This window comes from Saccostrea cucullata, unplaced genomic scaffold (genome assembly GCF_032062105.1).
Source record: "Saccostrea cucullata isolate Sc308-1 unplaced genomic scaffold, CSIRO_AGI_Scuc_v1 ctg1291, whole genome shotgun sequence".
Taxonomy (NCBI): Eukaryota; Metazoa; Mollusca; class Bivalvia; order Ostreida; family Ostreidae; genus Saccostrea; species Saccostrea cuccullata.
The window spans coordinates 1-101986 of record NW_026921741.1 but is presented as its reverse complement, the minus strand read 5'-3'; the positions used below and the strand labels follow the sequence as shown (position 1 = coordinate 101986).

The window sequence follows — 101986 nt, the reverse complement described above, 5'->3', positions numbered from 1 at the left end:
TGGCAATAAGCGATTATATGAAAATTTTAAATACGAGTTGCAGAACTACAGATACTAATCCTTAAAACAAGAAAAGTTTCATGACGAACGTTTAAGGGACCAGGAGAACACTCTCGGACAAAATTTGTCGCTTTTTACAGGTTTCCATGGCAACGGTAGACATATTGGAACTGAACGACCTCACTGCACAACTACAACCAGTGATCGTCCTTTGAGGAAAGTTTCAGGAAGATTGTCCCAGCCATCTCCGAGAAACAGCCTGGATAAAAAAAACATGCGTACAATATAAATATGTCGTCCCCGACTTCGTTCGGGGCGACATAATAACTCCTGAATTTTTCTCATCAATAACTCCTGAATTTTCCCCTTCAATTCGAGCATTTCTGCATTGCAGAGAGCTGATGTGTGTTATGAGATGATAAATCATGTGTGAACTTTCTCAGTTTAGCGGAATCATGAACATTTTCGGCGAGATGAATGTTTTGTATACAGTGGTGATCAAGGCTTTGCGAACCATCAGGAGCGGATCAAAGAATTTATGAATAATAAAAACTATGGAAATGACGTACCATTTTTTTAATTTATACTTGCACTATCTAATGAAATGAATAATATACAAGTGATAGATATACAAGAAAACGCGAAATGATAATAAATGCAGCTGACAATCGTTATTTTTTTTTTATATAGATAAAATAAAATATTTATAAATTCAAGAGACAAAACAGAAGGAGAATGAATGATGGCAAAATATCACATGACGGGAACTGAATTTTATGAATGAAGATTTTAAAAAGTTACTTGTAAGTTGTATATGTTATATCTGTGTATTCTACTTGGCTGTGTGCTTCAAAAAAAGGGGGGGGGGTCGTCTTGAACATAGTAAATAGCCATAACGTTTGAACGGTAAGTACTAGGGCTTTCGTATTTCAAATATGTAATCCTTGTGAAAAGAACTTTTATTGGATACGACGAACTTTGACCCTTTGACCTAGACCTTGGAGAACACATGTGTACATCTGAATCTTTTTTTCTGTTTCGTTTCTATGGCAACCGTGAGCGACTCATTACAATTATTTTGAAAGTAGAAATCACTTTGACACATTGCAAGGAATAAACATTGAAAGTTTCAAAACGATTGCCTGAGTAGTTATTGAGAAAATCGAAATTAAAGAATTTTTACTTTCACCTGGTTTCCATGGCAATAAGCGATTATATGAAAATTTTAAATACGAGTTGCAGAACTACAGATACTAATCCTTAAAACAAGAAAAGTTTCATGACGAACGTTTAAGGGACCAGAGAGAACACTCTCGGACAAAATTTGTCGCTTTTTACAGGTTTCCATGGCAACGGTAGACATATTGGAACTGAACGACCTCACTGCACAACTACAACCAGTGATCGTCCTTTGAGGAAAGTTTCAGGAAGATTGTCCCAGCCATCTCCGAGAAACAGCCTGGATAAAAAAAACATGCGTACAATATCAATATGTCGTCCCCGACTTCGTTCGGGGCGACATAATAACTCCTGAATTTTTCTCATCAATAACTCCTGAATTTTCCCCTTCAATTCGAGCATTTCTGCATTGCAGAGAGCTGATGTGTGTTATGAGATGATAAATCATGTGTGAACTTTCTCAGTTTAGCGGAATCATGAACATTTTCGGCGAGATGAATGTTTTGTATACAGTGGTGATCAAGGCTTTGCGAACCATCAGGAGCGGATCAAAGAATTTATGAATGAATAAAAACTATGGAAATGACGTACCATTTTTTTAATTTATACTTGCACTATCTAATGAAATGAATAATATACAAGTGATAGATATACAAGAAAACGCGAAATGATAATAAATGCAGCTGACAATCGTTATTTTTTTTTTATATAGATAAAATAAAATATTTATAAATTCAAGAGACAAAACAGAAGGAGAATGAATGATGGCAAAATATCACATGACGGGAACTGAATTTTATGAATGAAGATTTTAAAAAGTTACTTGTAAGTTGTATATGTTATATCTGTGTATTCTACTTGGCTGTGTGCTTCAAAAAAAGGGGGGGGGGGTCGTCTTGAACATAGTAAATAGCCATAACGTTTGAACGGTAAGTACTAGGGCTTTCGTATTTCAAATATGTAATCCTTGTGAAAAGAACTTTTATTGGATACGACGAACTTTGACCCTTTGACCTAGACCTTGGAGAACACATGTGTACATCTGAATCTTTTTTTCTGTTTCGTTTCTATGGCAACCGTGAGCGACTCATTACAATTATTTTGAAAGTAGAAATCACTTTGACACATTGCAAGGAATAAACATTGAAAGTTTCAAAACGATTGCCTGAGTAGTTATTGAGAAAATCGAAATTAAAGAATTTTTACTTTCACCTGGTTTCCATGGCAATAAGCGATTATATGAAAATTTTAAATACGAGTTGCAGAACTACAGATACTAATCCTTAAAACAAGAAAAGTTTCATGACGAACGTTTAAGGGACCAGAGAGAACACTCTCGGACAAAATTTGTCGCTTTTTACAGGTTTCCATGGCAACGGTAGACATATTGGAACTGAACGACCTCACTGCACAACTACAACCAGTGATCGTCCTTTGAGGAAAGTTTCAGGAAGATTGTCCCAGCCATCTCCGAGAAACAGCCTGGATAAAAAAAACATGCGTACAATATCAATATGTCGTCCCCGACTTCGTTCGGGGCGACATAATAACTCCTGAATTTTTCTCATCAATAACTCCTGAATTTTCCCCTTCAATTCGAGCATTTCTGCATTGCAGAGAGCTGATGTGTGTTATGAGATGATAAATCATGTGTGAACTTTCTCAGTTTAGCGGAATCATGAACATTTTCGGCGAGATGAATGTTTTGTATACAGTGGTGATCAAGGCTTTGCGAACCATCAGGAGCGGATCAAAGAATTTATGAATGAATAAAAACTATGGAAATGACGTACCATTTTTTTAATTTATACTTGCACTATCTAATGAAATGAATAATATACAAGTGATAGATATACAAGAAAACGCGAAATGAAAATAAATGCAGCTGACAATCGTTATTTTTTTTTATATAGATAAAATAAAATATTTATAAATTCAAGAGACAAAACAGAAGGAGAATGAATGATGGCAAAATATCACATGACGGGAACTGAATTTTATGAATGAAGATTTTAAAAAGTTACTTGTAAGTTGTATATGTTATATCTGTGTATTCTACTTGGCTGTGTGCTTCAAAAAAAGGGGGGGGGGTCGTCTTGAACATAGTAAATAGCCATAACGTTTGAACGGTAAGTACTAGGGCTTTCGTATTTCAAATATGTAATCCTTGTGAAAAGAACTTTTATTGGATACGACGAACTTTGACCCTTTGACCTAGACCTTGGAGAACACATGTGTACATCTGAATCTTTTTTTCTGTTTCGTTTCTATGGCAACCGTGAGCGACTCATTACAATTATTTTGAAAGTAGAAATCACTTTGACACATTGCAAGGAATAAACATTGAAAGTTTCAAAACGATTGCCTGAGTAGTTATTGAGAAAATCGAAATTAAAGAATTTTTACTTTCACCTGGTTTCCATGGCAATAAGCGATTATATGAAAATTTTAAATACGAGTTGCAGAACTACAGATACTAATCCTTAAAATAAGAAAAGTTTCATGACGAACGTTTAAGGGACCAGAGAGAACACTCTCGGACAAAATTTGTCGCTTTTTACAGGTTTCCATGGCAACGGTAGACATATTGGAACTGAACGACCTCACTGCACAACTACAACCAGTGATCGTCCTTTGAGGAAAGTTTCAGGAAGATTGTCCCAGCCATCTCCGAGAAACAGCCTGGATAAAAAAAACATGCGTACAATATCAATATGTCGTCCCCGACTTCGTTCGGGGCGACATAATGATAAGAAACAGAGTAAAACCAATATGTTCCCCAACTTCGTTTGGGGAACATAATAACGTCATGAAACGTTATGTGCTTTTCACTGTAGCGGAACTATTGAAAGCAGAGTTACGCGGTAAATAATTTAAAAGCATTGACAATGAAACGTAAGCTATACGAACAATTGGTAGCAAACTTGATGACAAGTTACATAGACGTTTTAATGAATGAGAAAGTCACTAAAACCGTGTATGGAATAAAAGACAGAGTAATTTTGAGAAACTTTCTTGGTGTTCTTTCTAACAATGTACAATGTTAATCTTGCTCTGTGATGACAAAACCTATTGCTTTTAAAATAGGCTAACATGAATTCCCTATGATCAAATGGAATAAAACTTCACACATCGACAGATTACATGTTTTTACAAATAAATATGCGTTGATCTATAAATCTTGTAAATACAATTTTCTGAGGAGAAACATTGTCTACGTATTTGAATGACCCTCGTACATTTAATTAATATAATAATAATTTGAAATATTACAAATAATTTACTTTTTATTACGTATAACTGGATTTTTTACGGGGTGCTATTTTTTGCGAAATTCTGCGATCAAGTCTTAATCACAAAAAATTCAATCGCAAAAAAATACGTAAATAAAATCCGGAATTTTCAGTTGCGATCATCGAAGTTCTACTTTTGCAGATACCGGAAGTATATGTAAATAATGCCATTGCACCTTTTCAATCGTATTTTACATGTAATTTACTTGATATCAACAACAATGATTGTTTTTCGAATAAATAAAACGAATTCCCAGAGATTCAATATTTATTTGTTCCTACATTGTATTTCATGATTTATTTATATGAAACCCGAATAGCAATTGTCGATTTGGATATTCCGCGGCTTGATCAGGTCCTTCACTAGTGTTTACCAGATTTTTCTCAATCGGTATTATGTCCTTGAGAAAAGAATTCCTTGTGGAATATTTCCCATACTGGGATTATATAAACTCTTTATAATCATAAATGAAAGTTCATAGTCATATGGGAACTTACTGAAACGAACATCTATAAATTAATTTCAAATAATTATCGCCTCGGTTTCAATTCAAAATAATTGTGACTTTGTTTCTAATTTACCCTGTGAATAATAACCCATTAATTATAACAACACCAGGGACCTACATACTACATACTTAGTATATAGATCCATGACAACACACCGACGACCCACAGGTGTAGTGTCATTTATATAAACACCCAATTAGCAGCCCAAGGCCTTCACTGTTTCCAGGTAAGTCCAGACAGCATTTATTTTACGCTTGATTGGCGCAGGGACCTATATACTATGTTAGTATATAGGTCCCTGATTGGCGTGTATACAAGCGCAATCAAAACTTCGAGAGATAGAGCGTAAAATGTTCATCAAGTGCATCTCGCTTACGAGATTTCATTGCACCATTTTGTGCATCTTGATCATGATGCATATCTGATTGTTCTGAAGACATTACTTGCGTAACAAAATCCCCCAAAATGGCGTCGGAGCCTGAGGGACTCTCCTCGTATATTATTGAACTTCGTCAATATTCACTACTGTATAGTTCAAATTCCGTTTGAATTTACCGCAAATGTTCCGCACTAATTCGCAGTCCAACACAAACGTAAATTATACAATAAAGGTCACAAATAAAGGTTAAATCCAAATAAAATATAGAGCGTAAAATTCCACGACTGATCGAATCTGGGTCAAACTTCGCATTGAATTCTGGGAGTTGCTTTGCAATCTCACATGATCTCGATACTGACGTATGCTGATGGAGAATTCAATGAAATATGTGTAACGGGACCCAGGTTTTTATTCGAGAGATAGAAGTTGGAGAGATCAGGATTTTGCCTAGTTATATAGAGGAAAAAAGGGGACCGGAGGTTCACTTCGAGAGATCGGAGTTCAAGCCATCGAGAGTCACCTGTATTTGGTTTGTTCAATAAAAAATAAAAATAAACTTTATTGTTTAAATGTCTAGTAATAAAATTCAATAAAAATAGACTTTATTGTCAAAGTGAAATGGCAAAAATTAAAATCGCAAATAACAAATATTATAAATACCTATTTCAGGATCAAATCGCAAAAATTTGCACCCGCATTAAAAACCAGTTACACGGTATGTAATATGAAAATGGGACCAGAATAACTCTTTCAAACATATTTGAACATTGATTTAGGATTATGTTTTTATTTAAGAGAGGACAGGGAATATCCGTATGTGGCAGCGATTGATATTGGAACCACGTTCTCGGGATATGCTTTCTCTAGTCGCACAGATTTCCTCGATGATCCACTTAAAGTATCCTCACCCCTCTGGCTAGCAGCTAATTATATATTACAAAAGACGTCAACATTTATCCTATATGATCCAGATGATAATTTCAATTCCTTTGGATCTCGGGCTGAGAACAAATATATCGAGCTATTGGAACAAGAACCAGAAGAAGCAGTGAACTGGAAGGCCTTTTACAATTTCAAGATGAAGTTGTATGAGAAAAATGTAAAATGTTTTTTAAATTTGCAATTGTACCAAGGTTTAAATGCTACTGAATAAGATTGAAATACACATTTAGTGAAGTAGAAAAAAAATCTAATGACTGTCTTTTTTCGCTTTTCTTCAGGTTACTTTGGAAAACACAGAACTTCTTTTAGAAGATGATCAAGATCGAAAGAAACCGGCTTTGATAGTGTTTGCGGATTGTATTCGCTCTCTGAAAGAGAACCTATTCAATAAACTTCAGGAACAAGGAGTAAACATTTCGACAGATCAAGTCCGATTTATCTTGACAGTTCCTGCAATATGGGATGACGAATCGCGTGGTTTTATGATAAATGCAGCCAATGAGGTATATATATATATATATATATATATATATATATATATATATATATATATATATATATATATATATATATATATATATATATAAAAAAGAAAAAAACGACAACACAAGTTGTAAAACGTTAGCGCTTTCATTCAAATTCTTCAGACGTTTTACTTTAAATATTTGACGTTAAAATGTTATGGTAATGACGTTGTCAACGATACAATGACGTCACAATGAATGTTCGGGAAACAAGCAAAAGCGTACATGTTGAACATATGAGAAATAAACATACATGTATATAAAATACAATAAACTATGCTAAACTGTTCAAAGTTGGTTTTAAAGACTTAATAAAATGTTTCTCTTTTTCTCTTCTTTCTACCGTACTGTCGGTTAACAGTTTGTAAAAGGGGAACACGGTGAAATGTCCGTTACCGCATTGGTCCAGGTGTTCACTAACTTTGATCTGTCTGTACTCTGGATGTTGAATATGTTGTTTGTGGATTCGGATACGGGTACGGAGAGTAGTTCCAGTCTCGCCGATGTAAAATTGGCCACATCCTTCACACGTTATACAATATATGACGTTTTTAGAATCACAAGACATATTAGCATTAACTTTAAAATCTTTGGGCCCAATTTTAAAGGTATTTCCTTCTCTTATGTACGGACATGTTCCACAGCGACGGTCAGGGCATTTGCTGACTGAGTGCACATTATTTTGTTGAAAATGCGACTTGCACAATAAGCGGCGGAGGTTCTTCGGTTGCCTCTTACTATTTATGAATTGGAAATTTTGAAGAACTTTTGACATTTTTTCGTCGGTTTTAAGAACTCCATTGAGATGTTGAACAAATGGGGTAATGTTTCTATTTCTTGGATTGTGGGTCGTAACGAAAGGAAGTATTTTCTCCTCTGTAGTGTCTGTAGACGGCGGATTAATTAATTGGTTACGGTCCAGTTCTTCGGCTTTTTTAATTCCATCTTCTATAATTTCTAATGGATATTTCTGATCCAAAAGATACCCTTTCAATTCTTTAAGACGTTCCTTCCTTCGTTCCTCATCACTGACTATGGTACAGATTCTTCTCGATAAATTATACGGTATTGAACGCTTAGTATGTCTGGGGTGGCATGAACCGAAATGGAGGTATTGGTGTGTGTCTGTCGTCTTGTAGTATACATCAGTTGTCAGTTTCTCTCCATTTCGAGTAATTAAGACGTCCAGAAATGATATACTTTCCAGGTTCTCCAGGTACTTATACGTAAAATTGTACTTGTGTATATAAAAATGTTACCCCGTATTCTAGTATTTTATTATGTATGATAAAAATTTTATAACACAAGTACAATTTTTGCTCTCACAATATTTTCAGATGTTTTTGGCGCATTTTTATTGCGTGACGTTGCCTCTCAATTTTTATGTTCATTGTGACGTCATAATACTGTTGAGTTGCTATGCATTAAAATAAACACGACTGATGAAGGCCGGTAACACGGTTGAAATATTTCGAAAAGTGTTTTAAATTTTTATATATAAAGAAATATAGATTTGTTTTAGGGGCAGAGCAAACCCGGACCTCAAAACAATCAGAGGTTGGATCCAGTGATATGGAGGTGTGATTATCCCTTGCAGATAACTGCAGAACTGTAGGCTAGCTCTCCGAAAAAATCTATTGATAGATCAGGGAGCTAGAGTGCCACCCATTGAAAAAAAAAATGTATAGTTATTGCGTACAAAAATTGCTCTGTTTCTCGATTTATTTCTCAATAATTTTAAACTGTCATCTCAAAATATTACTAACTGTTTATTCCTCACATATTTTTTCACTGTTTCCACATAAAAACATTATACAATTATAGCCTTTTGATGAGGTCAATCCCTCTATATATAGACCTTAGAGAAAGCATACGAAGTGCGAGGTCGATATGCTTTCTCTAAGGTCTATATATCGAGGGATTGTACAGAATCAAAAGGCTACAATTGTTTTATTATTTTTATCAGTTATTAAGATTAAAATCCTTTTTCTAATACTCAGTTTCCTCTCATACAAGGCACTGTTATGTCATTTGCATTATGACGTCACAGTAATGAAAACCAGCTGCAGTATCTGTTTTTAGAAACATCCAGTCTATAAAGACTATTGTGACGTCAGCACTATTGTTGCTTCACAGAAGAACGTTTCCAATCTTAGAAACAGCAGGTTTATAAATTTTTAAAATAGAAACATCCAGTCTGTAACACCTTTTATACTTCGTCATGTGATCCAGTATGAGCCAATCAGATAGTCGGAACAATAAAGAAAAATAATACTAGTAATACATATTATTATTGTTAATAGCACTCCTGGTCCTGAAATTGAGATTATCAAAAATATCATCTATTTATACAGCCATTTTGGTTTACAAGATATTTCCGTCCAATGCACTTCGTGCATTTGTCAACTACGAGAGTACTTCATAGAGGAGTAAGGGATGTTCTAAAAATCTACGTTTTCGTGATCGAGGTAAGCATTTGGAAGAAATAATCCAAAACTAAGCGCAACTTTTTGTGCGCAATTAATATACAGTTTTTAATATGGGTGGCACTATCTCTCTCCGGTCTGTCAAAATATTTTTCGGAGAGGTACATTTTTGCAGCTACCTGTGCAGACCAATCACAACCGCCTTGTGCTTCTAAAATCAATTCCTTACTTATGATTCATGAAGTAAAAAAAAGTGTGAATAAATGCTGAATTACATATACTTTTATGCACAGTTACATGTGTATCCTAATTATGAAAATTTCTTAGGCTGGAATTCAGAAAAAACATCTCCTGCTCTCTTTGGAACCAGAAGCAGCAGCTGTTCTCTGTAAAGAACACCATGTGGATGAATATCATAAATCCGGATGCCAAGACCTCATCAATTTTGACTTTTGTTCCGAGTTTGTTGTAGCTGACTTAGGAGGTGAGTCAATAATAGTCATATTATTTTAAAAAAAAGATGAAAAATTTTCTCTCTTCCTCTGTATCCATGTTGTTGAATACTGTTTGTATTATTCATTTTAAAATATGAAAAATAAAGGCATTATAAGAATTGAAAAATTTTTCTTACTTTTATATTTATATTCACAAATATTTCCTTGGACTATAATGCAAACATGAATTTTTGACACATATGATTCAAATTCTTTTGTTGAACTTACAAAGTCTTTTTAAATAACATTTGCTTAATTCAATAACGTTATTTCTATCGTAACGACCAGGTTATATTTTTTATTCAAACCGGTTCTTTGGACCATGGAAGTAAAAGGATCACAACCTTTATTTTTTTCAATATGAAAAAACAAATTTACCTCGGTTCTTTAAAGGTTAGTCACTTTCCATTTTTTCATGAATATGTTACAACATTTAATCACATCTATTTTCAGGTGGAACCATTGACATCACTACAAACAAGATTTTGCCTTGTGGAAGTCTGAAAGAGATAAAGAGCGCCAGAGGAGGTGACTATGGTGGCTCCATGGTCGATAGAGGATTCTTTGATTTTTTAAAAGATTGCATTGGTAGCAATTATGATGACTTTATTAGGGAACATCTGCCTGAATTCCATGGCCTGAGACATGATTTAGAAATAAAAAAGAGGCAAACGGGAGAGGTTACTCAGAAATGTGTAAGCCTTACAATAGCACCCGCCTTTGAACAAAAGATTGACAGATCCAAAATGAAAGAACACAACGACCGTATACAAATTAGATTTGGAAAATTGATGATTCCGGTCGAGTATTTTCAATCCTTTTTCAGGAAACCAATAGAGGGTATTTTGAGATGTCTCGAGGAGGCTGTCACAGATGAAATAAAATCCATTCTCCTTGTTGGTGGATTTGCAAATTCTAAACTAATTTACCAAGCTGTGAAAGAAAAGTTTCCAAGTAAACATGTCTATTGTCCACCTGATGCCGACCTTTCTGTCCTGAAAGGGGCTGTTATCTACGGACACAACCCTGATCTTGTAGCTAGTAGAATATGCAGAGTCTGGCTAGGCGTAATCCCAAATGAAGATTTTTCACCTGTGAAAAAGAAAGATTTCAAAAACAATTTTTACGCGCTCACACAAAAAGGTCAGCCAATAACGATAGACGCCAGAAATTATCATCGTTTTATCGTGGACGAGAACTGCGACAAGGAAACTTTCCGTTTAACAGTTTTCTCTTCAGAGAGCGATTGCTTGCCAACTTCAACCTCGGAAGATTTACATCACGTTATTCATTTTGATCTACACTTACCAGAACTCAAAGGAGCAGGGAAAAGGATGATAGAGTTAGCAATAAAATTAAAGGGAACCCAATTCGATTTCAAGGCAAGAGTTAAAACCAGAAGCTCTTGGGTGTAACTATGTATTCCCTCTGTAACCCCTAATCTGAATGAGTCAATAATCAATACTATCACCTACATGTATATAACAGAAATTATTAAGAAAACTATAATATTATTCATATAAAATATTCAGTGTAAAATTTGGTGATTTAAGTTGGGCATCGTGACCTTAATCATCTACAAAAGGGATTTTCCATTTTTAAGTGTGGAAGAACAATTGTATGTCATGTAAAATCATAAACCTATGACTTGAAAAAACTGAAGTGCAATACGTTGTACAAATCGGATCGGATCCCGCCAGATGAGGTGACTATTGGTACCATGATTGATAAGGAATTTCTATAATTTTATAAAAGAAGATTGTATTGGTAGCGATATCGATTATTACGACTTTAAGAGGGGAAATCTCTCCGAATTCAATGAACTAAGACAAGCTTTAAAAATAAAAAAAAATAGGCAAACAGAACGTACGCCTTACTTTATCACCCAATTTGGCACACAAAAAAAATGATGAATCGAAAATGAGGAAGCACAACTACCATATAAAATTCAGTCACGGAAAATTGCAGATGCCGATCGAGTATTTCTATTACTTTTTCAAAAATCCAGTACAAGGTATATTGAAATGCCTCGAAGAAGTTGTCACAGTTGAAATTCGATCCATTCTACTTGTTGGTGGATTTGCAAATTCTAAACTAATTTACCGAGCTGTGAAAGAAAAGTTTCCAAGCAAACATGTCTATTGCCCACCCGACACCAATCTTTCTGTTTTGAAAGGAGCTGTGTTACAACGCGAAATGTAATAACAACGCGAAATGTAATAAACCTGGATTATTACATTTTGTGTTATTACATTTTGCGTCGAAATCAACGCAAAATGTAATAACGCAAAATGTAACGAAACACATTTGATGATTATTACATTTCGCGTTATTACATTTTGCGTCGAGATCAACGCGATATGTAATAACGCAAAATGTAATAACACGATTTGTGGATTATAACATTTTGCGTTGTTACATTTTGCGTCGATATTAAGCAAAAGGCAGGAACGCAAAATGTAATAACACAATTTTTTTTCGTCAGCAACATTGAGTACAATTTTCAATAGTGTAGTGGCCGATGAAAGGAAATTAAACAAAAGGAAAAATCTATATATATATTTATGCAATTTCTTACAATTAATAAATTTTATAATATATTGATTTAATTAACTACATTTTTTAAAATTAGTTTAAGAAATGTATTCAAATTATAGGTGTTGCAAATTAGAAACGTGCATCTGGGGGCAGGGTTGTTGGGGGGGGGGGGATTGGCCAGTATGCTTTTGCTTATTTATAGACAAATGCAATGAATCTTAAAGAAAACTATTCATCGGTACTGGCAGGTGTAACTGGCTAGCAGGAGAGATTTATTGACAATAATGATACCATATTATTACCTAACCTACTATATAAATTATAATTAGGCATTTTGAATTATTACCTAACCAACTATATAAATTATAATTAGGCATTTTGAATTATTACCTAACCTACTATATAAATTATAATTAGGCATTTTGAACTGTTTCACGGTTTACTTTATGTTTTTGCGTGATCATGAAACAGTGAACTGTTGACCGGTCCACAGAATGAACTGTTGACTGTTTAAAGCGTCATCGTGATATTCAAGCATTTTGATGATCACGACATCACTATTTACCTGCTCTATAATTAATCAAATTTAAATAAAACACACAAACAATCCATATATTAAGTATTATTTTAAATTAAAAATATTAATTTAATCATTATATTATGTGTTCAGCTAATTAATAGACAAGTATGTGAATAAACAGTTGTGAAAACGTTTTATTGATTGTTTGTGTGTTTTTTATTCCAATTTAATTGATTATATAGTAGGTCAGGTAATAAAACACTTATTCAATGACTACTCGGTGAAACAGTCAAACTGTTGTCCCTCAGTAGTGGGGGAGACCTGGGAAACTGTTGCCCGAGGCCTTCGGCCTCGGGCAACAGTTTCCCAGGTCTCCCCCACTACCTCGGGACAACACTTTGACTGTTTACCTCGTAGTCATTAAATAAGTGTATACTGTTTCACGGTTTACTTTATGTTTTGTGTGATCATGAAACAGTGAACTGTTGACCGGGCCACTGAATGAACTGTTGACTGTCCGTAAAAGCCCTAACGTTGGTTTCATTGTTTTAGTTCTAAATATTTTACGGCGTGTTTCCCATGTTGGTTTGATGTATACTTTGAATCAATTTTATGATCTTTTTTTGTTAAACGCAATAAAAAATTTATTATATTTTGTTTAATTACATATTGATTTATTACATTTTGCGTTGTCTTCAGTGCAAAAATAAAATAACGCAATATGTAACAACGAAAAAGCACGTTATTACTTATTGCGTTGATCTCGACGCTAAATGTAATAACGCAAAATGTAATAATATAAGAATTGTGTTATTACATTTTGCGTTATTACATTTTGCGTCGAGATCAACGCAAAATGTAATAACGCAAAATGTAATAATCCAGGTTTATTACATTTCGCGTTGTTATTACATTTCGCGTTGTAACAGAGCTGTTATCTACGGACACAACCCTGATCTTGTTGCCAGTAGAATCAGCAGAGTCTGGCAAGGCGTAATTCGTGATGAGAATTTTTCTCCTGTGAATGTTTAAGATTCCAAAAACGAAAGTCCAGAAAAAAAAAAATGAATGAGTAGAATAACACAATAAACAAATTCCTATGCTTTATTTTTTTAAGTGGTAAAAATTTGTTGATAATAAAACATATAAGAAGTTGTGTATTCTTATGTCTCTGAAGTATTTAGCATTTTTTTCAATAATTTCTAAATAAGTTTCTAAATAACAGATCTCGAGTACCAATTAATTGATTTGATAAATTGATGAATTTATAAATTTTTATATTTTGGGCAGAAAAAACTAAAACATAGACCAAGGAATCCTATATCATACTTGAGTATTCCAATGAAAAGGATATTGAAATGTATTATTGTTAATCAACCCTTCGCAATCAAGCAAAATATTAAACCTAAGTTCGGAGGACGCGTTCCTCACAAATATAGATCTTGTTAATGAAATTTTGCTGTTTAAACAAGTATCTTTGCAAAAACTTCAAACATTTAATTGGCATTTGTGCAAAATACTAGTGGATGGTGTTACATAATTTATACATGTTTATCGACATCCTGATCGACTTATATTATCTCCTTTATACTAAGAAAACCATTGCTTTTATAAGTCAGTAAACAACACTAAACAAATCACCGGTACAGATTACTTGAACATTAGGTCAGTCGTTATTCCTTCAATAAAATGCACAAGGACATACATCTCATTAATACATTCACAGTATTTCATCTATCAAATGAAATATATAGAGATAAAGACGCTTTAGAAGTCCACTTAAACAATGCAAATCAGGAGCAGAGTAGAAGAGTTATATACCCTGCTGATCAGCGAAAACCTGCGGTGTGCTCCTCATCGTGATCGAGAAATACCGAAAAAATCCATAGAAATTCAAGTTTGTACAGAATGGCCTACCGATCAGTAGGGGGTGGTCACTCATCCATGGCACCTGATCCTATCTCTGATGTTTTATAGGCCCGTGTTTGCTCTGCTCCTATTTTGTATGTTTTAAGGACATTTGATCTTGAATACCACATTTGTTGTTTATATATGTTTCACTGATGACATGAAATGAGACAATTGATATTCTTGTTTTATATACTTTCGACATTAACTAACGTAAGGCATGTCCATGCTTATGGAATAAACTGAGAGAAATATACCCCAAATATGAAGGAATATGTAAGTAAAGTAAAGTCCCAGAAAATCACATGGCAGTATGCACTAAAAGCAGCCCAGAATCGAGTTCCTTGAGGACTTACATCGATAATCAGAATGGAGTGATCATAATCAATTGTAATCATAACTTTTTTTCAAGTAATTGAAAATCGATCGGAGAGAATTTTGATTACTTGTTATCTGTGATAATTTAATCGATTACAGCTAACAATTTTCAAAGTAATTGTAACTACTTTTTCGATGTCTATCGATTATTTTATACATTTAAAAAACAAATTTTACGCAAATGACGGAGGGGCCACCACTGTCTAAAATCAGGTAATATTTAATAAATTAATTAAGGAATGTTTTTAAGTTTTGTGTGAGTCATTGGTATACCACATATACCTGTCACTTAGGCATAGCGATTTAGCGCTTCATGAAAAATACATGTATGTCTACATGCAGGTATGTGTGATTTAAACACAAATTAATTCACATTAAACTGAAAAACTTTCCTTATATATACATTTTTTTCATTTCTAAAAGCATCAACTATACACGCAATGTTTGAATTTATCCTTGCCCCATATCATTATTTTTATTAACGTCACTGTAGGCTCATTGTTACGTCACGTTAGCGCATGTTTCACCTTGTATAATTTAAAACGTGGGTATGCGTTAGACAGATTCGATTGTTAAACAGGAATAAATATTTAAAATTCTGAAAATGTTACTGTCTAACGAGCAGGGGAATTGGTGACATTTCCAGAGATTATTCAAATGTGACATGTTTATTGATTAAAAACATATTATTTATTTCTATGGTATGAACAGAAGGCCCACAAAATGTCAAATAATGAAGTATTTCTTTCAGGAGTTGCAATATTCCAATATACTAGGTTCCTATCGAAGGAAAAAGTTTCAAGAGGTTAAATAATCTATTAAACAAGCTTTTGAAAAAATGCTGATTTTTACAAAAGTATTTTAAAATAATGCAAAAGCAATGTCCTTGGTACTACAAAAAGAATTCATTATTGTCGGGTTATTTCAGATTAGTGATGCTATGCTTTCTATACACAATTTACAACTTATTAGTATTGTATATTTTTAAACTATGTACTTTAGATCCATTAACCATGGACCTCGTGCCAGAGTCCAGGACGTGATGCGAAATGACCTGTGTAAGACCGCTGTGGTACAAATGCACTGTGATACATGCCTTGTCAACCTGTGTACACCTTCTTTTCTGCTGATCTTTCAAAATCTTATAAAATTGGTGATTTCAAGGACAGATAATCAACCCCCCTCTATCCTCGATGTACATCTCATGATAAACAACAATGTACAATGCACTGAAATCAATTATTGAAAATCTAGTATACGGGTATTATACAAAGAATATTATATCTATGTTTATTTAAAATGCATGTTAATCAAGAATTTATCAGTATTTACATTTTTATATAATTAAATTTGAGCTGTAATGCACAATCTGATTGGACAAAAAATAATAAAATGACATCAACTGTTTAAAAGTTATGGTCAGAATTTTTTTTTAAATTAGGTCGAATTCCAGGGTTAAGATGTCAAAAAAAGTTGGAACCCATGGAAAGTTCTTGTCATAAGTAATATGCAAGTAAAATATCAGTACTTTAGCACTATCTTTTTAAAAGTTGTCATCTGGTCAAGCTGAAAGTTTGGTATTCAATAACGAAGAGTATTCGAGCTCGAAGTTCATTAAACAGTACGAAATAGGAAAACATCAGGTGGGATCAAGTGCCATGGGAAGTGAGCATCCTCTATTCGATCAGTAACACTCACCGTGTTTTCCTTGTCGTGATCGGGAAATAACGGAGAAATTAGTGGACTATACTCAGTGTGTAAATAATGGCCTACAAATTCCATTTGTCTAAGTTAAATTAATGCGTGGTGATTATCTAAGGAATAATATATTATTGCAATTACACATACTAAGATTTAAATGAAGAAGAAAGAGGCCAAAAATCTTTGAAGCGCTCTTCTTAAAATCTTTACAACCAATCACTTCTAATTGAAGGGTAAAAAAAAAAATCCTGTTTATTTCGATAAAGTCTTGGCATTTTAGATGAAATACTGTGGGAACCTAAGATAAATCAAATGATAAGTGTGATACTTCAAAGCCCCTTATTTTGTTAAACATTCAGATATAGCTTCACCTGACAAAATTTGGTGAATTTAAGATTCTTATATAATTTATAGTATTTAGATATTGCCTAAATATTTTTTTTAAAAATCTGGTCATTGTAACCTAATTCTAATTTGACACATTTTGGGACGCCAAAAATGTTAAAGGACTCTTAGCCAACTGGTAAAAGAAATAGAAATTTTAAATTTCAAATGAAGGACACGTTGGCCTACTTTTCAGCTGACGTTCTCTACAGACCAAAGATGCATTAATTGACAAAGTAATTATTCTTATGCACACATAAGTACTCTGATGTTGACATTAAGAAGATGCCTGAGTTTCTGATTGACAATATCTATGTGGTTTTTGGAGACCAGGTATTCCAATAATCTATTGGAATTCCCATGGGTACAAATTGCGCTCCGTTATTAGCAGACTTATTATTTTTATATACATATGAAGCAGAATTTATGCAAAATCTTATGCGTGAAAAGAAGAAAACACTTGCTGTGGCCTTCAACTCAACATTTAGATATATCGACGACGTATTGTCAATTAAAAATGATTATTTCAATTCCTACGTCGATACGAAATATCCTGGTAAACTTGAGATAAAAGATACCACTGAGTCCAACACTTCTGCTTCGTACTTGGATATTTTACTTGAAAAAAACATTAATGGTTATCTAACAACCAAGCTATATGATAAACGTGATGACTTTAACTTTTGTATCGTCAACTTCCCTTACTTATGCAGCAATATACCTTCATCACCTGCATACTGAGTATATATATCTTAGTTGATTCGATACGCAAGAGCATGCTCTACGTATGAACAATTTCTTAAACGAGGTAAATTATTGACAAGCAAGTTGATGAAACAATAATGTTAACAGTCTCGTTTAAAGTCATCATTTCGTAAGTTCTATGGTCGATACAATGACCTTGTCAGCAAATACAATTTATCATTGAGTCAAATGCTGACTGACGTTTGTCATACTCATTGTTAGTCCGTTATTTATTTATACACTTAATTGACGAAGGATTTTTTCGTTATTTCCTGATCATGACAACGAGCACACGGCGGGTGTGACCGGTCGGCAGGGGATGCTCACTCCTCCATGGCACATGATCCCACCTCTGATGTTTCGGGGGTCCGTGTTTGCTCTGCTCTTATTTTGATTATTGTTTAATGGACTTTGAGATTGAATACTGTTCGTTATCTCCATATCCTTCTTTCTTATCTAATTAATACCTCAGATATTTAAATATAGCCTTAAAATATTACAATTTGACCACAGTGACCTCCTTTTTAGTCGAAGTTCTCCAAACACTATCTCCGAAGTTGTATTCATTAACAAAGTTTGATGATTCTAAGCAATTAAGTACCTGAAGTATTTATAAATAGGTATAAAATTTCAAAAAAGGTAATCGGGACTTACTTTTTATTTGACATTTTCCGAGGACCCAAGATTCACCAAATGTCAAAAATTAATGTTTATAATCAATAAGTACCTAAGCTATTCAAATATAGACATGGAATGTCAAAAGAATTCATGATGACGTACTATAGTCATTGTATCGACCATAGCAATTATAAAATGTTAACTTTAAACGTGACTTTGGGTATTCTTATTTCATCAACTTGTTTGTCAATAATTTACCTTGTCTAAGAAATAGTTCGTATGTAGAGCATATGCATGCTCTGGCTTATCGAATCAACTTAGATACATATACTCCATATGCAGGTGAGGAATGTATATTACTGAAAGCCACGGACACCTGTAAACGTGTATCATTAGATAGGGGTAATATTTGTTATTTAAAGAAAAAGAAGTAACGTCAGTGCACATGTTGAAATGCTTTGTGACGTGTCTCGACCGCTGTGATACAGAAGCACTGTGATACTTGTCTTGTCAACCTGTGTAAGGCCTGTGTGGGAGAACACTTTTCTGCTGATCTCTCAAAACCTCATAAAATTGTTGACTCATTTTGCAACACCTCATTAAATTGTCGACTTAAAGGACAGGAAATCCACTCCCCTCTTCCCTGAGTGTAAATTTCATACCAAACAACAATGTACAATGTAATGTAATTAATGGGACATTCATGTATGTACAAAGTGTATGACTATCTCATCTTTTGAACATCTAATTCATAAAGTATCAGAAAATTGTGAATGAGAAAAAGAACAGACTGAATTGAATGACGCAATTAATCCAGCATACCAGAGCATTTTCCTCTTATGTACAAAACAGAATGAGTCAGTTGGAAAAGGAATATGAAGATCACCCAGTAACAAAAACAAAATATGAAGAGGACTGGCACAGAGACACTCTACAGAAACATCTGGATGAAATAAACAAGAATATTTCTGACATCAAAGGATGAAGTCAATTTGATTCAATTTATCTTTCTGAGGATTCTAATAATATTTAGAAACTGTTTGATATTGCAATCAATATAGATAGATATAGCAATCTCCCAAAAAATCTCTCTTTCCAGAAATTCCATCCCGGCAAAATTAATAGAGAACTGGAGAAGTTTTCTTATTCATACATAAAACATACCTACAACATGAAAACAACACAGAAATCCCCAGAAGCTAGATCCTAGATCTTCTCCTCCAGTCAAACAGCTGCTCGATGAATCAGAGACTGTCACCACCATAGAAACTGGGTATGAATACTTTTTACGATGTGGCGTGTCTAAGTGATGAAGAAATCTGGACAAGTCGAAATGAAGGCACCATGAAACTCTTCAGCATCAATCAGGGGTTACTACTCAAGTCACTCACAACCAAGTCAGGGAACATATCATTTGACAAAACAGTGACAAAAATGGAGATCTAGTGTATAGTGATTACCGGGATAGAAAGAATGGGTGGACTTAACGCCTTATTTTGCGACTCCTCTACCAAACTGTAAATGAAGTGAATCCAAAATATATTACAAGCAATGGAAAGAGCTATATATATACTTGGTTATATTAGGTGGAACATTTGTATTAAAAAAAAAAGAACAATGCAATGTTGTCATGTATCAAAATTGAGGCAACAATACATGAGTATCGTCTTCCGGAATTGGACATGTACCCAGAGTGGTTTTTATGTCACACAATCAATATTTATAGGAGGTGGGGCTATCGATCGGCGTCATTGTTGACATCTCTCTCTCTATCCCCCTCTCTCTCTCTTAAGAAATTCTAATACATGTTAGGCATATTACAGCGATGTCATTATTTTGAAAATGTTATGACACGCAAAATTAAAACAATATTTATTTTGCTAAATTCTGAAAACGGCAACAAAACACGCTCAAAGACATAATTTAGATCGAGGTTAGGTCGAAGAATACAATGTAACTGTTTTCACGAGTACACTCGCAGGTGGACATTACGTGATGAATTGCAATATTGAAGAGGTCAATCAAAGACATAACAATGGAAGCGAGAAGTTTCTTTCGAACCTGTTTTTTGTTAAATTCGTTTGTCGGCTCTTCTCCTTTTAATATAACATTATTTTGTTCAATATACAACTACAGTTTTCTTAAGAACAATCGACAATCATATGCTGACTATGTATTCAGACGATGCAAAACGCGTGACCCTGATTATGTAATGGTTATAAGCCGAAAACTGTTCATTATGTCAGATATTAGACGACCCGAGGCGCGTTAGCGCCGAGGAGAATCTTATATCTGACATAATGGTCAGTTTGAGGCTTATAACTTACTTAAAACATTTCACCACTATCGAACACTTCCATTGTTAACTTACTGGACAGCAACAGGTAAGGTCTCGTTCTGCTTGGATGACTACCTGGCACTGTTCATCAAGTTAGGCCAAAGAAAACCAGTTTTGTTTTTTCTTCTGTCTTTATTAATAGTAGGAATCATCGAGAGGTGTTTTATATCGATAAATATGAACATTAACTTTGTTTAGTGTTATTTATCCGCATTGCGACATTTTTTATACATACTACGCATGCGTAAAAGTCAGTTCTACTAAATTTTTTACAATTTATTCATTCTACATTGCAACGACCACGGATGACGACGTAAATTTTAATTTTGAAAAAAGACCTTCAAAATCGGGTGTTTTGACGACGTCATTTATCGATTATACCAAGAAGCCTCCAGGGTTCTCCATCATTTGAGATTTTACTGTGTTGCAAAGTTTACGCAAAGCACTAATATTTCGCGGTATTTTCGCGAACAAATTCGCAACTGAATCAAATTTATTATAATTACAAAAGATTACAACCACACACTTATTTAAAAATCGCTAATTCGTTACACAAATGGTATGGTCGTACATACTGATTAAAGGGGAAAAAACGATCTGAAAAGCAGAGGAAATTCTTACCAATAGTAGAACTACGTAACATTTTAGAAAGTACATTTGCCGTGTTTATTTATCATGTTTCTTGATCGAGTTACCGCAATACAAAAAAGGAACTTCAGAACTGTAAAATATTTTTAAAAGTTCCTTGAACATGCTGAAATTTCAAAATTTTTGGCAATTTATTTACATCAATTAAATGACTTCGGTACGATGTTATGTTTGACTTACAGTGTTTACATAATTCTAGAGCCGTGGCTCTATAGGAAAGACATATTTAAATATTTTTCAGAAATAATACAATGTATTTTATTGCAACTACCAATTAACCGCTACATCGAATTGTGAAAACAATTTAGGCCTATTTGTCTTTGTTCCGTCATGCGTTAAATCCGGCGAGGGTCTAGGAGATAATTGATTGATTACTCAAGGTGAAGCCCTAGTAATTAAGTGTTATATTTTTTGGAACTGAAAGAGTAGAATTGTTTGATTAAAGTTTCAGTTAGACAGAATTTGTGTGTTTAGACTTTCTAATTATCACAACTCTTACTGTGTCGGCAATATTTTTACTGTGTTGCACGCATGAAATTTGAAACGTTTCTGTGTCGGAGAAAATTTTACTGTGTCTGGAGCAACACAGTAAAACAGCTCATGGAGAACCCTGAGCCTCCTCAGTTCAAGTTTTCTACTGTGATATCCGGATATACATTCTTATGTTTCGAAATTTGCAAGAAACAGAGTCCCGTGAACAGGTAATTTTTGTAAAGTAATAGGATTTGAAGGATATTACTCCAACAACTGTTTCAGCATTTTCTATGAAATTGGGAGATTATTTCTGATGTATTTTTTTCTAAAATGCAACGCTTTCTCTTTTGTGTGCAGGTTTTGAACTCGGAAGGATTTTACTCCAGCCATCCCTTAAAAGAACGATAGACTATGGCACGCCGATTGGTTCAAAATTATTTTCTGCACAACGAACACGATTTTATACACGAGCTAGATGAAAAATATACACGAGTAAATTAAAAATGCACGTATCGGTAAAATTGCACATAGTTTAAAAGATTTTTACACAAACATAACGAAAAATACACGAATCCGAAATTTTTTACACGATTAAAGGGTTTAATATGCACAAACAAAAATCGAAAATTGCACGAGCAGAAGAAACTAAAAATTACACAAACAATTTTACTGCGCATACAGCTGCGCATATCATTACTATGCACATAGAATATTCATCGTGTTCTTGGTTTTCTGTACTCTTTATCTCTTCATGTATGCTAAGCTAAATGTTATCGAGAATGGAAGTTGTTTTTTTTACAATCCGATTTCGAATGAAGTGTTTCCATCTGATCTATGCGAGGGTATTTCAAAGCTTTTTGAAAATACTATGTTTTTCTTATATTGACCGAGATCAAGGATATTATTATATGATGCCGGACAAAAATTGTAACAAGAATGAATCGGTACGTTTGTGCTACAATGCGGGGTAAAAAAAAGTACCCTTGCGTATGATGCACTCGACTCCGAACTAAAAGTACCTAACGATGAACGTACAGTACGGCTGACAAGGATCTTGATTTAAAAAAAAATCCTTTGTGTAGATTTTTTCCCCATTTCGGAATAGGAAATTAAATATTCAGTTGGCTGGATATATATAAATGTGTACAATTTTAAATTTAAAAAGTGAGGATTACCTAGCTTATATGTACACAGCGTATTTATTTTATTTCTATTTACATATGTATCCAAACTTATAAAATATCCGATATCAATTTTGGTTAAATATCTGTAGCCTACTTTTTGTTATGATTTTTTCCATGATATTTCATATTTTCAGTTATAAACTTCGAAATAAAAACAAGATATTTCTTGTAAGCGTTGCCCTCATTTGTAATGGCGATTACTTGATAAATGTTTTCATTTTTAATTAAAAAAAAACACCAGATGAACAGAGAATTTACTTATATACTCTATGTACATGCGCCTTTGTGTTCTTTAATTAAATTTGTTCAAATGAAATAACAAAACTCTACTCAAATAATCCTGGCTATGAAAAACACATGATCAGTGGCGGACCTTGCTCGTGGATCGATTGGAGTCCCAATATAAATTTATATAAGTTTCAAATCGTTGGACCATAATGACACACCAAGACTTTTAAAACATTGTGAATTACTAAATACATCTACATACAATGTCATAAATAAAATGGGAATGGATACTGCAGTTTGATAATAAATGTAAAGAATATAGAGCTTGTTTTACCATTCTTGAAAAATGCAAATAAATCATGTTCCAAATAGAACACAATTTTTGCAAATATTTTCAAAGACAACAAATTCTCTTTACATTTAGAATTCGTAATCATAAAATTATAATAATTTATTATTTCCCAAACACTGAATTTAAGTTTTTTGTAATAACAATTTTCAATCCAGATCTATGGCCATTATAACAAGAACATGACTGTATAATCATAAAATGAAATTAATCGGCAAACGGGCCTGTAGAAGTCCCCCCCTCCCTACTTTTTTCTGAGTATTATATACTTTGCAACAGTGAATTTTCCTTATATGCTGGTTGACTCCCTAACCTTCAATTTTCAAATGTTGTTAGGTCGAGCGCAAATTCCAGGATATGGACGGTTAATTACAATATTTATCGTTATAGTTTTAGGTTGAATTGCAATCCTGATTTCGATCGACTACTTCATGTACGCTTAAATTCATAGAAAAATATTTCAGCCAGTAGCATCAGGAGGGGCATGTCCCTCCCCCTTTTCGTTTTCTTTTCTTTGGCAAACATAACCTTTTTCTATCGTAAATATCCACTGAAAAGCTTCATACCCTTTTTTGTTTGGTAGTTTAAATCTAAGTAATATATGCTTATGTGTTTCGAAAAGAAGGTGGAATATTGAAGGTGCCTCGCTACCTCAACGAAATAGGATTTTCGAGTTTGGACACCCCCCCCCCCCCACCCCACCCCACCCGCCATTTTTTTCGCTTGTTATGCAATTAAGCTTTTCAGGTAATTTGTCAAAAAAAAATTCTAACCCCCTCTCCACTATCAAAAGCGATGCTTTACCGATATTGTATGTGTCTGTATATTATAATTTTAAATTGTTTTAGCTCCTTTATATGCATTTTACCTATTTAAAGCAAACTCGATAAAAAACATAATCCATTAAGCTTAAATTCACATAACTAAAACGACTACAATTTATATACAAATTTCTACATTTACATGGATATTTATGAAATCACTACACATTGTTCAAAATTAAAGATTGCATGTTCTACTTTGTCAAATACATAGTTATATAAAAAAATCAATGATCATATTCGATCGTTTCAATATCACCTTATACAACGGGTAACGCGGGGGAGTCGCTAAAAAGTATGGGGGAGTCGTTTTCAACGTATGGGGGAGTAGATTTTCACCGCTTCGGAGTCAGAGGATATGTGGGTCACGTCTTTTTTCGGTATATATAAGATGTATTTACAAAAAACAAATATCCCACGGAAGATGGCAATAGTTAAGCTTTATCGTGGTCATTTGTCCGGCTATCATATACGTCTAGTTTTCTCAAACACTTCGAAACTATTTGACAGTTTTCATATTTACGTTGATCAGGTGGTAAAAACATGCATGATTTGCACAATCTACGACTTGCGAAGGGATTCTCACATTTAAAATAGCGAGAGAAAACGTTTATCTTTTAAATGCAACAACTTAAACTTAACTAGACTTTACAAGTTTGGCTTTCCAGAAAGCCTGAAATGTCATCTCTTTGGCTTCATTAATGTCACAAAATAAACAGTAAAGTGTAATTTTTCTCAACTATTACAGATTTTTCTATAATTCTTCTGGGGAAGGGGAGTGGCAGCTTACCTGAACAATTTTGGACAGTGATCAAAATCTTATGCTGTGGATGAGAAAGGAATATTTTGATTTTTTTGTTTTCGAAAAACAAATTCATTTTGTTAAGTACATGACTATACTCGAACAAAAAGTGTGGATAAGGGAGGGGCTGGCATTGAACAATTACAGCAGTAAAAAGTTAAAAGAGCTGGTACACAGATTTGTAGATCTGATTTTCTAAAATTGTTTAAATAATATCACGATTTATATGTTGCTATAGCATTTTACACTGCATGAAATATACTAAAATAATGTTTCAAAGTATCTTTTTATCTGTAAATTATCAAAACTACAAACTTTGAGACAAGTTTCATTGACATATATCCTAGCACTTTCACAAAGTAAGCTTAATCCATGATAGAGATAACTCTTTATGACAAAAGTGCCCATTATCCCTTTATAAATTTGTCAAATGGAAGAGTTTTTTGTGCAATTTTGCCCAGTAAGCCATGCTATAATTGAATTTTACATCGCATTTCCATTTCCTTTTAATAATCATAAGATTATTTTTAATGTAAACAAAATGTTTATGTCCCACTACGCAGTATTTGTAAAATTTGCATTAAAAAAAATCACAAAAATTACTCGGGTAAAATCTTAGCCTTCCTTTTGACATTACATATTGCATGTATTTCGCAGCTTCTTACTCTATGTACTCTGACAGCGGACAGAAGCGCTAACTTAATCAACTCCAAACCTTTCCAAAGATTTCACGTTAACTAAATTCCCATTCCTTAAAATGATATGGTCGTCAAACCCCTTTGGTTTTAAAGGGGGAGATGAACTAAACTTACATCAAAAAGTTAACTATTCAAAATCGACTTTTAACAGCACTGGTGGATTTAGAGGGTGCCAAGACTCACAGTTTTTTTGTCCAAAATATACATAATATTTAATTAAATCATTTTTATGTGGCTTTGGGCCCCTACCCAACGTTCACATGCTTTTAAGCATAAGTAAAAACATTTAAATGCTATCAGCTAAAATCAAGCATTTACAAATTATCAGAGAAAGTTCTCATTTGCCAACCCTGAACTTACGGCTGTTTTCGGAATATACAGTATTGTGCCATTAGTGGCCGTGCGGTGCGTATATTTTTTTGTGTTTTAGTAAACTTTACCTGCATACTAAACATATAACCTATTATAATGTATTATAGTTTGGTCTTCATTTCAATAATATAGGAGGAGTGAATTAAAGATGTTTTTGACATTTATGCAATTAAAACTGCATAAAGAAAATGATTGCAAGTTCTTTAATCATGATAAATCCTTAGAAAGAATAGATAATACATGCAAGAAAATACTCATAATCATTCTTTGTGATCTTAATTTCATTCAATGTCTGTAGTTTTTTTTATAGACATTAATGTATCCGCTTATAAGTTGTGCTTTTAATTTCTCAATGCATTTGATTTTATAATCAGACTTGTTTTATTTTTTTTAAAAAAATGACACCGCGTTATAGAATGACTAATGTATCAAAAAATTGAAGTTTTCACCATCAATTCCTATTATCAATAATGCGATTACTTATGTGAATGTTTTTATTTGATGTTGTTTTTCTATGAATTCTTGGATCCACGCCTCGGCTGCAGAGGATCTTTACACACGCGCTGACCTAGTTAGAAGATTCTATCGAGTTCTGGCCATCATTTTGGTAATAGCAAAGAAGGCTTTACACATAAGAACATACAGTGTATATTTGGAAAAAAAACCATTATTCAGGCGATTGTGTGTGTTGGTCTCTGTATGATTTCTTTGCAGCTTGTTTTCTTTATCAATTACACATACTATCTATTTACATTAACTTCCAGTGCCCGTGATCAATAATAAGGCAGATCGCTTGTTGTTTACATCTCTATATTTAGAAAATCGCATCATCGCGTCAAACTGAGCAGTCGGTGATTTTCGGGTGGCCTCGCACCTTTTGAATGTAGCGTAGTGGAGTCAGCCGAGGATTGCAGACTGAAAAATAGCTGTATACACTGGGACTTCACATCAGGAAATCAAACTTAATGTGTCATCTCTCGTGAGAGATGACAATCAGCATCGTACTGCTTTTCTAAATTTTCCTTGGCTTTCAAATAGGTCTAAACCGAAAGTAGATATCACACTTCTAAGCTAGTTCTTCTAAAAGAAAACCAGTTTACAGGCTACTTGGAACTCCTTGTGTAGATTCTCACTTGATATATTGTAAAACATCGAGGATTCCCGAAGACTTAATGGAGGCTTACACTAGGACTTCACTTCCGGCATACAATCTTAATGTGTCATCTCCCGAGGGAGATGACAATAAAAATGGATAATAAAGACATTTTCTCTTCAGACAGTAACGGTTACGTAGGGGGGAGTCGTTAATGGGAAAGGACATCGCAGGGGGAGTCGCAAAATAAAGTCAAATGCATACACTTAAATTGGTGTTGTTTCATCTCTTTTATACTGCCAATACCTTTTTATTTATTCGTACATATCTATAAATCTATGTTTAGTTATTTACTTTATAATCTGAAGTAAAGAAAAGAGATTTTTTTCTGTGGCTTTATCAGTTCCAGAAAACAATCAGCAATTTAGATTACATGAACAATTGGATTATATATATAAGCGCATGTGCTTGGGGACAGGATCCTCCCCCTCAGTATGTAATGTTCGTACATGTATATCACAAAAATTCAATTCACGAATTCAGAACCCTCACTTCCAATATGAAAGCCTCTCCATAAAAAAAATCAACCAGATTTATAATATGAAAAATTTCTTGATAATATCAACCATTTTTTTTAAATTAGAAAATCTCAGATCTCTGACGCGTCTTCACGCCCCTTGACGTTTTCTTTGGAAAGGGGGTTAAATTTAACTGGTATATTGTCACGATTAGACTCGCAATTTATTATTTATTTATCATATATAGTAACACATCTTCAGACACAAACGAATTAGTATGTTAATTGAGAATATTTTGGATAATCTGAGGTTAATACACATAGGTAAATGTACATAATGAATGCTGAAGAAGGGACTGGATTGCATATTGCCTAAAGCGCTGGAAATGTATGTCTATGATAAATAAAATGAGAAGTGTCAATGTAAAATAAATTAACAAAAAACTTTGAAAAGAAGAAATACGAAAATATTTCTTCAATGTATACATTTCATTATCATGATACCCTCCCTTACCTTGCCCCAGCTATATACAGTTCCTCAAAACATATTACCCCCCTTTACCCCTCCCCTTTCGCAGTTTCGTGAACACATAGCATGGCGGGTTGTTGTACCAGAATCAGTCTGAGGCAACCAGCATTATACTCGTACATTCATAGACAGGGTTCGATGGCAACATGCGTTTTGTCGGACCTAAGAACCAAACGAGACGATTAGGCCGAAGGTAAATAGTTTTGTTCAAGGGGTCGACAAAACACGTTCTGCCAGATCTAGAGAACACATTCGATAAATGTTTTGTTACCACATTTTACTATGTATTATGATATTATCATGATGAAATTTTTTAACCTTCACTGCATTGAAAAACTGTCAATTTCGTAAAGTTCTGACAGCTGACCCCGCCCACACTTTGACGTAAACGGTGCAATATCTCATCAAAAGGTCCAACATCTCGCTCCACGGTCAAACAGCTATTTATTTGACTTATTTGACTATTTGACTTATGAAAACAGTAGAAAGGTTATTCTTTTTAGTGTAAATTTATGTAACAATTTTTAAAAGTATAACAAACAAAATTTACAGACAACTCATCTGAAAAATTTTGACAAGCAAAATAAAAAATGGGTTGGTGAAAGGAGGTTACAACAGTTTGACAACCAAATTGTATAAACACATAAGCAAATAATATTTACTATAATTTAAGTATTCTGCAATAATAATAATAAATGTTTGATATTATTAAGAATTTTCCAAATTATTAATCGGGTTGTTCTTTTTTTATGGAGAGGCTTTCATATTGGAAGTGAGGGTTCGTGAATTCGTGAATTGAATTTTTGTGATATACATGTACGAACATTATATACTGAAGGGGGGGGGGGTCCTGTCCCCAAGCACATGTGCTCCGATGATATATAATCTAATTGTTCATGTAATCTAAATTGCTGATTGTTTTCTGGAACTGATAAAGCCACAATAAATCTCTTCAGATTATAAAGTAAATAACCAAACATAGATTTAAAGATATCTACGAATAAATAACAAGAGGCCCATGGACCTTATAGGTCACCTGAGCATTATGCAACAACTTTCCAGTGATTTAATTTATTTCATATTGTAAGCCAGATACTATGGCGTTTTGAAAGAGGTACCATTGATCATCATAACGATACACTTAGCAGTTGCTTACTTTGTTTACTTAATACCCATAGGCAGGGTGGGGGAACAAAAAATGCATTTCAAGTAATTAGTAATATTCAGCAATAATCAGTAATGCCCCTATCACACATGAACCCCTGACCCTTAGGTCTAGATCCACACATTGCACAATTTTTGAAAAGGCACCCTTCCTTTCAAAAATATTTGATTAATACCAAGGAGCAGATCTCAAACAATTCATCCAGTTTCAGTATATAAGTACATCCCCCCTATGGTACCCCTGACTCTGGGGCCTTGAATTTCACAATTCTGGAAGATTAGGGTCCTTGCTTATCATAACTACATAGGTAGTTCATCTGCTTAATACCCAAGAGCAGAGAAGAAATTTTTCAAAGATTTAAATGTATTTTCACTTTATAATCAATAGAGTCCCACCCTATCACTAGGACCCCTGACCCTAGGGCCATAAAATCAAAATTTTGGAAGAGGTATTCTTGCTCATCATAACTATATACTTAGTTTATTTAATTCCCAGGAGCAGAAAAGAAATTATTTCAAAGAATTCATGTATTTTCATTATATAATCAATAGAACCCCACCCTAACACCAGAACCCATGACCCTGGGGCCATAAAATTCACAATTTTTGTAGAGGCACTCTTACACATCATAACTATGCTTTTAGTAAGTTTATTTAATACTAAGGAGCAGAGAAGAAGATTTTCAAAGAATTCATGTATTTTCACTATATAATCAATAGATCCCCGCCCTAACACCCGAACTCTGACCTTGGGGTCATAAAATTCACAATTTTGGTAGAGGTACTCTTGCTCATCATAACTATACACTTAGTTAGTTTATTTAATACCCAGAAGCAGAGAAGAAGATTTTTAAAGAATTCATGAATGTTCACTATATCTAATCTATAGAGCCCCGCCCTAACACCAGAACCCCTGACCCTGGGGCCATAAAATTCACAATTTTGGTAGAGGCACTCTTGCTCATCATAACTATTCAATTAGTTAGTTTATTTTAAACCCAGGAGCAAAGAAGAAGATTTTCATAAAATTCATGTATTTTCGATATATAATCAATAGAGCCCCACTCTAACACCAGAACCCCTGACCCTGGGGCCAAAAAAATTACAAATTCACAAAAAAAGAAACATTTAAAATTTGCCCAATCTCGAAAATCCTATTTAATGGGGGGGGGGGGGGGGGGGGGGGCTTGTGGCCAACTTTTCCAAAGCAAGTTACTTTTACCTCCAATTTTTATTCACTACGTTTCCTTCATATAACTATACTATGGTAATAAGTGGGGGGCCAACAATCCTTTCAATGAACATTTACTATAGTAAAGATAATGTTGGAGAAAAAAAAACAGTTTGACTGCTTGATGTCCTGGAGTAAAGAAGAAGATTTCTAACGATTGCATTAATTTTAGTGGTTTTTGCCAAATTTGGTTGAAATTGGTTCAGTGGTTCCAGAGAAGAAGCTGAAAATGTTCAAATGTTAACGGACAACGCACGACGACGGACGAAAACAGATAGCAATAGGTCACCTGAGTTTACTCAGGTGACCTAAAAAGGTATTGGCAGTATAAAAGAGATGAAAACAACACCAATTTAAGTATATGCATTTGACTTTATTTTGCGACTCCCCCTGCGATGTCCTTTCCCATTAACGACTCCCCCCTACGTAACCGTTACTGTCTGAAGAGAAAATGTCTTAATTATCCATTTTTATAAAGTCTAGTTAAGTTTAAGTTGTTGCATTTAAAAGATAAACGTTTTCTCTCGCTGTTTTAAATGTGAGAATCCCTACGCAAGCCGTAGATTGTGCAAATCATGCATGTTTTTACCACCCGATCAACGTAAATATGAAAACTGTCAAATAGTTTCGAAGTGTATGAGAAAACTAGACGTATATGATAGCCGGACAAATGACCACGATAAAGCTTAACTATTGCCATCTTCCGTGGGATATTTGTTTTTTGTAAATACATCTTATATATACCGAAAAAAGACGTGACCCACATCTCCTCTGACTTCGAAGCGGTGAAAATCTACTCCCCCATACGTTGAAAACGACTTCCCATACTTTTAAGCGACTCCCCCGCGTTACCCGTTGTATACGGTGAATATAAAACTAAAAGTTGCGCAATTATTTGCCTTATTTTTTTTTACTGTTTATTTCCAAACAGTTTTCTGTCAAATTCCATAACCCAGATGATCGCAACAATGCTTCAAAATATCTGTATGAATTGCTAGTAATCCTTAATCAAAAGGTATTATTGATGTGTCAAATAACTAATAAATCGATTAGCGTACAGGTGTCTTGCATTCCTTCACCAGCAGGGAGGGTTCTCTCTATATGAAAAGGTCACGCATCCACATCCTTAATTATTACAGACGTACTCACAGTGGGTGGTGGAGGAGAGGAGTTTGATTTGTTGTTAACTGTCTTGTATCACATCACTTGCTGTTTTTATTAATTTTTATGATGACTTTTACTATATCAATATTTTACACTTTCAAAAGAAATTGCTATATAGACAATGATAGAGGAATGACACAATTTAAAAATCTAACAATTAAACACACAACTGGTAATATGCATCCCTTTTACGTTATTTATTCATGTGTAGAATGTTTTTAATCGGGGGTGTTCATATTCCATACTTAAGATTGTATGTAAATTTACACATGTATAAAACACGTTGTACATATTCTTGAAAGTCTAGCAAAAAACTGAATTAATCCTTTTTAAAAGATTAAAAAAATATATTACTAATATGTTACTAATCCTTTAGGATAAATTTAAAGGTATATGTTTCAAGCATCCAATCCACCCTGAGCTGTTCTCTAATGAATATTAATGAAATGTGCGCAATGAGGATGCGTCGTATATTATGTCGATGTTGTATTCTCACTCGTGCAGTTTTCGTTTTTACGTTTGTGTAATTTTCTCACTATATCGTGTAAATATTTTGTTGATTGTGTAGTTTTTCTGTAGTTTGTGTAAATTTCAATAACTTTGTGTATACTTTACTCACTTTGTGTAAGTTTTTACTTACTCGTGTAATTTTTGTTTAAGGTCGTGCAGAAAATAATTTTGAACCAATCGGCGTGCCATAATAGACACTCGCTCAAACGACGCAGGACTAGGTGGACAAGTGGTCATAAACCACCGAATGAAATTACGGATTCCGTTGGAATTTCATAAGCGAAATTTTGTGCTAAATGCGGAAAAAATGGATTTTTTCAATTAACAAAAAGCCCAAGGTTGTGTGTAAGAAGTGAAAACGCATGCTTCTCGTTCATCTTTTGTGTCCATTGGATTATATGTATGTTCCATGTATCAATCATTGTGAAATGAATTTATTTTATAGCAATGAACGGTGAATTTAAGAAATTTATGATCGGAGCCACGGATGCGTCTACAATAATGAATATGAGACATTCAACTCACTGGATTATTTGTACCATTTTCAATTGGATTTTTTGTGAAATACTAACATTTAACGCTACCAATTTCCTACATTGTTCATATTAAAAATTTTTGAGTTGTCATTGTATTTTAAGTGCTGTTTACTTATTTGCCTCGCCCTTTGTTCTCATTTTAACGTTACCTGTACCTGTCCAATAAGTTGAATCTTATTGGACACCTACAGGTAACTTATTGGACGGGATGCAGGACAATAGCAAATTTATTGAACCAAGTTTAACAAAAGATGACGTCACAAAAATGTTTTAACTACTGATATTCAAGAAGTCTTCAGGCACCATGCCTTCGATATTTATTTAGTTTACCTCTAAAAAAGCGTTAAAAATTCACATCCGTGCCATGAATACAGGGTTAAGACATCGGGGTTTATATGATGGAAGAAAATAAACATTTTGCGAAACTTAAATTTACGGCACTTTTACTGGCCAGTTAAGTCCACACATTCTTTTAACATTGTGAAGAATGAGATGATAGAGGAGTTGTCGGACACCTTGGCTCTACAGAGAAACAAACCATGCAGTTTGATGATAAACAGGTGGTCGGAGAGAATACTCGAAATCGGGTATTATCCGTGAAATCGCGTATAATACCCGATTATAGGGTATCGTTGAATCCTCGAAATCGGGTGTAGGAGGTGTAATCACCTAATAAAACTTATGCAATGGGATGGCGCATGTTGCCGAGTTAACTTTCATCTAGATACAAATGTTTTCTAAAGGTATCACTAGCCAAGTAAGAATTTGGGCGTCAAGATTAATGCGCTCAGGACAACAAATACCCATGGAGCTCAGTACATTTCATGATCTGCACACTAAAAGGCGTTTGATTTGCTTTACATTTTTCATAATGTTGAAAGCATATACATCTTCCTCATATTCCCCAAAGCAACAGAATTGTAAAGTATAAGAATTCGGGAATTTATAATAATTCCACATCAACACGACAAACATGAACAATTTGTAAATAAATCAAATTATACGGAAACGCATTTCACACATAAGATATACATTATAAATGCCATGTATAAATAAGGGATTGTCTATCGTATCTAATTATGTTTCATTAATTACTTTCACATTCATCTTGTGCATAAAATCAAACTTATTTATGAATGTATAAATAATGTAATGTTAAAAGTGTCTAAAATTTCGGCTAAAAAACCTCTTTCTCTTTTTTTTAAAACACTTTTTTAGTTTTTTATCATACATACATATTTGCTGAATATGTCTTCAACATTTTAGCAGATACAATGATAGTTTCGGGAATACAGTTTATGGGGGAACATAACTGTTGATCGTTTGATTTAGCTAAGCCATCAATATTTTACCATTTCTAGGCGACTTCAAAGGGGGGGGGGGCAAAGGCTACTTGACCACCTCTCGACTGTGTTCTGCATGTATCCAAGAGACCTCTCCTTTCGCAATCATTGTATTTAATGTTAATGCAAAGTTTTTTTGCTATATGTATTTGAATGTCACGGTCGGTTAAACTCGGTTATATATTTTTCATTGTAGGGAAGATTAATTTATCAAATAAAAATCATATAGGTAAACAAAAAGCAATCTGTTATTTTCTAACATAATATGATACTACAAGTAACTAACATCTTTATTTTCTAACACATTTTTCATTATTGATGAGTATTAGGAAAAGTTATTGCCATGAGTAGTAAGTATTACAGATAGAATAACTCAAAGAAAACTGTGACATATTGTCTAGAACCAATCAGATAGTGCGTTGCTTAGCATATTATAATGAAGCGATATAAAAAAAAAAAATGCGTAAAAATATAGACAACAGAAGAAAAAAAATCTACCCTGTCTATCAAATAGTATAATAAAAAATTGAAGTGGCTACAATTTTTATGAAATTTTATTGTCCGATGAGGAATTATATTCCCAAAAAGTTAAACAAGAGTGCCCAAGGCGCAATTGAACACTCCATTATTTCAGTTTGTAAAAGCTATAAGAAATATGAAAACTTGACTATGTAAATTAAATTTTTATTTTAATATGACTGTACCTCGATCTATATTGAGAAATTCAATGTATTATAAGCTTATGAGAAGGTGTACACATTTGACTTTTTTTATAATCCTTCCCTCCCCCCCCCCCCCCAAAAAAAAAAATCCTGTTCACATGACTTCTCGCTCTCAATTTTCACATAAATGCATAAAATAAAGGTAAAATAGTATATCTTGTATCGATTAGAATGCAATCAAAAATTTACGGTGTCATTGAATAAAAAATCCCATGCTAAATTGACAAAAAAGATAATCACCTTCAATTAGCTATTTTCAACCTGTTTTCCCGTGAGTATTTATTTAGTCTTATTTAAGGAGGAATGCCACACCAACTTTTTATTTTATAGATCTCTTAGTCAACCTTTTTAAACAATGGTTTCAGCATTGAAAGGCCGACATTAGCTCTTAATTATTTTATACGAATTTTTTTGTATTTTATCAAAGAAAATGAAAACAATTAATTACATCCAAATTAGATGCTTTCTTGTAAAATTTTTGCTGTAAATTAATGCATCACATGAATACCTACTAAAATATGAAAAAAAATCTGGTTAGACATTTTAAATTTTTTTATAAAAAATTATTTATGAAAATTAAACACATAATTTGTGAATATTTTTTAAACTTGTGGTTAAAATCTTCTTAAAACCAGTCACAACTGGGGAGAACATGTTCATTTATCATATTTATAAAAGAAATTGAAACGAAATATCCAAATTTTAGAGAAATTAATTTTTTTTAATTTTGGCCAATCCCGATCAAAATTAAACCGATCCCGACCATAATTGTACAATTATTGGAAATAAATAACATTTTCCTAAAAACTCTGGTCTGATTAGGTGTTATAAGGGTTAAAACATTATAGAACCTGACAATAAAATAGATTTCTTCATTGCAAATATATGAAGAGGCAATAAATTAGCATTTTATTCATTTTGTGTAAATTTTGATCGGGATCGGTTGAATTTTGATCGGGTTAGGTCCAAATATTAAAAAAATTAATTTCTCCAAAATTTCTTAATTTCGGTTCAATTTCTTTTAAAAATATGATTGACAAACATGTTTTCCTTAGTTGTGACTTGTTTTATGGTGTTTTTAACCATAAGTTTAAAAAATATTCACCAATAATATGTTTTATTTTCATAAATAATTTTTTATTAAAAAAATTAAAAAGTCTAACCAGACTTTCTCTACATATTTTATTAGGTATTCAAGTGATGCATTCATTTACAGCCAAATTTTTACAAGAAAGCATTTAATTTGGATGTAAATAATTTTTTTCATTTTCTTTGAAAAAATACAAAAAAATTCATATAAAATAATTAAGAGCTTATATCGGCCTTTCAATGCTGAAACCACTGTTTAAAAAGGATGACTCAAAGATCTATAAAATAAAAAATTGGTGTGGCATTCCACCTTAATTTTCTTCTTTATAATAACGTTGGTATTCTATTATGGCAGAGATATACAATAATTATTATTATGACTTGCTTATACTATACTATTTAGTTCTAATTTGTGCACTATTCACGAAATGTGAAACTTTAAAGATATTAAACGATTAACGCCTTGTTATGTACTTTTACAGTTAGATAACTGTTAGGAATAGTTTACATTTCACGTGAAAGGGACGCCATACATTTTTCAGTAAAATACATAACACGGCGTTAGTAGTTTAATTTCTTTAAAGTTTCACATTTTGTGAATAGTGCACAAATTAGAAAAATTAAGTATATGGAATACTTTAATGGGAAATAAAGACAAACGAAGTGTAGTTGTTTGTCGTGTGATTTTAAACTTATTTGACAATCATAAAAATTAGGTTAAATAAAAATAAATCCACAAGATACTGATGTACAAGTAACAGTAACTGGCATAATGCCCCCGTTGCTTTATTTTTTTAGTTTTTAGAGAAAGTTGCACGGAATACCCGATTTCGCGGATTCAACGATACCCTAGTATCGGGTATTATACGCGATTTCACGGATAATACCCGATTTCAAGTATTCTATCCGACCTGGATAAAGGGAAACTCTCTATTCATCTAGTGGTTAATTACAGCTACATAATGTCTGACTATGGAGCTAGAGCAGTAGTGGTGGTCAATCAGGCCGGGAAACTGAGATTCAGGTAAACTGGTCATACTCCTGCTCCAAAGAACAAACCATTCAATCCACAAGGAATCACCATAGACAGTCAGAGTCACATATCCTTACAGCTGATTATAAAAATGACTGTGTCCACATCATAGACCAGGATGGACAGTTCCTCCGTTATATAAACTGTGGACGGAGTAAACTCTGGGGACTGTATATAGATATAAATAACAATCTGTTGCTGAAATTCAAAACAGACAAGTGAAGGAAATCGAACATCTAAAATGATATTCCTGTTCTACTAGATACACGTGAAATGTTTCAAATGTACACCATTGTTCATACTCTATAATAGTTAACTTACACAATAAGCATTTAAATGTTTTATGAAGGGGGATGAAAACAGAAAAATTGTAAAATTTATATATTGTTTATATTATTTACTACATTTGATTGCTGTATTAATTGATTTGTTTTATAATCATGAAAAACTGGGCAACAAAGGATTTTAGTGTTTATAACTTCATGGACGTTTCATCTTCATTTTACAAAATAATGTTGATATAATCAATAACACACTACCTTGACTTCCTGAAGCTTGTTAAGTTGTTCCTCAGAGAGAGATTCTTTATTTAGACCAGCACAGGGCAGAATAGGTCTTTGTTTTCTCTATTTCACCTTCCTTCAGTTTATCTACTTCTTTTCTTTGGATGAGAAATAAAAATAAGTACAGAAATTTTTTTTTTGACAGTTTATTCATCTTATTAATACTTATTAGCCAACCTTTTGCAGATTTTCGCTACAATTTACTCAGTCGTTTATATTTTTTTTTTTAATTTATTGTCAGTAACATACAAATATTTCATAATGATGTATATAAACAATTAATCAGCTATTTTTCATATTTATCTATAACATTTGAAAAGTTGGTGACATCATGTGTATTTAAGGAATGAAGCTTATTTCAACTTATGTTATCCGATATAACATAACTTGGGGCAGTTTAAGCTTTATAAACCGCGAAGTATATTATTGGACATATTGTACCTGTGTATTAATCTTGGAAAGGTACATAATCAAAGAGTGGCTCGTGAAATTTAAAATCCAGAGACAGGTGAACCAGGAAGTATAAACACCTGACAACAGGTAAATAACACAGGTGTATAGATCATGTGATCTCTCTCGCTCTCTGACAACAGGTACAATATGTCCAATAATATATCATACCATTTGAAATTAAATTGTGAGAAACACATGTCTTGACCAATTTTTTTTATTTGTCTCATTTAATATTTGAATAAAGACAATTTAAAGCAACAATTTTTTTCAGCTAAAAATTCTCATAAAGCTTGAATAATGTATCCATAAAAATGGCTAAATCTCTAACTTACCTAAAAAGGCTGTATTTCTGATGTCAATGAAAATGTGTTTTTTGTTGTTTTTATCTATAAACATGTCCCCCCGCGAAACAAAAAAGCTGTGGTATGAATTTGTGACAAAACAGTTCATATTACCTGTAAAAAAAGAATTTTTGTGTCACGGGGAAGGATGTTTTAAAAATATACAGTAAAACTCGGTTATAGCGAAGTCCTTGGGACCTGTGAGTTTAATTCGCTATATCCGTAATTCGTTATACCCGTATAACGAATTCATATAACCATTATAGCGAATTCGCAATATGCATGTATTCCTTCAAGTATTACTACCAAATATGTTATTGAAGCAAATATTACAAAACATAATTTTTTATTTTCGATAACTAAGGTATTATTATGAATTGAATTTTATATACAAATGCTAAAAGGAAATAAAGTCAGCTCAATTTATCAATTTTTTTAAGTAATCTTTGAAAGTTCGTTATAAACGATGTGAATTTTATTATATTTAACCTCAATGGGATTCAAAATCAGTTCGCTATATCCGTAAATTCGTTATATCAGAGTTCGTTATAACCGTAAAATTTTACAAAGATTTGTTAAGAATTCTGCCGGGGACCCAGATAAACTTCGCTATATCCATGAATTCGCTATATCCGTGTTCGTACTAAACGAGTTTTACTGTATTCTGTTTTTCGTTGAATTCTAAAGTGTAAAACACAATACCAAAAATTTAAGTTATCCCTCTTTGTTTTCCCAAATAATTAATGTTTGATAAAAACCCATATAATTATCTATAAACAATATTAAAAATTCGTCGAATATGTTATCTTTTGAAAATTGACTTGGAGGTAGGCGGGAGAACATTACTATTGTTCAAAGTTCTTAGGAGCAGAGCAAACACGGAACTCCAAAACATCAGAGGTAGGATCAGGTGCCATGAATAAGTGAGCATCATCTGCCGACCGGTCAAACCCGCCGTTTGCTCTTTGGTAAAACCAAGAAATTGACTAACACTTAGTTATGAAAAACGCCAGCCAGTCTTTGACAATGATAAATTGTATTTCCCAACAAGGTCATTATATTAACCATAGAACCTATGATGCCTTTAAATGAGACTTCTGATATTCTTGTTTCATTTACTTGTTTGCCAATAATTAACCTCGTTTTAGAATTTGCTCATACTTATAACATGCTTTTGCATATCGAATCAACTGAGATACATAAGGTATGCGTATGCCAAATTTGTTATAACGAGTTTAATTCATTATGACAATTTCTTTGAATTTGTTATAACGATTTTAATCTGTTTTGTTAAATTCGTTTTTACGAATTCTTCGATTTGCTACCATGAATCAAATTCATGAACACGAATTGAAAAATTTGTATTTTAAGTTTAAACAAATTTAATTCGTTATAACAAATTATCGAATTCGTTTAAACGAATTCAATTCGTTATAACAAGTTTTAGAATCTGTAAAAAGAGGTTTAATTCGTATTTTTAATTCGGTATAATGAAATCAACAATTTTTTTAAACCAGATTAAATTCATATAATGAATTCAAAGAAATTGTTATATTGAATTAAATTCGTTTTAACAAATTCGACAATTCTTTATATCGGATTCAAAAATATTTTCGATGGGTCCTAAATAGGCTTCCGTAGTTTAATCAGTCAATTGCTACACAAACAAATTCCGTGGCGCATTTCGGAGTGTAATGTGTGTGTCATACAGGTGACGATGAGGGGTTAATTACGAGTAGACTTAATTGAATATTATTTCCAACATTGCTATGAAAACATAAATGAAAGTTAATGTTTTTAACCATATTTGTACATTAAGAGAATTTATGTAGATCTTTTTTTTAATTCTTGCAGTAACATCTGACGCTAAATATAAAAATTACATGTAGAAAAGAATTCTTTCTACGTAAATGAAATATAGTACAAATATTACTTATTTATTTGTACTTAGTATTTACATTACCTACCCTTTCCCGATTTGATTTTAGTTTCAGTTTAGAAAGAGAAATAATTAATGGTAAGAAAAACTACTTATTTATTTTAAAATGATCTCAATTCAGAAACTGAAGTAATTTTTTCAATTACAAAATTTTACCTAGGCCGAGGTGTCTTTTTTAATTCAATGCTCATTACATAAAATTTATATAGTCATAAAATGGTATCAAATATTTTGGGACACACTGTATATTGATCATGTAATCGATATCACTCTGACTACATAGCAGCGGAAGCTCTACACGAACTAGTTGATTTTTGAAAGAGCCGCCATTACTGTCTAAAATAAGGTAATATTTATGAATTTAATAACAGATAAACTTATGCATACAGAATATTACTCAATGACATTTTCATCTTAAATATGCATTGATTGAGAAGAAAGGTTTTTCAAAAAAAAAAACTTTGTGAATATTTTTTGCACTTTCATTTTAAAATTCACATATCAAGAAATATGAATTAAAACAAGAGTCGATTTAATTAGACAAACTAAACTTATTTCCTAATTATGTTGAATAATGATATTGAATATGATGCATGTAATCATCTATTTAGACTGGAATCAGCTCAAAATTAATGATATCTGACTTTTAATTTAAACATCATTTTTATAATAACCTTCAATTGTCACTTTTAATATGTAAACATACTGAACCGTTTTTGGCACATAGTCACTATTTATACACGTAGTATTTTCACATACTCTTTTAATGGAGTATTTCAAGGACCTAGCTATTTTTTTTTTATTCTTTTCAATAAAGTTATTCTTTTTAAATTATACAAAAAATTATCAAGCACATTTTCTTTTCATGCTATACTGAACAGAGTCTCAAGTGTAATGATGAACCCCCGTACCAGTGCCCAGGACGTGATGCTGTGTGACCTGTGTAAGACCGCTGTGGTACAGGTGCACTGTGATACATGTCTTGTCAACCTGTGTAAGGCCTGTGTGGGAGAACACTTCTCTGCTGATCTCTCAAAACCTCATAAAATTATTGACTTCAAGGACAGAAAATCCACCCTTCTATACCCTGCATGTTCATTTCACATCAAATACCAATGTACAATGTACTGTAATCAATGTGACATTCCTGTTTGTACAAAATGTCTAGCATCTCATCAACATCTGGGTCATAAATTATCAGAAATATTACAAGTTGTGGATGAGAAAAAAAAAAGATTATCAAAGAACGAACTGAATTAAATGATACAATTTATCCAACCTACCAGGACATTGGCTCTGATGTACAAACCAGAATGAGCCAGTTAAGAAAGGGATATGGAGATCTCTCAACAGCCATAACAAAACATGGAGAGGACTAGCATAAAGAAATTGACAAACTTGTCCAGAAACTTAAAGCTGAAGTTGATGAGATGAAAAACACACAGTTACAAACTCTACAGAAACATCTGGATGAAATAAATAAGACAATGTCTGACATCAAGGGTGAAATAAATGCAATTGATGTTACTGAAGATTCTAATAACATTTCAAAACTGTTTAGTATTACAAGCAATATAGATAGATATAGATATCTTCCACAGAGAATTCTGCCATCTTTGCCTAAATTCATTCCCGGCAGAATTATTGGAGGAGAAATTGGTAAATTATTTGGAGCGCTATCATCAAGTTCTTTGACTTCAGATAAACAAAGCTACAGCATGAAAACAACACAGAAATTACAAGAAACTGGACCCCCTCCTCCAGTCAAACTGCTGCTAAATGAACAAGAGACTGTCACCACCATAGACACTGATAACATTTATAATGTGGTCTGTCTGAATCATGAAGAAATTTGGACAAGTGGACGCGACAACACAATGAAACTCTACAGCATCAATCAGGGATCACTACTCAGGTCAATCAAAACCAAGTCAGGAAATATACCAACTAACACAGCAGTGACAAAAAATGGAGATCTAGTTTATACTGATTTCTATGATAGAACTGTGAACGTTGTGAAGAATAAGAAGATAGAGAAGGCGATCCGACTACGGAACTGGAGACCTTTGAGTGTCTGTAGTACCTCCTATGGTGACCTCCTGGTTATCATAGAAAGTGATGACAATAAATCAACAAAAATTATCTGTTACTCTGGTTCCACAGAGAAACAAATCATTCAGTTTGATGATGAAGGTAAACTTATCTATTTAACTGGTCCTTATTTCATTGCTGAGAACAGGAACCTGGATATCTGTGTGTCTGACTATGGTGCTAAAGCAGTAGTGGTGGTCAATCGGGCCGGGAAACTGAGATTCAGGTACACTGGACATACCCGATGTCCAAAAAACAATCCATTTGATCCACGAGGAGTCACCACAGACAGTCAGAGTCACATCCTTACAGCTGATTGTGACAATAATTGTGTCCACATCATAGACCAGGATGGACAGTTCCTCCGTTACATAGACTGTGGACTGAGTAAACCCTGGGGACTGTGTTTAGATACAGATGACAATCTGTTTGTTGCTCAAAGTACATACAGAAAAGTGAAGGAAATCAAATATCTTTGGTGAAATCCTAATCTTACTAAAATACAAGTCAAATAGTAGTAGGTGCATCTAAAATTTTCCATAATTGCATTATACTGTATTATTATTGTGATAAAACAATACTTGTATTATAATACCATCAATGTTATATCCAGGTTTTATTAAATATACATTTATGTCTCAAAAATTTTACTGTTGTTAAGGAAGCTGACTTGAATTTTATTGTGTTAAAGCTCCAAAGAGAAACTTTTTTTAAAATTTCATAAAATATGCAACTCATATGGACTTGTGTGTACATACCAAGTTATGGAAAAACTACCATCTGGGTATTTTTAGGGGAATAGTGTTAGTATTGCCAGATGGGAATTTCAGCATGCCAGAAACAATTTTTATGGTTTTAACATTAAAAAAAAAACTAGAAATATGTCTTTAGGACATGAATACCCCTCCGAGAGTATATTACTACTGCAAAATGAAATTTTATATGAAATTTGGTCAGAATATTTTGAAATGTGATGCAGTTGAATTGCTTACATCAATATTTATCAGCATATGAAGTTTGAAACTAATTTCAGAAAAATGAGGTCAAGATCAAAAGAAAGACCAATGTCAAAAATATTAAAGGAGCTGAAAAGATTGCATTAGTATGTATCAGCATTTAAAGTTGAATAAATATCATGAAGGGTTTCTTTAAAACTGACTTAGATACAAAAACAAGGTCAAATGAAAGGTCAAGGTAAAAAAAAAGTTGATGCAGTTGAATTGCTGACATCAGTATGTATCACCATATGAAGTGTGACACTAATTTATGGAAAAGGAGGTCATGGTCTAAGGAAAGACCAAGGTCAAAAATGTTGAAGCAGTTGAAAAGCTTTCATCAGTGTGTATCAGCATATGAAGTTGAAAAATATTATGAATGGTTTCCTTAAAAATGACATTTCATTTCGATAGAAGTGAGGCCAAGGTGAAAGGAGAGGTAAAAAATGTTGTTGTTGTTGAATTGAAAATAAGAAAAAGTGAGGTTAAGGTTAAAGTCAAGGTCAAAAAAATGTTGATGCAGATGCTTAGCTCTCATCAATATCTATCATCATATGAAGTTTTATGAAAATATCTTGGATAGTTTCTTTGAAACTCAGCTTTGAACTGAGCTAAAGGCATACTGTGACGGAGGGACAGACGGAAGGATGGAAGGACAGAAAAACGGAAGACGAACATGGCAAACACTATATGCCCGGCCATATTCATGGCGGGGTATAAAAATTCTAAAGATAATTCTAGTAAATTATAGACTGGATTGATAACTTCATGGTAAGAATATGGGCATACACTTACATTACACATATATTTCGCAGTGTGTTGGAATCTATGGTATTCCAAAACATTTAACATGGAAACGGGTTAGTAAGGTTAAATCATGCGTTTTATTTTGATATCACAAACGTTGAATGTCGAGGAAGTGCAACATCATAAGGAATAATCAAAACATTGTCACATTGACTTAAAGCTATTACATTAACTCTTCCATTAACATTACTTTACATGAAAATAGATTATGAAATATAAATCACATTCGCAAGAAAAGACAGATTTTTTTTTTTAAAATGTAAATATGAGCAATGACCTATTATTTCTTGAAAGATACAGTCCAACGCGCATTACTCAATTTCTCGGTCAGGAACACGTTAAGTTCTAAGACGGTACCGCTGTCAAAACCTATGAAGAGGCGTTCTGGTATTTACTGGCAAAAAGTGATATCACCTATTTGAATAGGTGATATCACTTATTCGAAAAGGTGATAGCTATTCGAATTGGTGATATCACTTATTCATTCCCAATAGGTAATATCACCTGTTCGAATAGGTGATAGCACTTATTTGAATAGGTGATATCACCTATTTGAATTCCTTACAACAATAAATAACAAGAAAACATTGATGTAACCATCAATTGTCGCCCGGGAAATAGATAAAGTAAACAATGGAAATGAGTCTTGATTATCAAACCGTTTCGATATGTGTGATAAGGCATGCGTCTAATTGATTGAGACGATAGTCGCGAATATTTTGAAAATTATAGTCGGATAAAAATCTAACAAAACGATACCATTTTAAATTTTATCAATTCCTCAGCTAAATGTTTGCTTTATAAAATAAGAATGGAAATTAAACACATACATCACCTATATACAAAAATGTATTAATTTTCAATTTAAGAATATAAAAAACTATGCGAGAAGTAAAATAAAAAACAACTTTATATATTAATTAAATATGAAAAGCATATATGTTTTTACAGATTCACTTTATGGAAGTAAATATATTATATATCTCGTAATTTATAAAGGGAAAGAATATTCTGATTAAGAATTTTTCAATATTTAGAAAATCTTTAATTCTGAATAACTTCTCCCACCTCAATCCCCATACACCCACTTAAACGTATAGAGAAGCCCGGTCCTCCGGGCTGCGATGAATGCTCCAAATGATGTAAAGATTACCATTGCAACCAAGAAAATTTGGACTACCCAGTTTTCATGTGTTTTTCCGATTTTTCATGAGTATACATGATAGATAAGTGAAATAAATTGGTTTATTCTATTTAATTTATTAAAATGGTCCTTTTATTTTCAAATAGGAAATTTTTTTTACATGTGTTAGGCAATTCATGGCCTTTTGTTGGCAATATGTTGTAAGAAATGGTAATTTATAAGTAAAAAGTCCGTTGTCAGTATATGTTAAGTTTTTTAGTCCAGTGTTTTTTTCTTAACATATCATATCGATACAATGACCTTGTCAGCAAATACAATTTATCATTGAATGAAATGCTGACTGACGTTTTTCATACCAATTGTTAGTCCATTATTTATACACTGAATTGACCACGGATTTTTTCCGTTATTTCCTGATTATGACAACGAGCACACGGCGGGTGTGACCGGTCGGCAGGGGATGCTCACTCCTCCATGGCACCTGATCCCACCTCTGATGTTTCGGAGGTCCGTGTTTGCTCTGCTCTTATTTTGTATATTTCTTTAATGGACGTTGAGAATGGGTACTGTTCGTTATTTCCATATCCTTCCTTCATCAATAAAACGCAACTGAAATGGTTAAATATATATGTAATCTAAAAGAAAACAAAGCATATGGCAGAGACTTTTGATTTAAATTATTGAAGAAAAAGTTGCTGAAACAAGAATATCAGTATTTTCCTTTAAAGTCTAGTTTATTTCGTAGATTCTATGGTCGATACAATGACTTTGTCAGCAAATACAATGTATCATTTAAAGTTAAATGCTGAATGACGTTTTTCATCCTACTAGTTATAAACACACTATATTGTCGACAGATTTCCCGATCATGACAAGGAGTACACGGCAGGTGTGACAGGTTGGCAGGGGATGCTCACTTCTCCATGGTACCTGATCCCACCTCTGATGTTTTGGAGATCCATGTTTGCTTTGCTTCAATTCTTTCGTTATCTCCATATTTTTTTTTGCATAACAATGATTTTTTTATATATATCTCTATACCGGTACTAGCATTTTAAAACTAATTATTCATAAATGTAGAATGTAAGACCATCTTTTGCATAATGTTTTCAATCGAACGAACGTCTGCTTTAGAGTCGCGAAGTAATTAGGAGTTGATCCTTACGTTGCGGGTTGAAGTCTACTGTGGGACGGACGTGGAAACCGTATAAACCGAGGTCCTGTGTATCAGTAGGTGCTGGTACAAAAAAGACCCCAAGTTGCTCAATGGCATTGAGTTCCGAATATAGGACAAAATTTGCAGATTTCCACCGCCCAATGGTAACGTCTCCATATGATTGAAAAATTCTCGAGAGGGACGTTAAACAAATGTTTGCTTACCTTCTACCGACTCAGGATAAATTAATTGGGTCGGTATAGATAGGTGGGGAAATCGGGGGGGGGGGGATGGGGTGTAACGTGGTTGAGCCAGACTATCGCCAAAGAACACTTAAGAATAAAAAGAAAAGAAAAATATATTTACATAATCACACTAAACTCACACGCACTTGCACACCTCTCTTTCACATATACTTATATGAGAAAATCAATAATTCTTATAACTTGACAGCCAGACAGACAGACAGACTAAATGTTTTCTTCATAGAATTATATCTGATAATGATTTATATTGTTGCCCTGTAAATGTTCACAGTTCTGTTATCTAGCTTTGTCACAATCACGAGCTCTAAGTTCTAACTCCTTTCAGATCGACTTATCTCAATCTAAACACCAAAAGTTTCAGCTTAGGTACATCGATCGTCCTATCGCTTCTGGGGCTGTGGTCCCGGAACTTATGGAAAGGCGATGATAACCCTCAAAAAGCTTGTATTTGTTCCATCTGGACCCTATGCTCACTCAGCTACGTACTCGTACTTCACCAACGTCATAAGGCTACAATTTACAGGACTCATAAGTATTCCAGTAAGGCAACATAATATAATGACAACCCTTAATGATATAATATTTATTAATATAATTTATTAATTAACAATAAAGAATTGATGCAAAGCAAACATGGACCTCCAAAACATCAGAGGTGGGATCAGGTACCATGGAGGAGTGAGCATCCCCTGCTGACCTGTCGCACCTGCCGTGTACTCCTTGTCATGATCGGGAAATCTGTCGACAATATAGTGTGTTTATAACTAGTAGGATGAAAAACGTCATTCAGCATTTAACTTTGATACATTGTATTTGCTGACAAAGTCATTGTATCGACCATAGAACTTACAGAGACACAAACCATTTAGTTTGATGATAAAAGCAAACCACTTTATTTGTCACCAGGATTTCTTTTGACTTTAGTTTTTGTTTCTTAATACATGTACACATACATCAGTGAGAACAGGAACCTGGATATCTGTGAGTCTGACTGTGAAGCTAAAGCAGTAGTGGTGGTCAATCAGGCCGGGAAACTGAGATTCAGGTACACTGGACATACTCCTGCTCCAAAGAACCAACATTCAGTCCACGAGGAATCACCACAGACAGTCAGAGTCACATCCTTACAGCTGATAATGGCAATTACTATGTCCACATCATAGACCAGGATGGACAGTTTATCCGTTACATAGACTGTGGACTGAGTGTACCCCGGGGACTGTGTACAGATACAAATGACAATCTGTTTGTTGCTCAAAGGGGAAACGGACAAATAAAGAAAATCAAATATCTCAAGTGAAATCCTACTCCTACTAAATACAAGAAAAATTCGAATATGTGTGCCTCTAAATATTCTCCCTAACCATTATATTATTATTGTAATACAACAATACTTAAACATGTATTATAATATCATCAATGTTATACAGTCATGTATCCAAGTTTTATTAGATAAACACTTTATGTCTCAAGAATTTATTAATCTTTACATTTTACTAATGTTAAGTGAGCTGACTGGGGTTTTATTGTGTGAAAACTACAAAAAAATCTCTTAAGTTTTATACAATATGCAATTTACAGTGTACATGCCAAGTTTAAGAAAAATCTATCATCTGAGTTAGAGAATATCTTGGTAGTGTTGCCAGATGGAAAATTTCTGCATGTCAGAAACAACTTTTATTCTTTTCACATTTACATAAAAAAAAATTGAGAGGAAATGTAAATCTCTGACTGGATTAATAACCTTACAAGCTGTTTATCTAGATAACTTTATGGTGTGGATATTGAAATATATACCCAGAATTGTACCTGTTAACCCAAATTTCTGCTTCAGTATTTCACAGATTTCTTCTTCCACGGATAACTGACTTTTCCTGCCTCCGTCCAGAATCCATAGAGTCTGACTCAAAGTGCGGCTTTACTTATTATATCTGCCTGTGGAGAAATTAAAAATAAAGATATGAATTCCTACATTTAAGTTTTATTTCTATTAGCTATAGATATTTAGAAAAGCATGCTGTTTAGGTTTTTGAGAATTACTTCAATAAAGATTTAGGTTTACTTAATGCACAAAACGACCCTGTAGATACATGTACACCAAGTTATTGACTACCACTTTTTGATCCATATCATACATTAATATAAAGTAGAAACATGGTGCTTTCATTTTCTATTAAATACCCCGGTATATATCCTCTAAAGGTCAATGTATTGAAAAACAGGCTTTATGAAATTGCAATGATCTTGAATTTTTAAACATTTCATAATGCATTGACTAGTCAGAAATTTACATCACTTTTACCAGATGCATAGACACCAAGGTTCTAAATGATACTAGTATTTTATCTATTGTCAGCAAAAACTAAGCATAGTTTTTCTTTTTTGGAAATTCACAGGGCCATTGCAAATTAGTTAACCTTGTCCTTTTTGCCTGTGATCTTCAACTTCTCAAATAATTATCTTTAAACAAGTTCAATCCACTTTATAGACGTTTACAGACATTTTTCCCTTTAATGAGAGTCTAATATGTGTATGTATCTGTATATGGGATCCGAAAATAGACTTTCTTCTACAAAGAATTTGAATTTACAAGATAAAAAGTTTAACAAGCATAATCAATATATGTTTAGTCACCATAGATCTCATTCATGTGGTTACCTGGCAATGGTTCGGCACTAAACAATTAACCTGTTCATCCACGTGGAATGTGTTGATCAGATTCATCATCTAAAGCAACTTGTAAGTCTGATCACTTACTTGGAACCTGCTACAATAAATGAACGTCATACAGATCCAGCATCTAAACCAAGTCTGGAAGTACAAAATGTAGATGCAGCATCCACTTAATTTTTGGTCCGGAGAGGGCTCATAGTCATTTTTTAATGAATCTATTCGGGGAAAAATCCAATCTGTTCACTCATGAAGAAAAATGTAGTTTAAATCCAGCATCCGAAGAAGTATGGAAGTGTGTTTAAGTTTTTTGTCTTGTTATTGCAACTTAAGTCTTTGCATCAGCCACAGGATTTGTAAAATATTTTAATGATTTCAAAGTCAATCTGCTTGTTGGTACCCATATAACATCAACTAATTTTCATAAATCCGCCACGATAAAGATATTAACTGTTTAATTTACTATCTAAAGCTTATTGAATCTACTAGGAATCAATCTTCATATACAGATTTACTCCCAGTGGATTCATTTCGTATATATATATACAGATAAATATTGTATTTTGTTTCATATTTATGCAACGTTGATGATACAATGATGAAAGCCATAAGGTTCATCAGAAAGTAAGGTTGTAAATTTTTTTGTCATTCTTTACTTTAAACATCAAATTATAAAACGATCAAGCAATTTAAGAATTTAATAGGGGGGGAGGTCTAAGTTTTTAGTTCAATGGGATATAACATACTTTTCAAAATTTGAATTTTTGTAGTTAATGCATGTTTGCAAATCAATGGGATATAACTTTTCAACCATGATTGATGAATGAACATACATGTATGTTTGCAAGCATCATACACACAAACATTTTTTGGGAAATAAACCACAAAGATTGAACTGAGATACAAAATATTTTTAGTCTAGGATACAGAAATGTGTTAGTTTTCTTCTAAGCCTGGAGACCAGTTCAGCTCAACGCTCTATAAATTAAAGAAATAAGAACAATATATTGACAGTTTACCTTTATCTTTAAAAGAAATTTGTCAATCATAACTCTAATTCTTGTTTCCCCTTGTGGTTTGAAAGGAAAATATATTATCCCGACCATCTGTCAGTGATATCACTTTCTGAGTCAATATTTCTTCAGTTCCACAACATGCAGTTTATATTGTGACCGGAAATCCTGCACTATTCAAACTTACTAGTCGCTTTTGTTGATTTTTCCTTTTTCTGAATATTGCTAGACAGTGGTAGAACCTACAGTCAAAATAAATCAAAATATTGTGGGAGTCAAGAAGTTATATCTAGGAATAAAAAATATATCACTTGAATGTTTAAATGTAAATGTGTTCTTTAATACATACAAGAAGGTGTTTTCCTTGTCCGATTAGTCGTAATTAAAATTGAGAAGAATGTCTTGCTCTCTAAACTTGCTCTACAAAAAAACACTGGTCATCAAACATTACAAAGCTGTTATCAATAAGCAAGACAAAATTGCATGACAAACAAATGTCCTGGTAGTGTGACTAATAGATTGTTTCAGTTTAGATTTAAATAGAGATACTTGAAAATGTACCTCCTTAAAAACTTAACCTGTTCAATCAAGCTGTAAGTACAGCTAGGTCAAATCTAAAAATTATAAGTAAATCTGGTAGTGTGTGAACGTTGTAACACATTATAAATACATGTTAAGTCACCATAGGTCTCATTTATATGGTTACTTATGATTGGATCAGCTTTAAAAAAAAATTCCTATTTACTGTCATGGGAAGTGTTGATCAGATTCATCATCAGAACCAAGTTTGTAGTTACATCATCCTTGTAAGTTTGATCACTTACTTCTGAAATGAACTAGTTACGAAAAATGAAGGTCAGGTTCAGCATCTAAGCCAAGTCTGATAGTACACATCCCTACATTCGGCTCGGCATTAGTTTGGTATACGTAGGGCTTACATTCATTTCTGAATGAAACTGTTTGAAAAAATCTAGCCTGATCACTCATTCAGAAAATTTTGGATAGACTCTGAGCATCTAAAGAAATAAGGTAGTGTATATTAGTTCTATGTCATATTGGGTTGTGGAGTCATCCATAGATATTTCAATGTTAAAAATAATCAAACATTTCTTATTTAAGGGGGCCGACTATAGTTTTATTGTGTGAAAACTACAATAGCGAAACTCTTCAGTTTTATACGATATATTACTTACATTAACTTCAGTGTACATGCAAAAGTTGGTTGAAATCTACCGCCCAGGTTTTTTTTTAGAGAACGTTTCAAAATACAGGTACATTTACTATACTATTTTTATAGGAAAATGCCAATTTTTAGCACTTTAAAGCAAATTATACAAATACTACAATAGACATTTGTTCAAACTATAATATTTGGTGAGTAATACTATATTATACAATATATGTAAGAAACACAAAATTCTACCGTCTTGCTACCAGAGGGGACCTCTCAAAATGCAAAAAAATAGCAAATTTTACTATTTTTATAGAGTATTACAAAATATGACGTACACAATGGATTCACATGAAAACATAATAAAAATATTAGATATATTCTCAAATTTCTCTGTTTTAAATTTCAAGAGCGTATGTTTATTACTTGTTATTTAATAATATTTTTATTACCCCTTTCTTTAAGAGCTACAGATTATCATAACGTTGAAAACACACTGCAACGACGTCACCCTACCTATCAATTGCAAAACCGGTTAAAAAATTAGTCATATCAAATTGTAATTACATTTTTATACCTAAAATTTCTTAATTTTGTTTAATTTTAATAATTAGGAGAAAAAAGTATTTAATCAGTAAATACGCTTTATTTTACTATGATGCGCGAAATATTGCGCAATGGAAACTATAGGCGGCCCTCTTAAAGTGCCATTCATTATTGGCATAACAACAGGTTGTACAATATGTACTTGCAGATGAAGTCATTCTATCAACCAAGGTACTTGCAAAATGTTGACTTCAGACTTTAAAGACCGTTGATCATGTTACATCGACTAAGGATTATATATGGTAAGAGCCAATTTTGACCCCCTAAAATCAACATTTTAGATTGATATTCAGAATTGTTTAAATGGTATTTATTTTGTAGAAGAGATAATATTAGAAATATTTCCAATATATTTTTCACATTTATATGCACTCACTGGCTGTAAATGACACGAGATGTAATGCTATTTTTGCTATCTAACAAAATAAGTCAAAAATATGCCTTTTTCTTGATGTTTTTCTTATGGGAAACATAGAGCGCAGAGTAGAACATTAGTATTGAATAGATACATCTTTAGGAAAAATATAGTTTGTTCTAGGTTGCCCTCTATATTTTCTGGAAGAAAAATTGCTTCGTGTGACAACGTGAATTTTATGATGTCATATTTCTAAATTAACGGCATTTTGAAAAATTTTCAAATTGAAAATGACCAATAAAGGTCGCATGTATAGCTGTACAAATTAAAGCTATATATAAAGTAAAATTAAGATATTCATTTTAAGGGGCCATTTGAGACACTTATCATATATTGCTCTTTTTCAGATTAGCAGGATATTGCCTGTATGCTGCACTAGCTACAGCATATCGAATCAACTGGGACATATTTTTTCACCATATGCACATGATTAATGGTGGCTTATTCTTACAAAATTAAGGGAAATTGGAGATTTACTTCGAGCTCAATGGGATCTTTTATAAAATTTAAATGAACATATGTTTGCAAGCTTCATGCACACCAATTTCTTTAAGAAAAAACACAAAGATTGAACTGAGATACACAATTTATTCAGTTTAGGATACAGAAATCTGTCAGCTTTCTTCTAAGCTTGGAGGCCAATCCAGCTCAACACTCTATAAAATAAAAAAAAAAACTAAATTTTATTGACAGTTTACCTTAATCATTAAAATAAATCTCTGAATCTTTACTCTTTCCAAAGTCACACTGCAATCAACCTTCAATTATTGGAATGTAATGAGACAAAGTTATTCAAAATAAGATGAGGATCATATACTGAATGTGGCTTCATATTTTAGCGGCTTTTGCGCGAAAAAGAATGTGTTACCTTATTCATGAATACCACTAAGAAATCATTTACTTACACAAAACAAAGCATAAACATGTGTAGCACTAATTCATGATAACGCTAACAACTCTATACCCCTTGATTCCGCTAAATTTTGAATACGCCAATTCATGTAGTAATACATGTGCAATATGTAAATACATGTATTAAAGACTGAATAAATGCATTAATTTTACATATAAAAATCTAATTGCTTTTTTAAAAAATAACAATACCCCACTATCCTTTGGAGTCATCACTTGAAAAATTAAAAATTATAAATTTCCTTATTCGATTGAAAGCATATTAGACCTTTTCCTATCCCAAGAACACCATTTCACAAAAAAATTAAAATAACAATACTTTGTGATTATTACAAGATATTTTGACTACTTATAGCCTTGACGTTTTGGAGGGAAGAAAGTTGTTTAAGGCTTTTGTTTTTTATTTATGTTTTTTATTCAAACCTTAGTTTTATATTGCTCCAATGGACATATTTGGAATAATTTTTTAATTTGCATTGCATAGAATACATGTACTAGTATTATGGATATCCCAACAATATTTTTCTGTTTTTTCTCTACAATGGTTAGACCTTAACCAAGGTTTTTATGAATATCTCAGAGCTTATCTTTACTTCTCTAGGCTAAGATTAATCTCACCTGTACATCAAGTTCCAGAATATCACACTCCACCCCAGTCAGGGTTCCAAGGTTTGGAGTAGTTCTACCGAAATCTCCATGAACATACTCTTAATGTAGCTAATGTCTTATTGAGGTACATATATTATATTCAACACACCTGCATTAAGCATTAATAAACGCATACTGCACACTTAATACACATGTGTATATACATTAGATTTTGATTCTATATAGAAATATCCTATGTTCCTGATCCCCTTTGATATTTGCATTCCTTTTTGATTTTAGGACTCTAGAAATATCCAAATTCCTCATTTCAGTCTTTTAATATAAGATTAAACAAGGATACGTGCCGGCCTGTGTTGAGAGACTCAAGCTGAAATGAAGGTCATGTCATCTATTTTCTCCGTTGACATACTGTACACAATTTTCTCCCTTGTCCTCAGAGGGCGCCGGTGTAGGACTCGAATGGTAGTCTTTTGATAAATGACAAGATCCTGGAAATAGACATCTTTCCAAGTCAAGATTGGAAATAGAATGGAAATTAAAGTAAATCATGTTATTTATATGACATTTATTTACTGATTATTCAAACTTATATAACATAATGTACATCTTTTATTTCCAATCATTTCATTTTATTAGCAAAAAAAAGTTAAAAAAAACTAAACGCCAGTAAACAGGTATAACGATGTGCAGATATATCATAGATCAATGTTTGATAGATGAATTAATTTGGGTAGGCACAATTAAATAATTCAGGACAAGTCAGGAGATCTAATTATTCTCTACTTTGTTTACATAACATGAAATACTAGGGAATTTCAAATAATCTGTCAATAAATTGTTTATTTTGATATTTCTTACTAAATTTGTTCTATATCAGTCAGAACCATTTAATAATCTATTCATGAAAACCTGGCAACAAATAATTCTAAAGTTTATAACTTTATGGACATTTCATCTTCATTTTACAAATGTTGAATAATCTTAAATAAATCACTGACCAAACAGCACAGTACCTTGACTTCCAGTAGCTTGTTCAGTTGTTCCTCAGAAAGAGTTTCCTTAGACGAACACAGGGCAGAATAAGTCTTCGTTTTCACTATTTCACCTTCCTTCAATTTATCTACATCTTTTCTTTTGATGAAAAGTAAAAATAAGAATTTACAGATGAAGGAAAAATAATCTTGAACATTTCATCATTAAGGTTCATCAAAACTGTTTTTCATATTCAAATACTCTCATTTCTTTTCTCAATCAAGAAATATAAATATTTCGATGCAAATATTTTTCATCATACATTGCAATGAAAATTTTTAAAGAAATTGCATTTGATTTTTTTAAACAATTTTACAAGAAAATAATCATTACTTATCTTCCTCTTAATCACCGGTCGATTAACCTTTAGAACTAGCTACCGGCTGTATTAGACCTATAAAACCTAAATAAGCAATTCATATCGCTCGGTAGGGTCATCGGAATGGTGCGATATTGAACATTTACAGGACAGACGTCAATTTGAATACTGATACTAAAAAGTCATTATTTTGAGTTTTTTTAGTTGAAATAATTCAATATAAATTATGTGGAAATGTTTTAGCAATATAATAAAGGAGTTATTGAACTTATATTGGTAAACATTGGCACTCGTTGGCTGTTCAAATGCACTCGCAAGCTCGTTCATTTGAACAGCTAACTTGTGCCAGTATTCACCAATATAAGTTCATTAACCCTATAATATTGCCTTTTGTATTTCCAGAATATCTTTACCCAAGAATTCAACTCAATGGGGATCATCCATTTCTACCACAAAAGGCCTTCCTGCAAAAAAGAAAAAGGTTTTTAAAAAAACATTTCTATTATAATAAGCTTACTTGTAGAAAGCAAGTTCATTAATGCCTACATGACTGTATGCTTCATGTAGTTTTATTTGTCTGAACTCTAAAATGCATACTCTCAATTTAGAATTCAGGATTTTCAATGAAAAAATCACATTCTTTAAATTAAAAAAAAATAGGTTTAAACAAAATGTTGATTCAGAAATAATTTTAGGCTTAAAATATTTTTACAGTTATAACTACAGAAAAAGCTGATAATTGCTGCACTGCCTTACTGTAATAAGTGCATTACAAATTTTCATAACTGGCAAGAAAAAGACCAGTTGTTACTTGCAGAACTGTAGCTCTCTGCTTGAGAAAATTTGGACATATATGTCTGAATTTTCTGAAACAGAGAGCTACAGTACTGAAGCTAGATGTGTCCGTGTACATGTATGTTTCCTTTGAATAGTTTAGAACTTTTAAAATTATTTTCCCATTCAAAAAGGTCCCAGATATCCATCAATGTCAACTACAGCATTTAAATTTTTCACTTAAACTGTGAACTAATATCATATTTCAAACATCACATTGCAATGGCTTAAAATTGCTTAATAAATTTTTCCATATGTTCTAAAATACTTTTATTAATTCGTACCAAACAACTTTTTTAAATTTTTCATAGAATCAAAATCTTTGACAGAAAAGAGCTTGAGATGAAGAAGTAAGTCTATTACCATAACAACAAATTATAAAAACTGTTTACATGAAAACTTAGCTAACTACAAATCCATATGAGTGAAAAATTCTCGAGAGGGACGTTAAACAACATACAATAAATCAATCATAAGATTTAGAATATTTACAAAGTTTGGCCACTTTACAATGTTTAATTGGTTGGCACTTGAAAACAAGCGATGGGTATGCGTTTTCTATATTTCATAGTAAAACTTTATTGACCCTGATGGACTAACACTAAATCCAAAGTAAATTGACTACATAATCCACAAGAAATGAAAAATGAGCATTAGCAGTCCTTTGCAACCAATAATAAAAAGTACATGTAAATCAAGTCAGCGGGGTACATAATTAAAGAGTGACTCGTAAAAATCAAAATTCCCAGTACAGGTGAACGAGGAAGTATAAATACCTGACAACAGGTAGATAACACAGGTATATAGATCATGTGATCTCTGACTACAGGTAGATAACACAGGTAATCACATGATCATGTGATTACATAGAGAGGATCAGTGAGTTATTGACAGAGAACGCCATTTACCGTCTAAACTCAGGTAATAATTTATGGATTTAAAAACAGATTAACTAAAATTCATAGTATATTAGGAATAAATATTTTCATCTTAAAAAATACTTCAAATCAGCAGAACTTCTCAAGAAAAGGGGGGGATTTTTTTTTTACACTTTGTACTTCCTTTTTAAATTCACAGTGCATGTATTTTTTAAAAAAAATACAAAAACATAAATCTATTTTGTATAGTTTTTAGGTTATAATCATTACTTATAGGCTTTTTGCAGAAGTTGAACTCTTTCAAAGAAGTTATTCAACGACCTAGTCACTTGTTCTTTTCTTTTGTTATAAATGAAGTAATTTACTTTATACAATACTCTAATTACAAGTTAAAGGTACTATAGTCTGTTCCACATAAGACAAACATACATACATCATGTATGATACATGTATATTTACATTGCATGTGTTTTCTGCATAATATAAAGTATTTGGAAATATGTTGCATTCAAACACCATAACACGGACAGGGTGCCAAAAGGTTAAGGCATGCGTTTTAGTTTGACGTCACAATCGTTGAGCGTCAACGAAGTGCAGTCATAAGTGAAAATTAAAAACCACGCTCACATTGACCAAAAATTGTTACGTTGGCTCTTCCATTAAATGTAGCTTACACACAGGATAATATATAGGTTTTTAAATATAGATCACACTTGCAGTTAAGGAAGAGAGTTTTTGATATTTAAGCAATAAATCATTATTTTTTGAAAGTCTCATAACTGCACGGTGTGTGCAAACAAATTGAGTAACGTATAAACTTCGGTATTACCGGTACATGATTCTGAACATGTACTACATCTAGATCATTAGCTGGAGATTGACTGCAAGCAATGGAAAATGACAAAAACGTCATAATGATGAATCTTTTTCCTAAAGTGACAGCCACTTTAATATAGTATATTAAATTTCTGTAACTTTTGTATATGCCATCATGTTAATTACAGTTGTAATACACCCAGTCCTTGTTGAAATCCAAAATAGTTTGATTAGAAAAATGAACTATTGAATGAATCTATTTTGAAAGTATTTGCGAGTATTTTTGAGACTTACCCGTAAAAAGTGATCACTTTAGTATCAATGGACAGAATATATATTTAATTCATCAATTAATTGCTAAATTGGCTAAAATTACTATGACTGTCATTTTTTTTTTCAACTACCAGGCTGGTACTTTAATCAACTATAAGTACTGTATACTTTTAACCTTATATTTCAGAGTCACAATTTCAATCATGGACCTCCGTACCAGTGCCCAGGACGTGATGCGATGTAACCTGTGTGAGACCGCTGTGGCACAGATGCACTGTGATACATGTCTTGTCAACCTGTGTACAGCTTGTGTAGGAACACACTTCTCTGCTGATCTCTCAAAACCTCACACCATTGTTGATTTCAAGGACAGAAGATCCACTCCTTTATACCCTGGATGTAAATTTCATAACAAACAACAATGTACAATGTACTGTAATCAATGTGACATACCTGTTTGTCCTAAGTGCATTGCATCTGATCAACATCTAGGTCATAAGGTATCAGAAATCTTGCAAGTTGTCGATGAGAAAAAAGAAAATATTACCAAAGAACAAACTGAACTAAATGAAATAATTTATCCCACCTACCAGGACATTGCTTCTGATGTACAAAACAGAATGAGTCAGTTAGAAAAGGAATATGGCGATCTCTCAACAGCCATAACAAAACATGGAGAGGACTGGCACAGAGAAATTGACAATCTTGTCAAGAAACTGAAAGCTGAAGTTGATGTCATGAAAAACACACAGTTTCAAACTCTACAGAAACATCTGGATGAAATAAACAAGACAATGTCTGACATCAAGGATGAAATTGATTCCATTTATCTAGCTAGGGATTCTAATAACATTTCAGAACTGTTTTGTATTACAACCAAAGTAGATAGATTTAGAAATCTTCCACAAAGAATACTGCCATCTTTGCCCAAATTCACTCCCAGCAGAATTATTGGAGGAGAACTTCGTAAAATGTTTGGAACTTTATCATCAAGTTCTCATTCTTTAGATAAACATGAAGCTGGATTCTCTACTCCACTCAAACAGCTGCTTGATGAACCAAAAACTGTCACCAGCATAGACACTAGGTATACAAGTCTTTACAATGTGGTCTGTCTGAATGATGAAAAAATCTGGACAAGTGGAATTGACAGAACCGTAAATCTCTACAGCATCAATCAGGGAACAAAACTCAAGTCAATCAGAACCAAGTCCGGGAATCTACTATCTGACATAGCTGTGACAAAAAGTGGAGATCTAGTTTATATTGACAGTAATGATGGAACTGTGAACATTGTGAAGAATGAGAAGATAGAGGAGGTGATCAGACTACTGAATTGGAAACCTCACGGTGTCTGTAGTACCTCCTCTGGTGACCTCCTGGTTATCATGTACAGTGATGATTTTAAAGAAACAAAAGTTGTCTGCTTCTCCGGCTCCACAGAGAAACAAACCATTCAGTTTGATGATAAAGGTAAACCACTTTATTCATTACCAATTGATCTATTTATAGGTGATAAATTTTGGTACGTAACTGAGAACAGGAACCTGGATATCTGTGTGTCTGACTGGGGCGTTAAAGCAGTAGTGGTGGTCAATCAGGCCGGGAAACTGAGATTCAAGTACACAGGACTTACTCCTGCTACAAAGAACAAACCATTCGATCCAAGAGGAATCACCACAGACAGTCAGAGTCACATCCTTATAGCTGATCGTAATAATGACTGTGTTCACATCATAGAGCGGGATGGACAGTTCCTCCGTTACTTAGACTGTGGACTGAGTCTACCCTGGGGACTGTGTACAGATGTAAATGACAATCTGTTTGTAGCTGAAATTCAAATCCGCCAAGTGAAGAAAATCAAATATCTGAAATAAAATCCCACTTCTACTAAATATACATAAATTATATAATCATCTTTTTAATAAAAAAAAAACTCTCTATCCCCATATTAAATTATTATGGATACACTTGTTTACTAGTATTGTAAAACCAGCAATGTTTTATTCATGTTAATTAAACATTCTAGTATGTGAAGAAGTTATCAATCTTTTCATTTTTGTATAAACTAATCTAGTGCATTCATCATGCAAATATATGAATTCATATACGCGGTAAGCCTTTCAAAATTTTGCGTATTTGCTTAGTTTAATTGCATTTGGCCTTGTCCATTTCTACACAAACATTATTTTTAATGACTTAATATGTAATGAAGGAAAACAATATCTTGCACATGAGGTTAAGCATCTATACAAATATATTTGCATGTAAGAAACAGCGAAGTTTTGGCGAGAAATGTTTCAGATGTACACCATAGCTGTTGATACTTCACGTACACAATCAGCATTAAAGGCGCTTCTGTGAAGAGGGAGATGAAAACTAAAAAAAATTCCATTTGTAAACGTTTTTCTACATTTGATTACTATAATCATTCATATTTATTTCTTATTATATAGTCAAATGATTGTAGAAGGATGAAAGTTTTATAAGAATTTCAAAAGATATTTCTTTGTTAAACGACTGTTACAAACCTGTTATCTCTAGTCTTTCTGTAAAAGGTGAAGATAACGAACAATGATTGATCTCAAAAAATCTATCAACATATAAATATGTGATGAAGAGGGCACAAAATATTATAGGATTAAACGTTCTTTTTGAAAAATTTATCGATGTGTAAACTCTTGACATTTTACTCACAAACTAAATAAAAGTGCGAAGCACTTTTATGTTAAGTTTGTGAGTAAAATGTCAAGAGTTTACACATCGATAAATTTTTCAAAAAGAACGTTTAATTCTTATAATTCCAATATCGAATTTTTAAAAATATTTGAATTATTTCTCTTTGAGGCCTCCATACAATCCGTTATTTCTGGACGGCGTAGGAATACATTTTACCGTAAAGGAACGTAATCGAGATGAATTTCGATAGAGTTCAACTTAAATTGTCAAAACAATCGATAAATAAACTTATAACAACTAATCGAATGTTGTTTAAGTCAACAAATATCGTAATTACGAGTTTACTTCAGAATAGTTCGTCTTTGACCATGGCCATGTTGACATAAACAACAACTCTCATAGCGAAAGTTGCAGACCGACGACGCCTTCAATTTGCACTTGTTTATTCAAATATTGAGGAACAATATAGAAAGTAAATATGAATTTGATGCTAATAGGGCAAGAGTTTGAGGTACGTTTCTTTTCCCTGTCAAAACGATACAGACTGAGCTTATTTTCTACGTATGAACGTTGAGACAGCGATTTTTAAAATTCACACTCGTGATCGGACAGTGACATAAACATTTTCACGGCGTCCATCAGTTAGGCAGTCTAGTATGTTGCCAGTTTTGTTTAAGCCCTAATTAAATTTAAAGTTTCTTGTATTCATTATTTAGCCAGAACAGACCCAGAAATAACTGCTTTCATTGTTTATACGATAACCTAGTAGTGTCATCAAGAAAGTAGTTCTGATTGAAAGAATTTATCGATGTGTAAAAATTTTCTGGAACGTGTTCTCGTCCAATCAAAACACAGGAAATCAATAGATAAAATGAAGATTGGAATTATACATAAATACACATCTATTTCATATTTGGATATTTTACTTGAAAAGACGTTAATGGTAATCTAACAATCAAGCTCTATGATAAACATGATGGATTTAACTTTTCAAGCCTCAGCTTCCCTTACTTATGCAGCAATATACCTTCATCTCCTGCATACGGAGTATATATATCTCAGTTGATTGATCAGCAGGGGATGCTCATTTCACCATGTCACCTGATCCCAACTCTGATGTTTCGGAGGTCCGTTTTTGCTCTGCTCCTAATTTGTATTGTTTTATGGACTTTAAGATTGAAAAATATGTGTTATTTCAATAGAATAGATCAACAACACAGTATTGGCAGTCTTTGTCATGGCTTTATTTAATAATGCATGTTGGAATAAAATTTGACAAACACTATATCAAATCACTATATTGTTGCATTATGTTATATGTGTGATCTACATCGAGTTTGGTTAGTTATGATGTAAAATCAACACTCCATAAAATTATCAATCAGTCAATATTTCGAAAAATCAATACTTCAATCAAACAACACAAGAAACAACATATCAATGAACATTTTCAATCAATGAGTTTTTCAATCAGTCAATATGACAATCAATCAGTTCATCAATGTTTTCAATCACTCAATGTATTCCATAAAAATGTCAATTAAAATAAGCCCAATTACTGGCCACAGACCTGGAAGAAAACAGAATCAGTGGCAGACTTAAGCAAAATTCGGCCTTATGTCTTCATGTATGATAAATAGATTAATATAATACATGAAGACATCCACCACAAGCGGACAAAATTTTGCCCCAGAGCCATGACAGGGAGACTGTATTTACACAGAGGGAGGTGGAGGATAAATACTGGCGTTAGTATGTATGATATGGAGTAATCCTTGTCGAATAGTGTTCAAAAATATAACCTGAGCGGTATTGGACAAATGAGTTCCATCATCACGATATAACTTTGATGTACATTGCTGTAGATCTGGGTATTTTATGTATGCACCGTTTCGTGCCACTATGAATGGAGCTAGGGATTTGTTAGTTCTTACTCGGGCTTTCTCAGCAGCAATGTTGGATAGCATGTGTCTATAGTTAGTTCTTGGGAGCATCTGGGACCATATGAAACGTGTGTTTGGTAGAAGGACTTGCAATTTAACAAAAGTTAATTTCATAAATTTTTGAAGCCTACGCAATGGCATAGTGCCTATACTATTGCCTCCACAGTATATCAGTACAAAATCAGGATGTCCCTTCTGATCAATTAGATGATTATCTGTGGGCTCTACATCATCATTCCATACCATACCACTATTACCGGACCAAAATACTGTTATGTTATGCTGTTGAAGATCTAGGTGTGTGTTTCCAAATTGCTTGTCAGCATAAAGGGAGGCATGATGGACTATAGATGATCCAATAATCCAAACAGTAGTTTGACCTGCAAACTTGGTATTCAGTTAGAATACGGTATGTTACAGGCATGATGATAACCATTATAATCTAATGTAAGAATTGAATGCATTAGACCTCCATCTACCTTTGGACTTAATATCCTCATCAGAAACACCTTGTGAATACAAATGAGTAGCCCCACCTATTCTGAATGAGTGTGATTTGAATATAGATGTGTCTAAACCAATGAATTTCACTGCTTTGTGTAGGAGTGATGTGAACTGATATTTGGTGAGAGGTTTAGCGTTGATATGGCAGAAAAATGGACTTGTACTTGGGGTCGGACTGACAAAAAATTGTGCGCATATTTGAATAAAGATGCACTTTGAGGACTGTATGTAATTTGTAATGTGGTACCCCTATGATATTGATCAGTTTTTGAACCTTTGATAAACAAAGAAATTTTTTTCTTGGAAAGATAGTACTGGAGTAAAGTTACTGGTGAAAGTAAATTCACTAATACGCAGCAGTGCAAAAAATGCTAAATAAAATGCAGTTGAAAACATTGTGGCTTCATAGGTGTTTAAACAAACTCTTGATAGAATTGATACCATTTGATGTAACATTTGTATGGAAATTGGGAATCGAAGGTCTTTTGCTGGATTTAGCCTTCGGAAACCTTCCAACATTTTCTTAACTATAAAGGCTTTAGTGTTGTCCAAACCCCCCTCTAACTGGATTTTGTAACTGATACCACTTAAGTAACACCTTGCTGTGGCATGGGATATCTGGTTTGTATGGAGGTATGCAATGTAGTTAATAATCTGATGGACTGGTGGAGGCCAAGCCAAGACAAAATTATATTTAGAGCGGAAGGTTTCGAAAGAGTTAATGCCCTTCTGATATGTATTTTTAGATACTGCTGCTTCGAGTAAACTTTCTACATGTCGTTTAAGAGAGTTGTCAATGCCGGAGGTATACTGACTGGAATCTTGTCTGCCTGAGGAGCCAAGGTTCTGAATCTTTCCCACTGAAATCGAGAAATTGAATCCGCGATAGAGTTTTGATAACCTGGAACATGGATAGTTTTAATCTGAATGTTATGCCTAATGCATAGCAATATCAATGGCCTTAAAAGTGTCATGACCCTTTGAGACTTGCTTTTTTGGGAATTAAGAATACAAACCAATGCAAAGTTGTCGGTATTTATCAATAATTTCTTTCCTGCAAAATAATCCGCCCAAACCCAAATAGCCAACAGAATCGGTACTAGTTCTAAAAAGGTGATATCTCTTCGAATATCTGGGCCCCATGATTCTGGCCAGGAAATAACTGCCCAGTGATTCTGAAAAATTGCACCTCCACCGTAGGAACCGCAACTATTGGAGAAAAGGTTAAGGGACTCGTTACTTGACCAGGATAGTTCAGGGAATGGAGAGCGCCCATTGTAGTCTTTAAGAAATGTTAGCCAAAGTTTAGCGTTCACCTTAACAGCTTGGGTAACCTTTATCAAAAAGTAATATTTCTTAATGCCAATTGTTGTATCGTAAAACCTGCGATTAAATGCTCTGCTGCCTGGGATGGCTTTTGCAAAAAAGTTTAGGGACCCACAGAGTGATTCCATTTCCTTGAGTGTTACTTTTTTAGATGAAAGGAGTGAGGTAAGCTTATACTGTAGTTCTATAACCTTGTTGTCAGGAATAAAGATTACCTGTTCTACTGTGTCAATCCCTAAACCTAGGAAACTCAATCTTGTATAGGGACCCTCGTTTTTTTAATCATTTTTGGGACACCTAGTTCACCACAGGTTAACTTAAATGTTTTGGCGAGTTGAGAACATTGTGGAGTATTTTGACTCCCGGCAAATAAGTAATCATCTAGGTAATGAATAATGTTTTGATTTTGGGCTTTTTGTGCTACCAGCCAGTGCAGGAATGATGAGAATTTTTCGATTGTTGAACAACCTATGGAGCAACCAAATGGCAGGCACATATCAAAATAATATTTGTCTTGAATACTCATACCTAACAAGGAAAAAATGTAGGGTGGATTGGTAAAAGTCTAAATGCACTGGACAAATCCATCTTACAGAGTAATGCCCCTTTCCCATTTTTTTGAATCATGGAAATTGCCTGGTCGAAGGAACTGTAGGAGACTAAACATAAAATTGGGTCAATTTGTTCATTGATACTATTACCGATTGGTGCTGACAGGTTTGAAATCAACCTCCACCATCGTTTTTTAGGTAACACTCCGACCGGGTTGCACCTAAGGTTGGAGAAGGGGGGAGGGGGGCTAGTGAAAGGGCCTGCCATGCGACCTAAGCTTATTTCTTTTTTAATAATTGACAATAATTCCTGCACATGTTCCTTAGCAGACTTCATGTTTTTTGGTTGTAAATGGTCTCTAGGGCTTGCATAATTCAGATAAAAACCAGATGTAAAACCATTGAGTAACAATTGGGCATCTTGAACTTGAGGGTAGAAAGCTAGGTATTTCTGTAGTACTGTGAGCTTAATTGGAGTAGAACCTAGGTGTGTTGAATCTTGATGTTGGTGACTGGTATTGCCTTGGGCGATAGGGACGAAAATTCGAATTAGATTGTTGGGCATAATTTTGCTGTCCTGCGGTTGGGCGAGTTAGGTTTAATCTAGTGTTAGACTGTTGGTAGTTGGTATTAGGCCTTGAAGATTGAGTAAGTGTAGACTGGTAGGCCCAGCAGTGTATACGTGGATGGGTCTTATTACAGTGCATGCATGCATGCTGATAAAAACACTGTGATTTGGAGCATGAGCCTTTGAGATTGTAATCAAAGCATTTAAGTGACGCTTTTGGTTGTGGGGCATTGAGGCTAGGTTGGGCCTGCATGTTTATTAACCACAACTCTGCGTCGACTGAGCCAAAAGAAAGTGATGTATTTTTGGACATTTTAAAACGGAACTGTCTGTCGTATTCGAGCCAATTAGCATTTGTGTTTCGGCTGTAGCCTAGGCGCACTGTGTGTATATATTTTAATAAGACCTGAATATCAGAAGGATGCCTAGCTAGGTATATACTAGCGAATATTAAAACAGCATCAACCAAACTTTGCATTGTAATGATTTTGGTTGTTTTGGTTTTTGGTTCGATGACCAATTGTCCTTCAACAATTGAGAATTTATGCGTTGAATTTTGTTGAGAAGAATTTCCAGAAAGAATTTGCAATTGGCGCGCACTTAGAATATATACTGGTATTGACTGGGGATGGTGTCAAAGCTCAATAATTGTAAAGGGTAGTGTCAAAAGTCAGTGATGTTTAAATGTTGCAAGAGTTATGCCTCTTTAGCTATTTTACAAAAGTTGATCTACTCATTTCTATAAAACAACTTAACTCATATTGAGTTAAGTTTGATTATCTCCATATCCTTCATCAAAATAATTTCAAACCAAGGTCAAAGTCACCTTTATTTTATAAGCATTTTTCCATCAAGAGATTCCATATGTAACCATAAAAAAAATCATGAGGTCCATATATAAGGTTTAAATATAAATATCTTCTTTCCCTTGCCACAACTTTAATATAGGGTTGAGATGCACTCTTTAGTTATCCAAGTGTCTTCATTACGAATTTATGAACTGGACACAGATCTTTTTGCTATTGTTCTTAATAAAACTGTCAAATGAGCGTTAAAACATACTCATATATAGGTCATCAAGTAAGAGCTTCCAAGTGTCCAGTGATTGCTTGTAAATGATTGCATTGACAGATACATAGACAAGGTGATATGTATACATTTATAACCAAATACCCTGCTCTGCAAGATATAATGTAGAACTTATCCTGCATGAACAGCATAATTACAAGGGAAAACATTTCATTATGAATTTTAAAAAAACACAAAGAACTGACCAACCACAAAGACAGCGTCATGGACACACTTGATCTCATCACATTTACAGACACTGTTTTCATTGCTCTTAGGGACACTGTAGTTCCTGTTAAAATAAATGAATAATTTACTCAATTTACAGTGAAATCTTGATATCTTGGACCTATGAAGAATGATAAATATAAAATAAATTATATTTCAAAACATGGACAGCATCGTATAATATATTTTTAATTAATTTGCTAAATTATAAGTAAGAGTACATAGAAAATCAAAAATAACGAAGCTCACTTTAAGGAATATCATTTACCTAACATCAAATCGTTAGTATGGCAATGTGCATCAATAGATGTGTCATCTTTGCAAGTTTGGTACAGGTAGGATTTATAGTTAATTGAAATGGACCTAACTTAGCTCAGGTCTAGTATCTGAAGTATTCCTGATGGTGAGGGGGAAAATCCCAAGATGTATCATACAGGCAAGTTTGGCCACAATAGGGTTTATAGCTTACTTGAGAATAATAAGAACAGGTCACTCAGCAAACCTTAGAAGGTATTTCCTTAGATCTTCTAAATCATATATCAGTTTTGAGTGTATATCTCATTTGAATCGATACGCAAGAGCATGCTCTACGTATGAACAATTACTAAAACAAGGTAAATTATTGACAAGTTAAGCAAGTTGATGAAATTAGAATATCAACAGTCTCGTTTAAAGTCATCATTTCGTAAGTTCTATGGTCCATACAATGACCTTGTCAGCTAATACAATTTATCATTGAGTCAAATGCTGACTAACGTTTTTCATACTAATTATTAGTCCATTGTTTATAGACTGAATTGACGACGGATTTACACGTTATTTCCTTATCATGCCAACGAGCACACGGCGGGTGTGACCGGTCAGCAGGGGATGCTCACTCCTCCTCCTCCTCCTCCACCATGGCACTTGATCCCACCTCTGATGTTTCAGAGGTCCGTGTTTGGACTTGATGTTGAATACCATTCGTTATCTCTATATCCTTATTACACTTCCTTTTTCTCTGTCATAAAATCTTAAAAATAATTTTAAACATGTTTGTAATAAAACAATTTCTTTATTCTAATATTTTCTGAATTATGAAGGGTTTCAGCAGACCTAGTTTCATGCATGTATTTGGTTACGAACACTAAACATGGTAAAAACAGAGTCTATCTAGCAAGGTAGTTTGTACATACTACTTACTGGAAGCTGCTAATGAACAGAATATTTATAAAGAATTAATCTTTTGCAATTAATCAAAAATTATATATTAAACTTAGAAGAGATACATAATTTATCAATAAATGAATCACGAGACTTTACCCCCAAAATAGGCTAACAAAGAAGAATAAACATCTGATAACAGGTACACAACACGGGGGTGATAATCATGTGCTTTCTGATTTCGTAGAGAGGATCAGTAGCTTATTGGCTGGGGACGTAATTACTGTCTGAAATCAGGTAATAATTATCGTCAATTAACATTTGTTTAAAAACACATTTACCCTCTGAATAATGAAGTCACGTCTTCCAGCATAGCAACAGTCAATATTGCTAGACTGCGGGTGTTATTCCATAAACTACATTATAGTGAATGCGCAGAATTATGCACGTATGGTTCACTATTAAAATATTTAGTATAATGTAAAAAAAAAAAAAAAAAAATACTGCATGTACTTGAGTGTAACATTGAAAAAAATCAGCCCCCCTTTTTTTTTTTGGGGGGGGGGGAAATTTCAATGTTACACTCAACTACGTGCATTATTTTTTTCAAAGAAAGATATAAATATTTTTTATACCGTTGCTTTATTTTCATTTAAAACATATTTAACATCAGTCTATTATCTAATTACATGTATAAGAAAACTTATAATAATGAAATGAGTTACATATGCATGTAAGTAATAAAATGGTGTTCTAGGACTAGTACTGTGGGTAACTCATACCTCATTATGTCAGAAACTATCAGCTGGAAATTTTAGGTGCAGGTTTATTCACCTCAAACAGTCTAATACATGTGACATTACCGGTATGTAAGACGACATCTTTTAGTTGTTTATTTCCAGAAACTATATATTCTTTTCTATTATGAAATATATCAGACAACAAAAAGTATTGAGGCTAAAATGTCCATAAACAATACAAAATACAAAATAAAAACAAAGCAAAGACGGACCTAGAATAACAGAGATGGGATCGGGTGCCATGGAGGAGTGAGCATCCCTTGAGGACTTGTCACGCCCACCGTACTCGTGTGTTCCTTGTCATGATCGGGAAATGACGTGAAAATCTGTCGATAATTCAGTGTATATATAGTTGCCTAATAATTAGTATGAAACCGTCAGTCAGCATTTTTACATTTTAATAAATAGTATTTACTCACAGGGTCATTGTATCGACAGGGAACTTTCAAAATAACGACTTTAAACGAGACTGTTGATATCCTTGTTTCAGCAACTTGTTTGTCAATAACTTCCCTCGCTTAAAAAACTGATCACATTTAGAGCATGCTCTTGCGTATCGAATCAAATGAGATATAAACTCAATAAGCAGGTGATTAAGGTGTATTGCTCTCTAAGTAAGGGAAGCTGGCAATTGACAAATTTTATTCACCCCTTTTGTCATGAAGCTTGTTTGTTAGATTACCATAAACGCCTTTTGCAAGTAATATATCTAAATACAAAACAGATTTGCCAGACTCTGTGGGTTTTTTTTACTTAAACGCACCGGAATATATCGTATCGACATTAGAATGGAAATATAACCATTGTTAATTGACAATACGTCGTCGATATATCTAAAGTTTGTGTTGAAGGCCCATCATCTCCCATAGAAAGAGAGCTTTGGGTATTAATTAATCCTCTAAAATACAATTAAAATAATGAACTGACAAACAAAAACAATCTTGTTTCCACTTTTGTCTACAGGGACCAGTCATACTGATCGTGTATTCTATTTAATTAAGTTTTTTTCATTTTCTGAATTAATGAACACTGAAGGTTAGGTGTTTTACAATATTCCCCTAAGTCGCTTAATGCGAGATTTAAGCATGATCTGTTACATTCTATCCATTCCAACAATGTGTCCAGGCCATCTTTTTTATGCTTTAACCATTGTCTGGCGTGATCTTCAATATTTTTCGATGTAAGATGTACAGTTGTTGTCCAGCGAACAAGTTAATTGATTTTATCCAGCTGTTACATAATTAAATCAGAACATGTTCGAACCTCATTACAACATTATGAACAGAAAGCAACAGCTAATGTAATATTAATGTATTCCCTTTGGAAGTGGCAACAAACTTGGTAATATTACAAACATATTACCTTTGACACCATTTATCTCGAAAGAATAAGCAATTCAGAATGGCAGTATCTGTCATGGCTTTAATTTTGTTTAATATAGGGTCATTACATAATGAAACAATGCTATGAAAACAATGGACAATGATCAAGTATTATTGCAGGTGTCAATGAGTAAGCGCCGATCCTCGATTTGGCATTTGGCGCATACGATTTGCAGAAACGAGGAGCCATATGGTGCTGACAACCCTGGAGGGTAAACAGAAGTTGCCAGCGATGGCTTGTTGCAAAATTCTGTAGTGCGCCGGCATGGATTGCAGCCTGGAAGGGTCTCTAAAGCCATGACGAAGGGCGATATTGCTCTGGAATCAGAAATGATAACAGCAGAAACACAGAAGAAAACTAATAAAACTTGAATGTACAAGATTTATGTGCCCTAGCAATGCCTAATATAGAAAGACTATATGAATGTATATCCGCGCATATATCAGTTATGTTTATGTAACCAGGTTTTAGGGGTGATTGGTGAAAAATTATGCAAATTTGATAAAGAATATGAATTTAATTAATGGTGAGGGTGGGTGGGTGATCGAAATAGATGAAGCGGAAAGGATGTGTGCGCAAGCGCATTATGCGACCTTGTGTTATTTTGGAAATTTGGAAGATGGAGTAATCGCGCTTAGACTATCCTTCTTCGATAACTGGCATTTACCGCACATAGCAGTAAATGCAATTATCTCGAAAGAATAAGCAATTCAGAATGGCAGTATCTGTCATGGCTTTAATTTTGTTTTATATAGGGTCATTACATAATGAAACAATGCTATGAAAACAATGGACAATGATCAAGTATTATTGCAAGTGTCAATGAGTAAGCGCCGATCCTCAATCTGGCATTTGGCGCATACGATTTGCAGAAACGAGGAGCCATATGGTGCTGACAACCCTGGAGGGTAAACAGAAGTTGCCAGCGATGGCTTGTTGCAAAATTCTGCCAAGTGGATTCCTGTACGTGAACATCAAGACAGCAATCCATCCGCCAACAAGTGGCGGACAATTTGGCAAGCAAGACATTATGTCTTATGCAACGCAATGATTCACAAAGCAATTCAAAACAATATGCAGGGTAACAACAATAGTCAATACAGTACAACACAACAATGCATCATCAAACATGATTTTTTTTTTGGGGGGGGGGGGAGGATTATTATAGGGGATAAGGGATGCAATTCAATTCGATACAATTGTGGCTACTATGGGGAATAGGATTATGGGATGGTGTGTGGGGTTCTTTTATAAGCCATGCACAGATACTGTGTTTTAGGGGAGCATAGGGAAAACTTTTTGACTGGAAGTCATGAACTTTGACAATGTCGTTTGAATTGTAGTTGTAAATATAGAATTTCCAAGATCTGATAAATGTACACAATCGAGGAATAATTTGGGCTGATCAATTTTTATATCTGGATGACGTATGAGGGCCCCATTTAACTTCTGCACAACAAAGCAACCGATGGAATTATTAATTCTTTTTCTAGCTTTCTCTGCAGCTTCGCTTGAAATCATGTAACGCCAGTATTTGCGAGGAAGTATATTTGACCATACAAGAAGAGTGTTAGGTAATTTTTTATGAAGAGAGGCTAATAATGACTTCATGGCTATTTGTAATTTTTTAAGGGACTGAAGGCCAATACTGTTGCCACCACAGTGAACTATTAGTACTCGAGGCATGATTTCCTTATGACGACTTAACAAACTGTTAATGTGTTGATCAAGTTGCTCCCATTTGAGCCCCCCAGATCCAGACCAGGTTACATCTATCTTAAGGTGCTCCAAAGACAAGTTTTGGCCAATTGATGAACGTGTGCAGTAATCTTCGGCTCGTCTGATAATGGAAGATCCAACAATCCATACCTTACAGCGAGTTCCTACAAACTTAGCTTACAGTTAGTAAGACTGACTATCTACAAGACTACATTACTTGGGCGAACATAAGACTTAAAAGCTTTGGATTTCCATCTACCCATGGTTTTAATTTCTTGCTCTGGAATACCTTGCATATATAATGAAGTTGCAGCCCCTATGCGAAATGAATGGGATTTGAATGTTGATATATCAAGCTTGAGGAATGATAGAGCTTTCTTTAGTATTTGATTGAATTGATAGTAGGTCAAGGGTGAGCCGTCCATGTGGCATAAGAACTGTGATGTTTGAGTTTGTGATGGTCTATGGGTCATGAATTCTAGTATGTTTTGGAATAGGACCTGATTTTGTTTTGTGCTACTAATTTGCATTGTTGTGCCCTTGCCATGTTGATCTGTTTTTGTTTTACCTAATGTGATCCGAATGCATGATTGAGATATTGATACATTTTCTATTGACAATGGGGAACTACAGGTGTTTGCCCTAGTGGTAGTTATCTCCCCGACTCTAAGTAAAGCGAAGAATGCAAGGCCATATGCAGAAGAGAAGAGTAATTTTTCATAGTAACTGCGGCAAACGTGTTGCAATGAGTCTATTATCTTGACTAATAGGGGAAATGTTATCGGACTTCTTGAATCTTTCCTATGTTTGAGTTGTTTAAAGCCACTGAGCATTTTTTTGATTATGAAAAATTGACATGAGTCTGGGAAATTACCAAGTTTTATGTTGAAGCTCAAGCCTGTTAGGTAGGTTTTGGCTGTAGAGTATGATGTCCCCTTTGACGAAAGGTAAGCGATATAGTTTATTAATTGGTCTATGGGAGGGGGCCACAGTTCCGTTAAGTTAAAATTTTTTCTAAATTATGCAAACGAGTCAAGACCTTTCTGGTATATTTCTTGAGTGTTACGAGAGACTGATGCTGTGAGTAGCTGTTCTACTTCCTGCTCAAATGGTTCCAGAATACCCAAGGAACTTGGCAGGGATAGAAGTCTGCGTGGGGGGCCAGCTTCCTGAACTTTTGCCACTGAAAACGAGATATGGCATCAGCAATAGAATTAGAATGACCTGGTATATGTTCGCAGCGGACTTGGATATTGTATTTTAATATTTTGTACAGGAAGGGCCTGAGAAGGGACATAACTCTAGGTGACTTTGATGTTTTTTGATTGATTATCTCGACAACAGCCATGTTATCTATATGCAAGATTATTTTTTTGCCTTGGAGTTTGTGGCCCCATATGTAAATTGCAAGAGCGACGGGGACTAACTCCAGATAAGTCAGGTCTCTACGATCGTGTTGTGACCATTCTGAGGGCCACTGCAGACAGGACCAATGTGTACCGAATATGACCCCACACCCGAGTGATCCAGAGCTATCTGAGGATATGTGAATAGTGTCCCCATCTGACCAGTAAATATCTTGGAATACCGTTGTGCCATTAAAGTCAGACAGGAACGAACTCTAGCCATATATCTACGTCTTCGCGAAGTGCCCTTGATATAGTGATATAATGGTGTTGTTTGTATCCCTGTGACAGGCTGTCATAAAATCGCCTACAAAAGGCTCTCCCTGCAGGTATTGCCTTGGAAATAAATGCCAAAGATCCGACTAACGATTGCATTTCTTTAAGAGTAATTTTGCGACGTGAGGCAACATTTTGTAGTTGGGCTTTAAGGGCATCAACTTTATCTTTAGGGACAAATATAGTTTGGGTGATCGTATTAATCCCCAAGCCTAGAAATGTTAGGCATGTTGTAGGACCTTCGGTTTTTTTCCTCTGACAGAGGAACACCTAGTGTTTCGCAAGTTGTGTCAAATGTTTGCATGAGGTTTTTGCACACAAGAGTGTTTGCAGGGCCTGCAAAAAGAAAATCATCAAGGTAGTGGACTGGGGTGTCAATATTGGCTCGATCTTGTACAATCCAATGGAGGGCCGTAGCAAATTTTTCGAATGTGGCGCATGCTATGGAGCAACCGAATGGGAGGCATTTATCGAAATAATAATTGTTAAAATGAAAACCAAGCAAGGAGAAGTCTTCGGGGCGAATAGGAAGTAGTCTGAATGCATTAGAAATGTCTTTTTTGCCTATCAAAGCTCCCTTGCCTATTTGTTTTATCATTCTTACTGTCGAGTCGAATGATGTATAATGAACGGTGCATAGATCTGGGTCTATAAAGTCATTAACGCTATTTCCCTCAGGTGCAGATAAGTTACAAATCATACGCCACCCCCATTGCTTTTTGGGAACAATGCCTATTGGGCTGCACTTGATATTTGACATAGGGATGTTCTTGAATGGCCCAGCTATTCTACCTAATTTTACCTCTTGATCAATTTTTTCTTGCAGCTGCTGTGGATTTGTTTGTGCCGATTTCATATTTTTAGATTTTTGGAATTCCCGTATACCCGAATAGCAAATGTTGAAACCATATTGAAAACCATTGATTAATTCATGAGCAATGTGTTGCAAGGGATAGTCTTTTAGCATTGATTTTAGATTGTTAACGTTGACTGGAGTTGGGGCCAAGTCCAAGAGGCCTTGGGTTGTTTGGAGGGAGCCCTCTACCCTGAAATCTGCTTGGGGGCTGGCGGGGATGTTCGGCTTGGGATGAACGAAAGTACTCTGGGCGATATGCCTGATTGTTTTGCCAGCGGCAATTTATGAGTGGGTGATTATTGGAGCATTTAATGCAGTTGTGTTGATATGTGCAGTATGATCTGCCACATGTGCCTTTGTAATTGAAGTCGAAGCATTTTGGAGATTTAGATGTAAAATTTGGTGCTTGCTGCGAGAGAGGGCTTTGGCCGTGTGTCACATACAGAAGCCACAATTCAGTGTCGACAGACCCCCAGTCAAGAGTATGGTTTCTAGCGCGCTTTAGTCTGAACTGTATGTCATAATTGAGCCAGTTTAGGTTTGATGAACGCTGTGCAGCAGTGCGGATGATGTTAATGTATTTCAGAATTGACTGAATGTGTTCAGGGTACTTTGTTAGGTAGATGCTACTGAATATGAGAAATGCATTTGTCCATGTTTCGATTGAAGTAATTTTGATTTCCTTATGCTTAGCCTTTAACACTAACTCACCAGCAACGAATGCGAGCTGTTGCTGGGGCTCATCGTTTGGTTTGAGTGGTAATAGTTTATGAAGATGGATGAAAACATTATCAGAAATATTTTGACGAAGGCTATCTGATACATGCACACCCAATGCGTCTGAGATGCTATTTAGTGAATTTGGTGTTGACGCATTTGAATTAGACATTGTATTAGTACTAGGTGTACCTGCAGAAAACGCTGTTGGTGATGCCTCCATTTCTGAGGGGCCAGGAATGTCTATAACTGATGACGTTGTAGGCTGGTTTGATAAGGCTGGAGGGATGGCCGCAGGAGTCACCTGGATTGCTTGAGTCACGGTGCTTGCAGCAGAAGTGACCTGGACCGGTTGAGTCACAGTACTTGTAGGTTTGGAGCCAGTGGAGGGTTTGGCCTTCTTGGCGGCAGCTTGTGCACGGCCCGGCCTGGCATAAGGCGATTTGGATGCCCTTTTTGCGCGAAGCATCTTTCTACAAAACAAACAACTGTGTAACTTCTGATTAACAGAATCATTTTAATTATCAGTTAATTAATTAATTATTATTTAATATTTTAATCATAATATTAATTATTATTTATTATTATTTTTCTTTTCTTTTTTCTTTTTAAATGAGTTGCTTGAGACTGTGAATGATTAAACAGTTAACTGGCTATGAATTAACAAAGTATACGTAATAGGAGTTTAAGCTTTTGAAAAGCCGCCATTAATTGATGGTGATGTTGATTATCGATCCAGCAAAATCCGCTGACATCTGAAGTGCTGAGGCATGGGAAACGCCCAATTCGCTTCCCATGCTTCGTTAAGTGTTTAATATAAACCGATGACCTATGGAACGATACCTGTACGCTACAGTAATCCTCTAATTTGGTCGAAAACTTGGAGCTGATTTTTCTTGCGTCTCAATTGATCGAAATCGATGAAGCGGAAAGGATGTGTGCGCAAGCGCATTATGCGACCTTGTGTTATTTTGGAAATTTGTTTGCGGGCAGATGGAGTTATCGCGCTTAGACTATTCTTCTTCGATAACTGACATTTACCGCACATAGCAGTAAATGCAAATATTCAATAGTCTATACGTAGTTGATCCAGGTATCTATGTATATCAAATTTAATGTGAAAAGGATTATTTACTTGGCGCTGTATAAATACTTTTTAATTGTTGTATTACTGTAAATGACTTTTTATTTTCGCGTAATTACGCGAGACAGTGTCCTCGCGAAAATAAAATTTCGCGTATAATAGTATTCCATAAGAATATATATAGCAATAACCAGAATTCGTGAAAATTTTGCCTCGCTTATAAAGAGTCAATGACAATCTCGCGAAAATAAGGTGTCGCCAAAAATTAGTGATCTACAGTATTTCAGATTGATAATGACATATTTTCTTTATATAGTTTGAAAACTTTCGGTACTGTATATTCTTTAACTCTTTACTTTAGAACCCCAAGTTCAATCATGGACCCCGGTACCAGTGCCCAAGATCTGATGCGATGTGACCTGTGTGAGACAGCTGTGGTACAGATGCACTGTGATACATGTCTTGTCAACCTGTGTACAGCTTGTGTAGGAAAACACTTTTCTGCTAATTTCTTAAAACTTCACACAATTGTTGACTTCAAAGATAAAAATTGTTCTTTACTGTTCCCTGGATGTACATCTCATAACAAACAACAATGTACAATGTACTGTAGTCAATGTGACATTCCTGTATGTCCAAAGTGAATTGCGACTGACCAACATCTAGGTAATAAAATATCAGAATTTTTAGAAATTGTGAATGAGAAAAGGGAGAACTTTATCAAAGAACGGACTGAATTGAACGAAATAATTTATCCAACCTACCAGAACATTGCCTCTGATGTACAAAACAAAATGAGTCAGTTACAAAAGGAATATGGAGATCTCTCAACAGTCATAACTAAACATGGAGAGGATTGGCACAGAGAAATTGACAAACTTGTCAAGAAACTTAAAGCTGAAGTTGATATAATGAAAAACACACAGTTACAAACTCTACAAAAACATCTGGATGAAATTAACAAGAAAATTTCTTACATCAAGGATAAAATCAGTTCAATTGATGTTGCTAAGGAATCCAATAACATTTCAAAAATGTTTGATAATACAATCAATGTAGATAGTTATAGAAATCTTCCACAAAAAATTCTGACAACTTCGCCAAAATTCACTTCAGGTAGAATTATTGAAGGAGAACTTGGTAACATGTTTGGAACTTTATCACCAAGTTCTCTGACTTCAAATAAACATGGCTACAGCATGAAGACAACACAGAAATCACCAGAAGCTGGATCCTCCCCTCCATTAAAGCACCTGCTGGATGAACCTCAGACTGTCACCACCATAGGCACTGGGTATGGAGTATTTTACAGTGTGGCCTGTCTAAGTGATGAAGAAATATTGGCAAGTGGGGATAACAACGCAATGAAACTCTAACGCATCAATCAGGGATCACTTCTCAAGTCAATCAAGACAAAGTCGGGGAACCTACCTACTGATATAGCAGCTACAGAAAGTGGAGATTTAATTTATACTGACCACAATGACAGAACTGTGAATATTGTAAAAAAAACAAGAAGATAAAAGAAGTGATCCGACTACAGAACTGGAAACCTGATGGTGTATGTTGTACCTCTTTAGGTGACCTCCTGATTATCATGGTCAGTGATGATTACAAACAAACAAAAGTTGTCCGTTACTCTGGCTCCATGGAGAAACAAACCATTCATTTTGAAGATAAAGGTAAACCAATTTATTCATCATCCAGAAATTTATTTTCATTTTAAATAACTGAGAACAAATACCTGGATGTTTGTCTGTCTGATTGTGGAGTTAGAGCAGTAGTGGTGGTCAATCAGGCCGGGAAACTGAGATTAAGATACACTGGACATACTTTATCTGTATTATTCTATCCACATGGAATCACCACAGACAGTCAGAGTCACATCCTTACAGCTGATAATAACAATCACTGTGTCCACATCATAGACCAGGATGGACAGTTCCTCCGTTACATTGACGATGGATTGATGTACCCCAGAGGACTGTGTACAGATAGACATGATTATCTGTTTGTTGCTAAACATGGAAACAGACAAATGAAGAAAATAAAATATCTCCGAAGAAATCACACACCAACTTAATCCATAATGTCATATAAAAAAAAATCTCTTATGAAGTTTGAGTGTATTCACATATTTACATGTATTCTTTATTCATTTGCATTTGTCTGAAATGGAAAAACCCACAAGTTTATGATGATACTTTTTATTTTTACTTTTGATTACTTTTTAAAGTGTCATGGTACGAAATACAAAGAAATTACTTTAACAACATAATTTACTGCGCATTCTTAATGTGTGTAATGTACTTTGAATCTCTAGGGCAAACGATTTCTAGTAACTGCGCCACGCGAGTGACAATTAATGTTGTGATTTTGATTTGATGCAAATGTAATTAAAAATCAGACGTAGTTAAATGAGCTACTGTAAGAAATAAAACAGTTGTTATTATGAGGAACGGTCTTTCTCAGGCTGCCTCTCAGTTGCGGAATTTTTTGTAATTATCAACTTTTGATTTCCGATATTTTTTAGTTTTCATTTCTGACATTTTTTTTTATTTCCGACATATTTTTTTTTTTTGTTTTCATTTCATACCATTTCTATGATAGTACCAAGCAAAAGAATTGAAGACTTACCTATGAAAAAATTAAGTTCTTTGTAGAACAGTACCGAAACTTAAAAATTCGATTAGGGTACATCAAGTGTCTTGGATATATTGTGGTGCTGTCACTGACATTTTATTTAGTGCACAGTGTGTGCTACATGTAAGCAAATAATACAATAATCACCCAAGTCACATTGCAATCATTCTTCAATAATTGATGATGAGACAAAGTTATCAAAACTGTTCACACGAGGACTAATTTGAGCATGTTTTAATGAGACCTTTTACTGCATAATGTGCATATATTTTACATCTCAAATTCTTAAATATTCTTTAAAAATTGGTTTTAAAAAATAAATAACCAATTATTCTTGTAAAAGAAAGGAAAAATTAGAAATGTTCTTCCATGTTTCTATATGAGAATTTAAATTACAAATAGGCCTATTCCTACCTAAAAACAAAAAAAAAACTGGCAATAAAATCTAACTTAGTGATGTTTGCATTTTAATTATACTACTTAGAGTCTTAATGTTAATTAGAGGGTGGCTTTTAAGAATACAGTGTAATTTTTTATTTAAAAATGTTCCTCCTTTTCTTCAATGGACATGAACACAAGCATAACTTGGGAATATTATGGATATTCTTAACATATATGCTTTAATTCTTTTATGGATACATCTTATCGATTTAAAAATAATCTCACAGGTTTAATTTTACATTTCAGTACTGTGTTCAAGCTTACCTTTACATCAAGGCCTTTGTAAGTCCGACCGGCAACAACGCCATTTTTAACAAAAACACATTGGTTGCCCATCGTAAACCCCATCGCAGGATAATATGACTGATACTTTAAGGACTACTAGGCCGATGTGGACCGATATTGGGACATCGCTCTGCCTCACACCATGGATTACCACCAATTAGCTTCGGTCTACGGCCACGTGGCCAGGAAATGTGACTAAAGCATAAAGGACATGAATTTAACAATTTGGTGTACATCAGTACCTATACATTTACATTTCAAACTTTTTTCTTCTTGATAACTCTTTGAAAGTTAAGCATGTTAATTTCTCAATATTTACAACTGAATGGGGAAAGTGTCTGATATGAACTTCCAGCTCTTATTATATTTTATATATATGATATACATGTATTCTTTCAGCTGAGGACTTTTGAAATAAATGTGAATGCCTTATGTATTTCCATTATTCAACATTTAAAAATAGATATATTATACATTTTTATTTTACATTATAAAGTTGATATAGGGAAACCCTGCGTAGTTTGTTGAGTATTCTGTGTGATAAATTGAAATTAGAAACTTGGGATAATTTATAAGCTTCATTGTGATGCTTGAATTTAAATAAAAAATACATTTGTCATTATTTATAGTATATTTTGATAAGCTAACTTATATTATATGATTCCAATAAGACCCTTAGATCAATGATTTTTCAAAGCTTGGTCACAGAGTGAAATGTTAAGTGACTTTACAATATTTGACTTTACACTAGAAAACAAGACTATAGGTATAGTATAAATTTATTGACCCCCCCGATGGACCTTCACTAATCCAAAGTAAAATTTACTGTATGAAATCTGTGCAACATCATTAATTAGCATTATTTGTCCTTTGCAACCAACAAAAACAATGTACATGTATATAAAACTTAGAGGGATATATAATCAAAGAGTGACTCATGGAATTTAAGTTCCCGGTACAGATAAACCAGGAATTATAAACACCTGACATCAGGTAAATAACACGGGTATATAGATCACTTGATTGATTTCACTCGAACTACATAGAGACGATCAGTAAGTTATCGAAAGAGGTTAAATGAAGGATTGTGCCATTACTCTTTCATATCAGGTAATTTTTTTAAAAGATTTGATAAAAGATAAAGTTATGCCCATTGAATTTTTTATCTTAAATATGAATTAAATAAGAAGAATTTGGTTAAGAATAGGGTAAATATTTTTTCGTGTACTTTCATGTTAAAAATTCACAAAAAAATGAAAACAGTCAACTTTTAGACAAATTAAATTTGGTTTCTAAAAATATTGCATAATGGTAATAAATAAAACAGCAAATGACGAACAGTATTCAAACTCAAAAGTCCATAAAAGAATACAAAATAGAAGCAGAGCAAACACAGACCTCCAAAAAATCAAAGTAGGGATCAGGTGCCATGGAGAAGTGAGCACCCCCTGCCGACCGGTCACACCCGCCACGTTCTCTTTGTCATGATCGGGAAATATTGGGAAAATCCATTGTCAATTCAGTATATAAATAATGGACTTCTGCTTCTTGTTTCATCAACTTGTTTGTCAATAATTTACCTCGTTTAAGAAATTGTTCTTACTTAGAGCAAGCTTTTGCGTATCGAATAATAACAATAATGAATATATTTTTAGATAGAAATCAACTCAAAATTAATGATATCTGACTTTCAATTAAACAGAATCACCTAAAATGTCTAACGTTTAATGAACAGTTTTGGCTCAAAATCACTGTTTAATAGCCTTTTTCACAGAATCCAAACTCTTTACAGGAAGCATTTCAAAGATCTCGCTTTTTTAATATTCTCATTCTTTTAAAAGAGGCGATTTACAGTAAATTTTTTTGGCATCGTCATTCACATTTACTTCTATATTTCAGAGTCTTAAGTTTAAAATTATGGACCCCCGTACCAGTGCCCAGGACGTGTTGCGATGTGACCTGTGTGAGACCGCTCTGGCACAGATGCACTGTGATACTTGTCTTGTTAACCTGTGTAAGGCTTGTATAGGAGAACATGTTTCTGCTGATCTCTCAAAACCTCATAAAATTGTTGACTTCAATGATAGAAAATCCACTCCCCTTTACCCTGAATGTACATCTCATAATAACAAAGAACATTGTACAATGTACTGTAATCAGTGTGACATTCCTGTTTGTGCTAAGTGTATTGTATCTGATCAACAGCTTGGTCATAAATTATCAGAAATCTGGCAAATTCTGGATGAAAAAAAAGAAAAGATTATCAAAGAAAAAATGGAATTGAAAGATATAATTTATCCAACATACCAGGACATTGCTTCTGATGTACAAAACAGAATGTGTCAGTTAGAAAAAGAATACGAAGATCTCTCAACTGTCATTATAAAACATGGAGAGAACTGGCACAGAGAAATTGACAAACTTGTCATGAAACTTAAAGCTGAAGTTGATGAGATGAAAAACACACAGTTACAAACTCTACAGAAACATATGGATGAAATAAGCAAGAAATTGTCCGACATCGAAGATGAAATCAGTTCAAGTGATGTTGCTGAAGATTCTCCTAAAATTTCAAAGATGTTTTGTATTAAAGTCAATGTAGAGAGACATTGAAATTTTCCTGAAAAAATTATACTGTCCTCATCTAAATTCACTCCAGTCAGAATTAATGAAGGCGAACTTGGTAGAATATTTGGAACCTTATCATCAACTTCTTTCACTTTAGAGAAAAATGGCTACAGCATGAAGACAACACAGAAATCACCAAAAGCTGGATCCTCTCCTCCAGTCAAACAGCTGCTTGATGAACCAGAGACTGTCACCACAATAAATACTGAGCATAGACAACTTTTCAGTGTTATCTGTCCGAGTGTTGAAGAAATCTGGACGAGAGGAAATAACAACACAATGAAACTCTACAGTAACAATCAGGGATCACTACTCAAATCAATCACAACCAAGTCAGGGAACAGGCCAGAGGACATAGCAGTGATAGAAAAGAGAGATTTAATTTATACAGATTGCAAAGTTAAAACAGTGAACGTGGTGAAGGATGAGAAAATAGAAGAGGTGATCAGACTACAGAACTGGGAACCTCAAGGTGTCTGTAGTACCTCTTCCGGTGACCTCCTGGTTATCATGCACAGTAAAGATAAGATACAAACAAAAGTTGTTCGTTACTTCGGGTCCTCAAAGAAACAAACCATTCTGTTTGATGATCAAGGTAAACCACTTTATTCTTCAGCAACGATTTTATTCATATTTGATAAATACTGGTACGTAACTGAGAACAGGAACCTGGATATCTGTGTGTCTGACTGTGGAGCTAAAGCAGTAGTGGTGGTCACTCAAGCCGGGAAACTGAGATTCAGGTACACTGGACAAACTCGTGCTCCAAAGAAAAAAAAATTAAGCCACGGGGAATCACCACAGACAGTCAGAGTCACATCCTTACAACTTATATTAACAATCACTGTGTCCACATCATAGACCAGGATGGACAGTTTCTCCGTTTCATAGACTATGGGCTGAGTTTTCCCTGGGGACTGTGTACAGATACAAATCTGTTCGTTGCTGAATTCAAGTGAAGAAAATCAAATATCTGCAGTGAAATCCTTTTATATACTTAATTTTAATCAAAAATCCTCTTTAACCCTCAATGAATTATAATTGTTAAACACTTGTTGTAAGACAAGCAATGTTTTATGAAAAATACATGTATGTCCAGAATTTATCAATCTTTAAATTTCGTAATGTTAATTCAGCAATTAACAAGTTAAATTAGATTTGAAATTGTATGCTGTAAATGTATTTTATTTAGCGTGTACGATATTTGGCGCTAATTGACTTTTGAAAAAGTTAGCTTAGATTTGATTTAGCGCATTTCTTCATTTTCTTCTTTATGTGTATAGGTGCAAGACGTTTAGCTTTGTATTTGATTTAGTGGTTGCTGCGTTCCGACAAAGCCGCTAAAAAGAATACACAGCCAAATGTAATACCTTTACAGTAATCTCATACATGCTTATATGAATTATGTGTATTTATTGACTATCATCGTATGGTACTTGAATACATGTTTAAGCAGAAATTATTTCTACTGAAGGGGGACGCAATGTTTAAGGGGATGTATATAAATTAATTTTGAAATGAATACAAAAAGTCATTTCTTCTTACAAAAAATTCATATTGTAACTGATTATTTCATATGATTTGACAACTATTTTTGATAACGATACATGATCAAAGTTTAATATCAAACTAAAATATCCCAGGGAATTTGTAAAATGCCATAGCTTCATTAAATATTTAAATAAAGCTTAAGTGTGGTCATCTATTTATTTGTATAAATGTTAGCAGCTCATGCATTTGTCTGTAAGAAAAAATAATCTCTACGAGACTAACACTTTACTGGTTCGTACTCAATATTCAATAACTGTCTAGAATCATGGTCCAATTAAAAAGTTTACATTTTAAATTGTGATTTTTTAAAACTATTATTCGTTATAAAACAGAAGAACTCCAATGAAATTCAGTTTTCCAATCATGTGAAAAATGTTTCCTACTGTCTCGTGCAAATTGTGCATTCCGCGACTGACGGTTAGAAACTATTGAGAGAAACATTGTGTTTAAGTATACAGCTGTCCAAGATGGATGTGATTTGAAAGAAAGTTTCCAATTGATATTTGTTTCTGTTCCATATCTATAAGAATTTGAAAAAAAAAGTTTTGTACATTTTCAAAAATATTAAGAGAATTATGTACGAGAATTATTTTTCATAAAACATTGCTTGTATTACATTTGTATGCATGTACATAAGTTTGATTTGCATAATAATTAGTTATCCAGTAGGGGACCTCTTTTATATTATCCTGTATTGGGCCTCGAGTCTTCAAAGCTATTTTAACGAATGCAGTTGAGTAAATCAGTCACTTTTCCTGCCGTGTTACGCTACAACATGCACGGGTCTTTTATGGTTATGTGCAATGTGTTATGTTAAGTGTGAATTACATTTATTCAGAGTCAAGTTTACTTCATTTCAACAAAAATTCTTTACTTTTAAATACCAAGCCTTTGATACGACCACTCAGCTTCTGAATTCACATCTTGAGAGAGGAAATACACGTCAGTAGTATCGGGAACCCACTGAATCCAAAATCAACTGAACTGTTGTAACTTTTCTGTATAATACATATGTTTGAAACACTTTTTGCTTAGTGTTCGTTTGAAATTCCTAAGGTAATGGATTAGGCGCTTTAACAACCAGAAACAGAAACGTACAAGCATATAAGAATTTATATGTTTTTTTTTCGTATTTAGAGTTCATTGTGATGTAACATGCTTTTCAAAATTTGAATTTTTGTCATTAATGTATGTTTGCGAATCAATAAGACTTAACTTTTCAAACATTGAATGAAAATACATGTATGTTTGCAAGCTTCATGCACATCAAAATTTCTTGGGGAAATAAACCACAAAGATTGAACTGAAATACAAAATTTATTAAGTCTAGAACACAAAAATATGTCAGCTTTCTTCTAAGCTTGGAGGCCAATCCAACTCAACACTGTGTAAATTAAAAAAAAAATCATAGGCTTCGAAAGCAAATTGAAAGTTGGGGGGGGGGCTAACTGAAAGTGCAGGGCTAAAGCAACAAAAAAGTAAAACCCAATTTTCAATGTCTATATTATGTATATATTTGCAAAATTAGTGGGGGGAGGCTAAGCCCCCTCTAGCCCCCCAACCCCCAACCCGGTTCCGACACTTATGAAAATATAATGGCAGTTTGCTTTAATCTTGAAAAGAAATCTATGAATCATAACTCTAAATCTTTCTCCCTTTCGCTTCATCTTTTCTTTTGAATTTCTGAATACAGGGTTAATCAAATATCTCAAAGTTTATCATTACTTTTCTAATTTCAATCTCACTTGTACATCAAGTTCACACTCCACCCCAGTCAGGGTTCCAAGGTTTGAAGTAGTTCTCCCGAAATCTCCGTGAACAAACTCTTTGATATAGCTAATGTTTAGTTAAGGTATATGTATATATATTAAAACACCTGCATTAAGTTTTATCGAACCCATACTGCACACTTAATACACATGTGTATATACATTAAAACTTGACTCTACATAGAAATGTCCTATGTTCCTGATACCCTATGATATTTGCATTTTTCTTTTTGATTTAAGACTCTTGAAATATCAAAAAACTTTCATTCAAATCTTAAAATATAAGACCATACAAGGATACGTGCCGGCCTGTGTTGAGAGACTCAATGTGAAATGAAGTTCATCTATTTTCTGCACTGACATGCTGTAAACTACTCTCTCCCTTGTTGCTAGAGGGCGCCGGTGTAGGACTCGAATCGGAGTCTTTTGATAAATGACAAGATCCTGAAAGTAGAATACAAAGCAAATCACATTATCATATGACATTTATTCAATGATTATTCAAACTCATATTACATCTTTTATTTCCCATTATTTCATTTAACAAAAAAAAAAACCATAAACTGGTATGAAATGTGCAGATATATCTAAGGACGACCGAGTGAGTGAGTGAGTGTGATATCATAGATCAATGTTTAACAGATGAATAAACGAGACAACGAGATACAATTTAAAAAAAAAATAAGGCATTTCGGTGAGGAGATTTGATTATTCTCTAAAATGTTTTGTCAATATTTTTGTACATAACATAAAATACCAGGGAATTTCACATTATCTGTCAATAAATAGTTTATTTTGAATTTTCATTCTGCATCACTTAACTGGTTCTATATCAAGGCCAGTCCATAATATATTCATGGCACCAAAGAATCTAAGTGTTTATAACTTCATTGACACTTTATCTTCATTTTACAAATGGTGATATAATCAATACAACACACTACCTTGACTTCCTGGAGCTTATTAAGTTGTCCCTCAGAAAAAGATTCTTTAGACCAGCGCAGGGCAGAATAGGTCTTTGTTCTCTCAATTTCACCTTCCTTCAATTTATCTACATCTTTTCTGTTGATGAAAATGTGAAAATGAAGGATGGAATTACTAGCCTATCATCACCAAGGTTCATGCAAACTCTGCTTTTTATATTTTAAATACTCTCATTTGTAGTCTCAATGAAAACGAATTTCAAATTTTTTTTTCAATATACATTGCAATGAAAAAGTTGAAAGAAATTGCACCTAATTTTATCTTAATTTTTTTAAGAAATTTAAAATTGTTATTTCTTCCTCTTATCAAGGGTCAATTAATCCTTGGAACCCTAGCTACTGGCTGTTATTATTTTTACATTGTCCTTAAAATTAGATGTATATTTCATTTACAACTTAAAATTCTTACTTGTCAACAATTTGTAAATCCCTGACTTTAATATCAGCTGACTTGTTGATTTCCTGAATGAAAAAAGGCACTAAAAATTACTCATCTACTTTAATTTGACTTCCAAATTGACTTTTCGTGGTTATAGAAAATATGTGTAGGATATTTTGTACAATAAATGTGTTTCTTACATTAAATAAAAAACCAGCATTAATGAGGATCCCCCCCCCCAAAAAAATACGTCTGGAAACTTACCAAGAGCTAGTACAATAAGTATAAGCTTAAATATTGCCTTCTGTATTTCCAGGATATCTTTTGCAGAGAATTCAACTCGACGGGGATCATCCATTTCTACAACAAAAGGCCTTCCTGCAAACAGGAAAAGAGTTTTTCAAAAAAAATCACATCACAATTATTAATAAGTTTACATGTAGAATTGCAACTCAATTATATAGAAATTATGTTAAGTTGCATAATGAAAATAAATCATAAAACCCCTCTACAATGTATATGGGCATTATTCTTGATAATTTATAAACCCTGCATATTTTTCTTAAAGAGAACAATAGAAAATTTCACTTAACGTAGAACCTACGTCGTATGACATCATAACTAGTGAATGTGTTTAGACTGTGCTAGATCCATTTTGATGTCATAATTAATTCTGTGTCACTTTTCCCGTACTTTACAGCTTCAATAGAAATGGTAGAAAATACTGCATTTTGAAGCTCACAGAATTCAATTTAAAATCATGCCGAAATAATCTTAATTCAATTACTGTAGATCACTTAGTTTTCGCGACACTTTATTTTCGCGAGATAGTCATTGACTCTTTATAAGCGAGACAAAATTTTCACGAATTGTGGTCGTTGCTCTACATAATCTTAAGTTATTTTATTATAAGCGAGAATTAAATTTTCGCGAGCATACCGTCTAGCGTAATTACGCGAAAATAAATTTCTCGCGAATAAAAAGTGATTTACAGTAATATTTTTTTGGCCTATAATGATAAATGACAATATATTTCTGGAATTAGAGAAACCTGTAGGCACCTTTCATTTACTGTAGATTTCTAATTATACGCGAGGAATTAATTCTCGCCTAATTTCGCGAGAAGCAACACTCGCGAAATAAAATTACTCGCTTTTATTTTTATGGTGTTAATATCTATGTAAAATCTCTAAATCAAACGTCCATTCGCGATTTATTATTCTCGCGATTTGACGTTAGAGAGCCTTCTTGCGATAAGTACTCGCAAAAAGTAAGGAATCTACATTCTAACATGAACATCTTCTCGTCCTGATGAAGAAAAACACTGCTCTGGAAAAAATATCAAAATTAAAGTACCATTATTACGTGTACTTTCAAAATTGCTAGAGGCCTATTGATTACAAAGCTCACTAGAATCCAGTGAAAATTTTTTTTTTTCTGATAGAGGAATACATCAAATCCAAATGTAAGCTTAAGACTTGATTTTAATAATTTTGGTGTACATCAGTACACATATATTTAAAGCTTTTTTTTTTCTTTTTGATAACTCTTTAAATATTAAGCATGTTAATTTCTCCATAGTTGTAAATATATTTACAACTAAATGGGGAAAGTTCTTTATGAACTATCAGCTGTCATAATATTTTAAATTTTATATACACATGTACGAGTGGGTATCAAAAAGTTCGTGGACTAGCGCCATAAAATTAAAACCGCTTTAGGTACATCAATGATTATTAAATTATCTAGTTAGCATAATCTTTTCTATCTATAAATTAAACCACAAATCACAAATTTTATTTTTTAATAAGTTAGTAATGTTTTTATAAGCAATGGTATGTCCAGGCGGCGCAACCTCGAAAACGAGGTTTTCCAACCTAAGTGTAACTGAGAAAAAACTATTTTGATATGAAGATTTGACATCCAAATATCCCGTTCATACAGGTATGTGTTGGGACACTATTGTTCAATAAAATATGGAATTTTTACCTCATTCTTGAAGTTTTCTGAAATTTTATCGTAAATTTTACATGGAGTTTCCAAACAAATATTGCTTGAAATTGACGTCAAAAACGGGGAAGGGTATCCTTTTCCATCATTCTATAAGGTTTTGCCGCTGAAAAAAATGGTATCGACCTAGGAAATATCTAAACTGGCTACGGAGAAAAAATATGTACCTAGAGTACTTGTTTTTTATGCCAAATAGATTCAGAGAGAAAAAGAATGCACAGTTAATGTCGTTTTGTAGTCAAGGTGTGAAAAATCAATCAGGTCAAAAAACAACGTTGATCATGTGTTGTAGATATTGAACTCCAAAAAGCGAAATATGCTAGCACCATCAAGCGAGAATCTTTCCCATTGTATAAATCCATTTGCAATATAATATGCGTTAAAAGCCGCTGTTCATGACATTGTAAAATCATATAAACAAAACGGATGGAATCCTAACTCAGCTCTAGGGAATCTCATCAAAATAAGTGTATTAGGTAGAAAAAGCAGACATTGAAAAACAATGATCGACGTTGTCGGACGTCATAAAACTAAGCGGCGACGGCGCCGCGTGATGATGTAATGTCGTTTTGATTTTGTAATAATTTGGGAAATAATGAACGCATCAAGCTAAATTTTAAACATTTCTTTATTTCTTGTTGTTTTATGTTCCATAAATATTTTGTAAACTCAGACTACAAAGTACTAATCTTATAGCTCCAGTCCACGAACTTTTTGATAACCCCTCGTATTGAATCAGTTGGGAACTATGGAAATAAATGTGATATGCCTTATGAATTTGTGTAGTTTGTTGAGTATGCCAGGTCATTACATGTAACTTGAAGTTGAAAACTTAGGATAATTCATGGGCTTCACTTTGATGCTTGAATTTTTAAAAATATATTTGTTATTATTTATAGAACATTTTCATAAGTTAACTTACATTATATGATTCCAATAACACCCTTAGACCAATGATTTGACATAGCTATTCCACAATATTTGACTTTACATTTGAGAATAAGACTATGGGTACCGGAGGTATACATATATATTTCCATAGTAAAAATTTATCGACCCCTGATGAACCTACAATAATCTAAAATGTCAACCAGAAATGAATAATGGGTACTATTAGTCCTTTGCAATTAAGAAAAAAATGCACTTGTATATTAAACTTGGAAAGGTACATAATCAAAGAGTGGCTCATTAAATTTAAATTCAGAGTACAGGTAAACCAGGAAGTTTAAACACCTGACAGTAGGTAGATAATACAGGTGTATAGATCACGTGCTCTCTGTCACTGAGATTACGTAGAAACGATCAGTAGTTTAATGAAAGAGACCGCCATTACTGTCTAACATCAGGTGATATTAAAAAATTGAAAAACAGATCAACTTATGCACAAAGAATATTACTCATAGAAATATTCATCTTAAGAATGCATTTAATAAGAAGAAATTTGTTCAAGAACAGGGTGAATATTTTTTTTTTGTACTTTCATTTTAAAATTCATGGAAACAAGATTCAATTGGACAAACAAAACTTGTTTCCTAAAATGACAAGTTTTATTTTCACTTTCTACAATTTTTTCTTACGATTCTAGTCAATTTTAATAACTGTACAGGGGTCCTTATTTCCTGACAATTGAAAAATACCTAAGGGGGCGCTTACAGGGGCAGGGACGGTTAAAAGGGATTATACGGTATTTTCTTTCTTTTCAGTACATTGATTTACTTTAAATTACACAGTAAATTCTTTTATCATGCACATGCAGTTATTTTTAACTCTATACTTCAGAGTCAGAAGTTTAACCATGGACCCCCGTACCAGTGCCCAGGACGTGATGCGATGTGACCTGTGTGAGACCGCTGTGGTACAGATGCACTGAGATACATGTCTTGTCAACCTGCGTACAGCTTGTGTAGGAATGCACTTCTCTGCTGATCTCTCAAAACCTCACACAATTGTTGATTTCAAGGACAGAAAATCTACTCCCCTATACCCTCGGAGTAAATTTCAACACAAACAACAATGTACAATGTACTGTAATCAATGTGGCATTCCTGTTTGTCCTAAGTGCATTGCATCTCATCAACATCTACGTCATAAGGTATCAGAAATTTTGCAAGTTGTGGATGAGAAAAAAGAAAAGATTATCAAAAAACAAATTGAACTAAATGAAATAATTCATCCCACATACAAGGACATTGCCTCTGATGTACAAAATAGAATGAGTCAATTAGAAAAGGAATATGGAGATCTCTCAACAGCCATAACAAAACATGGAGAGGACTGGCATAGAAAAATTGACAAAATTGTCCAGAAACTTAAAGCTGAAGTTGATGAGATGAAAAACACACAGTTACAAACTCTACAGAAACATCTGGATGAAATAAACAAGACAATGTCTCACATCAAGGATGAAATTGATTAAATTGATCTTGCTGAAGATTCTAATAATATTCCAAAACTGTTCAGTATTACTCTCAATGTAGATAGATATAGAAATCTTCCATAAAAAATTCATCCATCTTTACCTAAATTCTCTCCAAGCAAAATTATTGGAGAAGAACTCGGTAAAATATTTGGAACCCTATCATTAAGTTTTTTAACTTCAGATAAACATGGCTACTGCATGAAGACAACACAAAAAACACCAGAAGCTGGATCCTCTCCTCCAGTCAAACAGCTGCTTGATGAACCAGAGGCTGTCACCATCATAAACACTGGGTATGAAAGCCTTTACAATGTGGTCTGTCTGAGTGATGAAGAAATCTGGGCAGGTGGACTTGACAGCACCATGAAACTCTACAGCATCAATCAGGGATTACTACTCAAGTCAATCACAACCAAGTCAAGGAACTGGTCATTTGACTTAACAGTGACAGAAAGTGGAGATTTAGTTTACACTGATAACTATTATTGAACTGTGAACATTGTGAAGAATGAGAAGATAGAGGAGGTGATTAGACTACAGAACTGGGAACCTCAAGGTGTCTGTAGTACCTCCTCTGGTGACCTCCTGGTTATCATGGTCAGTGATGATATAAAAACAAACAAGCGTTGTCCATTACTCTGGCTCCACAGAGAAACAAACCATTCAGTTTGATGATCAAGGTAAACGTCTTTATTCATCACCAATGGTTACATATATATCTAATAAATACTGGTACATAACTGAGAACAAGAACCAGGATATATTTGTGTCTGATGAGGGAGCTAGAGCAGTAGTGGTGGTCAATCAGGCCGGGAGACTGAGATTCAGGTACACTGGACATTCTTCTGATTCAAAGAGTGAACCATTCAGTCCTCAAGGAATCACCAAAGACGGTCAGCGTCACATCCTTATAGCTGATGATAAAAATAACAGTGTCCACATCATAGACCAGGATGGACAGTTCCTCCGTTACATAGACTGTGGACTGAGTAAACCCCAGGGACTGTGTACAGATACAAACGACAATCTGTTTGTTGCTCAATTAAAAAACAAAGTGAAGAAAATCAAATATTTCCAGTGAAATGCTACTCCTGCTGAATACAAGTAAAATACTAGTGTGTGTCTCTAAAAATTCTTCGAGTCTGCATCATACTGTTTTATTATTGTCAAACAATGATACTGGTCTTATAATACCATCAACGTTATATCCAACTTTTAAGAAATAAACTTATATGTCTCAAGAATTTATTAATCTTTACATTAAACTTATGTTAAGGGAGCTGACTGGGATTTTATAGTGTGAAAACTACAAATGAGAAAGTTTTTAATTTTATACCATACGCATTTTACAGTGTACATGCCAAGTTTAAGAAAAATCTACCATCAAGGTGTTTTTATATCTTTTCAGGTCACCTGAGTAAACTCAGGTGATCAATTGCTATCCGTTTTCGTCAGTCGTCGTGCGTTGTGCGTTGTGCTTCGTACGTTAACTTTTGAACATTTCAGCTTCTTCTCTACAACCACTAAACAATTTTCAACAAAATTTAGCACAAACCATCTATAGGTAAAGGGGAACAAAGATTGTGAATTTCATGATCCCTGTTCATCTGGGGCCTGAGGGGTGGGGCAAAAACCACTAAAATTAGTGCAATCTTTAAAAATCTTTTTCTTTACTCCTAGACATCAAGCAGTCAAACTGTTGGCATGAATGTAATTAGCACTGAGTCTTCTACCAAAATTGTGAAATTCATGGCCCCAGGGTCAGAGGTTCTAGTGCTAGGGCGGGGCTATATAGATTATATAGTAAAAATGCATTAAATCTTTGAAAATCTTCTCCTCTGCTCCTGGATATTAAATAAACTACTGAGTAACTAGGTACATAGTTATGATGAGCAAGAGTGCTTCTTCCAAAATTGTGAATTTTATGGCCCCAGGGTCAGGGTTTCTTGTGTTAGGGTGGGGCTCTACTGATTATATAATGAAAATGCACTCTTTGAAAATCTTCTCCATTGGTCCTGGGTATTAAATAAACTAAGTACATAGTTATGATGAGTGAGAGTGCCTCTTCCGAAATTGTATATTTTTGGCCCCAGGGTCAGGGGTTATGGTGTAAGGGTGGGGCTCTATTAATTGTACAGTGAATATGCATTAATTCGTTGAAAATCTTCTCTGCTCGTAGGTTTTCAATAAACTAACTAAGTATATCATTTTGATGAGCATGAGTGCCTCTTCCAAAATTGTGAATTTGATGGCCCAAGAGTCAGGGGTTCTGGGTTAGAGCGGAGCTTTTCTGAATGTATTGTGAAATGCATCAATTCTTTAAAAATCTTCTTCTCTGCTCCGGGGTATTAAATAAACTAATTTAGTATAAAGTTATAACGCCTCAACCAAATTTGTGAATTTCATGGCCCCTATGTCAGAGGTTTTTGCATGGTGTAGGGGGGGGGGGCGCTTTGATTATATAGTGAAAATACATTAATTCTTTGAAAATCTTTCTCTTTGCTCCTGCGTATTATGCTAATGATCCAAGTATATATATTTATGATGAAGAAAGGTGCATCTAGCAAAACGTTTAATTCATGCCCCCTGGGTCAGCTCAGGTATGGCAGGGGGGTGGAAGAATACATAGTCTAAAAATAAATTAGAATACTCAAGTGACATATAAGGCCCGTGGGCCTCTTGTTAGTATTGCCAGATGAAAATTTTCTGCATGTCAGAAACAATTTATATTGATTTTACATTCATAAAAAAATTGAAAGGAAATTCTCATAAATTTCAGACTGGATTGATAACTTTACAAGTTGTTTTTCTTGATAACTTCATGGTAAGGACATGGGAATATACTCTGGATTTTACCTGTTAATCTAAATTTCTGCTTCAGTGGTCCACAGATTTCTTCCTCCACGGATGACTGACTTTTCCTGCCCCCGTCCAGAATCCACGGAGTCTGACTCAGAGTGCGGCTGTACTTATTCTATTATCTATCTGTGGAGGAATTAAAGATCATATATCACTTTTTTTCCTAAATAACTATAGATATCTATAAATGCAAATTTTTTTTGATTTTTGAGATTAACATCACTTTTTCTGTCTGTGACCTTGAACTTCTCTAAATAATCTTATAACAAAGTCGTGTCACTTTTATTTCACAAGCATATTTTTCCCATTATAAGATTCTAACATGTGTCCAATATAAAAATAAGTTTTGTATATTTGGTCAAAAAAATACTGAATTTATTTTACAAAGAATGCTAGGTTTACTAGAAAAATAGTTCATTTATGAATATTAAAAAAACAGAGAACTGACCGGCTTAAAAGACAGCATCATGGACACACTTGATCATGTAACATTTTCAGATACTGTTCTCATTGCTCTTTGGAACACTGTAGTTCCTGTAAAATAAATGAATAATTTACTCAATGTACAGTCGACGTCAATCCTTGATATCCGGAACCCATGGAGAATAATGAAAATAAAATAAATTACATTTCAAAGCACCAAATCCAAAACTGCGCTTGGTATTCTTAAACGAATGTTTTGATCGAGTTTTTGAGTGGATTTTGGTCATGTCCTTTATTTGTAAAATTCTGCATCATTTTTAAATTCTAACATTAAATCTGAATTCTACAATGCAAATTGAACTATATTCAATGAAAAAACCGCGATTAAATTCCATTCAAGTTTAATTAAACCAGGGACTATATTTTGTGGCGGAAGGTTTTTTAGACGAAAATCATCAGTTTTTCCCTTTTGTACTATAAAAGTACTCTTTATTTTGGATTCCTATTTTTTCCATGCTGGTTGCACACAAAGCTGTTTTTGCAGTAAAATGTGTCATGCTGGTTCTGAAATATCTATTAAATTATTTCTTAATTCTATCAACAAAGTGTGACAAATATTAAATTATTTCTTATGAATTCTATCAACAAAGTGTGACAAATATAGTAAAAATATTCTGAAAACCCGGGAAAAAATTGAGCCCAATTTAACGTAAAATTTACAAATTTTTAGTAATATTTGAAAATTAACATCATATACCAGCTTTTCTGATGTTCTTTTCTAAATATTCAAGGTAACTTTGACCTATTTGCTTAAATTCGGAAAAAGTTTAAGACTTCAAAATAATTTTCTTGCTTATTAAATTTTCAATGCCAGAAAAATCACATTTTATTAGTGCAGAAAGGTCAAATATTTAATTTGAAAGTTTTTTTTAGTTACAATTTTAAAGTGTCTTTTTTTAAACAGACTTAGAGTTGAGTTTGTTTCTTGCTTTAATTGGATAAAAATATTGCAGGGAAAACGTCGAAGGTGTTAATTTTAATTAAGACACAAATTTCAGTGCAAGAAGGTCATATCAAATGAACTGTAGCGCCACAAGAAGCATATTGACCCCCATTTTTTGATTTGAATTTTAATTAAGCTATGTATGTAGAAACTTAAAATATACTTGGCAAAAAAAGTTTAAGACTTTAAATATCAGGATCGAACGTCGTTAAAGTAATTAACGAATGCATAATGGAAATATTTGCCTTGCAGTATGTGTTTATTCAAAGCACGATGTGGGTATCTTTAGAGTTGAGTTGCATGTAGTCTAAATTTATCTAGTATCATCGCATTTCCGTAGTATGCAAGTTGGGGTGTACTTTTTTCTGAAAATAGTCTTTTGCTTTTGTTTTCATTCATGTTCATGATGCTTTTTACTTAGACATGCTTGCCCCTCCCCCTTTCCCAACCTTTTTTTTGAAATCGTAAAGAAGCTGCGTTCCTGCAACTCGCTGGTCTGCAAAATATGAGGTAGACGATCAAAATACTACCCACACAAAAATCTGTTTAAAAAATTATTGCGCACAAACGCTGTGCTTGGTGTTAAATTAAGAAATATTCTGAGAATATGACAGTTTGAAACCGAGAAACAGTGTACTTTTTGTGCACAATAAACATACACTTTTGTTCCAGTTGGTGGCACTGTGGCTCGCCCGTCTGTCAATATATATTTTGCGGAGAGCTATAGTTCTGCAGCTAACCGCAAGGATGGACTCTGGCAAATCTAGCCGTTGGGGAAAATGGAATATTTGAGGAAAGGTCTCGACAACTTTTGTCAATTAACAAAGGTTATTTCCATTCTTATTTCAGAATGGACATAAGATATGATATATTCTGGTGAGCTAGAGTATAAAGATTCCACACTATGACAGACTTGTTTCTTTTTGGATAATTTATTTGAAAAGGGCGTTAATTTAAATCTAACGATCAATATCTGTGCAAGAGATTACCTTTGAACATGTTGAATGAGTTGACTATAAAATGGTCATCATAACAAAACGTTGTATATTCTGACATCTCATCGAATTTCGTGGAAAGATGTCCTCAGAAATTAAAATCTCTGATCAGACGGATATTACACCTTAGGAAGGCAAGGGGGTCAACAGATTTTTAGATATAATAGCTTAAGTCACCTATCATTTGGCAAAGAAATGTTTTAAATATTTAGATTCTAAAATGTGAACATTTTTGTATATTTTTATATCGAGCTCTTCTAAAGCAGCGATCGCACCGTGGTCGTCAGGTCGTCGGTTCGAATCTCGGCTGCGACTGACCCGAGTCGACAGAAAATGGATAGTAACTGTTACTTGGCCATACGCTCGGAAGTTGAAAATGAAAGTTGTGGGTCCTTCGGACGAGACCTTAAAACCGAGGTCCCGTGTCACGGCAGGTGTTACGATAAAAAAGTTCCAAGGTCTTTTTTACGTTTCTTCTTCATCGAAAGTAAGTGACTTTTAAGTTCTAGGTAGTCAATTGAAGATTACTAACAAAATGAAAGTGGAACTATTAAAATTTAATTAAGGGAAAGAGCTTTAATGAACGTAAAACATATTTTAGTGAAAAAGTTTATTTTTAAAGGAATGATATCCAATACCTGTATATACTAACCAGAGTGAATTGTACATTTTTTTAAAATCCTTTAATTTCAATCACATAATCGAACACTTTATTTGGGAGGGGGGTATGCAATACACGTATTAAATATTTGATAGATTTATGAAACAACCAGTCAAGGACTGGAGGTATATATTTTTGGAAGTATTCAAGGACGCTGCACTATCTAATGTGTCGATAATAAATTAAGATGATACAGCAGTAAACAGTCGCGCCTTATGAAACAGAACAGAAGCCAAACGTAGCAATTGCAGGTGCCGAAAGTCGCACATACAGCAACCATACTTGCGCTGTATATCAGAAAATTTTAAATTGCATCAAAAGTTTTAATCTTTTAAAGCATTGAAGACATTGGAAATCACAAATGATTTACTATATATATTCATATTACTTTTAACAAAAATAACGCAGTGTAAATCGTGTTTAACATGTAAAAAGCAAATATGAATAGATCCAGTGAAATACATTGAACGGGTCTAATCTAAAGCAGTTACTGGATTGCTCCTTACATGTATTCAACCAACAAACAATTCTACTGCATAAACCATACTGAACGTTAATTATTAAATCTTAATCAAATATTCTATCATTTCTGATCGTTTAGTTGATATAAATTGCCTCATTGATGTAAACCAATAGTAGCTGGTGTCCGAAACCAAGATTTTCTCGATTCGCACATTACCAGCAGTGAATATACATATGTTTACATTTCCAACTTCTTTTTTATTGATAACTCTTTAAAGGTATAGTATGTTAATTTCTCGATATTTACAACTGAATGGGGAAATAATATGAACTTACAGTTGTCATCATATTTTATCTATATTAAATATTACATCAGTTGTGGAGTATGGAAATAAATGTGGAATGCCTTATGTATTTTGATTATTCAACATTTCTAATAAATATATTTACATTTTTATTTCACATATCAAATTTATATAGGGAATCATTGTTGTTTGTTAAGTACACAAGGTCGTTACATGTAACTTGGAAACTTGGGGTAATTTATAGGCTTCACTTTGATGCTTGAATCTTTAAAAATATTTTTTATCATAAGTTAAGGAATATCTTATGTTTGTTTATATGTGACTTTAATAAGACCCTTAGACCAATGATTTGACAAAGCTTGGACATTTTACAACGTTTGACTATACATTTGAAAACAAGACTATAGGTATACGTTTTTCAAAAACCATTAGTAAACATTTAGTGACCCCTGATGGACCTACACTAGTCCAAAATATCCACCAGTCCTTGCAACCAAGAAAAAAAATGTACAAGTATGTTGAAGAGGCTGTGGTCAACAAATGAACCATCAGGTATAACTTTTTTTAATGATATCTTCATTTGTCAACAATTATATTGCAAACAAAAATTTCGTGCATTTTAGTTTTAAATCTTTTTTTCAAAAATGTAACTCTTCTCCTTAAGCATGTTAAGGATGTCAAAAGTCTAAAAATGACCATAACCACTTAATCCTTAAACTTAGAAGGGTACATTATCAAAGAGTGACTCATAAAATTTAAATTCCCAGTACAGGTGAACCAGGAAGTATAAACACCTGACAACAGGTAAATAACACAGGTATATAGATCACGTGATTGATGCCTCTCTGACTACGTAGAAAATCAGTAGTTTAATGATCTCTGATTACGTAGAGACGAACAGTAGTTTAATGAAAGAGGTCGCCATTACTGTCTAAAATCAGGTAATAATTAAAATTGTATAACAGATAAACTTATGCATATTGAATATTAATCATTGAAATTTTTATTTAGGAATGCATGAAATAAAAAAAATGTTCAAGAACAGGGTAAATATTTTTTTTGTACTTTCATTTTAAAATTCACAATAAAAAAAAATTATGAAAACAACTGTCTATTTAAGTAGACAAACTAATTGTGTTTTCTAAAAATATTGCATAATGATATTTAAAATTATGATCATATCTTTAGACTAAAACCAACTAGAAATTAATGATATCTGACTCTTAATTGAACAGCATTTTTAGAATCACATCAAATTGTGAAACTTTTAATGAAAAGACTGGACAGTTTTTGGCTCAAAGTCACTGTTAAACATATAGTCTTTATACATAAAGTTATACATACATATATATATATATATATATATATATATATATATATATATATATATATATATATATATATATATATATATATATATATATATTGTAACGAGACCGAGGGTATCGTGTAATAAACTCGTGGGCCGCTATTGGTCTTCTGGTCACTTGGTCGAGGTTTGATGGTTCCGTCGGTCACAGTTAATATAATGGTTAATAACCAATTTTCGGTCACTTGATAGGTTAACGTAATGACCAACTTTTGGTCACTTATTTGGTAGAAGTAATGACCAACTTTTGGTCACTTATTTGGTTGACGTAGTGACCAACTTTTGGTCACTTATTTGGTTGACGTAATGACCAATTTTTGGTCACTTCTTTGGTTGACACAATGACCAACTTTTGGTACCTTCTTTGGTAGACGTAGTGACCAATTTTTGGTCACTTATTTGGTTAACGTAATGACCAATTTTTGGTCCGTTTTAAATAATGTTTGTACTTGAATCGTCAGGAATAACACTTGTTTAAAGTTAATAATCTTTATTGTAACGATAAAATGGTCCACACAAACATAGTCATAAAAAAAATGGTACACTTCAATTTGGTTGGTACAACGTTATTTCACTACTAAACAAGGGTGATGAACCAATCCAGGACTTGACCAAATTTTGGTTACAATTACTAGTGGAACCAACTTCGCGATAATAACCATTAAACTTGAACCTAATTATACTTGGTTACGTTTTATATACCACTTTATCCTTACCAGAGAAGGCCGTGTGCGTTGAGTCGCTCCCCACAGCCGACTGAAGTCTGAACACAAAACAGCTGTCTTTTATTTACAAGAATTGTTATGATGACGTAATACGTCAGATATCAATAACGTCACAATGGTCAAATCACAATCTAAGTAAGCGCGCCTAAATCAGAAAGGTGCACTAATGACGTTGTACCAATATAGAACAATAAATACTACACTTTTAACATTATAAAAATACAAATAAAATTAGTAAAGTGTAATTATATAAGTTTTTGTCCGTTTCTTAGTTTAACAGTGAATTTACAAATACATGTGAAGATTTAGCATCGGGTTCAGAGTTCACGTTATTCCTGCGTTTATGCGGTAAAATCATGGAGGTCACAACAACAAATAACAAATGATGTGATTTACCAAAAATATAACGAGTAAGTTCATTGTAACAATAGTTATTAAGTTAAACAGTTATTCTTGATTATAATGTTCATATTACTGCCGATTGGTCACCAACACATAGCCCTGAATACATTTGCTCACATCAAGAACAGTCGGTCATAAAACTACCGATTTCATTCAGTCGTAACACCATCAATAGATGCACCAGTCGGTCGCAACACTACCCCTCTCTTAGAATCAGAAACGTCCTCGTTTCGGGGTATCTAGTCAACTAACTGAAGTCTCACAGAACACTGTGTTTGTGCATCAATACGTTGTTTCTCTTCCGTTTGGGTCCCCACCGTTTTTGTCGTCCGAGATTTCTCATACCACATTGATTGAAGTTGGTATACAGTTCCATCCGGTAAGCTAGCTGTTTCCACTTTCCTCAAGTAGTCTAAATCAGAGGGAAAGAGTGCTACTTCTCTGGTTCCTGTTTTTACAGCTTTTGCTTTTACACTCTGCATGAATAAAGCGTCCTCGTCTGTTCTATATGCAGAAGGGGCTCCTAGGAAGAAGAACCTTGGGTCCATGTGCAGGTGGTCGTAGGTTGATCCCTCATTTACTGTTTTTGACAATTTTGTGGGAGGTGTATATTCTTCTGTCGCTTGGTTAGGTCTTGGAGTAGGGTTCTTCTCCGCTAAAGGTCTCTTGTCCGGTTGGGTCGGTAGTGGTCCTTCTTCAGGTGGTTGTGATGATGCTTCAACTTCAGGTTGAGATGG

The 101986-nt window shown here is 33.7% G+C and overlaps 8 protein-coding genes and 1 long non-coding RNA gene across 9 annotated transcripts; 7 read left to right on the top strand and 2 right to left on the bottom strand.

Annotated features, from left to right (window-relative positions):
• Positions 1-5797: 5797 nt before the first annotated feature.
• Positions 5798-11924, top strand: LOC134260669 (heat shock 70 kDa protein 12B-like). The gene is made up of 4 exons (XM_062743219.1): positions 5798-6460; positions 6582-6806; positions 9581-9737; positions 10201-11924. Exons 1-4 carry the CDS (start codon positions 6440-6442, stop codon positions 11160-11162), a joined length of 1365 nt encoding a protein of 454 aa, XP_062599203.1. The 5' UTR covers positions 5798-6439; the 3' UTR covers positions 11163-11924.
• Positions 11925-37312: 25388 nt separating this feature from the next.
• On the top strand, positions 37313-48438 carry LOC134260675 (uncharacterized). The gene is made up of 5 exons (XM_062743224.1): positions 37313-37374; positions 41561-41803; positions 42241-42872; positions 43116-43211; positions 48212-48438. The coding sequence occupies exons 1-5, from the start codon at positions 37313-37315 to the stop codon at positions 48436-48438; spliced, it is 1260 nt and encodes a 419-aa protein (XP_062599208.1).
• Positions 48439-57594: 9156 nt separating this feature from the next.
• Positions 57595-60563, top strand: LOC134260674 (uncharacterized). Its single transcript, XM_062743223.1, has 2 exons — positions 57595-57640; positions 58874-60563. Exon 2 carries the CDS (start codon positions 58890-58892, stop codon positions 60561-60563), a length of 1674 nt encoding a protein of 557 aa, XP_062599207.1. The 5' UTR covers positions 57595-57640; positions 58874-58889.
• On the top strand, positions 59732-83795 carry LOC134260671 (uncharacterized). Its single transcript, XM_062743221.1, has 2 exons — positions 59732-59769; positions 83062-83795. The coding sequence occupies exon 2, from the start codon at positions 83214-83216 to the stop codon at positions 83793-83795; it is 582 nt and encodes a 193-aa protein (XP_062599205.1). The 5' UTR covers positions 59732-59769; positions 83062-83213.
• LOC134260667 (uncharacterized) lies at positions 62596-76835 on the bottom strand. Its single transcript, XM_062743218.1, has 4 exons — positions 76703-76835; positions 76046-76326; positions 67532-67617; positions 62596-62935 (listed from the first exon to the last, which is right to left on the bottom strand). The coding sequence occupies exons 2-4, from the start codon at positions 76320-76322 to the stop codon at positions 62921-62923; spliced, it is 378 nt and encodes a 125-aa protein (XP_062599202.1). The 5' UTR covers positions 76323-76326; positions 76703-76835; the 3' UTR covers positions 62596-62920.
• LOC134260668 (uncharacterized) lies at positions 64120-64752 on the top strand. Its single transcript, XR_009990601.1, has 2 exons — positions 64120-64209; positions 64484-64752. It is a non-coding gene; the product is annotated as an uncharacterized LOC134260668 (long non-coding RNA).
• On the top strand, positions 77849-79020 carry LOC134260673 (uncharacterized). Its single transcript, XM_062743222.1, has 3 exons — positions 77849-78280; positions 78427-78537; positions 78673-79020. Exons 1-3 carry the CDS (start codon positions 77849-77851, stop codon positions 79018-79020), a joined length of 891 nt encoding a protein of 296 aa, XP_062599206.1.
• Positions 83796-85686: 1891 nt separating the features above from the next.
• On the bottom strand, positions 85687-88171 carry LOC134260670 (tRNA pseudouridine synthase Pus10-like). Its single transcript, XM_062743220.1, has 7 exons — positions 88165-88171; positions 87918-87994; positions 87647-87699; positions 87199-87316; positions 86556-86698; positions 86248-86321; positions 85687-85897 (listed from the first exon to the last, which is right to left on the bottom strand). The coding sequence occupies exons 1-7, from the start codon at positions 88169-88171 to the stop codon at positions 85830-85832; spliced, it is 540 nt and encodes a 179-aa protein (XP_062599204.1). The 3' UTR covers positions 85687-85829.
• A 4072-nt stretch (positions 88172-92243) lies between these two features.
• On the top strand, positions 92244-93074 carry LOC134260666 (uncharacterized; the record flags this gene model as incomplete). The annotated part of the gene is made up of 3 exons (XM_062743217.1): positions 92244-92510; positions 92553-92642; positions 92902-93074. Coding segments are annotated over exons 1-3 (530 nt in total), but the record flags the coding sequence as incomplete, so codon positions are not given.
• Positions 93075-101986: the final 8912 nt, after the last annotated feature.

Coding starts and splice junctions, on each gene's coding strand:
- LOC134260669 (XM_062743219.1), top strand. CDS start 6,440: ATGAAGTTGTATGAGAAAAAT. Junction 6,807..9,580: donor TGATAAATGCAGCCAATGAG/GTATATATATAT, acceptor AAAATTTCTTAG/GCTGGAATTCAGAAAAAACA. Junction 9,738..10,200: donor TGTTGTAGCTGACTTAGGAG/GTGAGTCAATAA, acceptor ATCTATTTTCAG/GTGGAACCATTGACATCACT.
- LOC134260675 (XM_062743224.1), top strand. CDS start 37,313: ATGTCTGACTATGGAGCTAGAGCAGTAGTGGTGGTCAATCAGGCCGGG. Junction 37,375..41,560: donor GCCGGGAAACTGAGATTCAG/GTAAACTGGTCA, acceptor TATACTGAACAG/AGTCTCAAGTGTAATGATGA. Junction 43,212..48,211: donor CAATCTGTTTGTTGCTCAAA/GTACATACAGAA, acceptor CCTGCTCCAAAG/AACCAACATTCAGTCCACGA.
- LOC134260674 (XM_062743223.1), top strand. CDS start 58,890: ATGGACCTCCGTACCAGTGCCCAGGACGTGATGCGATGTAACCTGTGT.
- LOC134260667 (XM_062743218.1), bottom strand. CDS start 76,322: ATGCTTCGCGCAAAAAGGGCATCCAAATCGCCTTATGCCAGGCCGGGC. Junction 67,618..76,045: donor ACCAACAGCGTTTTCTGCAG/GTACACCTAGTA, acceptor TTATTTTAACAG/GAACTACAGTGTCCCTAAGA.
- LOC134260673 (XM_062743222.1), top strand. CDS start 77,849: ATGAAAAACACACAGTTACAAACTCTACAAAAACATCTGGATGAAATT. Junction 78,281..78,426: donor TAAGTGATGAAGAAATATTG/GCAAGTGGGGAT, acceptor CCACAATGACAG/AACTGTGAATATTGTAAAAA. Junction 78,538..78,672: donor GTGACCTCCTGATTATCATG/GTCAGTGATGAT, acceptor TAAATAACTGAG/AACAAATACCTGGATGTTTG.
- LOC134260671 (XM_062743221.1), top strand. CDS start 83,214: ATGAAACTCTACAGTAACAATCAGGGATCACTACTCAAATCAATCACA.
- LOC134260670 (XM_062743220.1), bottom strand. Junction 86,322..86,555: donor CTCTCAACACAGGCCGGCAC/GTATCCTTGTAT, acceptor ACTAAACATTAG/CTATATCAAAGAGTTTGTTC. Junction 85,898..86,247: donor AACCCTGACTGGGGTGGAGT/GTGAACTTGATG, acceptor TTGCTTTCGAAG/CCTATGATTTTTTTTTTAAT.